The sequence below is a fragment of the Apteryx mantelli genome, chromosome 4 (assembly GCF_036417845.1).
Source record: "Apteryx mantelli isolate bAptMan1 chromosome 4, bAptMan1.hap1, whole genome shotgun sequence".
NCBI classification, from domain to species: Eukaryota; Metazoa; Chordata; class Aves; order Apterygiformes; family Apterygidae; genus Apteryx; species Apteryx mantelli.
In genome coordinates, this window is record NC_089981.1 from 18054031 (window position 1) to 18197141 (window position 143111).

The following is a 143111-nucleotide window of genomic DNA, read 5'->3' on the forward strand; positions in this document are numbered from 1 at the left end:
TAGCTGCCACAAGTCTTTTTGTAACTTCGCATGAGACCAGACTTAATCTGTCCCCAAAGTAACGCAAAGGAACAGATCCCAGCAGAGCTCCCAGGAGCGCCCACGTACTACTGCCATACGACACGAGGGAGAGCAGGCATTTTCTTTTCCCTCTGCTTAGAAAGCTGCCTGGAGCTTCACAACTGAGCTGGTTTCCCCATTTCTCCACTGTGCAGAGCTGCCAGCTTTCCTAGGACTTTGCCAGGTCCAACCCAAACCCACATTTTTTTCCACTGTTGAAAATAGAAGTGAAAATATTTACAAGCGAAAAGAAAAAGCTGTGTATGTCTTTCATTTTAGAGGTGATTCTCTGTTAAAAAGAAATGGCGTTCTTTGATGCAAGCCCATTTTCCAACTGGGTGTTGTGGCACCAACCTTAAAATATATTACTGCTAGTCTGGATCTGAGGAGAGAATGAAGGCGATGAGAAAACCGCTTGAAAGCCGGCTCACCTGTGCTTTGTCCCTGGTTTGGCCACCAACACTTCATATCACTTCAGATAACTTCTGTCACTTCTCCACTTTTGCTGATCTTTTCGGAAAATAAATGGAGCCAGTAAAATTTACTACCTTCAGAGGGATAACCTGGAGCTTTCTGCTTCATCAAGTGGTTTGTAACATTTAGATGAAACAAAGTGATGAAACTGCTAAAATTAAATGCCCACCACAAAGTCATTAGTTTGGTCTTTTGGGGAGACTCAAGTATCTGAGTATCTCAAGTATCTCTTCCCGAAACGATGGCAGCGGCATGTAGTTTTTACATGTTTCCTGAACCAGGAGGAGCACACAAGCAGTGCCCCAGCTGCTGGCAAAGGGACACAATGCGATTTAAAAGCAAGCTTCCGTCACTTGCAGCCATTAGCAGCCACTGGCAGCCTCTCCGCCTGGCTCACCAGAAACAGGCTGCAAGCTGTAATCCATTTCTAGCTTTGTTAATACTATTTAGAAATAAAGGAGTCAAGGAGAAACCAGAAGAAGGATGTTCCTATGACAGCTGCGGCTGGGCCGTGGTATACTGCAGGCTTCCCGTTTGACCTGGGGGTTGGTTTCTCTATGCTGCCCCAAGAAGTTACTGATTAACTCCAACAGGGATCAAGAGAGAGAATTAACATTCCTTCTTGCTAATCTAAAGGAAACACTCTGACAAAGCAAACCCATGCTAGACATTTGCTATTCCTAGCATGTTCGTTGTCTTTGGCCTGACAAAAGAAAATAACCAGCAGATGTTGATGGTATCGTCTTCCTGAAATGTGCTCCTATATAGCCCCAAATATCCCCCTGAATATATTAATTTCAAGCTGTATGTGGGGTACAGTATCCCATGGGTTGAACATCCCCTCATTTAGATCGTTTCCACACTAAGGACAGTCTTCACAAAATCCCTGGTGGTGGAACAGCCCAACCTGGCAAATGCCTGTTCAAAACACTCTTATTGTCCAGTCTAAGCACATATTTGACTTCTAGTCCTACAAATTAACACACGCTATTGCCTTTATTACCATCCTGCCCCATTAATGAAAAGCAAATGCTGTCTTCCGTGTTAGAGGCAAATCATTGCATGTATCACACTAATTGCAAAAAAAAACCCTTAATGCAGTCAAGAGCCCATGTCAGTACTGAAGGACAGATCCTGATTTCCTAGCATTCCTACTGCAGTTGCAGGAGAGAGGCTGTGCAGCAGCTGTGTGAAGGGGAAAGCAATAGAAAGCGATCATGTATCCCAGCTGGATCCATGTCCATAGGGGATCCATGTCCACAGAGATCCATTGAGGGATGTTCTCCTCAGACAAAACCCTGCACTACAGCCCATTACCAATCATTTAACCTGTGCTGTCTAGGTGTGTGGGAGGAAAGGCTCCTGTCTCATGTCCAATATACGTCTTGCACAGGAGTAAGAGAGTAAGCTTTGAGGAGTAAGCTTTGCTCATATGGATCATTTGTTCAAAGTTCTGGGATCCCTTTGCAAGCAAAGTGGTTCATAAATGTGAGTTTCACCTCTGTTGTGTTGGATTGCTACAGGAGTACCAAAATTCATATGCCCTTTGACCTCGGCCGGGCAGTCTCTGCAGTTAGCATGGTCCCGCAGTTACCTTCCCTCCAGCCTCGGCTCTCAGTCACAGAAAGTAATACAGACATGAAATCCAGCTGCCAACCTTAGATCCCTTTGCAAATAAAAAAAAAGCAAGGGTTCTTACTGTGTGGCAGCCTGCCAAGCTCTCACTAGTTGGTTTGGCTCATATAATGCTGAGGGGAGGGAAGAGGAGAAAGAAAACAGAGCCTGCACATGATGTTTTGGTATTGAATTTCCTCTTCAGATACCAGCTTGAGACAGCTCAAGCTATCTGCACGGAAGTGGCGTGAGAGTGAGCTATAAAATTCAGTGCAGTATATCTCAGAGGCTACCATTTATCATCAGAAAGCAACTTATTTGGTACTGGCTCCAACAAGTCTACTTAAAGTCACTGTCAGACATGGCCTCGCCTGCTTAGGACAGAAATGGGCCCCAGTGGGGGCTGCTTGCTTTAAATCTGTCCCTGTAATTCACATTAAAAAAGGTGAAGGGTTATTTGGCTCCATCGTAGATCATAGCCTTGTTACTCACAATACAAGAGGCGAGTGGTATATGAGTAGCTTTATTTTTCTTCTTCCAACAGCAACAGCTTTTTCTCATAAATGCTTCCTTCTTTCTGTAGCACCCAATTAAATGTCTTGCCCAAAATATTACTAATTGGATGGAAGGCAGCACCTTACCATAAGCATCCCCTGAATGTAGCATATGTTTTTGCTTCTTAAAGGTAAACTGCACTGATCAAAACTCTAATCACGGTGTCTGATGGAAAAAAAACCATCCCAAGCAGCTTGTATTGTAAAACTTATTAAATAGCATAGATATAAATAAAAGATACCTTAGCAAAGCAGCATGCTGCCAACAGTGGGGATGCTGGAGGTGCATGGGAAGCACAGGTCTCTGATTGCATGGGAAACAGGAAAGAGTTCATAGGCTAGTTAAGCAGTCTGTACGTTAGCGGTAATGCAAGGTTCTTTGCCTCTCTACCAGTAGTAATGTTCACTCTCTGGATCATCACACTGAGGCTGTTACGGAGAGGCTGTCTACTTGGAACGCAGTAAAGAAAGAACATGTTTAATCCATCTTTTTAGCTAGTAATCAATACGTTCCATAAGGTATTAGAGGAATCACTAGTTTTCCTTTAGCTGTCCTGGGAAAACACATTTCTGGTTTCAAGCTTGGCATATGCAACTGATTACAGGCCACTGTTTTTTGGGATCTCACCAGAAATTAAACTGGCCCACAAGTTCACCACATTTACTGTAGAATGGAGAGCCGCAAACCAAAAAAACTCAGGCTCATTATTTTTCCATTAATCTTTTTTTGCCTTACACAGAGTCAATTTTCACTCAAAATACCACAATCTAAACCCAAGTACCAGCTGCTCTCTACATTCACTACACAGGCTCCTCGAACAATGACAAGTCTTATGAATGTTAGGCTCTCTAAAATAACCAGCGCCTACTCACACCAGAAGGTTACTCGATGGGATGTGGGAGATGTTGGGGCCTCTCCTCGGCTAGCTCAGACACATGCAGTCAGTGGGGAAGTCTGCATCTGCTGGGCAGGCTCTGAGACATGCCCTGTTTCAGTGCTGTCCTGTTGCTGCCCCTTGAGCACTGCACCACGCCACAGGGCATGTTTCTGGGCCCAGAGGTTTCAGCAGAGGTAGCTGGCTGATGGAGATAACTTCGTTGGGCCAGCAGGCCAAGCCACCTGTAACAAGCCATCTGTAAGCACCTCTGCTTGGGGGGTAAGTTGCCTTTGCCACATTAAAAAGTTTTATATTTCAAAAGCATCACACTTAATGAAAACTTAATGTATATTAAAGTAATTGCATTTCTTTTTAATAGTGTCCCTAATTACTAAAGTCTTTCATCCACAACATTAGGTCTTTGCAACCTATCCTCTTTGATCCTGCTCCAGGCGATGAAGCTGTGGACTTGTTTTTTTGATGAAGCAGTGATTTTCATACGTACACATTTTGATGTCACACGTGAGAAATGAAAGATTTTGCCCCATGGAGCTGAAGATAAAAAACTCTGAAATGGAAACTGTCTGGGGAGCTAAGTTAGCATTAATAATGCTTGCATTGTAGATAGCGTTCATAAACAATAATATAGTTGTCTTTGTAGTACTTTTGTGAATCAGATGTTATTATCTCTATTTTCACAGACAGGAAAGTTGAACAACACAAAGTTAAAATGATTTGCCTAAAACTACACGATGAATCAGCAGGAGGGTGATTATTTTTTTTCTGGAATCTGAGTTCCTTATGTCTCAGTCAAGAGGAAAGGACAAATATGCATCCATCAAGTTGTGATACCATCAGGCTGCGATGACTATGCAGGAAGAAGCCAAAGAGAACACAGACGCAAGTGGCCTTGGTGCTTGTTGATTAGCTTTGATGAGTGCATCAGACGTCATGCCACATGTCACTGCTCTCAGTATCAGCATTCCTACCCAGCAAGTCCATCTTCGGTAGTAAGCAGACCCCAGGAGTCTTTGTAAAACCAAATTACAAGATTATTTTAAAAGTAAAGCACTTAGAGGCAAAAAAAAATCTTAAATTGGTCTACTTGCCTGTTTATTTTACCTAGGGCCCCACCATGCTCCAATAATATACTAGGCAGGCCTGACAGCAGATGCTCTGAGAAGTATAAAGCTTCCCAGCCAGCCCAGTCCTTACCCCAACTAGCAATTTCATCTATGGTTTATAATTTTAATCCTCACATACAATCTTAGAAGAAGAATTCATGATTAAATGGGAATGGACACTGTTATCTCTTTATCCCCTTGTCATAATTCCTTCAGGCCACAACGTTTCAGAACAGTTTGACAACAACAACAACAAAAAAGCCAGTGCAATTTTGGGGTTCACTTCTGAGGTTGGCATGTTACAGAGCAAAGAGATAACAACCATGTCTCTGGCAAGGTAGCATACAAAAGATTATGTGAGCATCTGAAACACCAAAGAGTAAGTAGATAAGTTGGAAGGAACTTACAAAAACCAAAAAGAACTAATTTATCTGGGAAGATTGAAAGAAGGAATATATGTATGTTTCCCACCAAACCACGCTTCTGCTTTCAAATAACTACTGTCCTAAATGTTCCTCCTTTCTAGCCACTTCACAATGACTAAGAGGTACCCAGTTAATCCATGCCTTTATCAGTCACAGGTATATAAGAGGGAATAATAAAGCAAAAAAACAGTTTAAGCTTAATGTCAGGAAAATTGCCAAGAGTAAAAGCTGCTGAAACACATAATAAAGTTGCAAGAGATATGGCAGAGGTTTATCTGCTAAGACCTTTAAAACAGGTTTGACAGACAACAACAGCATAAAACAAGAGCACATTCTGCAGTGATAAAAAGGAAGGAACATAAAATCCAATGGGACTTTTAGATCTTTACGATGCTACACCTACCTACCAAAATGCAGTTGTTTTCTGTTAATATAAGGGACTTAACGGGAAAGAACAAAGGGGCTGAAACAGCACCTATCATTTTTTGAAATTATTTCTTTCAAAAAGATTGCTTTTATTACTTTCACAAGACTGCTATCTGCAATGCAAGACAAGAAAGAACTGCAATAAGGCTTTGGCATGCTATTACTCAGATATCATCTTTAATTTCCATGGGACTATGAATTCTTGCTGCCATGAGCTGCTGTTATCATTCTACTGAGGGCAGCAGGGTCGGAAGTAATAACTGAACCACACAAAAAAAATCCAGCCTTCTCTTTCCATTTCTATGTCAAGGTTTTATTGCAATAACTATTTTCCAGTGGCTTTCACCCAAAGCATCTACGTCAGCAGAACAGTCTGAAAGGCCAGGAATAGATTCCTAGCACAAGATAACGGGAGGCCAACAGCCAGAGGCAGCTGCGTCTTTTCTCCCGATATCACCAGAATAAAGCTTAACACCCAACACAATTTTCAGCAGTATGAGACATAAGCCCTGAGACTCCTCACCCCTCAGGTGTGCTGGTGAAGCAGCTATGCTGGCACAGCAGCTGTGTTGGTGCAGAAGCTGTGTGGAGGCAGTGGCTGTAGCAGTGTAGCAGTGGTATAGCTGTAGGGGTTGTGCTGGTGTGGTGGTGCTGTGGCTGTAGTGGTTGTGTTGGTGAGATGGTTGTTTAGCTGCAAGAGCTGTGCTGGTACGGTGATGGTGGAGCTGTAGTGATTGTGCGTGGTGGTGTAGCAGTAGTAGCTGTGCTGATGTGGGGGTGTAGCTCTAGTGGTTCTAGTGGTGACATAGCTGTAGCAACCATGCTGGTGTGGTGCAGCTGTAGTGGTTGTGTTGTGACATTGGTGTAACTGGTGTAGCAGTGGTACTGGTACAGCAGTGGTGTAGATGCTGCAGCTGCAGCCATGTGGTGGTGGTATAGCTGTAGCAGTTGTGCTGGTGTGGCAGTAGTGCAGTTGTAGCAGTCGTGCTGGTAGTGTGGTGGTGGTGTAGCTGTAGTGACTGTGGTCTGGTGTAGCTGTATCAGCTGTGGTGCTGTGATGGTTGTGGTGATGCAGCTGTAGCAGTTGTGGTGTAGCAGTGGTGCAGCTGTAGTGGCTGTGGTGGTGTGGTGTGTGTGGTGGTGTGGTGGTGCAGCTGTACTTGTGTTGGTGTGATGTGGTGCAGCTGTACTGGTTGTGGTGTTGTGGCAGTTGTATGGCGGTGGTGCAGCTGCACTAGTTGTGGTGGAGCGGTGGTTGTGGTGGTATGGCAGTGGTGTGGCTGTAGCAGCTGTGCTGCTGTGGCGGTGCAGCTCTAGTGACTGCGGTAATGTGGCAGTTGTGGTGTGGCAGCAGTATGGCTGTACTGGTTGCGGTGGTGTGGTTGTACTGTGTGGTAGTGTGGCGGTTGTGGTGGTGGGGCTGTACTGGTTGTGACTGTGGCAGTTGTGGTGCGGCAGTGGTGTGGCTGTTCTGGTTGTGGTGGTGTGGCAGTTGTGTGGTGATGGTGCAGCTGCAGTGGCTGTGGTGTTTGTGGTGGTGTGGCAGTGCTGTGGTTGTACTAGTTGTGACAGTGAGGCGGTTGGGGTGGTGTGGTGGTGGTGTGCCTATACTGGTTGTGGCGGTGTGGCGGTTGTGGTGGTGTGGGAGTGGTACAGCTGTACTGGTTGTGGCAGTGTGGCGGTTCTGGCAGAGTGGCAATGGTGTAGCTATACTGGTTGTGACGGTGTGGAGGTTGCGGCGGTGTGGCAGTGGTGCAGCTGTACTGACTGTGGCAGTGTGGAGGTTGCGGTGGTTGTGAGGGAGAGGAGGCGGCGGTGACAGGTGCGGCCGTTGCTGCCCCGCCCCTCGCGGGCCCCTTCCGGTCACGTGCCCTACCGTGCTCAGCCCGCTCTTGCTGCGCGGGAGCTTTTGATGACGTTATTCCATTCCTTCGGGCCGGAACGGGGGGGGGGGGGGGGGAAAGAAGCGTGTGTGATTCGTCATCACCGTGCGCCAGACGGAAGGGGGGTGAAGTGGGTGTGGCGGAGCACCTGGACGGTGGCTGCGCAGGGACAGGCCGAGCAGGAAGTGCCGGGTCCGCGGCGTGAGTAGCGCGCGGCTGCCTCCGTCCCTGTCGCCGCCGCCGGCGCTGCCTTGAGGCGGGCGCGCCCCTCCCCCCCCCCCCGCCGGTGCCAACGGCCTCCGAGAGCGGCGCGCGGTTGCCCCGGCAACCGGGCCGGGCGCCGCGGGGGGTGGCGGGCGCTGACGCTCGGTGCCCATGGCCCGGCTGGGCGCCGGCCGCCTGGCGCTCGGGCTGGCGCTGGGAGCGGCGGCGGCGGGCGTCGGCCTGCTCTGGGTGCTGCGGCGGCGGCGGCGGCGGGGCGGGCGGCCCTGGCGGCGGGGGAGCGGCCGCGACTCGGCGGGCGAGCGCGCCCCCAGCGCCGCGGCGGCGGAGGCCCCGCGGCACCGGAGCCAGGGTAGGGTACCGCGGGGGCCGGGCCCCGCCGCGCCGGGGTCCGCCCTTCCCGGGGTTGGGGCGGGTTGGCGGCGTCCCCCGGGGGTCCTGTGCCTGGGTTTCACAGCCCCGGGGCCGCGTGTGTGTTTATGTGTATCCGTCATCTGGCCTGGCCTGGTTACGTGCACTTTTTTTGCCCTTGTGCTGGCCGTCTCACCGATACCCACTTTTTCTCCCGCCCCTCTCCAAGCGAAGCCAAGTGTCCTAACACGTTAGGAAAAGTTAGGTGCATGTGGCAATTGCGAACTTTAAAAAATACAGAAATGGAAGTTTGAGCTCTTTTTATCTTCTCGTTTCCGAGCCCTTTCAAAACTGAGGAATCAGAAAGTGAAACTGCATTTGTTAAAAGTGTTCAATTCAGGTTTCGAAAGGAAGCCAGTAGCACAGATGGCTATACAAGTAGGAGTTCTAAGTGTTTCACTTTACCTAGGCTACTGAGATATACATATTAATAAAAAGGTTGCTTTCAGTGGCAAGTTTTTACTTGAACATCTTTATAGAGATATCTGAAGGTTTGTCGCTGTTATTGTGTCAGGTGGGGGAAAGTAGTTTGTAAACAGAATCCTTTAATTTGCCATGTTCCAAGAAGCAGATTTTATGTACATACTGCTTCATGTGCTCCCACTGCACTGCGTGTAGCATATTCTGTACAAGAACTATAATGTTTAGCAATAACAGGAGAGTGGGAACTTACCTGTATAACTTTAAATGGCTTTAATGGATGAGAACTGGCGAGTATTGCTGCAAAAAATGCCTGCCTGGTTCGTCTGCCACTGGTTACTGACCATATATCTTAGAAGAAATCAGTTCTTCCAGTTTCATGTGACTTCACCCTGAAACACCAATTTATGAGCTGAAGTGGCTAAGGCGGAAGGAGTCTCTGCCTCTGCTGATGTGGTAATGGGAGTGGTGACAACTGGCCCTAGGGCAGGGCAGATGCTTAGAAGTGGTCTGCTTTAAAATAGCACATCCAGGTGGTCTATGGCCCCTTCTTGGGTAAACAGCAAAGACAACAGCGTAAATTATGCGAAGCAAAATGAGAGTGGGGAGAAGATTAGAATATGTAATTTCCTATTTAATAAAATTTAGATTTTTTAGAACTGAATTTAGATATTTTAACACAGTGTACTAGGAAAAATAATCCCTTTGCTTCTGAGAATCTGGTAGCTTTTGTGAGTGTGATTTAATGGTGTTTAAAAAAATGCTTGAGTGCTCTTAAATAATTGGCTTTCACCTAAGTGGTACTAATTTGTGTTCCTCTAATAATGTAATTTAGTATGAGCTTTTAAGAAAACATAATTAAAGTCCACAGATCTAAACCTGTTCTTTTGTGCTGGTTGGTGATGCCAAATCTGTAAGAAATAAGGATCAGAGAGATCAATAAAAGTCCTAGATGTTCAGTACAAAGCAATGACATATTTTGATGACTAAACTGCTATTTCTCCTCTCTTTTTTTTCCCCTAAACAAAAATAAAACTCTTTTTCTGGTCTTCTTTGGCCAAAGTTAGCTTGCGTTACCATGGTTCATTGTCACACATTATCTTATAAACTAATTGCTTTCCTGGGTAATGGCCTCCAGAGTTGATTGTAATTCAGAAGAAAAGTAGACTGTAGTATTTAAGTGTGATGTTAATACAGAAGCATGTGGAATAGAAGTAGAATTAATGTACAATGCAGACTTTGAAAGAGCAGTTTCTTCATCTGCAGTGGTCTTTGTGATATTCGGTAAGATTTTTTTTTTTTTTTTACAAAGGGATTTTTAAAGTAATGTTGTTAAAAGAACTCTAGTTACCCCTAATTAACATTGAAAATATATTCAGTGTGGCTATATGTTGACATCAGAGAAGGGAATGGTAAAACAGTTGAAGAAACAAGCCTTAGGACAGGTCAGGCATCAATACCTAAGAGCAAGCCTCATATTCTCCTTCATTTTCTGGAAACAAAAATTTAACAGTTTTTTTTTTTTTTTTAAGCCCTTCCCAGAAGGCAGCTTCCTGTAGAGGCAGGAGATGGTGCTATGTACACACCTCTTCTAACACATGAAGAGCAGGTGGATGTGCTGGACCGTCTTGACTTTGTGTTGAGGAACATTACAGAGCTACGACAAGAAGTGGAAGAGCTACGAAACAGCTTGCAGCACTTAGCTGCTGAAATTGTTGGTGAAGTCAAGTTAGTATCATTCCTTTCCCTTTCAATATTTTTCTACTGTTGCATATTTTTACACGTAGATGTTTATATGCACAGAAATACAACTACTATTGATTAAGAGTATGTTAAATCTGGAACTTAGAAGTAAAAAACCATTTCTTTAGTTTTCACTGGCATTACATCTTGGTCCCCAGTGAGATTAATATAAAAAATTGTATGTTTAGCTGGGCTTGAGTTTTTTCTTCTGGAATATTAAGTGCTGACACTTTTTTCAGATATATTGTAGACCAGAAAGGTTATTTATTTATTCTGTAAATCTTTGTCTCTTTTTACTGCTATTATCTCTCATGTTGCTGCCAACTCTAGACAACTTCTGATAGAGAATAAAAGGTCCTGTGTGCTGCAAGATGTTTCAGGATTCCTTTGTCTTTCTTTGTTGAGGAAATCATAGGAATGCATGTAATGTGATTATCCCTTTGTGTATGGATTGTTGTGGTCAGTCTTGTTTTAACTGTAGTATGCAACGTTTGCTGTCTGGTAATGAGATGTTTCTATAAGCAAGAGCAACTAACCTTGTGAATTCCTTGGGTATTGAGTGAATTGGATAGAATGTACTAGAGAGGAGATACTGAAGGGCGATAGCAGACATTTCACTACCAAATGTCTGTTTCTTTTTTTGCCTTTCCTAAAGGTCCCATCTGGAAGAAACACAGAAAGTAACTCGGCGAAGGCGGTTCCCATTTCCCAGAGAAAGAAGTGATTCCACAGGGTCCAGTTCAATTTATTTCACAGCCAGCTCAGGAGCAGCCAATACAGATGATGGTGAAAGTGAAGGAGGGTAAGCAGAACACCAGGTCAGAAGTTGCTTTTATGGGCTCCAATGCCCAATTACTTACATATAAGCAATATTTAACATAAAGGCAGGTTCATTTGCTTTTCTTACAGTAAGTCTACTTGGTGTATTTTGTAAGAAAAAGTCTGTTTTCTTTCTGAGGCACTTGTGATAGTGACTGCTGTTTAAAAAAGAAAGCTGAAGCCTTCCAGTGGCAGTTCATCACCAGTCTGCATGGCACGTGGCAGTTTCTGCTACTGTATGCACCCTGGCAAGGAAGTTAACAGTTCAGTAGAGGGAAATGAGAAATACTTCAGTTGACCTAACTTACAGTTGTGGGATACAGATGTTCTCTTGAATTACAGCTTGGAGGTAGTTTTTGAAGGTAGGTATAGTTTCCTGAGAATCTGAGCAACCGGGCATAGTTCAAAACAAACACACAGAAAAAGCTGCCAAAGGTTAGGACCAAAACAAGCTTTGGGAGTTGGGAGCCTCAGGAATCCATTGCTAGTGTACTATGGGTGATCTGGAGCTTTTGCCAGGGCCAGATGTGCAGAGATAAATGCTGTGTTCCCAAACATGACTTTTGGAGAGAGGGAGAAAAAGACTCTTTTTTTTAAACAGTAATTTGATTAGGGCATCTTTCAGGAAAAAGGGAAGTAGAAGTCCAGCCTGGGACTCATGTGAGAGAGCAATCACATTATAAATAAAATGTACATACAGTAGTATATTTTAGAGCATCTGGAAAATTTGAGAAAGTTAAAATGTATTCCGATCAAACAAATGCCTTTCATTAGGGTATTTCTTGTGGATTTTTCAGTGTGTCACACCAATAATTGCATTCCTTAGGTTATCTGTAAAGTTTGCATGTGTTAAATTATCCAGGTAATATCTACAGTACAGAAGCAAGTGTCTTGTGGTATTTGATGGAAAGCAAGAGGTCTACTGGGTACATATATCTTCCTGCCTTCTTCCTGAAGAAAGGCTTCTCTTCTGTGCCTTAATCCAGATGAGTCCTATACCTTCTGAAGTATGTAAATGTCCTCCAAAGCATGCAGTGCTGGCAATAAGCATTTTTTTTCCCCCCAAGAAAGTTGAAATGAAATGTAATTTAAAGAGAGAAATAAATGATATCACTGAGAGCAAGGCAGGCAGAATTCTGATGTAACACAGCAGCTAGATGACCAGTCAGCTGGTGCAAACTGACACTCTGTAACAGGGATTAGCAGTCACAGGACAAAGCTGCAGTTTCTGTAGCAGGCTTCCAGAACAAAGGACACAGATCTGCTAGAATGCAGTCTTTGTCAGTTCCATGAAAACAAGTCATTTCAGTCTTCTGTCTCCAGTAACTGGAATAGGAGCAGGAAAGAGTTGGTACAATCTCGTCTAGGTTATCGAGCTGCTTCATTGGTTTGAAGTGCATGGGCTTTAGAAGTGTTTGTATGAAAGGAAATTTAGAGAGCGAATGATTCATGATGGAGTAATGTGCAAGATTCTCAGAATAACGAGGTGCAGAGTGAAGGTGTATTTTAGAACTGTAATCTGTATTTGGTTCTGAAGACAAGACCTGTGCTATCTAGATAATAACAGAGGCATTGACTTGTCACAGTGCCAACAGATATTTTGTGAAGCATGCCAAAAAGGATGGTATTTTTCAACAGGTACCAGACCCAACTATAATCTGATTATTAGAAAATAATTAGTTTTAAGTCATGATAGAGGCCAACAAGCATCTTGATGTTTACTCAGACTATCTCCTCAGACCTCAGTGAACTGTGGAGTAGGGATAGATTTTACTGCAAAACCTTGTTACTTTATTGTGCACCTGGTGATAGTTGGTGGAGTTCTCATATTTTATTTAACATCTGTAGATAGCTTTAAGAACTAGTGTGGAGAATTAGTGAATAAGCAGCTCTCATTTGATTTCAACAAATGTTTGAATAATAATTTCTGACTCTGGTATTCACCTTATACAATAGATATAACAGTCTGTTCAGGAACAACTGCCTTTAGCATGCCATGTTGCCTTTTAGAGATTAAATACTAAACTTTTTTAATAGAAAATCAGGGTAGGAAATGCACTTTTTGGAAAAAACTACTTAAGTTTCTTAGCAGCTGGGAGGAAGAATAAAACTATCCTCACTAAATAAATTTCAGCAGTGTATTCATTTCTGGCAATTGCCTTATTTTAATTAAATTTAGGAAAATGAAGTCCTGTTTCTGCTTTATTTTATAAACCATGTAGACATAAATATTTTCTCTGATTTCATACACACTTGACCAAAATCATCATGAGCTTTCAGGAGCCAAAGGTCTCAGGCTGTGTTACGGAAGTCAATTTCTCTGTATTGCTTTGGCACTGCATTGGTCTTTTGGGCTTCTTTGTCTCCTCTTTCCATGTGCTTTTTAATTCCAAATAGTGTGTTTTCATTTTCATTCAAGTTGTGTGCTAGCCAGAGGCCTTAACATACTAAAACATTTAAGAACTTTCCATCATCATAAACTTGAGAATACTGGCTGATAACATCCAAATCCCTTAATATTTCTGGAAATTTTGCATTTATGAAGTTATGTTCACTATTACTTCTCTTTTTAAACTGGCAGCATCTTGCATGAGCTGTCTTGGAGAAAATGCATTTTTGTGGCAGAGAAAAAAGTGTACAGGACTCATCCGTTGCTGCTTGTTTTTAAAAGACCACTTTCCACGTTGAATGATCCTGAAACGTAATGTGTTTTTCAATTGAAGTACTGCGATCTTTGCAGCCACCACTAAAATGTTGTAATGGAACGGCATCGCAGCTGTATAGCCCACAGCTACGCTGCACAGCAGTGGCAAATAGTAAATCATGCTTAATTTGAACTGCAGAGAGAATTTTAAGAGACGGTGTTTAAGTACAGAAAATGAAGTAGCCAAGGGAACGCCAGTGTCATCTAGCCCCATGTGGTTACGTTATCCCTTAAATGCAGTGCTGCTTACTTAATTGTCAGCATATTTTCTTGTAGTGATTAGTCTTCTGTCTTTGCAGTGATAAGGCTGACTGTTGCTTTATTTCTTGTCTTAAAATTTTACACTACAAAAAGGTGCATGTTTTAAATTACGGATGAGGGCTGGAGGTTGTGGTGAGTGAGGATATTTGTTTACCTTCTAGCAGAGAGGGTAAATGCTTGATCATAATTAACGGTTCTTGGAAAACTGAAGCTTTGCTAGGCCAAATGTATCTTGTTATCTGTGTGCGGCCAAACTGCTGTAGCTGCTTTCTTTAGATATGGACCTTGGTCACATATCTTTGTCTCCAGATGAAGATAGCTTCACACACAGAGCACTAGAATTTCCCTTGGAGAACAGTGAGAAATTCAGACAGTACAAATGAGATGACCTAGCAATTTCCTTGAGCTGTCTGGTGGGAGTACAGCACCCAATGCCCTCCCCTCCCCCGGGATTGCAGTGACTTCTAATTGTAACATAGAACTTTTAAAGCTCAACACGTGGCTTGGGCACAGTTTACTGAGATAACAGCTACATAGAGCATCTAGAATTAAACATTTATGGGGTTTGAAGTAGCCTGCTTCAGGAAGAGAGCCCTCTATTTAGGTAGTCTAACAAAAACTGGATATAGATTTACATATTATTAAATTACTGACCAACTTTGGCTTATTCTTTAGTTAAGATATACAGATAAAAGTGAGGGGGCAAAATAGATCAAGGATCTTTTTTAAAAAAAAAAAGTTGTTTGAGGCTATGTTCTTAAACCCAGGCCTAATTCTGTAAATAGACACTTCATTGCAACAATGTCAGTCAACATAGAAGGCTTTTTCAAATTTCCAACTTAAGTGCCTGTATATGATTTGGGAGAGCCCAATTTTAGCCATTTTCAGAAAGTTTGATCTAAGCTTTATTCTATTTCATTTGACCAATTTAGCAGCTCATCATTGCCTGGGTTTTTGTGCTTGTGGTGTCTGTGTGTGGCTCATTTGCTGTCTCCCTGCTTGACTTCTTTTCATGTGAAATGGTTTTGATCACTCTCCTACCGTTTTATAGCTTTTCACGTGTCAGTGTGAACAAACTCTTTCATATTTGGTGCTCAGACAATATGATGGAGGCACTAGATTTTGCCAAAACAGCTATTGTGTCTGAAATTTCCAGGATCAGGTTAAAACCCTGTTACATCAGGTTAAAAAGTTACATCTTCCACATGGGTGAGTGAGTGCGTTAAAACTTCTGTTGAAATTCTCTTCTATAATCCATACATTTTAAGTGACCTGTCCTAGGTCTGTTCTTAATATGCTTAATTCTTACATTAAAATTAAAAGGTCCAAGAGAACCTGTTACAATATGTAACTGTATAGTATATAAGCAAGATATGGGCACTTGTGACTAAGACCTCCTTTCTTCAATTTTCTGTGGCTGTGTGCACTACGTGAGAAATAGTGAAAGGTGTGTCATTTGAGAACTTGGATTGTATAGTATTCTCTGGGATAAACTCTGAGGTATACTCCTCTTTCTTTATTAGGAGGATTTAGTCTTTGTGTACCGTATGTATAAAACTGTGTCGTAGACAGCTGGTATCTGCTCAGGCTAATTTTGCATTATGTTCCTTTCTGAAAGGTACACCACAGCCAATGCTGAGTCGGATTATGACCGGGAGTCAGAGCGAGAGAGTGAGGAAGGGGAAGATGAAGTGAGCTGTGAAACAGTGAGGACTGCACGAAGGGATTCCCTGGACCTGGTCAATGAGGATGAAACACATTTAATCTTAGATTCCTCGGTAGAGGAAGGAATGGGTCAGCTGCTGCAGCAGGCTGACCAGTTGCATAATGGAGATGATCAGGAGAAGAGAGAAGGATTCCAGCTGCTCCTTAATAACAAACTGGTGGTAAAGGTTGACTTTTTATGTTTCCAGGGAGAAATGTGCCGGGAGAGAGGAAATTGCTTATCTTAGTAGGGTCTAGATCCTGCACAGCAATTGGGCCTGCTTCCAGTGGCCCCCTTTCTCAGGAGCAGCTTGAGAGTGGGCTGCAGGCCAGAGTTGTTTACGCTACAGCAGCAGCCGGTTCCTGACCACTCTTGGTCTTGGAGCTCCATGTCTTATCATGTCATTGCTTTCCCTGAATGAACACACTGCACATGTGCAGTATAACAGTACTATGCCTCTGCAATAAACTCAGCAAACCTTTTGAGAATGTGTTTACCTCATTGCATATGCACAATACAGTTGTGCCATTTATATTCAGGAAATTTATATATTATTCCATTTACATTCAGGCAACATTCTTTCCAAGGACTGTCCGCTGCACATGCCTCATAGGTTCATGAGGGTGATAATGAAGAGGCCTCGCTATGCAGTGCTATTACTACACTGAAATCAATGAGTTGCATACCCAGGCAGAAGGGTTAGGCAACACTTATGTGTATACTGCTTAATGAGATTAAAAACCTGGATGATGCAAGGTTTTTGTTGCCTTAAAGACTGTGGGTTTTTTTATCGTGTATGCTATGTGACTTGATCCCCTGATTCAGTGAATGCTGAAATTTAACAAGGGTCAGTGATAGTTTTACTCTAGCTATTGCAGATAGTTATGTTATACCTATAGCCAAGCACAGCAGAGGCACCCAGCACTGAAATCTGCCTTGCTGTGTCTTTGCTGCTGCTATCTACAGGAGCTACTTCAGGCATGCGTCTGCTGCAGTGGCACTACATCCCACTGTCAGCCTCAGTTAGTGTTTACCTAAGTCCCGTATAGCCAGTAAAGGAAGCTTTTTAGTTTGCCTTCTAACAAGCAAAAACTGCTTGGCTCCTGTATTTTCAGCAGAAATAAAAGGACAGAAATAACAGATTATTTGACTAGTTCTAATTCTAAGGAGAACTCTTCTTTCTCCCCATCTGGAAAGAATGGCAGCCTGTCATCTTCTGAAATTTGTTGCAAAACAAACCAATGTAAGAGACTGTTAGGTGGTTGGGTTTTATGTTTTTACTTAAAAATGTTTGATTTTCTCAGAACATGTACTCTCCAGCATAAGCAGTACAGCTACAGTAGTGTCTTGGGTTTAATAGCCAGGATGTGAAACTCCCTGAATGCTCACTGAAGCATGAAAAATGTAAAATTGGTTTTGCGAATTTTAAGAAAGTAGTTAGGGTTTAATGAAATGTTAGGGTTAGTGGAGCATTGTAGCTTTCCTGTTTGTTCTTTTGTGGTTCTGCTTCAGTTTTTATAGATTTGGAGCCTTTTAAGGTTTCAAAATATGTCTGTGTAACTTCTATGCCCACACTTGGTTTTTCCTTCTCATGTCCTTTGTTAATGGCAGAATGGGTTTCCCACACAGCTGATATATCACATTTGTGCTTTTACTGCAGTACGCAGACCAGAAAGATTTTCTTTGGCGCCTGGCCCGAGCACACAGTGATATGTATGAAATCACAGAAGACACAGAGGAGAAGAAATCATATGCAACTGATGGTAGGGAAATGCATATTTGGGGAGGGGGACTGGCGGTGTTTGAAGCTGACTTTACACTTCAGATTTATAACCCTGCATTATAAACAATGTTGTAGATTTTTTTTCCTGTTTTTTGTTGTTGTTGTTGTTGTTTTTTGTTTTTTAAGGGAATGACTAACAGTAGTGTTATGGTATGTATTGAAATTTTGCTTTCTGAAAGACAGTGTAGGTAGACCCAGGGCTAATTAAAGCTTTAAAGGTCTGTTTCTCACTTATCACATCTGTATTCTGTGTGGTATTAAGATAAATTTTTGCTGTAACCCATTTTATTTTTTGTTACCAAACATTCAGGTGTAAAAAGAACTAAGTTTTTAAATGTGTCTGTTTACTTAGTGAAATCTGTTAGGTTTCATTTCCTGATTTTCCTCCACTGTCTCAAATGTGTGTGTTTTGCAACACTGGCGCAGAATTAAAAAAAAAAAATTAACTTTGTTACAGTTAATATATACAACAAAGACTATTCTAAATTATTTGTTGCCCCTTTTATTATCCAAATAACTAAATATAATAATCTAAATTGTCCTTTTCTGGAAACCAGTATAACAATTTAAAACATGAAATTTAAGTTTTATTTTGATAGTATTTTATTTTATTTTGATAGTCCTTGCCTTTAATACACGCTTAGTTTCAGCTCTTTGAGATTGCAGGTTTTTGGAGGTCGGAGGGGAAATGGGGCAAGTCCTAGATGTAAAGCTGTGAAATGAATCAGAACAAAAGCATTGCACATTCTCATTATTTGTGAAGATGTTTTTGTTATGGATGACTGTTCTTCCAAATGTGGTGAAACCACCTTGTCAGTCAAGACAATTTGCTACTGTGCTTAAATCTGCATGATCTCTTTGAGTGGTCTTAGATGCTCCGTATAATTACAATAATGTGAAATTGTTCATAGAACATTTTCGAGCCAAATGTATTATAAAATTAACAAATGTATACAATTTTATGCCGTTTTATTATTGTACTCTAACACCCTAGAGAAAGGAGTTAGGAGGGATGGTGACTGAATTTCTTACCTCTGACAATTTATCTGCAGGGAAGCAAGAAATAGAAGCTGCCTTACAGAAATGGGATCAAAGTGCTGAGTGTCATCAGTGGTATGTAACTTTTTGTTCTTAAGAAGCATAGGAAAAGGAATAAAAAATTGTGAGCTGAGCTGCATTAAAAGTTAAAAAAGACTTTTTGCTCTTACTTGGAGTACACTATACTGATTTTCCTTAAAAAGCCATTATTAACAGCTTTTGTTAATTGGCATAAGTTGACAGGCAGTTGACAGTTCAGTTGACAGTTACAGAGATAACTCGATTTGCTTTGCTCATACCAATTTAATTATAAACTTCTCACTGAGAGCAGATGGCCAGAAGAGTTCTTGAACAGAAGCTAACAGCTAGAATAATGAATTTCCATGGGTACTGAGGATAGATGGTGTCAAGGTTTTTGTGAGTCTGCACCTGACAACTCAATGCACCTTGCTGGTGGCAGCGAAAAATCAGCTTCCAGATGGATCTTGGAGAAACAGGCTATTGACAAAATGGGTTTGAGATGGATGAGTACAATAAGCTCCATTTGGTTTTCAGCAGTCTAAATTTGGGGACTAAACTGCATGTTCTTTGGACTGGTCATAGCTTAGGTGTGACTATTTTGAAAAGAAGGTGAAAGAAAGCTTGCGTTAGAAGCTTTTTGTGGAATTTTGAACCTTCTTTTCTTTCAGAAAGCAGAAAACAGTGTGCTCAACAACTGGTTTTTGGGGCCATACGTGGGCCTAGGCAGGATACGTCAAGCTTCTTGGCACAGAAATGACCTGAACTCCATCAGCATTGCCTTTGATTGTGCAGACCCTGAGAAAACGTGTATCTGAGCACCCTGTTGTTCTGTGCTGGGCGTAGGTTGGCTGCCAAAGGTTATGTTCACATGGATGGCTTGCAGAGAGCTAGTTCATGAGTTTGAGAGCTCACTGTGGTGAGACTCTCTTTTTCTTTCACAAGTATTCTGTTTCCTTTGATGCTTTTTCAGCCCCCTATAGAGTAAAGTGTATGTCCTGAAAGCCAAACTAACAGCCAGCTGCACATCTCTGGGGGCAAAGACTTGAGAGTTACATATTAAACATGTATGAAGTTTTTTCTTTTGTGTTCCTGTTACATTCTTGGGTTAATTTGTTTGGTTTTTTATTTTATTACTGACATTTCAAAGGCATGTGCGATGTCAAAGTACCAAGTGTTTTAAAATGGGTTAAAAGGAATGTCTAGGGAAGTGCGAGGGGATGCACCAGCATTCTTGGGGTGGAAAGGATATTGGACAATCCCTCCTTCCTTGTGAGGACAAGAGGCTGCTTGAATTAGGAGATTTGTATAATTGTGATGTCCGTCACTGGACCCTGGAATTTATAAACAAACTCATAATCTGATGCTAAAAGATAAAGGTCTTTGAATTTGTGTTCATATTTTACAGTTTCCAAATAGGTTGCTATGATTTCTCTGTGCATAAATATTATCTAAACTCTCACTGGTGTCAAAACTCTGCTAGGAGTTACAACTTTGGACTTAAGTAGCAGAAAATGCTAATTTTAACACTGAATATTGAACTTTGTATCTGCTGCATTTAACTTGTGTTTTATAATGGGTTGTTGCTCAAATAATACAATATAATATAATTTGTCCTGGAGCAACACATATTTGTCTTTGTGGTACCTTCAGATCATCAAAAAGTGATTATTTTTAAACTAATTGCCAAAGTTAAGCTTAGAGCTGTTTTTGGTATTTTGGACCACTTCAGCATGCATAGTAGTTAATGTAGTTAATTGCATTTTTTTACTGAAGATTCTTTATGAAGAGTCATGTAAATGTAAAACAGCTGTTTACAGAGAAGCGGTAAAACTGCTAAACACACAAAATAAGAACATGCTTTTTCCTCTCCCTTTAGTCCTCTCGCTTTTCCTTTCATCAAGTGCACATCTAGATAAATACAATTAACCGCTTCTTCCATGGTGGTCAGGTGTCTTAAGGTTTGTATATACCATGCAGTAGAGTGCAGTGCAGATATTTCCAGGATGTAAATCTGTGCACCACAGTGCTGTGCGGGGTTGCTTGCTTTATGTCATGAGGCAGTATATTTGCCTCATTCAGTTAGGCCTGTTACCTCAGGCTTAGTGTTGTGCCCATATTCTTATGTTTATCTCAGTTCTGGAGTAAGTATAAAGACCGTACGTAGCAGGTAGACTTTGACAGTCTTCTGGAGAGTGTCTTCAGATCTGGCACTGCTGTATTCTGATCGTGTATGATACTTGTCATTCTGCAAAGAGCCATGGCTTGGAAATGAATTGAGACAGTAGCAGTGGCAGTATATGGCTTTCCGTGTACAAAGGCTTGGTTTTTTTCTGCGTGATAGAAGATAAAACGATCTGTGATTTAAACAAGCAAGGTGTACTGTGGTTGTGTAAATGGTGCACTTGGTTAGCATTCTGGTACGTATATAGGCAAGAGAGGCAGGTACCTTGGTCTCTTCAGCAGCCTGTATGAACAGGCTTTTGTTGAAACTTGAGTGTGAACAGTTGAACAGATTGTTTGTCCTTCTGAAAAAATATACTGCAAGAAAGTTTCTGTGGTAGTACAGACAAAGTAGTGATAGGGAATATGCTTTTCTGGTATTTGGGCTAATTGCTTGGTAAACAGTGTTGATCAGCAGTTACAGTGAATGAGTGATCATCTGTAAAACAATAAAAGAGAACAGGAATTTTAGTGGAAATTTTGTATTATTTTTTGAAATTATCAGAAAAAGACAGGGTGCTGAACAGCTTTACCAAAGGAGACCTATGCTCTTCCGAGATGAATAGTTGTACTTGGAGGATCTGTTTGGACTGCTGACTTCTTTTCAAGACCATAAATGCATTTATTCAGACTGTGTACTTTAGCTCTTAGTAATGAATAGCACTTGTCAATTTAAGTATTGATATGAAGCAAGGATACTGGGGAGACAGTGTGACTAATCTCTTTAGCAGATTCAGGTGTTTGGCTCTTTCTGCTGCTTTAACTTCTTGAAGGAATGTTTTTTGGTCACCACGTTGACTGTTAAAGTTTTAAGTTGCTTTAGTACTTGAACTTTTGATATTCTACAGAGCAAAATTCCACTTCAGAGTATAATATTGATGGATTAACTGTATAATCCAGAGTTTTACTGTGTACAGAACTAGCTGACCCAAAGATTTCCGAAGAGCCCTGGATTCTTAGGTTGGGCTGAAATCTGAGTAGGTCCAGGTTATTTGTGTGAACCTTTCAGTACCGGGGCTACATGTTATTAAAGCTGATACTGCTTTTTTGTTTTTCTTCTGTATTTTGTATTAGAACCTCAGTATGGTGCCTTTAAATACATGCTTTTTTAATGATATCTTGGCTGCACTGGCTGTAATGTGATATTTAGTCATTTGTCTCCAACAGCAAATCTTGAGCCTTTTGAACTGAGCGCTCTCCTATGACTCCATGCTTCTGTTACAACCTGTGCACACCTCTTTCCAGAACAGTTTTGCTGAAAGAGTCCACAAGCTCTTGTCCCTTTAGACCTGTCCCTCTTCTGAACAGAGGCAAGGCTTCCTGTCTTTGCACACATCTACATCTTGCTTTTAATTCTAGAGAACAGCTTCAGAAGGGGCAGCTGCAGAAAGGAAATAGCAGAGCAACATGTGGGAGGCATGGGATTTATTGGAAAGGAATATGTAAGTACCTTTATCAGTAACAGAAATAATTATTTTATATCATAAATAAAACAGGAAATTGTTCCCTTTCCAGCTCTGCCTGGGTCATGGACTGGTCACAGGCTGTTTTAATTACAGTCTGTTCTTACTCTAATTAACTTTCACCTAAGAAAAAAATTATGGTTAATGAGATGATACTCAGTATATGAAATGGTGATACCCAATATATGAAAACTCAAAGTTGTTGGATAATACATAGTTCCAAAAGACATTATAGGTTGTCTTTACTCAAGGATTGGACACATTGATCAGAATTCTGTTTAGTTCACCATACTGTCTGTAACCATAGCTAGTAGCAATGTTGAGGGTAATATTAAAAAATAGGTGAACTATAGAATGATTATTTTCCTTCATTCTGGCATCCTTAACTTTGGCAATCAAAAGTTTAGAGATGAGTCTGCATTCAGATGATAGCCCTTGATGGACCTGTCCTTCATGGGTTCATGTAATCCTGTTTTAACCACTAGGCACTCTTCATTTCCATGACATCCTCTGGTATAAGTTCCATAACTTAACATCCTTTAGTAGAAACGCTGTTTCTTTTGTTTGAAAGTACCAATAGAAGTTTTGAAGCTTGCTTTTTTAGTTTTGATTTGATGCTCTAGCTCTTGGTTTATGAAGTGAATAGGAAATGACTATTCACGCTTTCTTTGTAACTCTGGTTTTATCATCTCTCTGTCATGTTTCAGTATCTGTTTCCCTTGCTGCAGAATCCTAATCTTTTATTGTCTCTTCTCATAGGAGATCATTTTATTACCATTGTCACTCCTGTTGTCTATCTCTGTATTTTTCTCTTGCTATTACAACTTTTTTTCAGAAGAGAGAACCAGAATTCAATGCAGAACGCAAGTTGCAAGAGCAGCGTGGATTTTTGTAGTACTCTTGTGGTGATTCTTCTCATTCTTACCTCTACGTACAGTAGTTAACATTCTTTTTCTCTTTTCCGCAACATATTAAGTGGACATTTTTAAAGAAATATTCCCAGTGATTTCAATGTCTATTCTGTGTGATAATTGCTAGCTTTAAGCTTGTGATTGCATATGTGGTGTTAGGGCTCTGTTTTTCCTGTATGCTGGCTTCGGTGACACCGAGTGGAAGATGACTGCCTGCAGCTTTGGGGCATTTTGTGGCTCGATCGTTTGAAGGCTTTGGCAGAATGATAGTAAGTGGTTTGTCAAGAATGATATGGAAAGCAGTGTGTCTGGGACTTGCTCTGGACTGGCCTTGAAATCTGCCCAAATATGAAGCAGAGTCTTTTCATGGATCTCTTGGGTCGTCTTGACATTAGATTAGTACAAAGCTACTATTGTAGTCATTTGGTCTCGGAAATCGTCTGGTCTCAAGAGAGACATCTCCACAGAAGAAACAGAACTGAGATTTGGTCAGTGCTATAAAGACAAGTCAGACTTTGTACAATGCAATTGATCTCTGTGTCTATGCATTCCTTGTAGGCACCATTTAGGAATATAGAAATGTGGGGTTTTGAGGTATTTAGCCTTTAGACTACATTTGCACCTCTTAGGCTGATTAATTTTGTACCAAGTGTTCTTAATGCCTGTCTGCTCCTGTCTTATAATTCCCTGATTCTTATCTCTGGCACATATATCAAAGTCATTCTTTGCCTTAATTGTAAAAGATCTCTGAACAGATAGATATTATGTCCAACTAAATAATAACCTTGCTCCCTTAGCTTATTTCAGCTCACGGACAGGAGAACAGAGAAAGCTTGTATGTTTGTTCTTCCTTGCTTTTTGGGGTGGATGGAAAAGGCACTGATTGTTGTACAAGCCTGTGCATTATGCATATTAAACATGAATATGTGAAATCCTCAGGAATCAAGTGAAAGAAAAAACTGATTCCCTGTTAGAACTTCCTGTCCATTTTGGTGTGTGTTTGCAGTGCAACTGCAAGTATGTAACACCAGCTTCAAGGATCAGGAAAGGAGAGGGCTGTGTGTTTGCCTTGGCTTCAACTCCTATTGTTAAAAGAAATCTTGAATGTACAACACAATGCCGAAGGGTTTCAAAGATCCATCTGGGAAAAATTTTGCAGGTGTTGCATTACCAGCCTTTGTTTGAGCTGAATATTTCACGCTGAAAATTAAATGCTATTTGCTGACAGCTGAGAGCTGTCACTGCAGAAGAAGTAATATGTTTTGCCCCATCTTGGAGATATTATGTATGTTAATGAGAAGTGGGGGGGAATGCTCTCTTGGACTGAATGAGCCTTTGAAATGTGCCCTCTCTCAGAAGAGTCTGTCACTTTGGTAGAGCATCACGAAAACTTTACGAGAGAACCATTTGCACACTTGATAAACCCTGAATTGTGTACCACCTCCTTTAAATCCAGTTGGTGCATCTGGATGTCCTGTGGGTGGATATCATGTTCTTGAAATGTGACAGCGTTCTGAGAACAACTTGGAGATAGCTTTAATTTTAACAATTGGCAGTACTTCAGTATTTAACTCTTCATGGAATACTGCCCAGAACTGGCCAGTTTTGAGCTATGATTTAGATTTATGAGCTGAGTGTTTCTTGTTCCCCAGGTGAATTAAGCCGGGGACATGCTGACAATATAAATTAGGGACAGAAACGACCATAGCAATAGAAGATATTTCAGCACCAAGAGGAGGAAAAATAGGCGGCTGGAGCCGCCAATAGCACCCAGAACACTCAGAATAGTGGGGGGGGGGGGGGGGGCTACCTCCCTTTCACAGGGATGCCAGTACCCTGCAGCACCTCTGTGTCCTGAGCCATGGAGGCTCTCGGAATGGGAATGCCAGGAAAGAGCCAAGTGAGAGAAACTATTGTCAAGTATGAAATGGCACAAAAAACATCTCAGCAGGGATCCATGCATGCCGATGCTTAGAATGTATTTACAGTCTGTGAGTTTGGGCTTTCTCTGCCCTGAACATTAACCAATTGCTCCAGCCTTTCCCTTCCTTGTGTTCCTTTCTCCTTCCCTTAAGTAATTTTGTTGCTTCTCTCCCTGTAATTCCGTCCTTCAACAACAGTGACGTAAGGTGACACTTACAGTCAGTTGCCTTCTATTTGTTAGACACAAAGAAAGAGATGTCTTATAAAATTGTGATCTCTGAAAGAAAGACTATCAGCTACTAAATGGCCCCAACTTGGTCTGTTTTCATTCATTTCTTGGGGGAAGATTGTAATAAAAATGGTGTGGAGGGAAGCCTTCAGTATGGAAATAATATTTATGAAGTTTTATGCCATGTGTTTCCCATGCAAAATTCAGCTACCAGTAGTACTCAAGAATGTTATTTTGGTCTTCTCTAATTGGTCTTTTTTAATTTATTACTTAAAAATTATATACTGTACGTTAGTTGAGGCTTGCTACTACTTTGTAGATGGTTAACTTGTGTCATATGTATTCTTGTTAATACACTGTAAACAAGTCTTCCTTTTTTTCCTGTGTGGCAACAGCATCATATTGTTGCCTTGTGCTGCCTGTGACCTACTGTAACCTCCAGATTGAATTCAGAGTTTGATTCTCCATTGCCCTCCTCCAGCTACTTGAATCCTCCAGCACAGGATAGTTCACAGCCTTTTTAAACTCCATCTCTGTTATATTACCTAATTTAATCAATACCATCAGAGTGTTGCTATCAGGGGAGTTTTTTGACGCTCCATTCAATGTGCGTTCCCACTGTGACAATGATTCATTCGCAGTCACTCTCAAACACCAGTTAATCATGGAAAACTTAGGTGGAAGACTCGGGTGATTTATTTACACCAAAACAAAGTTGTATTCTTTCTGATAGATATTCTTCAAAACAGATTACACAGACCCCCAGTGATGGAGCTCCCACTTTCACCTTTCTATGAATTGCATATCAACTTTATACCAGTTACAGCTATACTATGTTTCCTTAGTTTACTTTTAAGAATATCATGAAAAGTGTGCTAAAATCCTAAAATTTAATCTATATCAGTCTGTCTCTTGTTCCTCCTTCACTCTTTTCAAAGCAGGACATTTAATTAGTTTGATATTTGGTTCTTGGGTGTCTTACTGGCAAGACTGGGAGTTCAAGTTGCTAGACACTTCTTCATTCATTCCATGTGTAATGAGGCTGTTTTCTGAGAGCTTGTTGCTAAGACATTGAAACTGGATTAACCATGAGCAAATCCCTGATAGCGACTGATGTGAAGCATAAAATTAAAGGCTACCACAAACTTTCAAGCAGATTTGATATCTGCAAGTGGAAGGTGTTTTGAGTGATTACCTGAATTCATCCTGAGATTCTTAGCATTGCACTTTTGTCTTCCAAGTTGAGACAGTTATTAAGTCATATCCTGCCTTAAGCCTTTAATGTGATATAAGAATCATTTGTTTGTATAGGTTGGGTTGTTGCTTTAATCTTAGGAGATCTTGATCAGATTTTTTTTTTTTTTTTTTTTTTTGTGCAGATGGTAGCCTTTGGAAAGGATGAGGCTTTGCTTATCCAGCAGGCTTTTGCTGCTTGTGAACAGGAACAAGAGTCATTTTCAAGGCATCTTGAACTGCTTTAGTTGTTGAGCGTTCCTGTTGGTTCGTTAGAACAAAGCTAAAAAGCTTGTTATTTAGCAGACATGAAACATAACCTGCCTAGAAAGTGCAATAAGAAAAAAGAAAAAACAGTATTGTATTTTGATTTTAAAAAATCAAACTTGTTTTCATAAAAATACTGAAGACCTTCATACAAATGTCTGGGCATTTGGGAATTTTGTGGTTTGGCAATGGCATAAAGTTCGTATTGCTCTAACTACAATGATTGTGATATGGCAGTGCTACCATGACAATACTAATGAGTCAAACTACCATGAGGTCTCCTGCAGTTGCGTAAATAAAACAGAGTTAGTTCCCAAACTATCATCCAGAACAGTCACAAGAATCCTACCAAGAGCTGTTGGCGTAGCTTTGCTCCCAGTTGCCATATCACTTCAGCCAAAATAACATATTCTATTACCTTTTCCACCAAGTTATGGAACTGTGTGATAGAGGAAACCTGCTTCAAGATAAAAAAGATTCAGAGGACGTCTATGGGAATTTGAGAAATGAGGTTTCTTTTTCACTTCCCAGTGTACATGCATATGTACATACCTACATACATGTTTTTTCAATTAACAAAATGCTGCTGTAGGACTTAAGTCACTAAAATTGTTCTGCTTTAATTGTATGATGCAGTAGCCTGCTGTGCCCTCTAGTGTGAGTGCATTTTATGTTAAAATAAATGTTTAGTTATATGTTTGTGTGTACATACACTTAGGTTATATATGTATATACTTGGGTCGGGCAATGCCTTATATGTATTTAAAATAAATATACCAGTCTCCAGTATGGAGATACATAATTTAATTATTGTGTCTTGAGGAAAAAAAAAATCACACATACAAGTGAAATTAGCTTACTAGTTAAAAAAAAGAAAAGGCACAAACAGGCTTATGGCTTAGGAAAGTGTATGTGCATATGTCTTTCTTAAGTAATATATTAGTTAACTTATTTAACATGATGCAGTTTTAAAACTTGATAAGAGGAATTAACATGCACAAAACAGCTGTGAGATTAGTTGCTCACAAAAGCTGATGGCCAACAACTAAAATAAGTGTTTAAATCATCTCAGCATCATGTTCGAGCAGTTAAAAATTTATTTAGATAAGCATTGGTGGGCTGTTTAGTCTTTGCACCTAAAGCTTAGGGTAGAACGTGACAAACGGTTTTTCGTTTGAAATCAGAGGAGAATTATGCTCCTAAGGGGAATATGAAGTATCTCTCTCTTGAGAACTGTATGCAGATCTATCCTCACCTCTAAAAAGTAAAAATGCAGCATATTCAGAGATGTGCAACATGGAAGATCAAAAGTGTAGGGCAGTTCTTGTAAATGGAGTTACTGAATAAATTAAGACTTGTCAGACTGGAAGGAAGATAACTGAGAAGAATATAAGATATCTATGCATTGAGTGGCATGGAGAAGTGGGAGTGCTATTTTCCAAAGCAAGAACTAGACAGCATCAAATAAGGCTGTTAGGCATCATGCTCAAACCATCAAAACCAAAAAACCAAAAAACCATCCACCATTTTGGTGGATGAGCAGAAAGTTGGGGTTTTTTCCTTTTTTCTTTTTTTTTTGTTTTGTTTTGTTTATCTCAAGGATTAGAACAAGTATAATTGCCACTAGTGAAATTCCCACCACTGGGGATAAAGTACGTGACTGCCAGTTACAAAGCTGGTTCCAGAAAAAACATTTCAGATAAGATCAGCACCGGTAGATTGTCCGGGCCCTTAAGGAATTTAGCTGTGAGCCAAAACTTATGCCGTGTTTCTGATTGTTTCCACTTCTCCAAATGCCCATACCCCTGCATGCATACCTTACCTGAAATAACTGTCTGGGTTTCTTCAGTTAGTGTTGAGGCAGGTTGATAGAGTAGTTTGAGGAAAGTTTTATGACGAGATAAAACTGTGTTGATGACTGTCAGCCTGGAAGCCGAGGTCTTCTACTGCGCAACGACTGCCAGACACCCAGAATTTACTTGTAAAGAAAAATGTATCTTTTGGTTAGAATAGAAGAAATGCAGGTATTTTCTTTAAATTAGGAGTTACAGAATTGCCACAATGTTATTTTAACTTTTTCCATTTTATATGAAGTTTTTTCATAGTTCATTTTAACTTTATGAGATATTCTGTGCCAGAAGATTTTTGATAACCCTTGGTAACCTTTTATGCCTCCCTTTCTGGAGAAGTGAACAGGAAAGCTCTGGATGTCAGTGTTCAGTAGGAAGTCCAATATAAGGAATAGACTTCAACTATGCTGTTTCTGGTTGCAATTTTTGTAAACGGGCAACAAATCTGAAATTCATTGACGTCTTCCCAGCTCTAGGCTGAGTATAATCCTTTACTTCAAAGTAGCACCCTCGCTGTGGGATTTGAGCTGTCATTCTCTGCAGCCTTCATCTTGTGATACAGCTGTACACTCTATTCTGGCAGCAGGAGGCAGTCAGAGCAAATAGATACCATCTCTAAAATGTCTAGTTTACAAGAGGGAAGACCCGTCGACCTGAGGGGATAGGTCTTTTTGTATTCCATTTCTCACCCCTCACTTGGCTGATTCATTTTCCTGCCTTTAGCAATCCCCGCTGTGCCGAGAGGAGCACGTGAACTTCCACTAAGTTGGCACCACTCCTATTCTAAGTCTTGTTTTACCTGACCAGTGCAGCAGCTAGAGAAGAAAAGAAAGAATACGCTCTTAACTGGAGCCAACTGTGAATGTCACCACTAATTGCTAGCTATTTAAATTTTTTTGTTTAACCAGTCCCAAGAACTGGAAGTGCTGTCTCAAGAGTTTTAGAATTTACAGTTGGTCATACTGAGTAATGGAACATTTTTGTAAGGTTTCTATGCTTTCTAATGGCTGGCTTCAGGACAAACATGAGCAGCTGAAAGCCCTTTTATTTAAAGGCCCATTGGATTTCAAGGGGGATTTGTAAGATAGTCTTTTCACTACCAGTGTGTTATTGTTCCATACTAGATGATGATTTTCAGTTTTATATAATTAGTCTTGACTGATAGCATTCTGAGTATCATGATTTCTCATATAGACCTTGGGCTTCCCTTCTAAATTTTGTAATCTCTGATCCTATTAGTGTTGCTGGGTAGTTTGGGAGTTTGGTTTTCTGAGGGGGGGGCAGGGAAGCATTGGGGGATTTTGTGTTCTATTTTTTGATTTTTGGGGGGGTTTTTTTTGTTTGTTTGTTTTTGAGGAAATACCTATGGCTCAGACCCAAGGTGTGCAAAGTGTATTCCCTTTACTTCCCTTATCTAAGGCTAGAAATCTTGCCTCCACAGTATTCCCAAACTAATCTACCTGGAAAATGTCAGGGGTGAGGAGAAGAATAATTGTAAAGAAATAAAATTTGCATTTCCAAATAACTGTGTATTCTAGTTAAGTCTCGGAGGTCCTGTTCCGTTCAGTTAGATTAAAATATATATATATCAGTGACCAGTTCAAAGAGACCTGTAACCATCTGACATGAAATGCAAGAACTCTGACAGTTTACAGTACTGTTATTTGATGGTTTTAGAATATTAAGGGAAGACTAATACATTCAGTTGAAAACCTGGGGGAAAATTTCTACTTGATGGTGATACAGTAGTATAGTAAATATTCAGGAGAATTTTCAGCTGTGGAACTAAGAACAACTGTCTATTGTGAAGGTTGAAAACTTGCCAAGACTCAGGTGGAGGGCAGAATGGAGGGGACAGCAAACATGGATGTGGGTAACAAGTAGTATAACCAAAGAAAAGAATTTCTTAAGAAGAAAAATGAATCAGACTTGAACCGCTTCATAGTAGCTGGATGGATTTCCCCCCTCCCCTTCCACCAAGAGCAGCAAAAATCTGTGGGATTAGGACTGTGTGATATATCTGTGGCTGTTATGGCATACTCCATAATCAAATGTATGACTCATACTGCAGCTTTTGGAGTACTTGGGAAGGGCCAGTGGTTGTACCGCAGATGTGTAGCAGCAACACAGGGAGCAGTAGTGGTTAGGAAGCTCCTAGAGATGGGGTTGAGGGTTGAGACAGTCATGCCAATGTTCTCTGCCATATTCCTGGCTTTGTGCAGGAGCAGGCAGAGGCGCAGCCTCAACAGTGTTGGAGAAGAGGGCAGAGGAGAGAAGGGCTTAGCTCTATTACGCTTTGGGGAAATTTTTGGAATAAATGGAGTTTATAAGGAGTGATGGACTCTAACCAACATGGAATCAAACATTTGACACTAGAAGTTTTAAAAGATTATGGAGGAGCTTTTATACTGAAGATGGGGAGGAGCTGAGAGATGTGGAAAAGCACAGAACTCTGGAGTATGTGTTTCCTAGAGAGGAGGTTAGAATTTTTTTTAAGACTGAAAGGACAGAACTAAAAAAGTTGAGGTAGTAAGTAGTGCTGAACAGTCCTAAGAAATAATCTTATTTAGGCAGTAAAACCCAGATGTTTGCTGTGTTCATTTTAATACCAGAATACAAGTTCTATTGATATGGCAGAATTGTTGTTCCAGTGGAGGAGTGTTGCGTGGTAAAGAAAGCTGAGACTAAACAAGGTAAATAAGTTAACCATATCAACAGATTAACAGAGAATCCCCCAGAATTTAATTTCCATGCTGAAATAGAATATACATAATATTAGTTGGCTAGGATAGTAACACACATGCTAAAGAAAATTACAGAGCTCAGGAGAGCAGAAATCCACAATGGTGTCAAGAGACCATTTCTCTTCCTGCTCTCCCCCAAGACTCAATATGTGGCATGTTGGAATGTAATGCAGAAACTGTTTTTTTGTTTTTTTTAATGCATCGTAAATGATACAATATGATGATGATAAAGTTCTGAAGCATTGTAAGAGGAAACAAGTCTTGAATTGGTATTGAGCAATGAATGGGATGTGGTCCAAAGTGTTATGACAGCAGAATCACGTTGTAGTTGTTATCATAACGTACTGAGACTGAACATCCGTGTCGGAGCATGGAAAAAATTTCGGTAAGTAATGCTAACTTCAAAAGAAACTTAATAAGAATGAGGAAGCTTGAAGAGCCATAGGAATAAAGTGCCTGAAAACTATTCAAAGCTTGTGTAAATGCTGTATTTTAGAGGTTCAGAGTAAATATATGCTACTCATTTAAAAAATTAAAATTGAAGGGGGATTCTGAGAGCTTGTTAAAGAAATTAAAATCACTACTAAAATGTTTCAAAGGCATCAGAAACAGGACTGCTATCATGAATTTAGGAATGATCCAGCTAGATGTATTTCATTTACCTAGTGCATTGTCTGAAAAAGTAGTTATAGGCTTTTGTTGTATTAAGTTGCAGGGATGGTATCGAGTGAATCTTGCACATAATCTCATAACTTAAAGTATTTATGAAGTCTTCTGCAAGTATGCCTTAAGATAGACTGCAATATTTAAATACATGCTTCCTATGGAAATAAGTTTGTGACTTTGGGCAGTAGCCAATTTTCAGAATTTAGTAAATGAAATGTTTTTTAAAGAGTGGTGGGAAGAATCCTGACAAATGTCCCTATACACAAGCTTGATTTTGTTACAGTTTAAGAGCAGATTTAGGTATTTTTGTAAGTGAGAGCAAGGATGAAGCCATTGTTTATCAATTCAGTTTTCGATGCAATCTGTTAGTGTGAAAATACCCACAGAAATTCCAATCTCCATGGAAAACTGAGACAGTAATAGTAAATTACAGTATTGTTCTATTCCAGAATGTGATCTGTACTGATTTAAATTTCTAGCAGTTGTGCCATCATCTTCCACAACCCCTTTTAAATTAGGCCATACATGTCGATTCACTAAATGGGCATAAATGTTGATTCTTTCAGGCCTGAAACCGGGCTTTTTGTTTCCCATATCATACTAGCAAGGCTCTTGATGAGGTCTTACCCTTTTGTGAGAAGCGGTATGACCAGTAGTGAATACAGCAAAGTAAGATGGTGTTATTCAGAGTAAACCAACATTTATTATTCAACTGACCTGCAGCCCATAGACTTCCTACGCTAGTACGGCAAAGCCAAACCTTGACATGCAGCTCATCTGTACTAGGAAGTCAGTGCAGAATACTAGGTTGTAAAACTGGAATACAGAAGCTATCCCGCATGAATGTTTTTGGCCTTTAATGAGGGATATCTTTTTGTTGTGCAACTTGTTCACTTCCAGTTGGAGTGCACGGCTGTTAAGTATATCCAAATGGGGAATTAATGTAGAGTAGCTGATGCTTTGTGAATTTGCACCCCGAGGTCCTGAGTTCTCTGTACAGACAAGCCTTGAAGAGTACTATGGCTTTCCTACGTGACAAGTATTCAGATTAATTTTTTCCTTGGATCTTGTCTCCCCTTCTTTTGAGCATAGAAAAGTTAAGGCCTGAGTGCTTTTTTCCAAGCTCTTTATGACCAACTGCTCATTAATTTCATGTTAAGTCATTGGGACTTCTGTTATCTCTCCCAAGGTATTGCTTCTCTGAATTATTTACTTGATTTTAAAGGTGTTTTTCCTTTCTAGCTTTCATCTGACTCTGGTAACTGAAAATCGAGTTATGACTAGGATTTTTTTTCTCTTTGTCTGTGTATGATAAAAACCTCTCTCTTGATCTATACCACTCTCACTACCAATGCTACTTGAATAGCATTCAGCAATTTTACAGGCTAACATTGATATTTTCAGTTTACAGATCAGACTGATTGAATACAAATATGATCTAGCCCATTAATTTGTGACATTAAAAAAATAAAATCACTTGACTGAATACATGTGAAGCAAATTTTTATTCCAATAAAATGATAGGACTTTCATGTCTTCATGCTGTTGTTAGTGGTTTGACATTCATATTTGATTTGTGTTTGGCAATATAAAACGCACTCTTTCACTTTATCAATATGCTGGAAAATAGCTGATTCTAACCATTTATTTCCCCTTCTCTTCCTCCCATTTTCCTGATCATTTCTTTTTAATTTAACATTTGTCCTATGCAGAAAGGAACATCAGCAGACTTTCTGTTAGTGAGTCTTTGAAACAGTAAGAGATAAGAAGTGTGCTTTGGTCGGCAAGGCACCCTAATCATGAAGTTGGAGGTGCTGGACTGGGAAGAGCTGTATATTTTGTGTTCAGAGGCCAAATGTCCTGCTCAAATGGGTGTCAGCCAGAGTGCAGCCTTGAAAATGAAGTTTCTTCAAAGCTGCCAGTACTGAGCTCTGGGATTTGAGCAGGAAGAACAGACAGTCTCTCATCTGGTAGTATCTGTACTCTTGTTCTACAGAGTTCATTTTCTAATAAACAGGGAAATCCTTATTGAGCTGAGATTCCAGTGGGAACTTGTGGTTTGATCAAGGTCTGCAGCTTAATGAATCGTTCTGGTTAATAATAATCAAGCAAATAGCATAATACAAGGTTTCGGTAATTTGCTTAGATATCTATCTGAACAGCATTTCAGAGGTTACGTAATGTTTACAGAAGAAGAAAGTCCCCTTTCCTAACTCATTATTTCTAGTCCATCCTATTATTGTTAGTTAATCTTCCTGCAACTCAATAGTGCCTCTCATGAAATTCATCCCAAGGCATTTCGCAAAATGAATGGGATTAAATAGCTCAAATATTGAAGAGCAAGCCAAGTTAAACAAGTAGAAGAGATAAAAGCAGACACCATGTTGGTATGGCAAACAGAATGAGGGAGGGAATTCAGGATCTGAAGACCTCGACAGCCAGAAAGCTCAGGACTGCAGGATCTTGCCTGGAAGAACAACAGACAGGCCAGTGGCTGAGACCAGCAGATCTGGTTTGAGTTACTGTCTTTTACCCTGGGACAACAATGAAAAAACTGTTCAGGAATCTCATACTGTATTTTTCTTTTTTGTTTGTTTGTTTTATGTCACGAAAATATCATAGGACCACTGTTTACTACTTAACATTTCACAGAGCTGTTAAAAAAAATATATAAAGTGTCTGATATGATAATAATCTTAACAGCTGAATGTTGCCCCAGTTGATACTTGTATGGCTGTTGTAGCCGTAAGCATGTTGTATGGAGGGATCAGATTGAGCTAGTTTAGTGTGCCATTGGATCTATCATTTGTTTGAAGGAAGTTGTGAGACTTTCTTGGGGGAGGACAGGTAATATAAAGGGAGGCTATTCATAATTTTAGCTTCTATTTTAAAAAGGAATGTTGTTTCCAGGATTTACATTTTGTAGTGGGACCTTAAACCTGGTCTAAATGTATTTAATGCCTGCCCACATATTCAGGAGTCTAAACAATATGATAATAGGAGCCATATTCTGACAATTTACTGTGCAATAGCCGGGGCTACAGACCACATGGTTTATTTTGTAAGAATATTTTATCTTGTGACCTTAGAAAATAGCCCCTTTATACTTGTCTTGTATTTGTAAATCTCAGTCATGTTCTGCTTAGGTATATTTAGCATAGGCTGATGTTTGTTGTGAAATGAACTTGGGAAGAGCATAAAAACAATTATTTGATCATCTGCGAGTGATAGATCATGGCAGTGCAGATATGAGTTTTTTCAATTTGGGGAAAGGGATCTATGCAATTAAGGCATTGATCTGTTAATATTTTTCCATTGTTGTGAGAATAAGAATTCAAGAATTGAACCGAAGTTTTTCAAAAGAAAATTAACATCTTTTAGAAAAAAAAAACATAATGATAAAACAGTAAATATTCAGGAAACAAAACTGGACCTTGTAAAGGAACCTTTGTGTAGTATATTACCTGCTGTAGGAGGTAAAAGATAAGGTGAAATGTGCAGTCTTTCTCTCTACTCATTCTGCTGGTATTCCTACAATAGTCTGCCTTGCTAACCTAGTAGCAACATCACTGCTGTGCTCTGGGTTTACTATTGCAGGAGAGAGTTTGAGAAAGAAAACTTTCCGTATTGTAACTTACACCTTGAGAAGTCAGTTTGGGCATTTTGAAAGGCAGGACTAATAAGGTGTGAAATGCTTTGTGTGTGGTTTGTGTGGGGTTTTTTTGTTGTTGTTTTTTTTAACGCTATCAAAAAAAATTTCTGAATAATTTTCCTGAAACGCCTTGCTGAACATCTGTTCTAGTTAACCATCACCAAGGAAGCTTTGGGATACCACATGACAAGATGAGCTAGGGAATCCATCAACACAGCCGTGTGTTAGAGCTATGAATGTTGTAAAAGAAATGTCAAGGAAGTTTTACTTGGATCTTTTTCCTTTTTATCTTTATTCTGTGAAACAGTGAGGCTTCTGTACTCCTGCTGTTCATTTGTTAGGTAAAGCTGATGGGTGGACATCTTTTTGAGCCACCGACCAATTTCAGATAAAAGTGGTAGAAGCCTCTTGCATTCTGTCAGCTCTCGTGTAAGTGGGCTGGGTGGAGTACAAAGACCAAATTAGCTCAGCCAAAATGTTGCTTTGTGTATTCCATTCAGCAGCTGTGCATTTGCACAGCTCTTCAGTTTCATTTTTTTCTTGGGAAGCAATGCAGCCCTGCTGCAGGGTCAGAGGGGGTTAGAATTGCTGTGATGCAGGGAGGTGAGATGAGTGTAAATCCACAGGTAATTAAGCTTCATTATGTTCACTGCTCATGACATAACTAGTTTTACTAGGTACTGTACTTCTCTTGTGGTCTCTTACTAGACAAAACTAAAATGGTTTGACTTGCAGCACTGAAAAAAAATTATTGTTTTGTTTCCCAAGTTTGGCAGTTTGGGGCTGCGTGATATAGGTAGGTTTTACCGATATTTTCCCTCAAAGTAGACATTCAGTGTGCTATAGATTTGGTATTGTGAGTGGGTGATTGTTGGGCATCTTATAGTTAATTAGAGCTTTTAGTAGTTATGGCTCTCACTGCAGTAGAATTTACTCTTCAGTGCTCTGTGTTTTGACACAGTTTCATTGTTGAGTTAAAAAAAATCAGAGTAGAAGTATGCTGTGCTGTTCCTGTTTTATATAGAAATAAGGCTTTCTAGTGTTCAATGCGCTCAACTTTCATGTCAGGTCAAACCACTGCTTTTTGACTTGCTGATCTCCTTCGAGCTAATACCTTTTTGTGTGCTGAATTTTTCCTGTGTATGTCTTTCCTGTAAAAGATGTATGATAGTGCCTGTTTTCCCCAGTAGGTTATGAAACTTATATGCCCTTTGATATCTTCAGAAGGAAGATACCTACAGAATGTGAAATGTGTTTTTTGAAACTGTTCACTGTATGTGATTTCTTAAAAATGTGTCTTATAGGTATGCTATTCTTTGTGGACAGTTATCAGAACATGAGAGCATTCAGAAGCGCATTCAAGTTGGGTATGTTTTTAAGGTGAGTAACAAAGGACATGCTGTTCTTGTGTGAGTGTTTAACAATGTTTATAGCAGTAAGCTAGGAAAATAGGTTTAAGCTCTCATTAGAGAAGTGATAGATCTTAAAGGGAGAGAATGCTTGGTGGGTGATGTGGGCTGGGGAAGGTGATTCCCAGTGATGCGGTCAGCATCTGTGATGGGGTTGACTGGGTCTGGCTGTGCGCTTGTGCATACTATAATCTCAGAAAAAGAGGAGGAATAAAGTTCTTGCAAATAAAATATATGTATACCCATGGGAAAACTGAGAACTTTAAACATGACATTACCATGTGGTAATTAGATACTGCACCAGCTTTTTCTCAGTAATTGCCTGCGAGTGTGCTTGTACCCTTTAGTAAATGCAAAGTAGTTAATCTTTCACAGAGTGCTTAGCTGCCTCAAATTCCTTTATTTACGTTTCATCCTCAACAAGGATATTATAGGATGAGAGGATGCACCTGAAACAGTTACTACAGAACAGGCCATGTATAATTATTACCTGGCTCTAAAAAGGTAGTAGAGTAAAATGAAGGGCAGCTTCATTTTTTCTGTGTAGTAATTCTTGTTTCTAAGGCTGATAATGCTGGTTTTCTATGATCGCTGAAACCACTTTAAGAAATTTCTAATCTCTTCATAGCTGTGATTTTATTGATCACTGGCATTTAAATTGTGGACTTTCTCCTTCCTTTCCTCCTTCCACATAAGTTCATCTGTTCTTGTGGACTTTATGTTTGCTTATAACAAGTATGTAATGTATGTTGGTGGTGATTTTCCATAGGAACACATTGATAAAGCAATTTCACTGAAACCGGATGATCCAAAGTCTTACTATCTTTTGGGCAGGTGGTGTTACCAGGTAAAATAGTTCATTACTCTTTTCTTACTGTTTTCTTCCTTGGAATTTGATGTTTGGATGAAAGATATGCGGATTTAAACCACCAGCCATAAGCCTTGAGCAAGTTCTGTGCAGTTGCTGAATTCAGATATTGCATCAAAAAGTATGGGTAGAATTGTGTGGAAATGTCTTAGTGGCTTGAAGAAAGAGCTTAAAAGTTACATTTGTGTGGGGTCTGGAAACTCTTCATTTCAGTCCTGAAACAATGCCAAGAAGAGCACCCCGCTGATGATATGAATGCTGTAAGTATATTGCATTCAGAAACCTCGAATACTGTAAAGGCTAATGTTCACTGTTCCGAAGGTATGTCTCATTCAGAATCTCTCTCATCTTTCCATCTAAGGTGTTTTTTTAACTGTAATTGGGAAGCCTTAGGCAGTCCATCTCCTTATTGTCCTCCTGCTGAACCTAAAATTAATACCTTCATACTGTTTTACCACTTGAAGTCCTAGGTTGGTAGAGGATTTTAATGAGAATTTATATGAGCTCAGGTCCCACAATAGTAAGAGAGAATACTATGGAAATGCTTAGTTGATAATCAGGACAAATGCTTGCTGAGTGTGTTTTCCATGTGTTGCTCTGTACTAATGATCAAAAGCTAGAAAGTAGAGAAAGGTTTGTGGTACTGAAACCCTGCTGAAGCTTTTTAAAGCTCTGGCATGAAGAATGCTTTTTCTTATTGGCAAGGTCATTTGCTCTTGCTGTTGTAATACTTCTGTCCTTGAATCAACAAAAGGCTTTTAAAGTACTTGCTGTACCTCACTTGAACAGATTAAAAGTTACTGTTTTTTGGGGGGTTTTTTTTTGCTGTTTCACTTATTTTCACCATTCTGCTCCTCCTCTTCTCCTTTTTTTTGTCTCTTTCCCAGATGGCAGCAGTTTGCTAAAAGTATTATTTCTGAACTGCCAAAAAGTGAAGTTCTAGGGGGTTTGGGTCTCCTGACTTAGCTTTTTAGTCATTGCAGGGAGCTAGGGAGGTGGAACGGCAAAGAATGGTACAGGAAAAGCACTAGCTGCACACTAGCTCATGCTTTTTACTGTTTCCCATGCTTTACTCAGTAAAAACAGACTACCTTCAATCCTTTAAGCACATATGGATGTGATCAAGGATATATCAGGGCTGGCGAGAGCTTCTGCATAAACCATATCTGTATAATCCTTTGCATGTGTTTCCTCTGCCCTTGCTACATAAAGTATTGGAGGTATTGGAAGAAGTGTGCCAGCTGCTCTATAATTCTTGGCATTCTTGACAAGGAAAAGCTTGGAGTCAAATACCATAAATCAGATTTAGTGCCTATAAAAAGAAATAAGAGTTTGCAGTAACTATCTACTTTTCAGTTTATACAATTTGAAAGTGCTTTGCTGCTGTCAAAAATGAAGTCACATTGCAGAGATTGTGGCTGAGATAATTGACACAGATAATTACTAGCTGATCCAGTGGAAGCTGCTGGCTCCTTATTCTATTGTTGACTTGCTGCTCAGCCTTACTACTCTTATAGCTGCAGAAGCTATAAAACTAAGGCAGATATTTGTAGAAATATGTTAGTACTCCTGGTATTCTGCATATTGTGAGAGTTATACAGTACTAAGTGAAGAAGGTATTATCAGAAGTTACAATTGTATGCTTCCCTTCCTCCATTGTAATCTCAGAGTTTTTTTATTAGAAGCTGGGAGCAGGACAGTAAGATTTCATGGAATGGTTATAATAGCTACCTACTCAAAGTATGAATGTGTGTTGGTGGGAAGACTGTCTCTTTTGAGGGATCTTTGGTGAGGACAAGTTCTTACGCAGGATTTAATCTGGGAGACAGGACGACTGCATGTGTGGATTTGCTCTGATGCATAGGTCAGAACTGCCAGGAACTGGTATGATTGCAATAAGGTGGGTTTGGATTTTAGACCATCCACACTGTTGCCCTGCAGCAATATCCAGTTGTAAAGACAAATCTTATTTGGAGCATTCTGCATGTGGCTGCTGATGTGTGCAAAATGTGACTTGTAGTATAAGCTAGGGACAAGAACAAGCAAATTGGGTTTAATTCTGTAGCTGCACTTGTATACTTGATCAGAATCTGCTAACACTATCGTGATTTTTTGGCTTTCTCCGAGGTCCATGAGACAGCTACATAAAACTGGATAGTTCATTGTCTTTGTATCCTTTTGCATATGCTTTATGTGTGTGGTAGGTTTGATAGTTTCATCTTTTTTTGCAGGTTTCCCATCTGGGATGGCTTGAAAAAAAGACTGCTGCTGCTTTGTTTGAAGCCCCTCCTACAGCCACTGTACAAGATGCACTGCAAAATTTTTTAAGGGTACTGAAATCTGATAAGCAAGGGAATCACTCAGCTGACAAATATGATCACAAATGTGGAATTTGAGTACCTATGTTCTATGTAAATGCAACAGTCTCCAAATGTCCCATGATACATCTCCATTGACTAGAATCTGAAGAGGAAAAGCTGGCGAAAGCAAAAATTTTGGAGCCTATGTTTTAGAATAGGCTGACAGAAAAAAGCGTTCTGAAGACCACAGAGTTAGATCCAAAGTGCTCAGAGGATTTTGTCTTTCCATTTAAAAACTGCAAAAAGGAATGGTACAGTGCTTAATATGCATATGGTCTAGACTCCTTTCTTGGTCTGTAAGAGCTGTTTGAACTCATCCATGGCAAAACTGGCAGAGATATTCCTAACATTCTCCCTTTTATATTTCTCTTGGAGTATTTTATAAGAAGGCTGTCTTATTAGGTCCAGCTTCTCAACTGGAACTTTTGAACCTGACTTCTTTAAGCTTTCAGGGACACATTTCTTATGTACTTCTACACAGTATTTCCTAAAACGCAGGAATCCTAATTCTACCCTCTAGATGGCTACCCCCCCCCCCCCCATCCAGTTGATGAAAATGTATTTAAGACACGGCCTGAGTCACATTTGTGAGCATATAGCTCTTGCTTGTTGCTAGGGTCTGCACAATATGAATGAGTTAAACAGGTGGTCTTTGGCTGTATTTGTGAGAACTACTCTTGAGTACCTCTAATGAAGTGTTACAGAAATAAATTACCCTGTCACTTTATAAATTGTAGATTGGGCCAACAGTTCTTCTAAGTATCAGAGAATATCACACTATTCTCAGTTGCTTATAATTTGCCAAAAATGTAATTGAGATGAAAGCTTGTGATAGGTGTCTGCCTGAGGCTATATCCTTTTGAAAATTTTTGCCAAAATGATTAAATTGTTTCAGAGTAGGTTTGAGGCAGTGTTCCATTTCTGTCCATTGGAATTAAAAAAAAAAAAAAAAACTTGTCATTTTTGTTGACACTGTGATTTGTGGCACTCTGATTTGAAACAGGAACTTGAATTTTTCTGAGGTTTAGCTTTGGTCCAATATGGAGAGAATTTTAAAAGGATGCAAAAGCATCCCTCTGGAAGATAATTATACCCTTGAAAAGTGCAGTTCCCATATGCTCAGCAGAGTCAATCTCAGGTTTTGGCCACAGTCAGTGTGCTTCAGAGGAATAGAGGTCTTCCTGAAAATTGCAGCTCTGGGGTGGTCACAGGCTGAACTAGGTCTAAGTCCAGAAAACAGCACTCAAGACAGGGACATTGTCTCTCTTGTGTTCTTAGTGCTTCTCCTGAGGGGCCCAGGCATCTTGATAGAGGACGTTTAATTTGAATGCAGATGGAATAAGGTCAAGCCAAGGGTTGATAGTAGTAACATATTGGAAGAAAGGTGCTTGGAGAGTGATGCCTGGAACTGAAATGAAGGAGAGAAAGCAGAAGGGCATTAGTGATTAGAAACTGGGAACTAGTAAGTGGGAAGTGGAAAATAGAAGATTTGGGAAAGATTCCTGAGCTTTGGCACCAGTATGTTCAGGAGAAGGCAAAATGGATGAGACTGGTCTGGCAAGGATATATACACACATGCTGGAGGAAGTAGTGAAGGTTGCACAGGCGGTCATGGTTCTGAGTTTCTCTTAGCTTCTGAATGCTTGATTTCACAACCTTGGCAGCCTGTTATGAATGTTGCTCAGGGAATCACAGGCACTTTATGAGAATCTGAGGACTTTACTAACCAAGTCAGGCTCACCTATGTAAAATTCTTAAACTGATTTGTATATTTAAATTGGGGTCTGCTGATCTAATTTAACTATTTTTTTTCTAAAGAGATACAACAAACTTAATATAGGCATTAAATGTTTAAACTGTCCTTTGTATATCCTCACGTCTGCTTTTCTCTGCCCTGTCCCACCCTCCTCTCTGTTCTTTGTAGGTTGAGGAGTTGAGCCCAGGATTTTCCAAAGCAGGAAGAGTATATATTGCCAAGGTAACCACTAACCTCTCTTGCTAGACTTGTTGCTTGATTTAGTTCAGTCATATGCTTCTAGGATAAGAAATATTTGTATTAAAATTTTATATATACAAAACATTTTACATGTGTGTAGCACTTCTCATCTAAATATCTTAAATTATTTTATTCAGAAGCAACATTTTGTAAGTTAACAACATGCCTATTTTAAAAAAGGGCAAATCATCTAGTGCAGATGTATTAAAAACCACTTTTTGGGAGGATTTTGCCTTTAAGTAATCCTGTGGAGCATCCTTCTTGGTTTTTAAAAGATAAAATTCTCTATAAAGTGTCAACGGTGACTTCTAAACAACAGGTTAGAGGTTTAATCCCACCACCACCTTGAATTTCTAAGGTGTGTCCTGGAAGAGGGTCATGGGAAAAAGTAAAGTATGCTGTATGTTTCTATTTTGCCAGCACAGATGGCAGTCTTAAGAGGTGATTAAATTAACAGTGACTGGGCTGGTCTGAAGCTGGAGCTCTGAAGATCTTTGTCTTTGCATTGAGGGAATATATAATATTTTTATGGTAATTACAAGCATGATTAACTTTTACTGCTGATCTTTTTTTTTAGCAACCATTTCCTGTTAACATGCTTATTTCACAGTCCCACGATGCCTCCATAACTCACTAGGCACCAAAAACCATAGGACTTTCCTATACCAGAAGGATGACTGTTTCTGTACTGTTGGAGGAGAGTTCAAGCCAAAAAAAGAATGTTTCTCACCTATTGTGAAACCTGAGACCTGTAAATATGATACTGTGCTTGCAATTGGACCTCATTTTCAAAGGCCTAGGGAAGAAAAGAGCATCGTTAAAATGATGTGCTGACTGTATTGAGGTTTCACGATGAAAATGATACAAGGAATAATGACCGTATAAGTGGAAATAGAAATGGACTGGGGAAATGGTGAAAAGCAGAGGGAGACCTTAAAATGCCCCACCGAAAAAGCAACCTCCTCTCCCCAAAGAAAACCGAAAAAAAGGAAATCTAGTATTCCATGATATGATAGTGTTTATAACGCTTTGTGAATGAAAGATACTGCAGGAAATGTCAGAAGCCTGAAACTGTGTAGTATGAATGCTTAAAAAGTAGAAGTAGCCCTTTTTATCAATTGCTAGGTGCCTTCTATAATTGCTCAGTTACTTTTTCCTGCCTGCTGTCTCTTCTCACATTGTTGTTTTTTCTTTACAGTGCTATAGGGACCTGGGGAATAACTCTGCAGCTCTTCTCTGGATGAATCTTGCTTCAGAGCTGCCAGTTAATACAAAAGAGGTAGCAGTCACTGCTGTTTATTTTCCTGACACTGGAATATGATTATTTACCAAGAAAATAAACTAAAATTAATTTTATGTTGTATGCATTTGACCCATCACATCAAATGAGATTATGTAAAATCTTCCATGTATGTGCTAAAGTGACAAAAATAATCATGGGGAAATTTTGGAAATCCCAATCAGATAATTTAACGTTGAGGGTTTCCCTGGATATCTGATTGTGAATGTGGGTTCCCTAGGCCATTCAACACAGTATGATCAATTTGAATTAAAATAATGTGTTAACTAGTAAAAATAAGCTGAATGATAGTCACTTTAAGACCTTATCAGACTACTTCAGATACCCTGAATTAGGTTTAAACAATTTAAAGATGTAGACTTCTCCCTACCCCAGTCTTTCAGTGGTTCTTATTTGTCACTTGGAGTTGAAGCTAAAAGTTCCTGTATGTACTTCCTCTCTGCTCTTGGAAAATGGAAAGAGAATTCCCTTACAAGTTTACAAGTTAGCCAAATTATAATCTTGGGTGTTACGAGTCTGTTTCAACAAAAGTAGAATGGGTCCAGAAATTTAAGGTATTTCTTTTGAAAAAAGTGCAGTAACCACAGGTTGGTGGTGAGCTGCTTTTGGTTTCAGAGATAAAGTAGTTTTTTAAGAGAAGTTCCAGTCTGCAAGCCCAGGCTTTATTGGAATTTGTTCCTTAGCATGGACTCTTTTCCTTCCTTCGGACCTACTGTCAGAATGCCTAAAGCCAGCCAGCAAAATAATGAAAAATATTAAGTAGTTGAGAGTATGTCCAATATGGATGGATAACTTAGCAGCTATAGCAAACAAAAAGGCGGAAAGAAAGTTGGCCAAAAGCATAATGAAATACAGTTTAGTCATTTTATGTAAGATGTTATTTACTAGCTTTATGAAATTTAGAAAATGTTTTCTCTCAAACATAGTAAGACATATTTTTCCCTTTCTGCATGGTTGTTTCCCCTGTTTAAAGTGGCACTACACTTTCTGGTGTGATGACTTTACCTAGTTCATAAGCTTAAATGACCTCATCTATCCTCTATGCGACTTTGCCAGTATTTCAAATTCAACTTGGAATCCAAAGGCAAGTCATGGGCTCTTTGTCTTATATTAGCATGATAGCTGATCAGAAAATTTCCAAGAAAAAATAACTTTATGGAAATATGGGGAGTCTGAACTTCTGTTATATTAAAATTCCCCTGGTGTCCTTGCCAGTATAAGCTGTTGGAAAGCTCTGCTTTTCAAGTCTTTGGGCCTAGAGCACTCCGTGATGTGATCTGCTCTACTTTAGGATCCCAGACTCCTTGCTGTCACACCCATATTGGATCCCGATATTACAATAGGAAACCTGAAAGCCTTGAAATAGTCATGGAGCACTGCTGTGAATTTGGAAATGATGACTTGAGCTGAGGCTCAAAATTTAAATTCCTAATTTTGCAGAGTGGAAGGTGAAGAATACCTGAAATGGGCTTCCATGCCTCACAGACAGCTTGCTGTTAGTCTGTCCTGGCATCAGGGATCCCAGGGCTTCCGGATTCATAAATCAGTTGTCCTGTGAGTGACATGGCTGAGAATGCAAGTTAACTGAGGCTACAGTAGTCTTTAGGATTTTCTCAACAGAGGCAGCAGTGTTGCCTGTCCTGGCAGCTGGCAGATAAATTTGATGTGATTCTAAACTATGTCACTGTTTCTCATTGCTGAATGGCCACGATGAAGCCAACTTACTGCTGCTGTTCAGAATAGACAGTGATGAAAATGTGTAAAGAGTCATGTTGCTTTTACTCATCAGCTCCTGGAATTTCCAAGAAACATACCTCACTGGTGACAGAGGCTTGATGGTGGGGTGGTTTATCTGGGTTTCATATCAACCATTCTAGACATGTAGACAGACCCAGACTGAATTCCTTCAAACTAGATAGACTCTAACAGGGCTTAGAAGTCCAGCATAACACCATGCAAGTACTCTGGTGCTTCTAGGGTCAGGTTGTAGACACATTTGAATGCCCTGCACAAATTCAGCAGGTCTAATTAGCTGCAACTCATAAATTGGCATTTCTGCAAAACCACTGAGCACTTGCAGTACGCTGCACGGTGTGCTGGTTTGGGGGAAGGTTTATTAGGTCAGGCACTGTTGTGTGTAGCCAGCTTAATTCAGTTGGGTGCGCTTAAGCTATGTGGTTGTCTTAGGGCTGGAGTGCTGTGTTACTTGTTCTAATTACCTGCGTGGCTTTGGAGGAGCAGCCTGGATCTAACTGTGCTGGTGCCAAGTCAGCTTCTCAGCTCCTCTAGGCTGGAACTGATTGTCTGGATGTTTCTGCTGTGTGCTGCTCACCATCTGTGGGGTTTTTGTTTGTTTTTTACCTAGGATATTCCAGCTCTTCCATTACTTTTACAAGGTTATGGAGAATAGACTGTATTGTGTTTCAGAAAGTGCTGTGTGACAGTATTTCCCAACTGGGAGTTCTTTTTTGCACTTTATATTTCCTGTTAAGCAAAAACTGTATAGAAGGTGCTATCAAATTACTGCTGGTTAGAAACTGATTAAAAACATGGCAGCTTTTGGTTTTAATCAGATGCTCTTTGCATTATCATGAAAAATGCAAGTGAAGTAATGTAAACAGGTCCTCCAGAATTTACTCCTTCATCCTTAGTCTGACAGAATAAACATTTTGGATGTAAGGCAGCATTATAAATATATGCAGCATTTTCCTGATACTCAGTTTTTAAAGCCATAATTAGTCTTTGTGTTGCTACACTGAAAGTATTGTGCTGAGATTCAAACCACAAGCATGCAAGTCTTGGCCAACCATCTGGCAGCGTGCTGACTTGCCTGTGCTACCACCTGCAGGGCACTACCCAGTACTACATAAATTACTTGGGTACTGTATGCTGCCAAATCTAGGGAAGCCAAGGTATCAAGCAGAAGAATTCCATCCTTCCAGAAGGAAATATCCTAGCTCTACCAAATGAGTAGCTTCCTCACTAGAGACTGATTAGAAAATGCTCTAGACAGAGTTAGAATGGTATATCTGTTAAATAGGAACAGGACCCTTTTCCAAAAGAACAAGGAGTACCTGTATTGGAGGCATATGAACTTAATCAGAAAAGCACTGAGATTTTCAGGAAACCGGGAGAAAGCTAGGGGCAGAAAAGCCATGAATTCTCAATTCTCTCTTCTCATCTGAAATTAAAAGAAAAATGGGAGTCTAGTAAGGAAGCCAATACTTAAGTGGCTTTAACGGCTTAAGTTTTTGCAAACATTAGTTCTCTTCATCTCAAAGAGGCAATCTAACAACTTCCATCATATAGAGAAGCAAGAAAGAAGGAACTTCTCCAGCGTAAGAAAGTCAGTGAGAGAGCAAAGGATAGAATTTTGCTACCCTAATTCTCCATTCTTTTCTCAAAAGGAAACATAAGAAAATCTCTCTTTAATACTTGGGAAAACTTAGATAGATGTCAAAGACAGTCATGTTCAGAATGTACAATAATGTTCAGTAACATACAGAAAAAGAACCATTGGGAAGAGATGGGGGTTGGAAGAGGTATTTAAAACCTGTTATGGGGTTGCAGAAGAAAAGGGAAATTGAGTTTTCTTTTCTAATTAAGTTAGGCTGCATATTTATCAGTTCTTTTATTGCATTTCCAGGATGCAGAAAGCAAGAGAGAACTTGAAGAGATGCAGTTAATCTGGGAAGAATAAGTGTTTAAGAGCTCGTTCCATTTGATACTACACAGACAGTAAAATTCCAGTTAAAGAGATTTCATGATCCTGACAAAGTTGATTGCACTTCATGGATAAGCCACAAGAGTTTACAAGAAAAACACATGGCAGTCTCATCAGCAGTTCCAGGAAAAGATCTTGCTGGGATTTAATCAGATAAAAATTTTGATCGTCTGTTTCCCTCCTTTACTGAACTGGATATTTTTGATTTAAAAATTAGATCAGCTAATTGTGTTCATTAGCTTCTGGTTATCTCCTACATGATTCTGACTTTCACATTCACTTAATGTAAACTTCTCAAAAAAATTTATTGCACAAATTCTGCATATGTAACAAACTGTCACAACGATGCCATCTGGGAAATGCAATTGTTTTTTACAGGACAAACTGAACTTCAGGTCTACTTGCTGGTGAGCTCAACTGATTCCTGAGGGAGCCTTCAGCTGAGATTTTTTTTCTGATTAACTATTTTGACTTTTCCTTAAAATACTATATTAATGTAATCAGTTGAAATAACAGATTATGTGTCACTTGCATAGATGTTTCAGTGAGATGAAGTTTAGAGCCATTCTGATCAGTGGTCTATCTACCACTGTTTTTTATCAGTCTGATGCACTGAAGGCAGTGGGATGTTCTTACTTCCCTCAGCATACTGACTCAGATGGGCAGGGACACTATGATACTAGATAAAGGTAACTACAAAAAAAAGACTACAATGCCTTAGAAAAGTGAGTTGGCAGGCCTTTCTTCCTTGCTGTGAAAATATTGATGATATTGAAAACACTCTTCTGTTTTTCATTTCCAAGTATGCCTAACTGCCTATTGGTTTTCCACTGAGCAGAAACCAGCACTGCTCAGTGTAGTGAGTTACTGTCAAGGGATCAATGAGATCATCTTTGCAATATGAAATCTGTTTTTAAGAGAAACATTAATTTCATTGGAGAAATGAGTAATACGATTTTAAATTTTAGGACTTCCTCCTGGTGATGTTACTCTTTTCATTCAAATGAGAGCAAAAGCTTTGTGTGTTCCTCTGAACTATGCTGCTATGGTTTAGATATAATAGCTTAGTTTGAAAAGCAGTTATTTATCTGTGACACATTTGCTACAGGAAAAGGAATATTCTGTGATAGAACTGACAGTTCAATGAAATGTTCTTCCACTGGTTCTTGCTGACTAACACAATGACACTGGAAAAAATAAAGCTGACAACTGACTTGTTCTGTCAGGTTCTAGATACGAAAAACAAAAGGTAAACTGTGCTGTACACTGAAAAAAATGTTGAAGCAAAAACTGTTTGGTGACTTCCCCAAGAATCTAGCAAGGCTTTCCTTATAGCCTTTTAAATTTCAGCTGGCAGGCAACTGGATGCTTATTTTTTAAGATTTGTTGCGTTTTGCAGTATTGTATCATGTTTAATTTTGCTATAAAGTGTGATTGCAAGAGTGAAACATTCTCAATTGCCTTTTAAGTTGGTTATATGTATGTATTAAGATGATAGTTCTTTTACTTCATGCAAATAAAATTGAAGGGGAAATGCGTAGCAAAATCAAGCTCAAAAACTTCTCATTTTCTAGATTTGGCACTTTTTAGTTCGGTTTTTGTCCAAACTAATCCCTTTAAAATTTTGAGGCTGAACTGTCTTGTGAGATCCAAGCAAATGCAGAATTAGTTTTATGTGCTTGAAACTATAAAAATTGATACCTTAAATGAAGCGCTGAATTCTAAGAGACCCAACTTGGTCACTAATTTTTTTTTGTGCAAAGCTCTCCTCCTGATCAGCAGACACTAGATTTTCATTGCAGGACTCTCTAATACTTAATGTATGCTCTTCTCTTCAGTTCATTCAGTGGAATGATCAGGCTGTCTTTTTTGCTTCATATGAGCACATTATATGAATCTGTCCTGTTTTGAATATTTCCCAGTGGATGACCATATGGGTCTTCTAAACACCCAGTCTTTAATATTTGCACAAAGTTTTAATTTTTTTTCTTTTTGGTTGCTTAAACCAATCTGTGAAATCCAGATTCTCAACACTGATTTCCAAAAGACGATGTTCAGCTACTTGATCCTTTCACGGAAGGTCTGCAGGTGTTTTTCTGGGGTGAACTAATAACAGCTCACAAAACAAAGCAGTTGCTGAATGAGGGGTACTTGTGGTACCCCTAAAAGTAGCAGGGCACCCAGGTACCCTTACCTACCAGCAAGTTCTAGAGTGCTATTAATAAATCATGTTTGTTATTGTGAAATCATGTTTGTTATTGTGTGTTGTTTAAACATTGCTTTCTTCTAAAAGTAAATGGTTTCAGCATATGTAATAGGAAGAGTTGGGAAAAAGAAACATTTATAATACCAAGAGTTGGTAGCTTTGCTTATCTGCAAACAAGTGCAAGCCTTCAGCTGTTCTTTAACTTGTCAAAACATTAAACTGTTTTGAGGAGTCTTTCAATTATGTATTTTTTTGGAAGTAGTTTTCTCTCTGTTTCCAAAGGCATATATTTTAGTTTGACTTTCAGATATTTTATTTGATGTCTACTTCAAAACAACTAAAATCCGAGACTGTAAATCAGTGTAGATGAAGTAGGCTTGAGAAGAGTTGCTGGTTTGTTCTTCCTTTTGCTTACTGCTTTGGATTTTGTACTGGGTTAGTCTTGAATTTTCCACGTGGATGGATCCCATCCCGTTGGTTAGGATGATGGCACTACTCCCATTACCTTTAAAAGGGGTAGGAATGAGGAGAGAATATTTTTAATCAATTACTTGCCAAGGTGACTTATCAGTCTGAAGCACCTCTCTAAACAAGCAACCACTGGTAAAAGTTCACAAGAAGAATGCTTTGGGTTACAGGCTAAGCAAAGCATGTTCTGAAATTGGACCAAAATCCTGGTTTATTTCTGACAGACAATTAAGTAATTTTCTTCATGGGGAGAGAAAATATTTGGTGAAAACATCTCAAAAGATGTATGTAAGGCATATTGGACTGTGACTAGAATCCTTTCTATCTTTGAATAAAAGTAGCTGCTTCTGTAGGGGATAGGGCGATAGAAAAATTGTGTTATTCTTCTCAGTTGGTGTTACTACTTAGATTACTTTACAAGGGCATATTCTTTTAACTCTCATTTATTCTTCTATCTCTGTCCTGTGAATACTTAAAGGTTTATACACATTTGATTGCCTGCTTCACTTTCTATTTTTTTTTTTTTTAATAGACTTCAGTTTGGGGTTAGAAGAATAGGGTCTGACATTCCACTCGTCTTTGTCCTTTGTTTGTGTGTTCTTGTCCCTTCCTTAGGGTATCTGAAGTTTTGAGGTCTGCTATTCTCGTGTTCGTACAGGAAAGACTTCCTCTGGAGGCACAGCATCTGCCTAAATAGCTGGGGTGGAGATTTGCATTTTACAGATATTTTTCTGGTCTGATGTATCTGCTGGGACCTAATTAATGCATCTCTAAGGACCTGATGAAAGGAGATGACAAAACTTGCAGACCCTTTCAAGTATAGATAAAAGCTATATTTTGCTGTTTTTATTCTGGTCTCCAGGAAGTTACAACATAATGATCAAATGAACCTTTTTAGTTTTTTCTTTTCCTTGCTTGCTATGAATAAGAAGAATGTGATTAATAAACATAATTCTGATAGTATAGCTTTCAGGTTGCTGTGAGGGTAAGGCAAGGCTGTGTAACTAAACATTTTCTGATCAACAATGCTTGGTGGGTTGTGGGGGGTTTTTTTTGTTTTTTTGTTTTCAGCAGTAGAATTTGAAGCCTCCTCTTGTTAGGCTCTTGGTGTGCAGCCTTTTAATGCGTGTTAAGAAGGCTGGCAACAAGGGAAGCCACTCCTGTCACAAGGGGAATGCACTTTAATAGCTTTCAACAACACAGAAATCAAGACTTCTTTTTACATTTGCATATACTTTACTGACCAGTCCCGGAGTACAATGTGAATATCATAAAGATGCGTGCACTGTATACATTCAAGGACCACAAGAAGTTATAAATTTGTATAGTACAATTTTGGTAGAAAGACTCTTTGCCCTGCTTACTTTAGAAGCCATTCTTCAACTCTTATCACAGGATGAGAGATGATAGTTTTCTGGAACTAGTCTTGTCTTATTTTTAAAACATACCTACCTGTGGTTAATTTACTATGTTAAAGAATAATTGAAGCTGCCTAACTAATTTATCCTCACTGTGCTGTTCTGTTTAAAATAAAGTATTTATGATCTAAGGAGAGAGTGGGCCTGTTTAAAGTTACTTGTGTTGATATCTTGCTCTTTATGTCAATGCATATGTAGGTGAGGAAATCCAACCACCAGGAGAAAATCTGTCTGCAATGTCATTGTATTTGTATGCATGTATGGTATGACAAATACAATAGGAAATTATGGGGAAATAACATATGACAATATTGTTTATATAGCAGTGTTTTGTATATAATAATGTGGGTTACGCCTGTAGCAGATTTTGTATGTAAATATGTTGACTAGTACTTACATTTTTTAAAGGCACCAAAGTAATACAACCACACTCAGTGGTAAATGATGTACTGCAAGGGAAGTTGTTTTTAAATAAATACGTATAATCGGTTGTGACCAGGTGTGAGTATTGTGTTCTGCCTTCATTATCCAAAAGGCCATATTTGTCTTCCCCAGACAGAAGAGACAGCAAGGGAAATTCTCACCCAGAAGACAGCCTTCCAAGCGTTAGTAAGTACCCCTTTGACAGCTTCATCTTTTTAGGATGTGGAGTTAGGGCTGTATGTAGCATTCAACTTGTTTGTAATCTCTTTCCTTTTATTTCCTTCTTGAGGTGAAATTCTAGTGAGCAGACATAGGGCTAGCAGTTGAGCATGGTTAAACCATGATAGCTGTCTTGGAGAGAAGAGACTGGCCAGCCTGGGTGCCAGTTGCACTGGATCACCCTATAGAGAATTGTGATTTGTCAAGCAACAGGAACTGTAACTCCTCTGCTTTGGAGAGAGGAAGAGGACCCTGGAAGCAGAAAATGTGGCTGTATAGGATGAGCCTTATTGCACAGACAGTTTGGTTTAGCCCCAAGGAAGGTGTGACCTACTGAGGAAACTGAGTCAGGAAAGAATGTGAGTTACCTATCCTTATCCTGTCTTATTGTTTAGCATAGATCTGATTTTCTCTTGGACTATCAGATGGTTTTGACTGGTGAAGGACTTTTAAATGTAACATTTTGTAAAGCTTGAGTGTTAAGAGCATAGTGATCAAGTGAATGACAGTTTAGAGCATGTACAAGATAGTAAGTTTGAGAAAGTGTTCTTCAGCAACTTAGACATCTTAGAGAAAAGAGAGGACATGACTATTGGCCCTGTGGCTTAGTACAGTATAGCCTATTCAGAGAAAGTGATTTAAAAGCAGACAAGTTCAGTAATGTAGCTGGTTTCCAATAAAAAGAACATACCAGAGCTGTGACCATCTATCTGATGTGCTGGGAAAGTTCTTACTCAGTATTGGAATAGAAATGTCAACATCACTTTCTACTAAGAAATGGGACAGTCGCCATTCTCACTCCCACCCAGGCTTTGAGATTTCTGCTAAATCAAGATTTCTTTGGTTCAATGACACGTGCGGTTTCCTGATGTGCCTTGGAAATTCCCTAGCAAAAACTGACCTGATCAGATCCTGCTCAGTTGGAGAGAGAACCTGAAGTAGGAGGATTGCATGCAATATGTGCATTCTCATGTTTTTACAGTGATTGTTGCTGCTATGTGACTAACTTTTCCCTTAGGCTGATATGAGTGAGCAGTCACTGTTTTATTCTGAGTTGCTATAGCATAAGCCTGTTTCAAAGTCTCCTGAATATTACAATAAACTGTTTTTTCTTCCAGCTGAAAACACTGATAGAACTAAAATGTACGTAAGTTGACTTTGCTTACGTTGTCCTTTATTCAAAGCACATTCTAAAATCAGAGAAAAAGCTGACCTTAGGGAAACGCTTTCACCATGGGCGGAAAATGATGCCAAAATTGGGGGAAGAAAGAGAGGAGGGAACAAGTCTGACAAAATCACTGTTTGCCCTGACTTAGGAATTAGTTTCAGGTTTTGCACATATAGGCAAACATTGCAGCATCAGTTTGACATGAAAACATGACCTTAATGGCTTATGTAGCTAGAGATTTAGTTCTCTTAATAAGATGTATTTAATTTTTTGCTTCCCAAAAATTAAAAATTGGAGTGGCTCAAGACCCTGAAGGAGGATGAGATAATACAGGATCCTTCTCTGTTTAGGGAGAGTTCTCATCATTAAAATGTGTACCACAGCGAAAGCCAGTTTCTTACTTACTGGGCTCACGTCAAATTGACTGTGAAAAGTTGCATGCCTTTTGGATGAAGTTTTAATAATTGAGTTGTTTACGGAAAGCAAAAAACTCCTAGATCTCTGCAAAATTCCTGTCTCAGTTGTTTGCATACCTACAGTGAATTTTTCAGAAGAAAAGATTAAAAGTAGATTAGTTGCTTTTCTTTTTAGCAAAAGTCTAGTTTTACAGCCAGTTCTCTTGTATGCCTTTTGCTAAATAACAGAGAACATACTTCAGAGTTTCAATGACTAAAACAACTACAGTGGAAGCTGTGCAATACCTGCCTGTTTGCAAAGACAGCTGTAATCTTAGATGAAGAGCCGGAATGAGTTTGGACACAGGGGACTGTAAATACACAATGTATTTCCCAGCATCGCGCTTCTATTGGAGGGGAAAAAAAATCATATTTCCTGGCAGTGTCTCTTTCCCTAAACTTGAAAAATGAGGTGGTCAAAGCATTGCAAAATCATCCGGGTAGTTACCATAAGCAGATTTTCCCCTGCGGAAATAAGAGCTTCAGTCCTATGCTTTGCAAGGCATTGCCGTAAGCTAGTGCAATGGAATGATTTCCATTATGTATAAAACGCATACATCTAAATCTTCAAGATTCAGGTTTGGAGAGCCCCAACTTTAAATGGCTTATACATAGGGTGGACGCAGAGTGATTTTCTTCGCTCCTCATTCAGGCTAGACTCAAGCTAAAAAGGAAACCCAGATGTAGAAGCACAGCTTTGCAAGCAAGGGTGGGATAATCCCATGGCCGTTGACCTGTGCTGTGCATGTGGCCCCCATTTACATTTGCTACGTCCGTAGATGGCACGGCGGTCTCTGCAGTAATTAAGGGCGAAGCATGAAAGTGAGTAATAGCGCTCTCAACTTCAGCCGAGAGTGTTTTTTGTCCTTGTTGGTATTCATTATGTAAAGAGTACGAGAATGTTTAGTTTTAATAATGGGAGGGCCCATGCAAGGGGGTGAATGTAAGGGCGGTCTTATTGTGTCAGCCAGCCTGGTATTCTGCCGCCAGCAGCGGCCAGCTGCACATGTGTAGGGAAGAATATAATACGAGTCACAGAGTGATACTTTATCAGTGTCTTCTCACAGTCTCCAACATCTTAGGGTTTTAGTATTCTCGATGAGTGGTGGCGTCTTTGTGTTTAATAAGCCTGGGTGGATTTTCTTCCAAGAATTAGTTTAAATGCAGTCTTTCAGCAACCAGAGCATCCTCTGACAAGAGGTTTCGCCATCTGCATCATACGTTGTGTACAGAAGCATCTCCTTTGCGTTGACCTTTGAATGTGCTTGGGGTTTTTTGGTGCCCCTAATTCTTGTGCTGGAAGAGACGATTGCCTTTTTGCATTTCCCGCTCAGGATTTTACAGAGCGGTATTCCCCTAGTGCTCTCTTTTCCAGTGTGATGAATGTAGTCTATGTAGGCATTGCTTGTAAAGGAGCTATTCCACCCCTTTGGTCGTCTTTACCTTTTTGTGGGGGAGAAAGGAGCGAAACTGCACATGGTGTTTAACATGCAGATGAACTATGGGTTTGCACAGTGTCAGGACAGCAATCTCGTGTTGTGACTTGGACTCAAATTACTGCTGGTTTCTTTACATTATAACAGTTTCCATTAGGTTATGGTAGCCGCGTTGGTTCTATTGACCATAGTGGCATTGCAGTGCAACATGGACTTGACAGTGTCCTCATTCTCTGAGATGACTTAAAGAGGTGGGCTAAGACCTTGCAACTCTTCCGAAATTCATTCCTCCAGTTTAGTTTAACCATAAAGTTTGAATAAATAACTAGTCTGCAGTCCTCGTTGAAAAGGCTGGCTACCAATAAAGGAGCACAGAAGCCTGTAATGTCAGCATCTCTGGAGGATGGAGTTAAGTTTCGTGCAAAGAGTCCCTAGCTGGACTATAAAAGCTGGAGATGACTGTCCATGGTGCTGTGGAAAATGGTTGACAAAACTCTGATGGGGCAGTAAATAATGCTGAAATATGGGGGGGGGTTGTTTGTTTTATGACATCTCAAGTGATGGTTTTATCTACCAGGACACAGACATGTATCAAAACCTAGATGAAGAGGAGGAGAAAACTTACATTTCCTTTTAAAACCTAGTATTATGAAACTGTTTTGTGCTCACAGATTTTATCAGACCTTGGAGACTGCTGTCAGAAAGGCAGAGAGATTGTGGAGTCTCCATCCTTGGGAACAGCTGAGGCTGGGCTTGACACAGCCCTGAGCAACCTGCTTTACCTGGCCTTGCTTTGCACAAGCGGATGAACTAGAGACCTCAAGAGGTTCCTTCTCACCTACATCTGTGTGTAATTTTGACAGACAGAAAAGTGTTTCCTTCCCCCTCCCACAAAAGAAAAGAAAATAAAATCTAGCCTTACCAATTGTGAATGTCTCTGCAGGAGGAAGTTTTCACTACTGGTAAATTATTGCCATTAGGAAATTATTTGTACCATCCTCTGAAACTTCTGCTGGGTGGTCACAGTCTGGCTGCACTGAGATATGCACAGTTGCAGCTTTCTGTGGTTGTTTCTGCCCTCCCTTTTGGACACCATATAAATATGAAGATAACCTGATGTAAAGCCACCTCTATAAGCCATCTCTATTAACTTAGGTTGGATGTGTTTACCTGCGCTAGCAATTCAACGACGCATTTTAAAGTAGTGGTAAGAAAGTGCAATAAAGTCAGTGGCATACAAGGCAGTAATAGTTACCGGGAAGTGATTATGTACTTAGTGGGTGCATGTTTGTGCCAAACGAAGGAGGATTTCTTTACAATTGCAGGTCGTACTGCCAGATGTAATTCAAGAATTAAATTTTGGGGCAAGAACATGATTTTGGAGACATATCATGTCCCGTTTCAGCTAAGCGGCTCTATGTAAGCTTTTGGCTGTCCAAAACCTTTTCTCACTTTGGGCTGAGGTTTGTAGAGTGAGAAATACCGTTGTCTGTTGGTTGTCCCCTGCATTGCCCTGGGGGAAATGGTATTGGGTATGGAAAAGAGGGACCTCAAAGGGCAGCTGCACCCTGGCCAGGGTTTGGGGAAGAGCTGCTGAAGGCATTGGTTGCAGACTCTGGCCAGGGCCCATCTTTGTGTGTCCTACATTTGCCAGGACAGGCCAAGGTAGGTATACCTGAGCAAGGTGATGAAACCAGTGCCAGATTGTGGAGGGGGTGTCTGTAGATGGAAAATGTCACAGACCCCTCTTCTGCAGCACGTGGGTTTTAGGCAGGTGAGATGAGCTTTCCTGGCTGCACATGCGGCCATTTCTCTATCCCAGAGAAGGGGTGAGAAGCTGTGCAAGGACCCTGAATACCTGCCCAAACCTCCTCCTGCACTTGAACCAGAAAAGGGAGATCTGTGCTCTGCCTGCTCATGGGTTAAAATTGCTGGGGCAGAACTGCAGGTCTGGAAGGGATTGTGAGAGGCCACAGGGCTGTCATCCCCACCCTGAGGCAGGATTAAGTCTATCCAGACTGTCCCTGGTAGCTGTTCTTTAAACTCTTCTTAAGCTCCAGTGATAAGACACTCCCCAGCCTCCCTTAGCTTTTGCTTGGCTTCTCTGGACATTGGCAAATGCATTTCTCCTGCATGTCCTACTCCAGCCTTCTGCAGCAACAGATATAGCAAATTACTCCTTGCTCCAGCCTGAGGCAACAGCAGAAGCCACTTAATAACCCTCCTGTGCATCCTGGGAGTGCTCCTGTCATGTTCCCCCCATCTTTTCTAGACAAAACGGTCCCAGCTCTTTTGGTCTTTCCCCAGAGCTCCTGTTTCCCAGCCCCCTGCTCTCCTGGGACTGGCCAGCCCTTCTCCCTGGGTGCCCTGGTCAAAGTGGGGCTCAGTCCTGAGCCAAAACCCCCCCTCCTCTGCCCTGCAGGCAGCACTCCCATTAGCACATCCTGAGCAGGACACCATGGTACTGATTTAGCTGGAGGTGATGGCTGGCTGGAACTGGCACTTTTCCAGCAGAGATGGTGGCAGCATAGAGTAAACACTACTGATCCCTGGGGCTGCTGTGGTCCTGGGAGCACCAGGAGAGCTGCATTTGCCTGCATGGAAGGAGGGAAGCCCCGTGCCATGTGTGAATGATGCTTCCAGCCTCCCCCTGAAGAAAACAAGCAGAGCCAGCTCCTGTGTTAAAGGCTTTTATTGCTGAAGGGCTACAGGGAGTCACTGCAATTAATGCTTGCCTTACAAATAGTCATGGGGAAGCATCACAGAAAAATGCACCTGTGTGCAAAGCAGGCTCCAACACAGACCCCTGGGGTTGCCCGCTGCCAAGGGGACACCTTCTCAGAGCCAAGGAAGTAGGCACCTGCTGCCCCCTGCCCTCACCTTCCCCAGGGCGCCCTGTGGTGGGTGCACGCTTCATGCAGCAGGCAGGGCAAACGCTTGGCTGAGCTCTGCAGGCACGGGGCATGGGGAGTTCACGGGTCGGTCAGCGAGGGGTGCCTCTGCTTCACAGTGACGGTGAAGGGCAGTGGCTTGAGTGCGAGCCCATGGATGCAGTCCATCGTGAGGTGCTCAGCTGGGTTGGCGTAGAAGGAGCACTGGTGGAGAAGGATGGCAGTGAAGAGGAAGATCTGGAGCGTGGAGAGCTGGTCGCCAATGCATCGCCGTTGGCCGGCTGAGAAGATCATAACGCTGCAGGCACGGTCGCGGTCCAGGTGCTGCTGCGCATCCAGGAAGCGTGAGGGGTCGAAGCGCTGGGGGTCATGCCACTTGCGACAGTCGTGGTTCACTGACCACTGGTTGATGAAGACCACGGTGTCCTTGGGGATGTGGAAGCCATCCAGCTCCACATCAGCCGTGGTGGCGTGCGGGATGGTGATGGGCACAAAGCTGCTGTAGCGCAGTGTCTCGTAGATGAAGGCCTCCAGGTGGGGCAGGCTAGGCCGGTCCTCGGCTGTGGGCAGCCGGGTGCGCCCCACCACACGGTCCAGCTCGGCCTGGAGGTCGCACTGGAGCTGCGGATGCTTCAGCAGGAGCAGGAGAACCCAGGAAAGTGCTGTGGACGTGGTGTCCTGCCCAGCGCCAAAGATGTCAGTCATGGCACCCTCCACATCATCGGGCCCGAGCCCGCTCGGGGGCCCGTCACCATGTTCCGCTGCGGCAATCACAGCGTCGCTGACATCACGGATGATGCCGGGCTTGAAGGTGCGGCGGTGCTGTGCCACCTTGTCACGCACGAAGCCGTGCAACTCCTGGTTGAGGGCCTGGAAGTCGCGGAAGACGCTGCGCACGGGGTTGGGGAAGCGCTGGAGCCAGGGCAACACGTCCACCAGGCTGCCTGCACCTACTGTCTGCCCAAAGCGGTCATTGCGGCCGAGCAGTGCCAGGAACTCGCCGTCGTCGTGGCCATAGCGGCGGCCGAAGCACAGCGCGCAGATCACGTTGGCGTTGGCCACCACAAAGAGGGGGCAGGGCTCAAAGTAGGCGCCACCCTGGCTGAGCCGCAGGAAGAGCCGGACGAGGTCCTGCGCCTCGCCCGCCACGTGCTGCTCCACCACCTGTCGGCCCTGGGCGTCTGCCGTGGAGCAGACCCGCAGGGCGGTGTGGGCCAGGCGCCGGCGGGCCCGCCAGCGGGCCGTGAGCTGCCCGAAGGCCACGCTGCACCCGCCTGACACCAGCCCGAAGGAGGGGAAGTCAGGCCGCCCGGCAAAGCGAGTGCCCTGCCCCACCAACGCCCGGCGGATCGCCCCCTCGCCGTTGAGCACCACCACACGCCGGTGGCCCAGGCGAAGCTGGAAGACATCGCCGTAGCGCCGGGCCATGCGGCTGAAGGCCAGGTGGGGCAGGCGGCCCAGCTGCAGCGCGTTGCCCACCAGGGGCCAGGCGAAGGGGCCCGGGGGGCTGCGGCTGCCCGCCGCCAGCGCGACAGCTCGGGCCCGGCGGCAGGCCTCGGCGCACAGCAGCACGGCGCACAGCACCAGCAGCGCCGGCTGCACAGCCGCCCGCAGTGCCGCCAGCACTGCCACCACCGCCCCAGGGCCGTCGGGGGCCCCCGAGATGCTCATGGCTCACGCCGCGCGCCGCTCTGCCACGGGGGAAGGTGCGAGCGCCGGGCTTTATAGCCGCCTCCGAAGGGGCCGAGCCTCTCTCCTCCCCCCGTGGTGGACCGCAGTCCCCCGACAGCCCCGCGCCGAGCTGTGCCGTGCGCTCGTCCCGGGAAGGGAGGGACGGACGGACGGACGGAGGGAGGCCGCGCTGCCCCGAGCCCCCCGGCCCGGGGGCACTGGCCCTGCCGCCCCGAGGGAGCGCACGGAGCCGGGCGGCCGCGGAGCCGGCAGCCCTGCCGCCGCAGCCGGGTGGCGACGGGGAGCCCCGCAGCCGGCGTTGAAAAGAGGTAGGGCATGAGGCGCCCCGGGCTTGCTGCTCCGCTCAGGAAACCTGTGAGAAACCTGAAGCGTTAGCAGAGCCGAAGCTGCCGGCGGGGAGCGCAGCCGCCGTGAACGGGCACAGCACCGTGGGCTGCGGGCGCAACGAGACCTGCCGCGGGCGCCCGTGCCGCCCGGCGTTGTCCCCCTGCAAGAAGGAGCCAGCGAGGCGGGAGGCTGCTTCCCAGCTCCCCTCTCCCCCAACAAGCTCCGTCCTTTCTTTCTTTTTTTTCTTCCCCTCAGGACTGCAGGGGGCCCCGCATCGCTCGCATTTTTGGGAGCTCGGCTGCGGATTTTCGGAGGAAGCTGGTCTCCAGGTGGTTCTGAGGATCTGGGAGCTGAAGGTGAGGCCGCGCATGCGGACCAGGATGGGAGGCAGCAGTAATGCCTGCTGCAATAAAATGGTTTGATACGAATGCCTGAGAAGTGTTAAATAGGGTTATTTATTTATAAAGAGCGATTTTTTTTTTCTAGGGCATTGCGGTTCATGTGTTCTACTAAGTGATTTGCCCAGGGTGCTAAGTAAGAGGGTGCTTAGGGTGCATTAGCCAAACAGGGCAGTAAATAGGGTACCACAGGGATTTCTGTGCTTGCTGGCTGTTAAACCAGGGACAAATTGCCTTCTTTTTCCTGCAAAACATCTATCTCTTGCTTCCCACCCCCAGAAGCCGTTCTGGTTCCTGCTCAGTTGTGTACTGACTGGGAACAGCAGTTCCTGGCACAGTGTCCTGTTGCATCTCCTCTGACCTGCTCTGATGCATAGGATGGAGTGAAGCTGAGTGCTAATGATGCCCCCAAAAGGAAAAGAGGGTTTCTTCTTCTAAAAAAAAAAAGAAACGCCGCAAGGACTTTGGTACTGAGTTATACAAGCTGATGAGGTAAAAAGGAAGTCCTGCTGCAGCAGTAGGTCAGCGTCACAAATGGGTATGCTTTTTTCGGTCCCAGGGATCGTACATTATTTTGGAGTGTGGCTGTGGTGGTATAAGCCTTATTATTATGTGCTTGTTTTACCAGGGCACCTGTGAAACCATAAACCAGGACCTTGTTGTGTTCAGAGATGTGCAGAGAATAAAGAAAGATTGCCCACCTGTGCCAAGCAACCCCAGTTTGTGATGCTTGGGTCTTCTTGTGATTGGATCCTTCCTATAGAGTAATGATTTATTGTTGCAACATTATTTAGTAGCACACCAGTAGTTCCCAGTGGGGATTTTGTAATTACCTCACAAGCCAGGTTATCCTGGGAAGACTGAGATATTCAGTAAGTTGCGTGAGAGCTTCACTGTGCTGGGGAATAGGACACTGTGCGCATTGCATAGGGGAGGTGTTTTTCCCCGGCAGATCCCAGGGATGTGCTAATGCAAAATCAAATCTTGCATGCATGCGAGCTGGACATTTTTGTGCGCTGACAGTCTCATGTACTGGAGAGGCTGGAGAACACGTTGACAGAGAATCACAGGTCATGGTGCTGTGAATTGGTTGCTAACACAGTGATGGCGATCGTAGAAGAACGGGCAGTCATTTCTACTAACGACTGCACCGGCAGAAGAGAAGGTATCACCACAGCCGATGGATGTGCTCGGTGGCTGTTCGAATCGCTGAAGCCAGGACTCAGAAATAAACGGCTCTTCAGCAGCTCTAGGAAAACCTGATATTTGTCAGAGCTCTTTTGGGGCAGGTCTTCCTCACCACAGAAGAAAGGCTGGGAATTAATGCATTTCATAGGCAGTGCAGATGATCTGTGTATGTCAGGTAAAGAGAGCTCTGGCTCATCGCATGCCAGTGTTGGCTTCAATGTGCCTCTTATTGTGAACAACAAATTCTTTGAGGCGAGACTATGTTCAGAGCCAAAAGATCATGTACACATGGGTTTCAAATGTCGGTGTTAGGCACAGCTTGAAGCCGGTGGCCAGTGGTTCCCGCTGTGTAGCTCTAGTGCTCAGCTCCCCCATGCGAAGACGTGGCAATGTGTAGGTGGTTGATTGAGGCACGTCTTTTACCGAACGTGATCACTGCATTTAATAGTGCTGATAAGTGGACTGCTCCAAGCAGCAGGTTGGTGGCCAGCAGAGAGAAAGGCCTATGCACTGTTCTTAGCTCTGGCAGCTTTTTATACAGCTCCGAGACTGATGGCTCTGCCTTGGAAATCATGTGCAGTTTTACACATTATAATGTTACAACTGTCGGCACTTGTATTATCAATCCTAATTTTTCAGAAATTAAACTTCATTTCACATAAGGTTTCTGCTGGACTAACAGAGCCCAGTGCCAGTTTGTACACATGCTTAGGAAAAACCTTCTCAAGGAAAAACATCATTTATTTTCTCATATTTATATGAGTGCAAAACAATAATGCTTTATTAGATTAAGCTGCATTTTTGTGCTCCTATAACACGAAACCAACTTTGTTTTCCAGCATACAATGTTGCATGAATTTAGTCTGTAATTCCTGTTGGCATTTATTTTAATTAAAAACACTGAAGTTACTAACTTTTGAGAACTGCCTGTTGCACATGTGTGGTAACTTTTGAGCCATTTCTCAGTAGCTCTAGCTAGATGCTTTAGCTGAGATAACTTGCTTCATTCTAAATAATGTTGCTGGGTGCTGGCGTTGCAAAGGGTCCAATTTAAAGGTGTGTTGGTTAAAGCAGAGTAGCAACTCCTATATGCCTGGGCTATAGAAAATTAGTTCTGCGCAGATGCTGTAGGGTGAAATGGGGTATGTTCTATTTTTTGTCATGGAGCATTTAAGTCCCTCTTCTTACTAAAAAACTTGACTCGACCTTGAATACAGCAAACAGTGCTTCCACACTAATGTGCACCGCATTGCTTCAAATAGGTAGTTTGTAACCACATAGGGACAGCAGAGAAACAGAGCCATGCCTGGAGCCTCTTCTTTCCCCACTCAGTAGTCCCTGAGGCTGTGTCCATCCCAGCTGTGCCTGGAAAGATCCAAGAAGTGCTATGTTTTCTTCACCCATCCTCAGGTGCAGAGTGTAGCCTCGACGGGCTCAGAGAGCTGGGTGCAGGGTGCAAACGGAGAAGGAGTGGTCCCGCGCCCTGCCTTCCCATGGGGAACAGCATCCCACACATCTCCAACCCACCCCTGCTTGGGGGTGATCAAGTCTGACTCACTGTGGCCAAGGATACCAGGGCAGCGGAGTGAAATGCAATGCCTGGGCCAAGGTTGGTAGGAAACTTGCGGTAATTTGGGGTTGATGGACAAGCTAAGTGGAAATCCCATTTTCTTCCTGCCCTCATACTAGATGACTCATTTTGCTCCCTGACTTGCTTGCTAGTGCAACCTTGTGCTTTGCCAGGCACTGGCCACTGCTCACTCTTGGGTGTCCAGGAGATCGTTGTCAGGACATAGAGCATGTTGGGGGCTATCTGTGTATATAAGCTTTGGTGTAAATATATCCTTAAAAAGGAGAGCTCTTGTTTCTCTAGCCAGGCATGGGGTGCAGATTGCATTTGTGAAGGGAGACGGTCTGGGCGGGGGATTGCTCCCATATGGCTTTTTCGGGGCTGGTTTCACAGGCTGTTACCTGTCTTCAGTGAACAATTTAATAAAGCAGATTCTGCATATAAACAGTGATACTCTGTTTATAGTGTACGAGACAGTCCTGAATTCTTCCATTGCCTCAAAGCAGGGAAATGAAGCCGTAATAGCAAACCTCTGGTACAAGCGAGGATGTTCTGGGGAGGGAACATGTGCTGAACTGCTCTGGAGTTTCACTGTTTATAGACTATTTGCCAAGTACCCTTTTGGGACAGGTTTTCAAATCAATAAGCAGTGCTGGGCCAACTATGAAAATGAAGGCAGAAGGACTGAGGCTTTTTACTATATATTCACTGTTGCTTATGGGGTGTATAGAGTTACACCACAGTCCTTTTCAGAATAACATCAGTGATGATTCTGGTCTGTGTTATGTTTCCACAGAAAACTTTGTTCAGGAGAATTCAGCAGTTTCTTTGGTTCTTTATTTTTCTAAGAGTTCTTGAGAAAAAAAGTCACGGTGGCCCAAATTCTTCATGGTGCTTGGCCAGGACACTTGCAAACTTCAGAGGAAGCTTTGCTGAAAGAGAACACGTGTTCACTGTTTTGGGGTCTCAAGGGGACTGAACAGCATGATGCCAAGGTATTGGGCAAGTTTGTTAGTTACCTGTTTTGCCACGGAGGAGCTTTAGTAAGTTAAAGCATTCTAAAAGATGGATGCAAAGTGTTTATTATGTAGACAAGGAAACCGGAAAGGCTGCAAAGCGTTCAGAGCGAGAGTATTTGAGATGTTTATGTCTGGTGGCTCAAACGGACGTTTCACCTCAAAGGGGCACCCGAAATTGGGGAAATCCACATCATTCATCCTTCGAGAAAGCAGACATAGCAACATGCATCTGTCAGCACCATTGCGCAAGAGCAGTATTAAGATGACTGCTTCATTATCTGTAATGATCAGAGAGGATATTTTTAAGTTTTGGAGAAACATGGGTGAAATGCTTATCCACTCGGTACATCTGACGGCGGGTTCTTGGTTCCCTCTGTACACTACTGTCCCTCTGTGCCATAATATGAGGAAGGAGGGTGGTTAATTCCCGAATAATTGCCATGTAGCCCTGTTGCACAGCGCTGGCAAGCTGAGCTTGCTCTTGCTGCCTTTCTGAAACAGGATTCTGGGGGGGACCTTCCCGAATGGAGTTGTGAGACTTTAGTTACCCTTTTTGTGCCCTTTCCTTTGACTGTGAGGGTGTTCAGCCTTGAAAAACCCCAGGATCAGAGGTTCATCAGGACTCCTCAGCACTGGGATTTGCAGTGAGTCCAGGCACCAGCAGCAATAACCCCCTTACAGCCAGAAGCTGCACCAACATTTGGCGACCACAGCCTTCGTGGCTAAGATGTGTTTGACTGAACACTGCAAAACACATGCTGTGCCTTGGCATTAAAGGAACCAACTCAAACAACTGCATTCCCACCAGCACAAAGGTGGAGGACGAAGGCTTTTTGTCTTGTTCCCTGCATTCTGGTACCCTTTTTCAGGCTGTCTGCCAGGGATGCTGACTGCCAGCTTTGCTGGTGAAGTTTTCCAGGGAATCAGCCTCACCATGGCAGCTTTCTGCAGTCAGTCCTCTGACATGAGCATGAGCCTAGGTACCTTTCTTGCTCTCTCCAGTCCTCATGGCTTTACACTAGGCTCTTTGGTCTCAGCTTTCACTGTGCTTTTAGCTTTCAAAGACCTGGCCGTTGTGGGAGCCAGTAGGACCCCCATACAGAATTGCCCTGAATGTAAGGACTCATAACAGTAACCCAAAACATCTAATCCTCAGTGAAAATTTCCCAGTGAGTTAAATGGAAGTTTGTATTTAAGTACTGGACAACTTGGCTAGGATCAGCCTTTGGTTCCAGAGTTAGTTTTTTTAAAGTGGGATCTGTTCCTCAAATCCCATATTCACCTCATGAATCTTTACCTGTTTTCTGGAATCAGAAAGTTGAAGAGTAGGGGCATGTAGAAGAGGATGGTGAAAATTTCAGGAACAGAAAATAGTAACAAAGTTTGTATGGAAGTGTGTATCATAAAAAAGTGGTCCTCCTCTTAATGCAACTGGTATGTTCTTCACTTCTTCTTATTTTCATTTTAGGAGCACGGAAGGGAAGGGCAGGAGCCTGGAATTTCCAGTTCAGTGCAAGTACGAAGAGCTAGAAACAGCATAAGAAAACCTTTTCCCAACAGGATTTCCAGACTGTTTTTTAAGACTGTCTAGAGGTTGAGATAAATTGATCAAACTTTGGATTTTGATAAGCATCTGATCTTTAGAATTTAAATACATAATTGAGCTATTATGAAAAGGCAAAAAATTCTGGATAGTGTTTTATTAAGTTTTAAGTCCACACATCTCAGGTAAGGTACATTTAAAGCAAATATCCAGGTTGCCAAATCAAAATTTGGGGTTGATAGATCTGGACTGATCATGAATGTTTTCCCATGCTCCTTGAAATCTATGCCATTCAGTAGGTTTTCCTAAATGTAGTTCAAAGAAGAAAATGCACACAGACGTCCAATATAATGTGGAAAATAATAGACTTAGAGAGACTGAACCTGAGGAGCATTGAACCCAGTATGATGAAGTGATGGGGAAACTGGATTTTGGGGAAAGGCGGGGATGGAGACTGGGGCTTTGGGGTTCTCAAAGCATGTCATTAAATGACAGATGTGACCACCACCTGGCATCAGTGCGGGAGGAAGCCTCGGCACCCAAGCAATGGTGGAGAGACCCAGCAGGATCTGTGCTGTCCCTGGCCAGGAGAGTGGATTACTCCTCCTCCTTTAGAGGTAATTTTTTTTTCCCATTTGGCATTTAGTCAAGACTGTGCCCAGCAGGCAAAAACCTGTCTTGTGATCCAGCTGAGACATGTCGCTCTGCAGGTCCACTCAGGCTGGCGAAGGCTGTGCTGGCAAGGCAGGAACTAGTGCTGGGGCACGGGTGCCAGGCAGGCTCAGCCCTGAGGTTGGCTGGCTGGACAGATGCACAGAGGATGGACAGGCAGATGGATGGACGGACAGGACGGATAGACAGAGGCATGTGCTGCTCTGTCTCCCAGCGCCTCTCTGTCACTTGCTTTCTGGGGAGGTGGAGAGAGCCACCAAAGCCTGTGAAAGAGAGTTAAATGAAAGTGCCAGAAGACAAATAAGCAAGAGGGACAAACAGGGAAAACTTAAGTGAGAAGTAGGGGAGAAAGGTAGATCTTTTTTTGAGAGAGGGTTTTGTGAGGGCATGATCTGCTCCTAGCCAAGCAACTTGCCAGCAGATTGGGGGCCAGAGGTGCTCTGGGTTGCTGTTTGTCGTCCACTTTGTAGGCGTGGGTTGGCGCTGCAGGACATGAGGCCCACACAGCTGGAGAGAGAGGCACGGAGCACCTGCGAGCCCTCCTGCAGCCTTTGCAGTCTTCCCAGGAACAGCCAAAAACTGGTGGCCCCCTCTGAAACCCAGGTGGGAGAAAGGAGCTGAAAGCTTCGAGGCAGCCTCAGTGAGTGAGCTGGGACTGCGTGAGCCGCTAGCCAGGCGGAAATGTCCTGCCACAAGCAAAGATAAATGCAGTTCACTTTTGCACCATTTGTAGCCTTGCTGTCATCACAAAGTGAGGCAAATGACAGAGATCTTAAAGAACAGAGAGCAGCTCATTTATATCAATATTTTCCCCTCCTACTCTTCCTCCCTTGAAGCCATTAAAGTGAAGGAACCCACAGTGGCCCGGTCAGGTTTGAACTCAACAGCTGGTTTGGGGAAGAGGGCAAAAAAACTGTCCTCTGGGTTTTTAGTGTCTTTTTACAAGCTGAGCTTGTGGCCCAAAGACCATGCAAAATCCTCTTCTCTAAGCCTCTTGTAAATGCAGTTTTCAACCTGTGCACATCAGATATTCTTTTCTTTTCAGGGATGGTCTTGCAGCTTTATGGGTTTTAGTGACCACAGGGGGATTTGTGACTAAAAAGAAATCTGGGCATACTTTGATATGGAGGAGCCAGAAATATCGATAAGTCGGGCTGCGGCTCCATCGGAAAAGGTCTGTTGTGCAGTGTGTTGCAGAAAAGATTTATCTTTGATGTAACGTCTAGGTGAGCCTAAGTATTTCTTTAGTTCTACGCCAGTTAGCTCTGGTTTGTAAAAAGTAGTCAAAAGGCTAAACTTTGGGTTTGGCGAAATTAAAACCAGAGTGGCCAAGGGGGGTCCGGGGGTTCAGCATGGCAGCACAAGCATGTTGCTCTGAAATTCAAACACAGCTGTGAAAGCACAGTGTTTTCATTTAAACAAAGCCAAACAGAAAGGAATTGTACTAAATCTGTAGGGAGTGAGAATGAAAAGAAACTAGTCTCAGTTCTATCACAGCCAGCAGGAAATTGAAAAGGAAAACAAGGAACCAAAAAGGCAGAAATTGAATCAAAACTGTTTTTTTCACTTTGAATGATCTGTAGGTTTATAAGCAAGAGAATAAGGATTGTTTTTCTTTGTCTGTCCTTTTAATAATTTCAATGCCCTGGTTAAAATTTTCAACAGACTTGATAGATGTCTTTTTCAGAAGTGACTCCAAATCATAGATTTATCTTCAATTACAAAGACTCCTATATCACCCTGCAAATATTTGAAATTTTCATTCCTGCATATTCGGGGAATTTTTTTGCAAAAACGAAACATGAAATTTAAAGAAAACATTAAATGATCAGACTTTTTCCAGAAGGACTGATCACTGATGTTAAAAGCTTCAGGGTGCTATGACTTCTGAAAGCCAGCTCAGGCCTGCGTAAGTGTTTTAAATGGTTTTAAGGAGACTAAACTGGGGCTCCTACCACTTGAAAATCTTACTTGGGGAAAAAAAAGCATGCAAGATACTGAAAAGTTGTCAGCGAAGCAAGAGTTCTTGCCTGTGTCCTTTTTGGGCTGGATTGTGTTACTGTCTGGCTTTAACCAGCCCCTTCCAAATCTTCAGGCAGGATATTGTGGAGACCAAGAGTATCAACTGGGTTCAAAAAAGGGTTTAGTCATACTCTGGAAGCATCAGTCCAATAGTGGGCTGAACGATGGCTGCTTCGGGATGTGAAGAGCAGTTGGCCAAGCCACATCTGGTGATTACTAGCAAAAACAGAAGAGCATTCAGGGCCTGAAGGCCCAGGTTGCTCAACCAGGGCCCTTTCCTGGCGAATTTGTTGCTGTTGATGGTTCGCTGGATCTTGGCTGCCTTCAGAGCACAATATTTACATGTGTAGCCAGACATTTGGCTGGGTGTATATATATGGAAATGAGGTGGGATTTTTCAGGTTGCGATGACAGGCAATGAATGAATATGGTAGCAGGTCACTTGAGTATTTTGGGGGGGGAACTCTGAGATTATTTTAACTAAAAGGAAAGGGTCTGCTAGATGGGACATTTGGAAGCGAGATCTAAGCTGAAAGGCATCAACTGTGGTACTTCAGAGAGCTGCAGATTTTGGATGTCAGATCAGTTTTTGAACACCTCTTGTAGTGTTTGATATGTTTGGATCTGACCCAGTTCTTAAAAATGAATTACTGCAATTAATTACATCTTAAGTCTGAGCTCTAACCCAGCCAGTTTTTTGTACAACAGCAAAAGCAAAGCGCAAATCTTGCTGTGAGGTATTGTTTAAATCTGAAATCACAGGGACATTACTCTAGTTTCTTGTTATGGCAGTCCACCAAATTAGATTTCTGAGGATGTCCTGGGGATTTTTCTCCAAAGTAGAGTATCTATTCCCCCTCTGCTCTAAATTTCCTTGGAAAAGTTCCTGAAAAAGCATTTGGCCAAAAAAGCATACTACTTCTAACACTCAGGCATCACACATCTCCCAAGGATATTGTATCCTTTGCTACTTTTTGTCTGTGAAGGCATAATCGAAAAGCCATAGAAATCAGCAGAAAAATTTGCATTATCCTTGGTGGGCTTTGAAGCAAATGTTTTGGAGTGAGGAATCGAGAGGCACAACAAATCTTCCACTGGTGTTAGACATCCAGTGAACCTTCTTTGTGCATGCTACAATACCTAATATATAAACCCAGAGCAGTGTCAGTAATAATTTTGTAAGGAATATTTGTAATCTCTGTTTTGAAGTGAGGCTTGTTCAGCAGTTGCTATGCGATCGCCTTTGCCCTTTTTGCTGAAGATATTCGTGTCAGAAGTCTCGCTGTGTGCTCATTGACTGTGTCAAGAGATTCCTGACCAACACAAACATCTGGAGCTTGGCTGCTGGGAACGTTTGCCAGCTACGCCGCAGCCTCCAGCCCCTTGCCAAACGCAGGCTTTATGTCCTTTCCTGGAATTTAGTGGCAGAGGACAAATCCTTCAGCCTTTAACCCAGGCACCCCCCTTCCAAATTAAAAGGCATTTGTCTGCATAAGGGCTGCAGGATAGAGCAGAAAGACAGTTGCTGGGAAAGCACGTTAACTCAATGAATGCCAAGTCATGGGATGGGGCCATTTCTTGAGTAGTTTAGCTACAGCAATCAACACAGATGAGCATGATATCTGCTCTTGATGCTTCATTATCTGTTGCCCCTAAGGACCCTGCCCCATTGCTTTTCTAACACCGGCTGCAAAGAAAAAGTCTGTATTTGCTCACCAGCGGAACAGAGCTCTCCAAAAATTGGTGGCAGGGCTGGGAACAAGCCTTGGAGCCCCCATTCCCTTTCCCTTCTGCTCTCCAAGAATAATATTGGTTAATACTAGCAACCCCATGTGGGAAAGTGCTTGTCAAACAGTCCCCTAAAGCATTGTAAAACAGTTCAGCTACAAACAAGGCCTTGGAGGTACTAGCTGAAGGATTGCTGAGAGATACGGGTGTATTAACTAACGTACTGAGAACATTAGCTCAGCACAACTGTTGGCATAAGCTATATACAAGGATGCTATTTATTTTAAATAAATATTAAGTGACATTCAGCAGGCGCCTCTGACTGCTGCATCCTGAGCTGGAGCCAAAATCCACTATTAATGTGGGCACCTTTTCAGTGACTGTGGCAGACCCCTATTCCCCAGGCACCTGACACAGCTTTCACGGCACACCAATCCCAACAGTCTGCAATACCAGGCATAGTGCCCATTAGTGTCTGGCGGTGAAGTGCCACCCTCCCTTTGCACGGCTGGAGAATTTCGGTGTTTGTCCCTAAGCAAAAAGACTAAGAGCAGATGGTGGAGCAGTGGGTGGCAGTGCCGCGATGTCAGGATGGCTCAGTGGGTAGCGTGTTAGGCTGCGATTTGGGAGATGGGGACTGCGCCTGGATCGGCCTCAGAGCTCCTCTGGGGCCGCAGACAAGTTCCTGCAGCTCTTCTTCATGGTTCCCACGGCGGCATATTTGCTCGTCTTGCATTTGTTCAGCACAACCAGTGCCTGGCATAATGAAGTTCCTTTTGGGGGGTTTAGAGGTGCTGTTGTAATTAATCCATCACTGCTTACTTAAGCAACATGCATATGTATTACAATTCTGAAAATTTTGTATTTTCCACCAGGATTCAGATGGCTGGACTTTGTTAAACTGTGTTGATGCTTGAGGGTGTTTTCTGATCTTTCCACGTGTAAAGCCAGTCATTTTAGAACCCTTGTCTTCCTTTTAAATTCCAGGAAAGAAGGAAAGTCTCACTGCAGGCTCCTGGCTCCACCACCTTGTTGACGTGTTTTTGACAGGGCATGAAGAAACGAGTCACAAAGGCAAATTTAGAGTAAATCTCGCACTACATGCAGACAGGCTTGTCTGACATAATCTGTTACCTTTGCACGGGCTTGCTGTCCTGTGGTCAGTTATGTTGCTCCAACAAGTGTAGTTTCAAAGGGGATTTCTAAATCTGGCCTTATCCATAGGATGCAAGGGTTCAGACCATTTAATGGGGGGAAGCTGTGCTCCCTCTGGGATCTCTGCCACTCATTTCCCCATGAAGTGTGTGACTTCCATGCCTGCTAACTTAGTCACCTCATGTTTAAGGTGTTAAATTATGTTGGTCAGTTATAGACTCTACTACTACTTTTTTTTTCTGCTTGAGGGACTGAATGGTTAGGATCCATCTTATAAAAGCTTTAGTCATCTAAAAGTATTGGGTCTAAGTTAGACTTTCAGCCTAACGCTTGAGTCTCTGGAGGGAGATTAATCCCCTACTCATACCTTTTATGGCCTATGTCTATAGATGCAATTTAGATGATTAACCTGTACTAGATACTTCCCTTTTAAGTGGCTGAAGTTGGTGAGATGAATCCCATGGCAGAACTTAAGGTTTAGGAGCCTTAGATATACCTGTGTAGGGAAAATAGATACAATAAGAGGGTTTTTAAAACTGCAGCTCTCAGCCACTGGATTTTTCGGGGGTATGGTTGTTTGCTTGCCGGATTGAAATGCTCAATTAGAAATGAGATACACATTTTTAAGAGGGAGAGTAATTGTCCAATGTAGTGACTCTCTGGATAACGCTTCACTGAAAACTATTTTCTAAAAGCAATATCCTGACTCAGCCACAGCCCTTTCGCTTGTGGCTAGAGTGGGTCATTTGGGGAGATTTTCCAGTCTGGTTTTATTAGCAGATGAAGTGATTATTGCTGTCGCCTCTGGTTGCAGGCTCCTTTGGATCTATGCTGTTGGGCTGGCATGCAATGCCTGTGCAATGTTATGGTGGCAGGTCTATTTTCAAAGGCAAAGTAAAGCTAGTGGCGAGTGATTTCCCAAACCTGTACCTGCCTTGAGAAAAGCAGGGAAGGGGCGTTGCAGCCTCCAGCTGTGCCAGGCAATCCACCAGGAGCAGTAGCAGCAGCTGGCAGTCCTGTCTTAACCCCTTCCAGTTAGTTAGGTTTGCTGGAAAATAGCTGGCACCCTCTCCTTTTCCTTATCAATAGAACAGTATTTGCAGGGTGAGGGAGGCTGTGTTGGCACTGGCAGCAAATGCCTGGTACGTGGTTTGTGTGGGCAGGAGTAGCTGTAAGAGCTTTCTCTTGTCCAGTGATCCTTCCTACAGTGCCCTGCCTACAAATGAAGGCATAGTTATTTTTTACATGCCTTAAACTAAGAATTATTACACAAAATTATGGAGTGATTGTTTTTAAAGGTCATTCAGATTTAGAGATTGTAAATTGATTAATACAAATAAAATAAAAAATTAATTGCACGTACCTGTATTTTGAGATGTAAATCTGCAGGAGCGAGAGAGTTGTTTAATGTTGTTTTATGAGATCTTTTTCAAAGTTATTTTGAAACAGTTTGATATAAACACAGAAAATAGACTACATCTGATGTAGGAAAAGCTTGAGTCAAAGCCAGTTGAGGTCAGACTTTGTGGATTCCCACTGCCGGCAGTGAGCTTTGGATCAAGTGCAAAACAAATAGAAAAAGGAATATGGAAGAAGATTAAGAAATGAAGCAAGCAAACAAAAAACCCCCAACATACCAAACCAAACCAAACCTCTTGGGTTAATGGCTACCTACAAAACATTATCAAAAAAGCAAATGCACATGAGTTAAACGCCTAAAACCAAAACCAAATAGGCAGATGGAAGGTGAGCATTTTTATTTTTAATTGAAAACATATTTGGAAAAATCAAGGTTTTGTAATTCCCAGCAGTGCAGCTATCCCAGCCCCTTTGGGAGCCAGACCGCAAGGGGCACTGAGATGCACAGGCAGATAAGTGCAAACTGCTGCACCGGAGTATTTCTTTGTCTCAGAAACACCAAGTGGTCCTTTAAACCCTGAACTCCTGGATACATTTGAAAGTCCAAGCAAAAGGGGGACACCCACTTTTGCTAGAAGGTGTTCTTCACTGCCAAGGCTTGTGCATTGGACTCTGAGTCTCGGGGGTTTTGCTTAGCTTTTGCTCTGTATCCAGAGGAAAGTGAGTGAAAATAGGCAAGGGCAGAGAAGCGTTAGACTGTTGCTCTGTGAGCCTTAGGGTGAAAACAGAAGTATTGGCTTTAAACCCTTGTTATAGCTAAGATGGTGCAACAGAGGGGATGGGAGGAAAGCTGGGGTTATGGGGAAGCTAATTAAATCACTGCCTGTGAACAGAAAGGCTGTGGGGTCTGCTGTCCAGAGCTCCCTGAGCAAGCTGGCTTTGGCCAGCTTCAGGAAAGACGATCAAAACCAAAGCCTTGAGTCCAAATCTCTTCAGTGGCAGTGGGCTTCCCATTCACACCCCCATGTCAGAGCAGCTCTCTGCAGTGTGGCATGGTGCTAAGAGGTTATATTTCCAGGCTGACGTGTTCTTCCCAGAGTCAACTGCCAAAAGGGCCTTTGTTTCTTTCCATGCAAGTCTAGTCCATGCCACAAACAAATGGGAGTGTTTCCTTTCCCTTCCCTCTCCCTGAGAGTCTCTTCTCCTCTCTTCTCACCAAACTTTTGTTATAGACTGGTCTGGTTTTTGTCTTTCTTTGGTTATAACAATGCTAAAGCTTTTTTTTTTTTTTTTTTTTTTTTTTTTTTTTTTTTTTCCTGCAGTCATCCATGGTAAATGTTGTTAAAGCCCCTGTGGGATGCATACCTCTCCTTTACTTCTATACTCATGCTTGGGAGAACATATCATCTCCCCAGAGATGGCATGCTGTGATCTTTCTGATGCTGGTTGGTAGCATAACTGAATTTAGTAAGGTACCCCAAGTGCTCCTAGGGCCTCTTCCTCTGTGAAGAAGGAGGGGTTGCTGCAAGACTAGCTGAGGCTTGAATGGTTTTGCCTTCCCCTGAGCCACAGCATAGATCAGAATTAGCTGTTAGCCAGCAGGATGAGGCTGTAGCCTGCGTGACCCCAAAGGGATCATGCATCCCAGCACCACTGGGTGAGCAGGGCATTGCAGCCTGTTTTCATCCTTACTCCTTGTGCAGCTGTCCCCTCGACCTATTTTGGGAATGGGTCTATGGCAAACAGCACTGGTGCTGAATACAGTGCCCTGGCCAGGCTCAGAGGAAGTCCCACTTGGCCAGAGTTGCTGGCTCATGGGTCCTGCTTGAGGCCCTGGAGCAACAAGACATGTGGTCTCTTTTGCTTTATGCCCAGGAATTTTGGCACAGCCATAAGAAGCTGGCTTGGGTTAGGCGCCAACATCTCCTGAGAGCTCCTTTAGGTCTCCTCTCCTTTAGGATGTGGAGGTCCTGCTGGACAACAAGCTGACTATGAGCCAGCAATGTGCCCTTGTGGCCAAGAAGGCCAATGTTATCCTGGGCTGCATTAAGCAGAACATTGCCAGAAGGTCAAGGGAGGTGATCCTTCCCCTCTGCTCAGTCCTGGGGAGGCCACATCTGGGGTGCTGCATCCAGTTCTGGGCTCTCCAGTAGAAGAGAGATACAGAGCTACTGGAACAAGTCCAGTGAAGGGCTCCTAAGATGATGAAGGGACTGGAGCACCTCTCCTATAAGGAAAGGCTGAGAGAGCTGGGACTCTTCAGCCTGGAGAAGAGAAAATTGGGGGTGGTGGTGGGGAAATCTTTATCAATGTGTATGCATGTCTGAAGGGAGGGTGTGAAGAGGATGGGGCCAGGCTCTTTTCAGTGGTGCCCAGTGACAGGATGAGAGGCAACGGGCACAAACTGAAACACAGACAGTTCCATCTGAACATGAGGAAAAACTTCTTTCCTGTGAGGGTGACAGAGCCCTGGAACAGGTTGCCTAGAGAGGTTGTGGAGTCTCCATCCTTGGAGATATTCAAACACTGTCTGGACAGGGTCCTGGGCAACATGCTCTAGCTGACCTTGCTTGAGTGGGGGGGGAGGGCTGGACTAGATGATCTCCAGAGGTCCCTTCCAACCTGTGATTCTGTGATTCCTGGTCTGGCTCCCTAGGGTTGAATATCTCTTTTCTGATGTTGTACAGGCTGTTGAGTTATCAGCATCCCTCCTGTGGAAAGCTGGCTGCAAAGAGCATCTCCCAGCACTGCAGGGGAATATAGTGCTATATACAGTCCTCAGCTTGTCCTCAGGGACATCAGATATTCTGGCTTGAAACTGATGTGCAAGTGTGGACACATCACTTGTTATATGCTTTGGGCAAAGCTGGACAGGAAGCAGTTTTGTATATCCTATGATGTGAGATTTTAAATGTTAAGATAACTTGTTTCCCTGATATGCATTTCCCCCCCCACACACACACAAAAAAAAGTACAGTCCAAAGATCTGAATTAGCTACATTGCAGGTAAGTGTAAGTGTGCCTTCCCACAGCTTTTAACCAAAAACTCTCTCCTGGACCTTGAAACCTTCCCAGCAAAAGCTTCAGCAACACCAGTGCATGTGAATGTTTTTTTTAATTCTTTTTTCTCTGCATAGACCTCTTTCCCAATGAAAAGATGTTGAGTCAAAAAATTCTCTGCCCATCTAAGCCCAGGACTCTTGGGAGAGAAAGTTCCTACAGGACAGTGGGAAACTCTGCCCGTGGCTCTGACTAAGCCTCCCAGCATGACCTGCTTGCTGGGGATGCTCCCAGTCTGCGGCTCAAGCGGGAAGTCGGATGAGGCTGCGGGGTTTCACTCGTGAGTCAGCAGTTTGGCTGGGCCCTGAGGGGGTCCATCTGTCTGTGTGTGTAATTCAAGCCCTCCCAGGCCACAGAGCAGCGCTGCTCGTAATTATTCCCAGTGCCGCTCGCGTGCGGCGGGGCAGGAGTCTGGGAGTGAGGATGTGCGCTGGAGCGCGGCCTCCCGCTGCCGCGGGTTCGGCAGCGATGCTGGGGGAGCTCCCCCCCTCCCCGGCACGCCGTTACCCGCTGAGCTGGCTGTGAAAAGGGGACCTGACTCAGGGGCAGCTCCAGCTGGAGTGTGCGTGTGAAAAACTTGGCCGTCGAGGAGCTGGGGGCCTCAGTCACGCAGGCTGGGTGGTAAAGGTTGGATTGGATCGCTGTTTACTGCTTTCGTTTCCCTTTCTTCCCGGCTTCTGTCACGCACTCCCAGGGTGGCAGAGGGGGAGTGAGAGAGCGAGAGGAGCGGCGAGGATTTTGGAGAGCAAAGGGAGCGGTGTCACATGCTCGGGAGGCAATTCGGTGTCATCAACCGACACTGCACAGGAGCCAAGAGTGGGCGTCGGGACATGGGGGTGCACCCATGGGGTTGCGTGCATGCAGCATGGCAATGCTCGTCCCCGCAGCGAAAGCACGAATGGAAAGGAGAATGGTTGGAGAGGCTGTAAGTGTGTGGAGGGAGGGTCTTCAACTGCTTGTGGCTGTAGCGATTTGCACAGTTAGTATTTACAGGGAAGTCAGCTGCCTGGATCTCCTTTCTCATCAGGGGATCCCAACGCAAAGGACCTAGCTCCTACTGCTTCTTTACTGATCAGCCCCTTTTTTGCCCCCATCTAACTGAACTGCCTCTTACCTTTTCTATGTCTGCATCTTTCCATGGGTTGACCCTTCCAAAACACACTTAGCTGTTTGTTCATACAGGGATTATCGACAGGCATAGGTAAGGTGTGGGTTGTTAAATGTTGCTAAAAGTTGTGTGTCTTTTTCCTCTCAAACTGCAGGGAGGCAGGCGAAGGTGAGCAGTTGGTTTTATCTATCACATCTATCTGTCCACGGCAGGTCTCATTCTTCCCAGGAACAGTCATACTGCAGTAGTGGATCATTCTCTGTGAAGAAGAAAAATGCAGATTTAGGAATTTGGGTGTTCTGAATTTAAAGGTAAACAATAAAGGTTTGCATTTTTCTGAACTTTGTAGCTATGAGGACTTACAACAGATAGAAGCTGAGACCCTACAATCACAAGCCTCCGGGAGCTGGGTCTCTGAGAAACCTTTGCTTAAATGTGACAGGGGACAGAAATCACCAAAGGTTGGTGCTTGTTCCTGTGATGGGCATGAGTTGCTGGACCCTGTTCAGCCCTTAGTGAGGCCAAGTTTAGTGAGGGAGTGTGGTGGAGACCCTGAGGCTCAGCTGATTGGTCTTCACAAAGGAGGTACTGAGTGATGGGACAGTGCTGGGCCATGTCCAGAAATGAGCCTGTCAACATCACATCTTTCCAGGGTTGTCCAGATGGCCTTAATTTGGTTGGGAATAATGCTGGTGATGAACTAGTGTACCTTGTACAAACCCCAGCTGTATGCCAGGCCCATGCTGCTGAACTGTTCATAACAAAGCACAATTTTGGCTCAGCCTTCACTCCCCGGAGGAGATTTAACATACCTCTCCCCAAAACTGTGGGATTTGGTTTAGCCTATACATAGAAGATGAAAGTGTCAAATTTAAGATACGTTTCAATCTATGTGACACATTGCTCACTAGTAGTCATTTTGTTCAAGGAGTTTTTCTCAGCCTTGCTGTAGAACAGATTAGACGGCATTTTATAGCTGTTTGCCCTCACAATGCAAGGCTTAGGCTCAATTCATCCTTGTGTTTCACCAGCATAATTCTCTGTAACAAACTGGACTTAGGGTTTGCTAACTGAGTGAGGATAGAAATGTTGTTCACCTTACTGCAAATCTTAATGAAAGCAATCGTTTAAGAAATGGTTAGTCCCGTGCAGCACTGAAAACTTAAATAGAGGAAAGATGGAAAAGAGGCTCACGAAGCTGGGTGTGTAACGAGCCATTTCTGGAAGCTGAAGCCAACTCAGTCCACTGGGGCAGCTCTCACTGCCCAAGAGGGGATGTTTGAACCAATTGCATAGGTGGCTAGTGGCGTTGTTTAAATAATTAAATCTCTTTCTGCTAGTGGTACAGATCAATGCTTCTGTTTGAACGTATGGTATTTTTCTTGACTGTGTGCTTTCCAAGGGAACTTAGCAAAAACACCTTCAAGATTGGAGTGTGGAAGACACTCTCTCCTGGGATGTATGTGAGTGTGGAGTCACAGCAGAAATGCAGCTATCACCGTCACTTCCCTCCAGGTGATTCAGCTGAAGATCAACACCAGTGCCTGTAATACTGGATGGGGCTGGGGAGTAGAACAGGAAAGATCTTGGACATGGAGCTTGTTTCATCCTGGCTCCCACAGTATGTGCGTGTGTTTCATCCTCGGGTCCTGGGTTGGCATCTGTCAAGAAGCAAACATGGTTTGTTCTGAGATGTTTAATAGCTGGTTTGAGTTTTTAAGCCAGCGTCTGCTTTCTACAGCATTCCCATTAAGGAACCTGAATGTAATTGTTATTTGGCTGGTTGCTGCTGCCCATAAATCAGGCTCAAAACAAATTATATTTCCAAGGAAGGCTTGGATCATTTATTAGCTGCCAAAAGTCCCCAGCAATGTCTCTGCGGAGTTGGAGCTTGGTCAGCTTAATTGAATAGGATTTTCTTTAAAATGAGGAGCAGGAGGAAAGGGTCGACAGTTCTATATGTTTTTCAGGCAAGATGCGTGTCTCTCCCACTGCCTGTCCCTCTCAGGCTTTTGGATACATTCCCCATGATATGGAGGGGAGCTCAAGGCCTCTTCTTCACCTGCTCTCAGCTGTGCTGTTATATACATGGGGATTTCTTTCCCTCTGAGGGAGGGAGTTGATGATTGTATCCAGCTATGTGTCCAAACATAACTCAGTGCCCCGGACACACAGTCCTCAAAGTGAGGAATTGCATCCCCAGTCCCAAAGGCTGCACGTGCCGCAGACTCGCATATAAACCAAATTGGGCAGTAAGAAACCTCGCTATTTTGTGCTAGATCTTTGCCAACCTGTGACAGCAAGTTCCCCAGGTTATGCATTGTGTAATGAAGCATCTCTTTTGGCTTGTTTTGAACCTGTCTCCTGATTACCTTAAATGGAAGCCAAAGGTGAACAAAAAGGATCAGGCTTGATGGGGAGGGTGGCAAAGGGAGGATATAACTATTAAAGGATATTATTTCCTTCTTCAGTCAACAAATAGCTATAAAGCATACCAGCAAAATGTGTCTTACCTTCCTCTTGTGGCTGGTTGACAAGGTGAGTAAGAGTTTATTTCTGAGAGCAGCTATTTTATTAGCTGAAGTGTTGGAGGTCTATAGCAAGGATCCAAAGGTCTGGTCCTGCTGATCTTACTTTCAGTATGAGATTTCTTCAGGGTAGGTTTTTTTATTATTATTATTATTTAATAACGTTATCTATGCTTTTTGCTTAGGAAGTATGCAGTGTTGTGTGCTCCTCTCCATCCCCAGTGCTCCCTCTCGAAGTTAAAAGAATGTGAAGGTTGTGGGGTGAATCACTAAAAATCTAGCAAATTTTGGAACTGATTCATCTCCTTGGTTGCATTGAAATTGTCATGAAACAAAAGACCGTATACTGTGTTTTCTTCACTGAATGCTGCCTTGCTCAGTGCACAGGCTATATGTACTGTGGGATGGTTGAGAGTTGTCTGGATAAAGGATAGTTCCTGTATTTCTGCTTGCTGTTTTGCACAGTTTCAAAGGTATACAGTAACTGAGAAGGAGAATTGACAATTTTGTGATTAAGGCATTTAAAAACTGCTCTGAAGAGTGGAATTATGTCCCTACCTTTGCCAGAGAATCCCTGCTGTCACTTTTTTTGCAATCACTCACTGCACTCCCCATTTTTTGAGTGTTCAAACTGACACTTCTGATTTGCAGACTTGTTCATCACTACTAGGTAGTAGTGAAGTCAGAGGAGGACTTCAAATAAGCATTATAGCAAAGGCCACCAGGAGTTAATGACTCCTCAGTCAGTGCAAGATTAGTCCCTTATGGTGCATGCCGCGTGGGTCTGGCAAATAAATGTCAAGGATAAAATGGAGAAGGGTCAGGTACCTGTTCAGGGATTACCACGTCTTTTGGACATAGCACCTGTGAGGGTATATGAGGTGATCTTTTAGTTAATGCATGGGAGGTCATGGCAGGCTCAGTGCCTCCTGACTTCTGAGAGACATCCATAATGTTAATGGTCCTTTGATGTATACAAATCACCTTGTATACAAATCACCAACCTGTGCAAAGCTAATTTTAGACAATAAAAAGGAAAGCTGAAGAGTCACAGTTTGTACAAGTGCAAATACTTGTAGTAGTCTGTGTATGATCTAATGTTTCAAAGTATACTGTAAGCACAACACTTGAACGGTTAAAAGGACATATAGCACACACCCTGACGTACTAGGCTTGGGTAGCTTGTGCTATAAAGAGTGAAAAGATGTGGTTATAACTCAGCCTGAACATGTATTCCTCCAAGTCATCCCTGGACAGTGAAGCCAAGCACCAGTCTCTAACAGCCTTGGTCCTGGCTTTTAGATGCATTTGTATTGTTAAAATTACGTGTCTAGCAAATATATAAGTCATTGTGTATTTATAAATGTTTGCTTTGAGGGGGCATCTCAGATGTTGTTTATTGTATGCAATGTTGTATTAAACCTGATAATATTTTGAACAAATACTGTCAATGGAGCAGACGCTATCAGGTAAGTAGAAGGGCAGTGGCTGGGCTGGCAGAACTGCAGCTTGGTTTGCGCCAGTAGAGGCTCTGCCTCAAGGCATCACCTTAGGAGCATGACCTGCTTCAAAGAGTGGCAAGAAACGTCACAGCCCTTTCTAAGGTCACCATCACTTCAGCTGCTGCTGAAGATGGGTTGGCATCAACTACACTGAAGATCCCACCTGGCAAAATACAGCGCTTACTCTTTTCTAGCCACCTGATCCAGTGGTGGTGTGTCCGTGGGCACATAGCTTCTGCCCAGGCACTGGTGGTGGGGATGCTCACCCATATGGGAAGCTGAGAATGAGCCAGATGAGTAGGTCAGGCAGTGTTGCCTCTATTTCTTCTACAGGAATTGGCATGACTGAAACGATCTCATAAGGAAATGCAGCAAGAAGTTGCTGAAGGCTAGGAGATGGGTTTGATAAAAAAAAACCCATAGTTTTATTGGGACAAAGTGTATAAAAGAGATGAGCAAAGGAAGGTTGTACTTTACCAGCATTCCAGGGCTGTTGACAGCTTGTAAACAACAATCCAGTAAAAGGTTGGTGAAATTAGATTCAGACTGGCTGCTCAATATGAAATGCAGTAAGTGAAATCTTTGCTCATGGTCCAAGTTTGCAGTCCACATTGTAAATGGAACTGTTTAAAATGATTGTTTTAAGGGGTAATTTCTGCAAGCCTTTTAAAAGCTACAGTGGCAATCTTCTCCCACCGAGGATAGCCCTAACCCAATTGCACTGTTCTCCAGGTTAGAAGAAATTCTGGTTGTCACATTAACTGCTGGGCTGATCAGCAGTAGATTAAACTTTTTCTGAGCAGCATGGCATATTAGTGAGGCACCCTTATTTTATGGTTCATGGACAGATTACATGGCCCCATTTATATAGCTCCTCTAAAACCAGTCCCTGGGAATAGGCTGCGCATGAAAGAGTCTGGGAACAAGGGGCCTGCAGCAGGTTTGCAGTGTTGTGTCACCAGCATGTCCCAAGCAAAATCTCCTTGAGGAGGTAGTGAGAGCACCATTGTTTATTTAACAGTTACATCCCCAAAAGATTGTGAAAGACTCCTGTCCTGGTCAGGAGGGAAGGTTGTTGGCCTCTGAGGGCTTTGATGACAGCCCCAGAGGAGCCACTGTAGCAGAAGGGGAGCAGACTCCTGTTCCTGCAGTGCCTGAAGTTTCTCACTCTGACCTTTTTAAATTTTTCTTTTCCCTCAGGTGGTCTCCTCCTCCCTCTCGCCTTCTCTCCCACTGCATCCAGCCCTCTGTCACCCAGCCAGGATCATAACTGAACTGTGTAATTGAGTGTATAGTATTCCACAAGTCCTTCAGCCCCATCTTGTTCAGATTTTCTGCTCCATCAGCAGCTCAAAGAGCAGCTGATATTTAACAAGCTCCAAGCACACAAGGTTCAGGTAGGTCTGAAGTATTTTCTTGACTACTTTGCTGCTGGCTAATGCACAAATGCAAGGTGAGGAGAGCATCCCCAGCTATTCACAGGGGAGGGATCATTACAGTGAGGATCTTCTCTTCTATGGTTACCAAAAGAGAAAATTACTGTCTCCATCACTTGCCAGCAACTGCTTGTTTGGGTCAATCCTCATATCCCCTTTTGGTCTCAAATTTCTGCCCCTTCCTTGTTCCTGAACCCTTTTTCCCTCTTTCACATCTGTTGGGAGACAAATCCACAGATTAATAATCTTGCTCTAAGTGTTCCTGATAGCTGGCCTAAACTTACTTCCTATTAATTGCAGCCCATTTATCCAAGCTATAAATACTTGGATAATCCTTAATAACTCCTCCTGCTCTCATTGAAAAGGTAGTCAAAGGCAGATAAGATGAATCCAAGGCCCTCCATCCCACCAGGAGTCTGACTTTGCCTGAGGGTCACCAGAACGAATACTTAGATGTTAAGAAGGCAGCACTGCATTTCTAGTCAGCTTGGGTTTATGCAAAGTTGCTATCAGCAAAGAATGAAGGAAGTCCTATTACCCTCTCTCTGGACTCAAGCTACTTTGGCCCAACTTTTCCATTAAAAAAAGCAATGCAGGCTATTTCTTCCCTTCTAAAGGCAAGAGGAGGTCCTTCTGGCACTCCAGAACAGCCAAAAGCTCAGGTGAAGTGTATACTGTGGAAAGGCGTGAGCAAGGCAGACAAGCAACCCACAGAAACTCGGGGTATCATCCTCACCTTATTTTAAGCGCCAATCTTCTTTAGCAAGACTTCCCTGCTAGGTTTTTGCTCTGGCCCTGTTGCATGTGAAAGCTCTTTGGACACGTTAAGGGTATTTTTGGCAGGAGCAGTTCTCAGTGTGTGTGGTGGTGGTTTTAGTTTTCTCTGTACTGCCAGTCACGCTACTAATTCATTAGCATCATTCAAACCATACTTGCACTGTTTCAGTTCTCAGTGGACTACCTGCTTCTGTATGTTTATTTTTGTTGCTCTTGGATGGTGCTGGCTGCTACTGCATGGAGTCTAAGTGGCGTCGTCTCAAATCTGTAATAAAATTGTGCTGAGGACCTCAAGATTTACTTAGTTTTCTCGGGGTTTTCTTTTGGCAATCTTTGAATTTTTCTCAGGGACCTTGTGAATTCAGTTCATGTGAGGCTTGGTAGGCTGCTGCTAGTGAGACTGGTGTGCTTAGGTTTGTTGAGACCAGGTGCATGAACAGCTTGTGATGGTCACACTTGCAGAAGGACAGGCAGTGAAGTCATCAGACCACGGGTATGAACTGAGGAAAAGGAAGCAATATTTCATACCGCAGATAATTACACCATGGAGCTCAACTCGGAAAATCTATTTAAACTCAATCTAAAGAGCTGTAACTGAGTAAAAGTACTTAATGAGAAATGTATTGTAACCTTGCCAAATGCTACAACATTGATGGCAACCTCATTCAGAACTGGCTTTGACTTTGTAGGATTTTAGGGCATGATCCCATGCCTCTCATACTTCCTGTTGTCTACAGCCCTCCAGCCACACTGATTGCTGTAGTGTAACTGGATTTATGACACTGTGGGGCCCCCCCCGGGCACTGAGGTGTTTTGCAAGAAGTGACCATGACAGTAAAACAAATGTTGCCAAAGAAAATGAAGCAAGGTGAATGGGACTTTGGCGGAGCGGGCAATGAAAAGGGGAAGAGGAGCAGGGACACTGAGTGCAAAAGCATGACAATGATCTGGGGAACTGTGAACATTTGAAAGCTCCTTGGTGATTGACTTGGCCCCCATGGTCTCTTGAAAAGACACTGGGGGATGTGTATAGAGGCAGTGACCCAGACTGGGGAGGAAGGCCACTTCCACAAATGACCATATATCTGACTTGGAGAAAGAAATGATGGAAAATTGGTTTCTGGGATTTGATTAAGAGCTCCCCAGAAGTGGGATCTGACTAAACTTAAACTGAGTAGACTGTGGGTAAATGATCCCACACACATGAGTTGTTTAATCTGTCTGTGGCTTAGCTACAAATTAGCAGAAAGCCTATGCTTCATGGCCAGGCTCCATGAAACCTACCCCTGCAGAAAAGAGCCCAGAGCCAAGAGTGGAGTTGAGGTTCCAGGATGTGAGTGCCTTTACAGTAGTTCCTCTGGGCAATATAGTATTTGGGTTGCTGAGCCAATACTCAGACCCTATCCAGCAAGAAATGCTGGATGTTGGTGGTGCTAAACTTTGCCACTGCAAGCTGTGGCTTTCTCCTCTGTCAAGGAAACACTGTGGCAGATTTGCTTTTAGCCTTTTTTACAGAATCACAGATAGTTAGGTTGAGGTTGGAAGGGACCTCTGGAGATCATCTGGGCCAGCCCCCCCACTCTCAAGCAGGGTGAGATAGAGCAGGTTGCCCAGGACCATGTCCAGTTGGGTTTTGAATAGCTCCAAGCATGGACACTCCACAGCCTCTCTGGGCAACCTGTTCAACCACCTTCACTATGAAAAAGTGAAAAGAGTGTCAGCCTCTCTTCATATGAGAGATGTTCCAGTCCCTTAATCATCTTTGCAACCCTTCACTGGACTGGTTCCAGTATGTCCATATCTTTCTTATATAGGGGATTTTTTCAGTGGGAATAGTTCCTCCAGGTGACTTGTCATGGACTGTGGGCCTCATCTGAGATCTGTCCTTCTCAAGAGTTTGTGGAGAAAATGTAGAGGTGTTTCTGATTCTAGGAATTGTTACTATTGATTTCTGATTGCATTCAGTCAGCCAGAAACAACCTGAGAGGGACACACAACAGGGGCTTTGCAAAGCAACACTGAAGACATCATATGGATGAGCATGTCTAGGCCAGGAAGCTGAGATAACTCTCCATCCTGTTTGTTTTGAGGGACATTTTCTCTGAGTTGATAGCGAAAGGGGAACTAAGAAAGTGCAAGAGCTCCCGGACTTGATTAGCACTGAATGAGAATGAGAGCATCCTTGGGAGCAAGAACGGGCCCTTGTGTGCATGCTGTCACTCTTAGAGCTACTCACAGGATCAGGGTTTCAAGGGGAGCAATCAGAGGGGAGCAATTGGTCATGCAGCAGAGGGGACTCACTTCAGAACAGAGCCCTTGAACAACTTTCTGATGCAACCTGTTGCTCAGCTGTCAGCTGGCACTCTGGGGCTGTGTATATCATGCGGTTGCTTGAGGAAGTGGAGGAAAACAGATTCTGTGCCTCTGAGAAAGAAGGAGGCCATTTTGGTGGACCGGATATTACCCCATCCAATGGAGTTTCTACTGAATATCATGACCAAATCTCTCCACTTACTTCTTTGGATTTAACATGGGTCCCTCACAGCCCTAGTAAGCAGTGGTGAATGCAGAGGGCTCAGCCTCCTAGATGATAATTCTGGAGGCCTGCCCATGCTGAACACGTCACATAGGTAGGGCCTAAACACCCTGTTTCATGGAGCTGTAATTTAGGCATGACATAAGTGCTGAGTGTTCTTCTCGAGGTGCACTTGGCTCTGTACATGCTCACATCCAAAAGTAGAAAGAGAGGCTGAGGGCAGCAACTTTTCAAAATTTTCAGGTTTACACAGGAGTTATCTAAATGGCAATGCCTCTTAAGCTCTGAATTTATACTCAGGAAGGTTAAGCCTCAGTCTTGCTTGACTCTAGCCCTTGTCTCTAGCAGGAATTCAAGTTTATCTGGCCGTGCTGAAACGAGGGCCCTGTTTGGGATGAGAAAGAGTTCTTCAGAAGATCTAGAAGCTTAGGCTTGGCCCTGGAAGGGCTGTGCTACAGGGGCAACTGTGCAAAGGTTGGAGATAGCTAATCCTTTAGATCCAGACCTTTACAACACCTGAGTTCAGACTCTGGGAACTATGCTGAAGCAGACCTAGATCACAATCCTGTCCCAAGGGGGTCTGCGTGTCTCCCACAGGGCTGAGTCATCTTTCATTCACAAGTCATCTTTCCTGCAGCAGCCAGAGAGTTACAAGGGAATTAATTTGTCCCTCTATCACTTAATTAACTGGTTGTAAAAACCCTATTTTAAGAAGATGATGCCAGTGCATCCAGGGACATCATACACAGTCTGATAGGCTTTCTTTTCCTGTTATTAAAAACTGTTAGAGGGGTGTTTGCGTGCTGGCAGAGGGAGGGAGCTGTCAGAGTGTTCTGCCAGTGAAAAGAAGGAGGCTGAAATGAAAAAGTTCCTTCTGGCATGTGTAATTAAGAAATAATCACTGCTCTATACAGCTAGCTGTTGTTTCTGCATGAGTGCGAGCCAGGGAAGTGCAGGCTGCTTGGCTGAAGAATAGATTCCCCCCACACTGCTGTCTCACCCTTGGGAGGGAAGTGTGTCTGTGTGTGCAGGGGGAAAGATTAATCCGCTGTCGCTGTGGATTAATGCTGACAGGAGGGCTGGACCGTGACAAGATAGATGACAGGGTTACACGGCAATGCGTGAGAACCCTGCTCTTTCAAACTAACACTGTTTTCATTGCGTGACTGCTTTCCTTCTCTCTTGCGGCTGGCTTCCACCTTGTGACAGGCTCCTTTAACTCGTTCCTTTCCACTGCAGCAGGGAGAGAGCACACTCAAGATCAGAGGAAACCTGGTACTGGGTTCAGAAGCAGAACAAGATGCCAGAAACCTGTTTCATTCTGTGGGCAGCGTCTTTTGCAGAAGTGGCTTGTATGAAAGCATGGCCTTGCTGGAAGCATGACCCCTCTGGACCTAGATTCAGCCTACACAGTCCTTAAAGACCTACAGTATCTACTATCCTTGCACTCAGCCCTTCGATAAATTCACATGCACACACTTCTGGCAGTGGTTCACTACTCAAACATTTATCATAGCTGTGAAGACAAACTACTTATGAGTTAGCCAGCAGGTCTTCCTTGCTCTGCTTAGTTCATCTCCTTGGAAAGGGATGACACTCCCCATTACTTCCCATCTTCACCTTAAATATCCTAGCACTTACCTTTCTTGCTGAAATATGGTCTTACACAAGCAGCTCTGAACTTTCCCTTTCCATAAGTCTGGTCTTCTGCTCACAATGACCTGCTACCCAGCTACTCTTTGTTGTACCTTATCACTGTGCTTTTTCCTCTGATTATTTCAGATATCCCACACCTCTAAACCTGTAACTTAAGCAAGTCACAGAGTAATAACACACATGAGAGAGCGCAGTTATTTTGCCTTCTGTCCCAGGATTTGTTTAAAATAAGGGACTAACTCTAGGAGACATTCAGATTTTAAATGAGGAAGTAATTGACTCCCAGTGGATAAGTAACTGTAGGAAAAAGCTCTTTAAAATGCAGCTAGTGGAAGCAGCCAACAGACTCAGCAGTTTATGCAGTAGTGTCTGGGCTCTGCTTAAAACTTCTGAGACCTTTGTAGGAGGTTGTGGGGGCTTTCTGGGGACCTTCTGAGGGACTAGAGGGTACTTGCTGCTGACAGGTAAGGAGAGCTAGGTAAGGACAGCTACAGGAGGCCTTATCTTCTCCTGGGAAGCTCTAGCAAGGTGTAGCTGCTGCTAACGAGCTCTGCTGGTTGCCCCTGACCAGAGGGAGGTGGGGCCCTTGATCCAGGTGGCCCTTGATTAGGGCAGGTCAAGCAGCCTGGGAGTCAGTGCTAGGGAGAGGCCTATATAAGAGCCAGCCCTAGAGTGCAGCTCTCAGAGCACAGCTGACAGATGCAGCAGTTTGTAAAGCAGGGTGCAAAGAAGGGGTCCTTGTCTCTGTTCAGATCAGCATACACATCCTCAGGTATGGTTGTGACATGCTGCAGGGCATGTTCCCTAGGAGCTGTTGGAGTTGCTGTCCCTGCCATGTCAGAGGCTCCCACCCAGACAGACCTCCTGATGGAGGATGCAGCTGGGCAGGCTTCAGGCTGCAGGGAGCACCTGGGGCCTCCCTGTGAGGCTGGGGCTGACAGTCATCTTTCCTGCAGAAGGTGTGCTGCTGTTGAAGAGCTATGTTGCCAGGTAGAGGAGTTATGGGAGGAAGTCAGCAGGCTGTGTACTATCAGAGATGAGTGAGAGATAGGATAGTCTCAGAGAACCTACAGCTTTAAAACCCCTGACCCTCAACTGCAGTGGAGGTGCAGGTGGAGTCTGTGTCTTGGGGGACAGTAAGTGATAACTCCAAGGAAGGCAAAGGCTCCAGCCTTCAGCTGGTGACTTTTTGTGACAGGAGAAAGGCTCCTGCTCCTCCTGAAGGCTTGCAGCTGCTTGACAGGTTCTCTGCCCTCAAAGCTGAGGAGGACTTGGGTGTTTTGAGTGAAGCATCTGGGCTGATGGACCCAGAGCCACGCAGGAACACCCAGAGGAAGCAGTGAGTGATAGCAGCAGGTGACTTCCTGTTGCAGGGGACAGAGGCACCCACCTGCAGACCTGACTCTGTCTAGAGAGGTTTGCTGCTTGCTGGGGGCTTGGATCCAGATGCTGTGGAGAGATTGCTGAAGGTTGTCTGTCCCTCTGACTATTACCCCTGCTGCTCTTCCATGTGGGCACCAATGATACCACCAAGGGCAACTTGGGAAGTATCAGATGTGATTATAGAGCTCTGAGGACAGTGGTCAGGGGTGTGGAGGTCCAGGTTGTTTCCTCCTTGATCGTGCCAGTGAGGAGGAAGGATATGAGGAGGAGTGGAGGGATACTACGAGTCAACAACTGGCTGTGCAGCTGGTGTCAGCAGCAGGGTTTCAGTTCCTGTGACCAGGGGACCCTGTTTGAAGATTGACATCTGCTTGGGAGACATGGGATCCACCTCACTAAGTGGGGCACAACCATCTTTGCCAACAGGCTGGCCAATGTGGTAAGGAGGGCTTTGAACTAGCAAAGATGGGAGAAGAGGAGAGTTATAGGGACTACACAAACAAAACAGGGCTTAAGTGGGGGTACCTCAAGCATTGCATGCAGGCAAATAAGTGCCTAAAAGACACCACTCTTGCACTCCTTCTTGGAAATTAGCATGCTTGGATGCCTCTTTAAAATGCCTTTACACAAATGCATGCAGAATTGGGAATAAACAGGAGGAATCAGAGATCTGTGTGCAGTTGCAGGGCTATGATCTTATTCCGGTTACGGAGACATGGTGGGATAGCTCGTATGACTTGAATGCTCCAGTGGATGGCTATGGGCTCTTTAGGAAGGATGGGCAAGGTGGAGGAGTTGCCCTTTATGTGAGAGAGCAGCGGGAATGCATGGAGCTCTGCTTAGGAGTAGGCGATGGGCCGACTGAGAGCTTATGGGGCAGACTAATGTGGGTGATATTTGTGGGCATTTGCTACAGGCCACCTCATCAGAAAGAAGTAGTAGATGAGGCCTTCTACAGACAGCTGGAAGTAGCCGTACATTTGCAGGCCCTGGGGGACTCTTATGACCCCAGTATCTGCTGGCAGGACAACACAGCAAGGCACAAGCAATCCGGGAGGTTTCTGGAGAACCTTGATGATAACTTTCTGATACAGGTGATAGAGGATCCAATGAGCAGAGGTGTGCTGCTGGACCTCATTCTTACAAGCAAAGAAGGGTGGCTGGAGATGTGAAGGCTGGGGGCAACCTTGGCTGCAGTATCCATGAGATAGTGGAGTTCAGGATCTTGTGAGGAGGGAGTAGGTGAAAAGCAATCCTGGACTTCAGGAGAGCAAGTTTTGGCCTCTTCAGGGACCTGTTTGGAAGAATCCCCTGGGATGGGACCCTAGAGGGAAGACAGGTCCAAGAAAGCTGCCTGATATTCAAGGATCGTCTCCTCCAAGCTCAAGAACAGTTCATCCCAATGATCAAGAAGTCAAGCAAAAGGGGTGGGAGACCTGCATGGATGAACAAGGAGTTCCTGGCAAAACTCAAACACAAGAAGGAAGTATAGAGAAGGTGGCAGCAGGGACAGGTAACCTGGGAGGAATATAGGGATGTTGTCCCAGTATACAGGCATGGGGCTAGGAAGGCCAAGGCCCATTGGGGGTTTAATCTGGCAAGGGAGCTCAAGGACAAAAAGACGGGCTTCTACGAGTACATCAGCAGTAAAAGGAAGACTAGGGAAAATGTGGGCCGGCTGCTGAGTCGGGCAGGGGCCCTCATGACAAAGGATACAGAAAACAGAGATACTGAATGCCTTCTTCACCTCAGTCTTTACTGGTAAGACCAGGCCTCAGGAATCCCAGGGCCTGCAGACCATGGAGGAAGGATGACTTCCCTTTGGTGGAAGATGACTGGATTAGGAATCACTTAAGCAAACTGGACATACACAAGTCTATGGGCCCTGATGGCATAAACCTGTGAGTGCTGAGGGAGCTGGCCAATGTCATTGCAAGTCCACTCTCAATCATCTTTGAAATTGGGAGAGGTGCCTGAGGACTGGAAGAAAGCAAATGTCAATCCAGCCTTCTAAGAGGGCAAGAAGGAGTACCTGGTGGCCTACAGGCCAGTTGGCCTCCCCTTGATCCCTGGGGAGGTGGTGGAGCAGCTCATCCTGGACACCATTTCCAGACACATGAAGGATAAGAAGGTGAGCCGGAGTAGTGAGCATGGGTTCACAAAGGGGAAATCATGCTTAAACAACCTGAGAGCCTTCTATGATGGATGCCTGGCTTGGAGGATGAGGGGAGAGCAGTGAATGTTGTCTACCTTGACTTCAGGAAGGCTTTTGACACTGTCTCCTGTAACATCCTCATAGGCAAGCTCAGGAAGTGCAGGCTAGATGAACAGACACTGAGGTGGCTTGAAAATTGGCTGTATGGCAGAGCTTGGAGGGGTTGGAGGCCTGTAGCTAGCAGTGTCCTCCAGGGGTCAATACAGGGTCTAGTATTATTTGGTGTGTTCATCAGTGACCTGGATGATGGGAGAGTGTGCTCTCGGCAGGTTTGCAGATGATCCAAAACTAGGAGGAGTGGCTGATACCCCAGAGGGCTGTGCTGCCATTCTGAGGGAGTTTGACGGGCTCCTCTGGACAGAGGGGAACCTCCTGAAGTTGAATAAAAGGAAGTGCAGAGTCCTGCACCTGGGGAGGAATAACCCTAGGCACCAGGACAGGCTGGGGGCTGACCTGCTGGAGAGCAGCTCTGCAGAGAAGCACCTGGGAGTCCTGCTGGCCAACAAGTTGAACATGAGCCAGCCATGTGCCCTTATGACAAAGAAGGTCAATGGTATCCTGGGCTGCATTAGGTAAAGCGTTGCCAGCAGGTTGAGGGAGGTGATCCTTCCCCTCTGCTCAGTCCTGGGGAGGCCGCATCTGGGGTGCTGCATTCAGTTCTGGGCTCTCCAGTAGAAGAGAGATAGAGAGCTACTGGAACAAGTCCAGTGAAGGGCTCCTAAGATGATGAAGGGATGGGAGCATCTCTCCTACGAGGAAAGGCTGAGAGAGCTGGGACTCTTCAGCCTGGAGAAGACTCAAGGGGGATCTTATCAATGTGTGTAAGTATCTGAAGGGAGGGTGTGAAGAGGATGGGGCCAGGCTCTTTTCAGTGGTGCCCAGTGACAGGATGAGAGGCAACAGGCACAAAGTGAAACACAGGAAGTTCTGTCTGAACATGAGGAAAAACTTCTTTCCTGTGAGGGTGACAGAGCGCTGGAACAGGTTGCCCAGAGAGGTTGCGGAGTCTCCTTCTCTGGAGATATTCAGGTGCTGTCTGGACAGTAGAATACAACTGCTTTTAAAAAAAAAAAAAAACCAACAAGGGTTTAAGTGAAGCTTGAAATCTCAAAGCTTAGTTTCTGAAAAGGTGCAAATATACACTTTTTCCCCCACTCCCACCCCTGAAACATCCATTTAACACTCAGACACACTCCCCTGTACCAAAATACCAGCTTGTTTTCATCTGTAGTACAGTAACACTGAGAATATTCCCTTTGTTTTCAGACTGGTGATGTGCTACTGTAATTCAAAAAAAAAAAAGTGGGGTGAGATTTCTTGTGTAGCAAGAAGTCCTGGACACTAACTCGCTAAGCAGATTAACGGCTACAGGTACTGCCACTTCTACAACCATTAGCTCCTAGGCAGGTAAAAAAGGGATGGTTGGTAATGATGGCAAGACTCAATTAAGCCAGTCTTTCCAAGCAGCACAACAGTCTTCAGAGTAACACCAGAAGCCCGCAGTAGACAAAAAAGCTCATGGATGTGGTAGAAAACTCACCCATACCTAGATATCAGCACTTGTAAGGCTGTCAGTCATGACATATAGCATGGGATTTTGGAAAGATGAACTTTTGAGAGATTATTTCTGTTGCACAATGTGGCACAGCATGAGTAATGTAACTAAAGAGAAACCTCTAATGTAACTGCCTGTGATAGTGTTTTAACTATTACTCTGTGTCTGTTCCAACTTAGTTACCTTTTGATTTATTGTTAAGATAAGACATTTTAAACATTCTGGATATAACCTTAAGCTTCAGCTACAGTGTTCCTTCAGTTGTATTTTTTTCTTCATTCATTTGAAACCTCAAGTTTACAGTTATTAAAACTTCTTTTGTGTCCTGTATTTAACAATCAGACAAACATACTGAGTGCTTCAGATCATGGTTGTGTTATGTAGATATTTTGGGTTATGTAGATATCTTCTGCCTTTCCTGTAAGAGGACACAGCCCACTTGAGTGAGACAAAGAACTGTGTACCTAGATAGCATAGAGAAAGTAATTTATATTTAAAAGTTTCTCCTGAAAATGAAGCCTGAAAAAAGCTGAATGGGAAACAGTAGATCATACATGGTCTTGTTAGTTCTTGCAGGAGTCCACAATTTGTCCTTTCAGCTCCTTTGACCAGCAACAGTGAAGTCTGTGCCAGCAGCTATGGACCATTAAAGTTGCATTTCAATAGCACAGCATAAATGCATTGATTTCACTACAAAAACTGCTACCACCAAGACTAATGCATGCTACTGGCCAAAGTCAGTAGCATAGCGATAAACTGAAATACAAGTTTGTGTAGTTTAATTAAATCAATTTAGGCAGTGAAAACAACCATGTGTTATCTCAGACTTCAGGCACCTCTATCTTCAATCATTATTTTCTTCCCTGGCTAGAGTAACATGGGTTATGCAAGGTCACTCCTTTCCCCTCTCCCAAATGCTGCAACCTCAGGTTTCAGTGGGGAAACCTAGGCACTAGTAGGATTGAACTGAGATAATATAAACCATATGCAACAATTTGATTGTGTTCAGTCCAAGTTCTGACCTTTCACAAAGATCCCTTGTCGTAATTAAAAACACATCCCGAGGAAAGCTCCGTTGTGACACAGTGGGTTTGTATATTTGCAAAGCTAACAGAAAGGGATAACTGGAGCCATTGAGCAGCTCTTTCTCTACACTTGCACCACCATGGTTGCATCTGGAAAAATTTAGCTCCTAAAGCTGGGTAGTTGGAAAAATTTCACTGACCACACACAGTGGTATAAACTCAGCCAGCTATCTGCCCACAAAGTAAGATGCAACAAGTTATGAGATGTGGCTCTTCTCTTATAAAGAAAACATGAGAATATTTCTCAACATGACACTGTGCTTGTGTTTTTCCAACTGTGAGCTTCACTTAGTTCCTTGAGCCTTGTGGTTTTTGCATTTCACATTTGTGTTATGAGAGTTTTTAATTTGTGTACAAAATGCAAATTGCATAGCTAATAGCATTGCCAGCTTTTCTGGAAATTCAGAACAGATGCATCATCCTTCAGAGGATGGGCAGAGCATTTGCGACTGGTAACTAACCAGTGCTGAAAGAACTACAGCAATCCAGACAGCAAAATACTGACAGCTGCGACTCAAGAGAAACATGAAAAAAACAAAACACTCCAGACAGACTGCATCTGTGTAGTTTTAATTAATCAAACCACTCTGCATCTCTCTATCATGCTCTAATAAGATCATTACTAGTCCAGAATTATGCACACATTTTTATACACTCAAGTTATTTCAATTCAGTAATAAATTGGTCTTCACATCTAGACATCATTTCTCACTTAGAAAAAATTGGCTGGATGAATGTGAGCCAGCCTGTTGCGCACACACATCTAATGATACTCTACCGCCTTGACAGTAACTTTTGGATTTTTTGGAAACATCAAGAAAAAAAAAGAGAAAACAAGAAAAATGTTTACTAAAAAAATACTAGTTATGCCTCCTTGAGATCAAAGCGATGTTGACAATAATCTTATTTTAATTAATGTTTCATAGCACTGTGTCATAAGCAGCTTAAACACTCTATGGAGATACTTGTCTGTGCAGCTGCTATAGAGAAAAGATCTTTAAAAGAGGGTTCTTGAGTTTAAAAGAGAAAAATAAAACCCAAAAATCCCACAGAGTTCAGAGCATAAGCCATACAGGAGCTTAGGGAATAGGAACAAATATTTCCTATTCTCTTCCCCTTTGCTTCCCCAATCACAAAGTTATAAATCTTTCAGCGAGCTAAGAGAAGTACTGCAGTCTTTCAGAAAAATCCATTTGCATGCAGAGCATTGTATGAACAGAGGGAAGAACTTCAGAAGTAATTTTAGTTGCTCAAAGCCCTAGGTGGACTATGGAAATGAGCAAAATTATTTTTCTATGACATTGAATATACAGCATTAGCATTCGAAGAGATACAAACAGTGGAGAACTATGATACAGACATGTCGAAGCTTCCCCTTCAAAAATACATTGAAGAGAAGCAACAGCACAGAAACCAAATACGACATTATAGCTTTCTGCTACACTGAAAGTCAAAAAACAAGCTGTTCCCTGCCCCCAGCCCCTTCCAAAAGCATGGCATTTATACCTAAATGATACCAAATGATATTTTGTTTACAAAGTGGATTTTTAAGAAAACACAGTTGATTGCTGGAAATCATACCAAAGCTGCAAGCGTACTTTTAAGCCTTCATATTAAATAGCTGATCAGATTAATAAAAACCTAAGAGAAATGAACAGTTAGAAGTGCATTTCAATGGGTAATATAGTGTTTTCCAAACTGGAATGACTGTACTGACTGGCAGTGTTCAGAATTCAGTGTACTAACCTAATATTCTGTTAAACCAGAAGACAGGACTGGTTCCTCCTGAAATTTTTAGGCATATTAAAAGTTCATACTCACATTACTTAAACCCTATGTTTGTAAGCAGCTTGAAATATGGTAAGGTCTCAATTTACATTCTAGTTTATACTAGGAACAACTGCAAATATATTACAGTTACATTAAAGAAAAAAAAAATCCTAAAGAGGCACAGTTAGGAGTTTGGATCTCACTGGATACAAGCTGCGTAGTCTCAGTTGCCTTTCCCTAGTTCTACATCTGAGCTGACTAGTTTCAATCTGTTCCCTTACCCATCTTAGTGGCGCCTTATCTCCTGCTCCTTTTTACAGTCCCTCCGCCCAGAGAGTCAGTCCCATGTCCCCATCCTCACGTTTGACCTGTTTTTCCTCTCCCCACTTGCTCACACCTACTCCTCATTCTGTTTTCCCAGCCAGTCCTAGTTTTATCTGGAACAAAAATTCTGGAAGAAACATCCCTCTGTTCTCTGTAGGTCCAGTGATTTCCCCCTTACACATCTGAATCAAGCAAGCTACTGGGAACAACACAATCCCTCTTTTTCACCAGTACACAATGACAGCTGCCATTACAGTCTGATTCTTAAACTGGGTCCTGAGCAGGGCATACCCGACGCACAAAAAGGAAAACTGCAAACGTCTAACAAGCGTCTGGACAGATCAGAACTGACTGTAAGGTCCATGACTTGGTCACCTGTAAGCAAATTTCTGCAGGGTAGCAAGAAACATTTCATTGATGGCAGAGACCAGCTCCTGCCAAACTTGTGACTTAAAAAACCAGAAAGACTAGAAATTCTCAAAAGAGAAACGGCTTGGACATTCTTTGCCAGAGGGCATAACACTTCCCTTTCCTGTAGTCTCCCTTCTGAAGATAGTTGAAAGTCTTTGCCATTTTTTTCCCCCACAAGAAGTATCGGCCTATTACAGACACTGGCCATGTCAGGTTTCAGCCAGAACGATTAACATATAGCATGCTTTAGGCAATGACAGGATCTTCTAATTGGCCATGTTAGACAGCCTCAAGCACAGGCAGTACAATCAGATTCGCCTACACGTAGGGCAAATGTGAGTAGCAAGTAAGTGCCGAACCTCTGTCACTAAAAACACTGAACTTCTCAGTTCCTTATGATGGAGTTTAATGCCAGTTTAATCCCCTAGTTAACATTCTAGCATGAGTTTTGGTTCTTGAAACTCAGCTGCAGACAATGCTGACAGCAATGGCCAACACGGCCCTTCGTGTACATCTTCTGAACAGGAACAGCAGAAGCTCCACTGATTGTGCAGAATTTAAGAACAAAGGCATTTAGCTACGAATGAGTCAGTAGACAATTTAGCATTTCATGAGATTTAGTAGTCAGTATAGTGTAAGTATTTAGATACCTGAATAAATTCAGCTTATGTCTGCTAGCCTGTAAGCCACAGTTGAGTCTCACTGTCATATTCTTCACTATTTGTCCAAGAAAAAGAGTGCTGGCAAGGAAAATATCTTTTATTGCCAACCCCCACTATAATACTATCATCTTTAATCAAGTTTAGAGTAGTTATAGTAGAACAGCTTATACAAAAATGCTGCATAATGTAAAAGAACTTTTACACTGCTAAGACCTCATCTCAAAAAACTCCTAAGGGCACTTACAACACAGCTGTACTGCATATCTCTCTCAAACTGAGGAGGAAATGCATTTTGTTAGTGTGACTGTGAAGATTAGCCTAGGAAAAAATATTTCAGCTTGAAATTCAGAGGCCACCTATGAAGATTTATGGGTCTTCTACCTACTTGCACATCAGAAATGCCATAGTCTGAATTAACACCTGGCTGAATCCCAGAAACCTGTAATGTCATCAATGCTTCTCATAGTCCTTTTTATTAAAGGCAGATTTCCACAGAGAATTGATGAGATACCAAAAACGCAATTCACATATAAATCAACAGTTTTTACCCCCCAAAAAGACGATGCTACAGCACCCAAAACAAAATTAACATAAAGAATATGGATTGTGATCATCAGTCCCCACAATATTCTCAAATCCTTATCGTGGAATACCATTCTGCTTTATTTTCTAAATAATCATTAAAATAAGCCATTAAGTATTTAAGTCATCACTTTTCATATTTGACAAACACATCAGTCTTACTTCAAATTCAGCAAGTTAAAAACTATTGCCATGTATTATCATCTTACTGCACTATGTCCATGGGTAGAATCCAACTGTAGCAACAGCTGTGAGGAAAAATACAAAGACTATGGTCCTCCGAAAATTTTCTCAAGAAACCATGTTAATCTAACATGCGACTAAGGCCAAAGAGGGAAAAATCTCTTCCAACTACACCTTCAGATGTGTCTCAAAATGTATTCACTTGATATACATGAATGTTGAAATGAACAGATTCCTCCATCAGCATTTGAACAGCAGCTGCAGTGGGAAAGCATCTGTAAGGTGCCACAAAGAAAGCAGCCTTTTACAGCCACTAGTCTCAGATTACACAAGAAATGGAAAGGAGTCTTCAGTCTTTAGCATCTCCCACTCCGTCAGCATTAATAGCAAACATGGCTTCAGCCTCAGGAAGACAAGGAGAGTCATAAATCTTACATATTCTGGTTTCACCTCGGCCTTTTCGCAAATACAGTCTAATAGGGAGAAGGAAACAAAACAAGTAAGGATGTATAGCTTACTTTCAGTAAATCATTAAAACATTAGGTTAGTACAAGAATACAGCATATGCTGTTATAACTTTTACAAATGCTACATTAATTTTACTGCAGAATAAATCACACGCTCAGAGAGGCTGTCATTGTTTGAAAAGCAGACTGGACATACTTGTAGACAGACTTCATAGACCCCCCCCCCCCCAAATTAAAGGTACTTAATTTCATAAAATCTCCCAAAATAATGCTGACAAAAGATGATAATTATTCTCTTACCTGGTGGTGGAAGCATGTGCTATGATGTTTCCTCCGATAGGTTTTTTGGGATCTGCAGCAAACATGGCAGCTCCATCTACTTGTGCAACTACTTGGTTAGTGATCACAACTGCCACACCAAACTATAAGGAGAGAAGCAAGAAATAAAATTCATTTATTTTCCACAATCCAAAGAAAGAAAGAAAAAAAAAGACATGCATACACTCCTCCCATCCTAAGTACTGTTCTCCATAACCACTCTATCATGCATCTCAAAACAAAATGGAGGCAGACACTGAGCAAGCAGAAAACCATCTGTATAAAACTGCTAAGAGAAAGAAATCCAATAATCAGTTTTGCAGGGAGCAAAGCATGGAGGACAGAGGGAGACGGTTCATAGTTTACCTCATCTGCAAGTCGAAGAAGCATACGCAGAAATCTGGCCAGATGCATTTGTCTAGCTGACAGCTCACCTCTTCCAGAGTAATCCGTTCGGTAAAGGGCTGTGGCACTGTCCACTATCAGCAGCGCGTAACTGGAGAAGATGAGGTACAAAGTACTTATAAGTATTCCCAAGTATGAACAATACCCCTGTTTGAATCTGATAGTGCCCAGCTAATTGCAAGGCTGCATAAAGATTTGGATACAAGCTCTTCTCACCTGCCAGCTAGCAGAAGTATTATTTTTAACAACATGGACTTGATCTGCAATGTTCATACTACTGACCTATACAAAAAAATCTCAGTAAACTCAAAGAAAGTTGCTGCATGATTAAAAACTTAGATCTATGCTTAAGTACTCTAATAAACTAGCCCAAAATATATTGTTTTGACACCACAGGTGTCAAAATGGTGGACAGCTTCCTAAACACCTCACACCACCACCTCCTTCCTTCTAAAGGGTTTCATAAATCTTAGTTTTAAACTAAAGATGTCAGCATAGGTTTCTTTAGTGCTTGGCATGCTCTAAATTAACTCTTTTTATTACTGAAAGCCATTATAAGCTGGTCTTTAAAATTGTTTCTCAGGATGGCACTTGTTCTTTACAAAGTAATATCAGTTGTCACAGCTCAAGCCAGTCTCAGTCATCCAACATTTAAACAGAAACAGGTATTAACTCACAACTGACCGCCCATACAAAAAGCTTATTATTTGGATAAACAAAAGCATAATCTAGTTTCCAGAATAATAAAAACTGCTCTACTGGAGCTAAGAACTGAAGAGAGCAGATATATTTTTAAGTAGTTAACTATAAAAGTATTTTGACATTTCACAATTACGTAATCTATACTCTTGCACTTGCTTGTCAGCTACAGGTAGCTTTATAATATGACTATGTAACAGCATAAAAATCACTCCAACCAAGTCAGTCTTATTACCGTGATTCAGCCATCATTGCAGACGCTTGATACAGGAGCTGGGTCTGATGATCTGTGTTAAAACCTCGAGCATATGCCACATTATCAAGGACATCACTGCCAGATAAGCCATACCTGTAGAATTCAGTGAGAAAAATCTTAAAAGTGACAACTTCATTAATAGTAGTTATCTAGCAGGCGTACCTGAAGACTAGATTAAACTCACATTCCTGGGAGAACCTGAGAGGTTTAAAAAAAAAAAAAAAAAAAAGGCAACACAACTTCACAACTTGGTTATGAAAAAAAGTAACAGCAGAGAATGATTGGAAACCGCTTTTAAAGAAAAATTTACTGCCTATGAACAGCAGCAAAGTAGAACACCAGGCATGCTTTCCTTGAAATAAAAATACAAATAAGAAAAATTACCATCATGAAACAGAATATTTTGAATATAGCACTGTATCACTAATAAAACACTTTTATACTCTAAGCAGATTTATGGACAAATTTGGAGTTCTGAATATGAAGTCAAAAGGTAACAGTACCGAACAGCCATACACCTGCAAATCCTCCATAAGTGTTATTCTACCAAAAATACTTACATTCAGCATCTTGCATTTAACTTATTTATATGGCCCTTTGACAGAGATCCCTTGGAATCTGAAGAACCAGTTGATTACCCTCCTTCGGTCTGAACAGTAGTAATATTTTTTCCATGAGAGAGAACATAAATAGCTTGTTCTCATTTTACATTTCACACTAGAGCATATTTTGCAGAATCAGAGACTCACTTGAGGTCGGAAGGGACCTCCGGAGATCGTCTAGTCCAACTCCCCTGCTCAAAGTAGGGTCACCTAGAGCAGGTTGCTCAGGACATTGCTCCACTCAGATTTTGAACATCTCCAAGGATGGAGACTCCACAACAGGCCTAGGCAACTTGTTCTAATATTTGATCACTTCCAGAGTAAAAAAGGAAAAAAAAAAAAAAAAAAAAAAGAAAGAACCCCCCTCAACCCTCTTTTATATGCTGAAATGGAATTTCCTGTATTTCAATTTGTGCCCATTGCCTCTTGTCCTGTCACTGGGCACCACTGAGAAGAGTCTAGTTCCGTCTTCTTTACTCCCTCCTCCAACAGATATTTATATAGATTCATTAGATACTGCCAAGCTTTCTCTTCTCCAGGCTAAACAATCCCAGCTCTCTCAGCCTCTCTCCTAAGTCAGATGCTCCAATCCCTCAGTCGTCTTTGTGGTCCTTCACTGAGATCATTCCAGTAGGTCCATGTCTCTCTTGTACTGGGGGGCCCAGAACTGGACACACCACTCCAGATGAGGTCTCACCAGAGAGAGAGCAGAGGGGAAGGATCACCTCCCTCAACCTGCTGGCAATGCTCTGCCTAATGTAGCCCAGGATACCATTGACCTTCTTTGTCATAAGGGCACATGGCTGGCTCATGTTCAACTTGTTGGCCAGCAGGACTCCCAGGTGCTTCTCTGCAGAGCTGCTCTCCAGCAGGTCAGCCCCCAGCCTGTCCTGGTGCCTAGGGTTATTCCTCCCCAGGTGCAGGACTCTGCACTTCCTTTTATTCAACTTCAGGAGGTTCCCCTCTGTCCAGAGGAGCCCGTCAAACTCCCTCAGAATGGCAGCACAGCCCTCTGGGGTATCAGCCACTCCTCCTAGTTTTGGATCATCTGCAAACCTGCTGAGAGCACACTCTGTCCCATCATCCAGGTCACTGACGAACACGCTAAATAATACTGGACCCTGTACTGACCCCTGGAGGACACTGCTAGCTACAGGCCTCCAACTAGACTTTGTGCTGCTCATCACAACCCCTCTGAGCTCTGCCATACAGCCAATTTTCAAGCCACCTCAGTGTCTGCTCATCTAGCCTGCACTTCCTGAGCTTGCCTATGAGGATGTTACGGGAGACCGTGTCAAAAGCCTTCCTGAAGTCAAGGTTAGACAACATTCACTGCTCTCCCCTCATCCTCCAAGCCAGTTTTATCATCATAGAAGGATATCAGGTTGATCAGGCATGATTTCTCTTTCATAAATCCTATCCACTCATGATAACCTTCTTGTACTTCATGTCTTTGAAAATGGTATCCAGGATTATTTGCTCCATCACCTTCCCCATGATTGAGGTGAGGCTGACTGCTCCGTAGTTCCCTGGATCCTCCTTCCTGCCTTTCTTGAAGATAGGAGTGACATGTGCTTTTTTCCAGCACTCAGGAGTCTTCCCTGATTACCATGACTTTTCAAAGATATTCGAGAGCAGCTTAGCACTGACATCTGCCAGCTCCCTCAGCACACATGGGTGCATCCCATCAGGTCCCAGTGACTTGTTTATGCCCAGTCTGTTTAAATGCTCCCTAACCTGATCCTCCTCCACCAAGGGAAAGTCCTCCTTGCTCCAGACAATTATAATGGTTACAGGACCTGGGATTCCTGAAGGTTGATCTTGCCAGTAAAGAACAGAGGTGAAAAGAGCATTGAGTACTTCTGCTTTTTCTGTGTCCTTTGACACTAGGTCCCACACCCCATTCAGCAACAGACCCATATTTTCCTCAGTCTTCCTTTTGTTGCTGATACATCTGTAGAAACCTTTCTTGTTGCCTTTCACATCCCACACCATATTCTATTCCAGAGGGGCTTTGGCTTTCCTAACACTATCTCTACATGCTTGAACAGTATCGGTGTATTCCTACCAGGTCATCTGGCCCTGCTTCCACCTCTTGTATGCTGCCTTTTTATATTTGAGTTTTATCAGAAGTTTCTTGTTCATCCATACAGGCCTCCTGTTGCCTTTGCTTGATTGCCTATTTGTTGGGACCATTTTTGAGCCTGGAGGGGGTGATCCTTGAAAATCAACCAATTCTCCTGGACCCCTTCTCTCTCCAGGGCCATATCCCATCTGATTCTTCCTCACAGATTCCTGAACAGGAAAAAGTCTGCTCTCTGGAAGTCTAGTGTTGTGATCCTGCCTCATGCCTTGCTCCCACCTCTCAGGATCCTGAACTCCATCACCATCAGGCTGACATATACTGTGATCCTCATTAAATAACTAAGTTGTCCCATCATGAGTAAAGGAATTCCTTTTTTCAGCTAGTGTCAATTTACTTCTGGCTGTAAGTACAGACCTTTCAGCCACAGCAAGAAGACGTTCTGGACGGAAAGTGCCTTCTGTGTCAATATACATAGCTTTTCCTTCACCACCACCTCGGTCAATGGGAAGCTAAAATACAGAGCAAAGGAATGAACATGGAATATAATAACAACAAATAACCCAGTTATTGCTGTGTGCCCTCAACTGATATTAATACAGTAAATAACATACCAAATCTACAGTGACTAAAGTCACATTTATCTGGAAAATGTGAGAAGCCAGAGACAGAAAGATTCACATTTTCAATCTCAGACACCTGTGTAAGGAGAACAGAGGCTCAGCTTTGAGCTAGTATGTTCAGGTGCCCAATGTTTTTAACTAAGTCACCAAATTGCACCATCTAGAAATTAATACATACCCACTATTATTTTTTTAAACTAAGATTAGAAATGAGTTAGATGACTTATTGTTTGATAACAAGAGTCAATGGAAAGTTTTTACAAAAATAAAGGGAAGCAAGCTTAGGACACATTAGAAAAAAGCAACTGGTTCAAAAAAAATGGTTAGACCAAATAAATGTCATCCCTCTTTTCTACAGTCTTGGTGATGAGAAAGATTCTCAGCAGTCTACAATGCCTGAAGAGAAATCAAACACTTCTCTGTATTTAAGACCTAGAACTAGGCTATGAGGCTGATGTGTATTAATTTTTGTTGTCAGAATATTATGAAGAGAAAAAGCTCCAAGGCATACATCAAATACAGAAAAAAAAAAAATCACAAACTTAACTGGTACTAAAGTAATCCTAGCACACAGATGAAGCATGAAACAAAAAAATCTTAACAAGTTGAGAATTCAGCCAATGGTGCTTTTGAGGACACTTCCTGAACAGATAAAATACTCAGATTCTTTGCAACAGCCATTTAGATGCATCATATTTGTATTGTTAAGAAAAGTGCACAAATTAGCAAATATCCAAAAGCTATGTTGTCTGAGTACTTGATTTATTAAAAGTCTGAATATGCAATTAATAAAGTGGACTACTCACTTGACAGGTTACTGCCAGGGTGTGACACAACTGCGTCTTTCCAGTACGAAACTCGCCAAATAACTCCGTTATGGACCCTGTTTCTATGCCTCCTTAAAGAAAGGGGGGGGGGGGTAAGCAGAAGATGATCACATACTTTAAACAGATAGACTATACATTTACAGAGACTCAGTTAAACACATGCTTTGGCTAAAAGTGATCATCTAAGTTTAAAAACTCTAATCGGAGAAACTGGCTTTCATACTGAGATTTCTTCATGTTGTAAATAAGTTGCAGTTCATGTTGCAGTTTAAGTAAGTATATTTCTGAATATGCTGAAGAGCTGAGATGACTTTTTTTTGTTTTTTTTTTTTTAACTACAACTAGGGATGGGGAGATGATGATACCTGTTTTCGTTTTCTTGAAACGGACTAGAGAATAGACTAAACAGGAAAGATGTGATCAGCTCCAGGTTCATGCATCATGACCAAAAGTTTTCAAAACTACTGCTGCAGCTTTTTAAAGAGAATTGATTGTGATACAGGAAAGAAGTACTAAGGAGATCTTAGTCCAACCAGCAGATGTATTCTTATGCTTTTTTGTGCAAGTATCACGTCCTGTATAGAAAAAAACAGATAATGAAGGTTGATCAATAAAGAAATAAAATTATTACCTTGAAGAAGTTTATCAAGTTCTTTGGACCCCGTGGTGATCTGGATGATCTCTGACCTCCGCTGATGGAATTCTGTTGCTGTAGTAAAACCCATCGGAACCAGTTTAGCTGCTTCAGCCTAAAAAAAAAACAAACTAAGCATTGTAAAGAACGTTCATCCCATTCATTTAACCCCTCCAGTAATTAATATTGTCATTTTCTGTTTTGTGAAATCAAGAGGCAGCTATAAAATTCAATGCATACAGTTTGTTTTATAGATCACTGTGATTACTTGGTATCTTTGAACAGAACTGAAATTCTGTTCAGAGAAAAAGCTTCCACATCCATTCTGTACGTTTTACAGAAATGCCCCCTCGCCCCCCCCCCTTAACCCACCCTTGGGTTCAATTCTGTTCATGTGAAACTAGAAATACTTAATAACATGTATGCCCATCCTAGGGATGCTATTTTCCTCATAGCAAACAAAAGTAAGTAAAATATTGGAGTTAAATATTCTGCTAGCTCAGATTTAGATACACAAGAACTAGCCCTGGAGAAACTCCACATTCCGAATTAGAAGATGCTAAGAGATTTCAACTCAGGGTTCCCTCTCAGTCCCCGAAAGTCAACTGTAGATGTCAAGATGCATACTTATCTGAGGTACACAATTAACAAGCTTGAGAAGAACATAACAGAAGAACAACTGTACTGGGTCACACCAGTGGTTCACCACCCAGAATCCTATGCCGTGACAGCTGCCAACAGTGGAGTCTTAGGGAAAGAGCATAACAAACCAGGGAACAAGGGTCTGACTCTTACAGACCTTTTTAGTAGTCCCCACCCCTTTACTTCTCGAAGCTAGTCCTAGGCTATTTTGTCTTTCCTCATAAAAAGGTCAGTTGGTATCTCTGATCCTCCTTAATGCCCTTCTCAGGATATTGTGAATTGAGACCTTCCAAGATTACTGACACAGTTTGAGCCAGCAGCCATAAGACTTCCTGAAATTTTGGGGTTAAAGCTTTTGCAAAACATCCTTACCAGGATTTTGTCAGCTTTGGCTTCACTGATACCTTTAATATTTAGTAACTCCTTCTTTGGTGCATAAGCAACAGCCTCAACTGTGTGAAATCCAGCTTCTTCTAACTTCTTCACGTCATTTGCATTTATACCACATTGCTGAAAGGGAGGTGGGGGGAGAGAGGGAAAAGACATATGAAACTCTCAGACACAAACACCTTCATCTAACTTCCACTGAATACCTTCAACTGGCTTCAGAAGATTTGGATCAAGCTCCGTTATTACAAGGCAGCATACTGAATGTTACTTCCCTATTCACTTATACACAATGAACCACGAAAAAAATCCCTTTGCCAGTGCAATGCTTTAACCATATAAATGGCACAGAACATGCAGAAGATGTTGTTCTCCGTCTGATTTAATAGATATTGAAGATGACCAATACATGCTCAGGAAAGGATATGCTGCAAAGCAACATAGTACAAAACATAACTTTTAGCATGGTTTTTTTCAACAAAACCCAAATAAGAATTTAGCAACACAATTTGCAGATGCAACTTGTATTTAAGGAAAGAGATTAGTGACTTTCTTGAAAACTTACTCTCGAGTTAGCTTTTGACATACCTCTAACCTAGAGATGAGCTGTGGCCCAAAGTTCTCTTCTTCTGCAGATGTATCTGCATTTGCTTCGTATTGCATCTGCATAGCCATTGTATCAGATATTCAGTACAGTCCTCTCTGGAAGAAAATCAAATAACTTTGTGATGCAACATACACCATTCAAACAATTATACGTGTCAGTTGTTCCAAAATATGTTAACAGATCATCTAAAGCAATATGCAACAGTTTTGGTCCCATCCTTATCTCTTCGCTTATGATATGAGTGCTATGAGAAATATCTTCCGTGTGTGTTCTATTGTACTATAAACATTATAAAAAAACCAACCAAAAAAAAAAACTCTTAGGGCACCTAATAAGAAATAATAAGAGGTTTAACGGAGAGTTCTAGAATATTTTTAGGAGTAAAATATTGAAGATTTCTTCAAAGGATTGCTTGTTAATAAATTTATTACTATTAGCAGAATCTCATTTTAGCACAAAGTTATGCAGTCGCCTTAGAAGATCAGACACATTACTTTAACCTGGCACTTGACATCGTAGGTTGATTATTTCTAGAAAACAGCCCTTGCGTCAACTACGAATGCTAGTACCTTGCAGAAGTTTGAAGCAGGCTTTAGATCCCTCCCCTCTGTATCCCTGATAACATTGTAATGCATCTGTACCACCCTTCTAAACACCAAGCCGAGGAACATGACATGGGTCACAAGCAGTTAAGAGTGCATCACCGTATGGAAAGTTACATGCTCTACAGGAATAACATTCTTCATGCTGCATGTCATTTAACTTGTGGAGTTGGTAGAAGCTAGGTATGGAAATGACTAAACGGGATCTGACAAATACAAATCACCCATACAGAGTAAAAGAAGGCCACAGGCAGGAACACAGCAGGGGCAATTACACAATATCAGCGCAAAAGGCCACTTAGCCCAGTATCTTTTTACCAAGACCAAACACCTCAAGAACTGGCAGCAGAAACCGACACTAAGCATTTGGGCTATAATCCGTTTCCCACAGCTCATCCTAATCTTTAATGATCAACCTCTCGAAGTGTGGCATCGTGTATTATCCTCCAGGTTCGCCTGCTATTAAGGCAACGCTGCGTATGCTTCTGCGGGGCACCTCAGATTTGCCCCGTGCCTTTGAGAAGCTCCCCACGTCCTTGTCCTCAACGAGGCGACTGGAGGGGAGGACAACGAGCTCCGCAGTGCCAGCACTTTCCTCCCGGCTTTATTTTTCAGTTCGTTTCAACGGACGGCGTTTTTCCTCATAGATTTGCCTCACGCAACGCCCCCTCCCCCGCCCGAGGCCTCCCGCCGGGCCGGGCCGGGCCGGGCCCTGCCGGCCCCTGGCGCACCGCCGGAGGGGCAGAGGAGCGGGGGAGGGGGGGGGACGCGGTGCGGCAGCACCCCCAGTCCGGCGAGGCGGGGGGGGGGGGGGGGGAGCGACCGGGCTCGCCCCTCCGCTCCTTCACTCACCCGCGGCGGGGACCGGCCCGGCCCGGCGCCGCTCCCGGCCGTTAGACGCGCGGCGCCCGCCGGTTCGGAGAAGCCCGCCACCCCGTCACGTGATGGCGCGCGCAGCACGTTCCCCCCGCCCCCGCGCAGCTAGGCGGGAGCAGGGGGCGGGACCGGCGCGCATAGGGCTCCGCCCCCGCCGGCGCCTTAAAGGGGCCGCCCCCGTTAGCCTTTGCTAGAAGGAAAGCTTTGTTCAAGGATCTCTTCTCTTTGTTTATTAGTATCAAACACTAGGACAAAGCGAGCAGCACCCTGTTGCTACAGGCGTTGACAGGAAACAATTGGGACACTAGACAATGCAGCATAATCAAAATAGCTCCAGGCCAGGCTTGTTAGGAATACCAGCAAAGTTTTTATGTGTTTCATTAAAACGTTTATTTAACCTGTCTTAGGCCTGGCAAGGTCGCAGGTGTGCAAACAGCAATAGGCACACAAAGGTAAAGGACACAAGCTTTTAAAGAGATGTGGAGCTAGGCTTAAATATATGAGAACATTTACAAAACTAGATTCAGAAAGGCCTAGTGGAGTCCCAGCAGGATTTTTGAGGCTTTTCAGTTGCTTCTCTGCTATCGTGGAACACCTAAAACATGGACAAGGGCTCCAGGACACCCAGCAGGTTCTCACGGGGTTCCACCCAGCAGGTTCTCACGGGGTTCCACCTTGCTGCTGAAGCAAGGCATGAAAAGAGCCTACGCTCGCTCCAGGCTTCCATTATATGAGAAGTAAGCTTTTAGAGAATCTCTTGCCAAGCTACATAATCCATCCTGGATGGTGGAGGGATAACCACCAACCATATGACACAGCTGAAAGAGAAGCCTGCAGCCAGGGAGGACCCCATCCCAGCAGGGTGCTTAAGATCATCATAAATGCTGCCAGGTGCATGCTGAGCATGACAGAAGGCAAAAAAAACCCCATCTCACCCATTATGGACATTACAAAAGAAAAAAAGGTTTCCTGGCCTTAAGTGATAGGGCAGATGCATCCATAGTATGAACACACGTGTAAACAAACACTCAAAACACATATTGAGACTTAAAAATTGAAGAAACCCCAGATCAAGATGTCCACACGTCACTGGAACCTCATCTACACGATGCTCGTACTGGCCTTTGCTAACCCAGAAGCAAAAAACTGGGAGCACACAACTGGCATTTGTAATTAAAATCCTGTAACCGGGTGCATTATGAACAGCCAGGAAGCTAAGAATAGGCTAAGGGGAGTTTACAGCTGATGGCAGAAAATGGCTTTTTTATTCTAGATTCCCAGGCAGACCTGAAGAGAGCTTCAGGTGACTTAACAAGACAACAGAGCCAACTCTTGATGAAAAATATCAAAAGAAACTTTTATAGATCTCTACAGAAATATAAATATAGCTAGATATCAAAGTGCACAGTATAAACTGAAATATACGGAGCACTTCAGAATCTCACACCCAAAGAAATACTTCTTATTGTCCCTGCCCTGACTGAAATGCAATCACTGAGTAGGTATTTTAAGATTTCATGAATAAAAGTTATAGCGTTAAAGCAAATGAGCTTGCGCCATAAGTACAAAAGTCTAAGCTATTAAAAGGTAATTACATCTTCCATACCTAATAGGTGACTTGAATTTACCTGCCATGCCTTCAGAGTGGTATGTCTGATATAAATGCCCTTTTTAGAGATACTTTTCCCACTCGGGAGTCTTTTTCCCACAGTTCTTAACAGCACTGGGATAGCAAACTGAGGTGTTAACAGCTTCCATTGCTGCAATTGAAGTAGCAGTAGAGCTGCAAGAAGAGAGGTTACATCATGTTTTGCAGAGTTCACGTTTAGAAACATTAAGCTATTTTAGCAGTGTGAAGCAATGATGCCCTTTAAAGCATCGGGTTTGCAAATGGCAGATGCCCTGGACTTGGAGAGACAGAGGTACAGCAAAAAGGTTGATTCAATATCTGAATTTTCCTTCGGGTTTCTGAGCTAACTAAACACTTGCTTTAGCACTAGATTATCTTTTCATCTTATTCTAAATTGCAGAACTGATCAATCACTCATTTTACTTCTGGACAGTCCTTAAAGCATTGCTGTATGCTGCTTAAACAAGTATGTTCTCTCACTAGTGTTTCAGTCCTCTATCCAGATTTTGGGATGTTTCCCATGAAAACTAAGGCTGGGAACATGAAAAGCAGAATATTACTAATAGTGCACAGTAACTGCATCCTCATTATTTCACCTTTTGCAAATCAAGCAATTTAATATGCGCTTCCATATGTATTTAATAAGACAAAACAAAGACCACAAGAGAATAAAGGCTTTTGCATTTATATATACAGAAAGATATCAGTCCCAAGTCAGCAATACTGAAGACCATAAAAGATCACTTTCCCATAACATACTAAAACTTGGATATAGTTGACATTCTCTTGGCATTCACACTTATACTTGGGCAATTTTAGACGCTCATGGATGATCTCTAAATTTCCAACAACAGGTGCTTTAAATCAAATTCAATAAAACAATGAGTGCTATTATCATTGATAACCATAAATTAATATTTAAGGATAGCTGTATTCAAAACGACATTCCAACTCTGTTAAGAGGAAAACATGATAGTGCTCATTCTTTCACAGCTAATATTATATTACCAAAAATGAAATAAATAAGAATTGTCATTTGTAATTTTTTTTTTCCAAAAAGTAAATCAATTCTTTAAAAGTAATTCATTTCCTCTCCCTTCCTCTCCCCCTGTCTTTAAAGAGGTACAGCCAGAACTTGGGATGTAATCCCAGCTTTACACCTTGAATCACAGTGGATTGCTGAAAGAAATAAGAGTTATACAAGATCTCCAGATTTCTGACTGAGCAATGGTTATAAGCACTGGGTGTGAAAAGGTTTAAAATGTGAGTTCTCATCAAAATTTGACTTCCCAAATAATATAATTTTTGTAAATATATTATCTCTATGGAGATTTTAACAATAATACATCAAGTCTGAGGCACTACGAAGGGATGGGAAGTTAGCCTATAAACGAGACATGCTGTAGGCTTCAACTCCTAAAGCCCTTGGAGGACTTTGAAGAAGTCTGTACAGTATAAATTAAACATAAAATTGGAATTGCTTAAGTGCTGCCACAATCATTTTCTACTGCAGATGCATGGCTTTTTTGTTTGTTTTGTTTAATCTGGTACACTTGGAAACATGCTGAAAGAAAACTTAAAACATAAAAAACAGGGTAATGCTTATGAAGTACTACTGGAGCACCCTCTGCTGGTTAATAATACTTGTATAGCAACTTTAAGAAACTTGAAAGTTATTTTAGTTATAGCATCCAAGTCATTTGTGACTTTGGCACTATTTTCGAAAATAAAAATCTCCTGTGAGAGTCAAATCATAGAAGACTAACACTAGGAAACGAGAGAAAAAAATGCAAGTTCACATTATGAAAAGTCCTCTCAAATAGCTATCAAAGGTATTTCAATAGTAGTAGGCAAATTTTCAGTCAAAAGTTTGTTTTAAATAGAGCAATTAATTATCACAATTAAAAAAAAAGAAGAAATAGCAATACTTCAAATTTTTAATGAATTTCCACCTTCCAAATAGAAGGAAAAAATTGAAAAAAGACAAAAATATATGAACACACACACATGAAAACATTTTAAAATCAACATATTTTACAGAGATACAAAAATTGTCAGCTGCCTACACCGAATGGAGAGTTAAGAATTGCTAGGCACTTCAATACCATAAATTCAGTCAGGATTAGCTCAGCACCAACAGCTCAACCTACATTACAGACTATACAAAAGCAACCTGGACTGCACTGAGGATCTCACAGATACCTCCCGACTTTAAACAGCTCAGTCTCCTCACTACATTCTAATTCACTACAAACTCAGGCAATGTACCAGAAACAAGGGAACGATTAGCACTGGACAGAGAGCTATACACAGAAGATCAGAACATAGTTCTAACTGGAAGGGCTCACACAGCTTCAGCTCGATGGCTTTGAGTCTGCTGCACTGCAAAGTCTCTGGTCTGGCACAGGGTTCTGTAGCCTTCACAAGTCTTTCCAATTCTGATGGGCGAACTGGTTAGTTATTCTACATTATTTGGTTAATCAGAAGCCAGACCATAGTTTCTGATTTCTGGGGGGAGAAGTTCCAGGAAACTGATTAAAAAAATAAATAAATTAAAAAAAAAATGATGTGGTATATTAGAATGTTAAGTAGTAGTGGAGTAATGAGAGTGAAAGTAGTAAATTCCAGTCACATAAATTTGGAAGATACTTATCATTGTTTTATACAAGAACTTTGTGAATCCATCCAGAACAAAACTGACATGTTACTTCAGAAGACTATCCATACTAGAGAAGACTACAGAAGGAGGCCAAGACCATTAATCCAAGACTGGATTAATAAAAGACCTAAGAAACTCTTCCTCCTACGCTTTAGACACATCTGCATTTATCCTTTGGTCTAAAAGAGAAGCTTGGGGCTTACACTGAGCATCCTGGATATCAAACAGTTATTAGACAAGATTCATAAAAAGCTGAGAAGCTAACAGCATTCCTATTTCAGTGAGACAGCTGTAAATTCTTGTAAGAGTAGAGCCAAGGGATATCCAGTTTGACACCTTCAGTCCTGCATGTGAATCATCTGGGATCTTGGAGCAGATTATGATGAATCAAGCTGACCATCCTTCGCAAATAGTGGTAACCAAGTGGAACCTTGGACAGAACAGCAGAAATTTCCTCCTCTCTGGGAAAGATAAAATTATCACATGAGTTTGAGAGGATATAGAACATTTAATTCACTGTCCCTAAGCTTTGAAACTTAAGTTATAGAGTAGTCCTTTTCATTGAACTCACCCAATGTTCCCAATTTGGTTTTGGACAGTAAACGGCAGTGAAGCAGATGGGTAGTTGGCGGACAAAGACAGGGTCAATTCAAACTTTGCAAAAGCTGTGGAAGTGGAGAATAAAAGCTTCACTCTGTATGAGAAATAAAAACAAACAAACAAAAAAAATCAGTACAAAATGTTCAAATGTACTGCTACCTCCTTTGAATTAGGTTCCAGATGTGAAATCAAATGATGTAACAGATGCAACAACCTCACTAATTTCTGACGAGTTCCAACATAGCCTAACACTAACTTTATAGAAAAGGTTAAAAGCACCTTTCCACTCTGAATTAGAATACAAAACCTCAACTTTCCTCACAGATGAAGTTTCACACATAAACCACAGCAGAACCTTTTAAAAATTACAAAAGGACAATATAGACTAGTAATCAACAATGATTTGTGGTTAACATAAAACATATTTGAAGCAGGACTAATTCACTTTCAGTTCCATAATTCTAAGTTTGTTTCATAAATCCAGCGCTATTTAAGTCAGGCCAGATTTCTATCTAGCACAGTACTCTGCCTATGACAAGGTCCAGGAAGGACAGAGTTGAGTCTTATTGCAAATAAGGGAGAAACTGTCACTGAGTACACAATGCTGAGGAAGCAGATCCTTTGGGATAGTGTAAAACAGGGCAAGCATACAGCAGGTCTTTTCCAGGTGAATATCCCACAGTTTGCAACTGCCTAAGCATGGGCTGTATTGGCATGTGTTTTGCTGGCTTAACTAAATGTAGCTTTTATGGGACTTTGGGGATGCAGTAAAAGAACACTCTTACAAAAGCTACTATGAATTTAGAACAACCTCTGTGGACAGACATGGCATCAAGGCATGCAGAGAAAGGGTTAACTGGGCGCTCCTTAGGTAAGGATATACATCACTAATAGAACGATGAAAAAGGGATTCTGAAGTGAAATTTTTATCATGCTCCACTGGGGAATGCCACAAAATGATGAAGTAGTATGGGAAAATGAAAACTAAAGAAAATAAACTAGTTAAAGTACATTAAGCCTTCAAGGACTGTTTCTGCTTGGCTGAAGCAAAATGAAAATTAAGCCTATTATAAAAGAAACAAAGCACAACGCTACAGGTAAACTCTTGGTTCTGCTTCCTCTCAATTGCTACACTCTAGCCTAATGCTTTAGGTGAGAGATTTAAGTGAAACAGGAAGGCACCAAGTAAGGAGAGATTATATAATAGTAAGGAAACTGGCTGAATCCAAGAACAGCTCCATTTCTATGCATTTGGATATTACTGTTCAATTTTATTTTAAAAAATACATTATTGTTAAAAATAGTTACCTAAAATCTCAGTTTCAGGAAAACCAATTTGAAAATAGTTCAAAGTTTTGTTTGTGATTATCTACAGACACTTTTTGAAGGACTGGTGCAAATTATATATCAAGTTACTCACTTTGTGTCGTTGATAGCCGTCTTTAGAAGATTAAATTTTCCACCCCATCTCTCCAGAAATTCAATCTCCTCTCCTAAGACCTTACAACGACTCACAACCAAAGAGATGTCATGAAGCACCTAAGTGAGCAATCAGAAAAGCAATCACACTGGAAATCAGGCTGGCAAACTATATGTCATTTTAAAATGCAGTTTATGCTGGAAAGTATACACAAAGTGTAGTTTACCTGCTACCTCAGTTTGGATGTGGAAATGAAATTGTACAAGCATAACAACAAATAAACATGCGTTGCCCTAAGTTTTTCCCTCTAGCATTGTCAGCTGGGGTACATAGGTAAGCAGGAATGCCAAGCTTGGTTTGGCAATTTAAACCACTAATTCTTTAGGAAGCAGAATGGTATTCAGCTCAATTCTTTAGTTCTGCTTGTACCAGTCACAAAAATGGATTTTAAAAATCACTAAGGCAGGCAGACATCAATACAACAAACAGTGAAGAAACCATAGTTTAGAATCAATGTTCAAGTACAATCAAATGTTCTCAGTGAATGGCAAAAGCACACTTAAATTACAGCTTTTAGGACTCTTGCCTTCTGGGACAGGTTCTTCCCCTCTTATCTCAGAAATATTTATTCATTCACAAAGCTGATTTTGGTTTGCATTGATGAAGTGTTCAACAAAATGATTTTTTCCCCCTCAACATCAGTCCTATTCTCTGTGACAGAAGAAATTCCCCACTTTTCCAAAGTGCTATAGGCTTTCCCAGAACATTACCTGGGGCAGGTAGTGTAGCGTGGGGCACCTTTCCTGCCAGCATCCCTGACTTTCAATAAACTGGAAGATGAGTCTTTGGACTAAACATGAGGAAAGTGGAGCTTTTTCTTCTGTAACATAAAAGACAAACATGTTGCTAGCAGTCTTTTCAAAGCCACGTAGTAATGCATTGGCAGATAAAACATAAATTTACAGATATCATCCCAGGAACAGTTTACCAGGGCAGCTACTTTCAAGCTACTTGAAAAAATCTTACCATCCAAGAGAGATTCAAAGCTCATGCTAACTATCTTTCTGCAGGGATTTTCACCGAAAACTTCACCATCTGAGAAGAAAAAAAATAAATAAAGAGCATTTAAGAAGTAGTTATTTCCATACTTAGTTATAGAACCCTTTCAATTATTCAAAGGCTCACAGCTCTTCCTCTTCAGCAACAGCTACTTAATACATACATTTCAAATTTTTATAGAAAGCACTGATACCCATATCCTAAGCCACAACTGATCACATCTCTCAGTTTATATGCCCCCACTATATTTTGTTCTATTTCCCCTTAACATCTTCATAGACTAAGAGCCTTTGTGTTTCTATTATATAACTATTTAAACTTTCAAATCCGTAAAACAAAAACTTACAAATTTTGCAGCTTACCTATTGGTGATCCAAAGACTACTGTGAATTCAATAGAATCATATAGAAAAGTAAAGACTGCCTGCTGTTCACTCCATTCACTAATTTCCCACTCAGTGAAGCTAAAAAGGGGAAAAAAAAGCTAAGTTTCAACCAACCAACCAAAATTAACTGAAAGACAAAGGTCAGAGTATTAAGTGCACTTGCAGCTATTATATAATATACCAACTATCCTCTCACTTCCCAACAGAACATAAAAATCAAAGGGAAATACAAGCATAAAACTGTTGGAAAACTTGAAAATTTTTCTTAAAATGTTCATTTTGGAATGGGAGGATAGTTGAATATAGAAAGAAATACAGAAATATAGAAATAGTGTCACTGCAAGATCCTTAATTAAAAAGTAAATAGTGTGTCAAATTGAACTTCACTGAATCTTTATTGCTCATCCTAGGTTTCCAGTTGATGGGCATCCAAAGATGTGCCAAATTAAATAAAAAGTAAAAACAAAACAAAAACATTAATATAAAAATGTGAGGACTCAAAACCAATGAAAAATAAAACTTGAAGGTCCTTTCCTTACTTGTATGCCTCCAGGAGTTCCTGGCAACTTTTTTCTTTCTTCTGTAGATGGTTTATATCAGAAAGCACTTGCTCATTCTGAGTCTCCAGATCTGACAGATCTCTGCAAAGATAAAACAATTACATCAGGTGCTCCTGAGAAAGCAAAGCACACTGATTAAAAAAAGAAAAAGAAATCTCTAGAACCTGAATGTGCAGTGATTTTTTTAAGCTCTTTAGATCCTCTTTAAGTCTTACCTTTGAAGCTCCTCTTCTTGGGCTCTGAGGGTTCCCAATTCTAAGAGAAAAGGCGGGGGGAAAAAAAAAAAAGCTATAACAGACCAGAGCAGCAGAGAAAATCCTAACTTGCTGTGCTGTCCTTGTTCTTAACAATATGAAAGAATCCAGCCTGATGACTGTTAATTCTACTTGGATATAGATATGTGGTCAACAAAGGTTAGTAATTATTGAACAATCTAAGTGCTGGGTGTTAAAGTCAGTGCACACTCTTCAAGTCACTCTGTTCCAGGTTCTAAATTCCATTTTTCTAGGGGGGAAAAAAACCAAACCAAACCAAAAAAAACTAGTCCTTTTCCTTCTTTAATGTCTATTTGCTTAGCTGTACCCAATGAGGTTAAAAAAAAAATTTTTTTTGCATTCATATCAAACTTAAAGATGGAGGGAAGGGGGGGGGGAAGCAGTGTGGAGCATCACCATCTCTAAAATTTCTAAACAAAATGCAGCTCAGCTGGTACCATTACCTTCCTCTAAATTTCTCCCTTTGGACTCCCATTCTCCCATTTCATCACTGCAGTCTGCTTCACATTCTTCCCAGCCAGAATCTATGGGAAAGAAATGTCAGAAGGTCTCGGCAGAACTCCAGGATTCAATATTTAGATTCCATTTTATTTGTCTCTGGATTCTATAATTGTCAGAATTTGAAAACTAGCTAAGAGAAAATGTACAAGAAGCCAAGAAGGGTATCTATCAAAAACCTCAGAAAGTACTAGATAATGATTCAGACTCATTTTATTATACAGTTTCAAAGCTGATACAGTGCAATTTGATTTCCACTTAAGGCACTGAAAGAAAATTCATTAGAAACAAAAGAAAAAAAAAATAAACGGGGTAGGTTTTACAGCCGTTTTGAACTGTGTGCTGCCAGCAGCTGTACTAGCAGATTTAGCCAACCTGGTTACATGTTCATAGGGTACAATTGCAATTCTCTATTTCAGCACAGGCATACTCCCAGTCTTTGTATGGTGTGTAAAAAATTCCCGTAAGACAAGTTTGCAGTCATGAATGAAGCTAATTAAGCCTAACAGATTACTTGTAACACAGGAATTTTAAAATTCCAAGCAACTGCCAAACACAGGATCTTGAAGTGATCATTTAAACAGCAGCTCTACACAAAAATAAAGGGACTGGATGAGAAAGCAGCAGATCAGTCACTGGTTTGGAAACACTTACCTGCTTCCAGAGCAGCAAGACAGCTATCTGCCTCCTCGAGAATTTCATCCATTTTTGCTATTCTTGACTGTAGTTTCTCCCATTGTTCCTAAGATGCAAAAATTGGACTCTATTGCAATGTGTTTTTACACACGTCAATGGCATTTTTTTAAAAAGCTGCACATTTTCTGGGACCACCACATGGGTCTTTGCTTGCTAAGAGACTAATTAAAGGAGCTGATGCAATCTGTCATTAGAATGAAGAGGTAGACTGACAGACATTAAGGCAGTAACATAAGAAAGTACATAAGTACATAAGAAAGCAATCTTCCCAATCACTTTTCTTACAAAGGGTTGAGATGAGACATGTAGCCAAATAAATTTCTCAAACTTTTAGCACGTACAAGTTTCTGTTATCTATCACAATGCATTATTCTGCATTCCGTTGTTACTTGCTAATACTGACGCATTACTAGAGTCTAAGAGCTCGCTTCTTATAGCATTTTCCAAAACATTCCTTTTTTTCCTCCTCTGTAACTTCACTTGATAAAACCCTCAGGCGGAAGGTTCCTATAGCATAAGTGCAAGAAAAGAGTCACTGTCCCAATGTGTTTTACGTTTGCATATAAATAAAAGGAAAACATGTTTAATAAGAAGGAAACTATCAAGAGAATGCACACTTACATAAAATAATTATGCTTCTAAACTTGATGGCCCTGGCTTCTACTATTTTAGACATGGATGAAATATGGTAGAAATTCCTCCCATAAACCTAACCCTCTGCTGCCACCTGGCACATTACCTGTGAGCTCTGCAACAATTTGCTATACAGTGTCACTTTCCCATTGTGAGCCAGGATTTTACTCTCCTTGGTGAAATAGGATTTCATTTTGTTCAATTCTGCTCCAAAGCTCTTCAGCTGTAATGAATGGAAAATACAGAAGAGAAAGCAAACAAGTATGTGAAACAAAGATTGTTCAATCAACCTTTTGGACTCTTCTTCCCTTCTCTGCCGCTGCTCCTCCTGCTCCCATGTCCCATTTCTCTAGTAGCAGTATTACATGACAGTTGCAAATGAAATCAAATTGCAATTTGGACAATCCCTAATAACTCAAATCAGTCAACTACTGAAGCAACAGATTTTCTTAGCAAAGAGCCAACAGGATGAATACCCTTTATTCAAATAGGGTGCAGCACAGAGAAATAGCATCAGATTTTAACAGCTCAAACAACTAAAGATGCTTTCGCCATAAGACAGAGCAGCTTCATTAAGTATGTCAGATGTCTCTTGTCCCAGTTATTCAAGACATTCAGAACACTCTCCCCATTACACTTAAGGAGGCTCATTGAAATGCTCACAGAAGCCCAGACACTACGCAAACCACGTGACCTAAACTGAAAAAAAGCCACCTGTTTTAACAGAACATAGCTACAGATTAGGTCGTTCAAAATTTTTTCCGATAGTCATCAATCCAGGGGCTGCAGAGGAAGATATAAAAAACTTTTCTCTAGATTATTTTAGATCTGCCCATTTCCACTTCGCAGTACCATTCTAATTTGAATATATAGAGATTTGCTTCATAACCATTCAAATTTGTTATCCTTAGCCAAGGGTTCTGGGTGCTTTTACTGTTCATAACTACATTCTTCCTGAATCCAATTAATATCCTAGCCTCAGCGATGTCCTATACCACAGAGGTCTGCAAGCTAATTATGAACTATGAAAAATATTGTCTTTCATCAATTTTGACTTTTTATTTTCATTGAATAGGCCTTATTTTTGCCATTAAAACTGAGGAGAACAGAATCTTTTGATCTACCTTCTCAATACTGTTTGGGATATTTTTATGATGTTTCTTGTTTTTAGATGCAAATGTTTTTGGAGTGCTTTCTTGTGCCCATTAGCATTCATCTTTAAATACTCTCTGGCCTCATCACCTTCTGTTCTGGTATGCAGCATCATTGTTAAACCCCCAATTCTACATGCAGAGTAGCTTTTTTCTGTTCATTATGTGTCTTACAATGTTGCATACCTTTCTGAACTAAATGCGAATTTAAGTTAATGGCCAATTCTGCTCCAATGATGGATCCACAGAGCCCCTATAAGTAAGAGTAGCTCATTTTTTCCTTCCAATATTGCATTGGTTGCCTAGGGCCCTCTGAAATTCCTCTCCTCTTCTCTGCCCCCAACTAACTTAAATTGTAAATTTCAAGTTTTTCTGTTTTATAGCAACATATTCCCTCTAGTATGTTAGAAAGGGCATATGTCCTTGCACGCAAACCTTCTGCTATATTAGAAAGTAATACTTTATTCCAGTTGTCATAGAGGTCTTTCATCCACAAAATACTTTGCCTTGTACCTCCTACCTGCCTACTGTTAGTCAGTGACCATTCTGGTTCTTATTTTATCTGAATGCCTAAATTAACTTTACTTCCTTACGTAAAAGGCAACATTATCTCTTCACACAGTATTACCTCTTCATCAGAGCAGGTTCTCATCACTTCCCACAAACTCTTATTCACATTCACCAGGAGTTGATCCTGGACACTTGCATAAGGTTTTAATCTGAAAAGTGGAGAAAAAAGGGGGAGGAGGGAAGAGAGAGAGAAGAAAAAAACCTCTTGTTGCAACTGCACTGCACACGTAAATAAGCACATTGGTATTTGTGCACTTCATTCCCCTGTTCTAATTAAAACATGGAAATGTAAATATTTTCATTTAATAGGGCCTTACATCTTAGAGAGACCCTCCAAAGCCTTGATTATATGGTGGCCGCGTTTGTTAATCTGCAGTGCATAATGCAATGTTCCCTTTCTATAGTCTTTTTGCTGAGGGCAGCTCTGAACACAAGGTGGAGAGTTAGAAGAATGATGAAATACAAAGTGAGGGTAGTAATGGGGCTGGAAAAAAAAAAAAATCTTACTATCGATTTTGCATTTTATCATAAATTTTGATTTAGCACTTAAATTGTAGCAGACATAATGAATCAGACTAGAATTATCCCCCAGATGAGAAAATAAATCATAACTTTATTTCAGTCTAATAAATAATGAAAAATTAGAGCAAACAACAACAGATTGTAACCTGTTACAATTCTGCTTCCTGTATTTGATCGTTTTTTGATACAACTCAAAGTTTTACTCTAACTCCTCTGATGTGCAGCTGAAACATAATATTAATAAGAGATAAATTATTTGAGGAAAATCAAACATTAATTATCTCCATAAAAAAAACAGCTCTTCAAGATTTTGCCCTATATAAGTACATAACAAACTGGGTACTAGCATAAAGTAGGTCACCTATCATTTTCTGTTTTTCCCCATATGTAATGTATTAACTTTCTTCAGGCCATTCTGCATGCAACCTGAGCTGAAAAAATAAAATTACTAATATACCGAGTGAATGAAAAAACAGACTTACTCATCTATCATCTGAGAAAGGGCCTGGCAATCTTCTTCATAAATACGCAGCTTGGGGCGATACACATATTGGCTGAAAAGCAAGTCTTCTGGAGTAGGTGGTGTGCTCACCGCATACTGGGGGAAAACAAAGAGGGATAAAATTGCGGGGGGGAAAAGAAAAAAAAAAAAAGATGCGTACTTTTCAGAAACACTAGCTTCCAATCAATTTGTGCACAGAAGCCAGCAAGAGACTTGGAACCTTTATTCTGCAGAACAGAAAAAACTAAAGGAGTCAGCCTGACCTGCTAAAACCATTTTCTTCATTGTGGATTTCATTCTGAGCCAAGTTAATAACATAGCCTTAGATAATTCATTTCACTTTTATGCCCCGTGTTTCCTCATGTTTAAATATGGACTTCTTGTTGGGACATACGCTTCATCGCCGTTGCTCAAAAAACTACATTGAGAGTAATTAACTTCCTTAAATGGAGACCTAAGAAATATGTGCACATTATCCAGCTAACAAGAATGCTCTAGAATAGAACAAGATAACTATACTTGATTCAGAATCTGAGCTCCCAATTTTCAACAAGCCTTAGGCACAGCCAATAAATAAGATGGCAGTATTTCAGATAGTTACCTACATATTTAAGCAGATAGATTATTTATGCTAATTCCATCCCTTCAGAGAAAGCTTTCAGTTTTCTTATCAGTGATCAGCCACTATTGAATGGCATCCAAGTTTTGTAGGCCTGCTGAATATTTAGAGACAGCTTAGTATAAACACATTTGCAAACTGAAAGTCTAATCTAAACTATAAGACTGGATAGCATTTTAAACAAAACCAGAAGAGATTTAAAAACCATAAGGAAAGCAATTTAATCAGTACAAAATGTATTAATTTAGCTATCTTTTTATCAGCTTTTATTCCTTTATATTGGAATTTTAAAGAACTTAAAAATGGACAGACTTTTTACATGAAGAAAGTTGACTCTTATGTGATCCCCACAGTTCCTGTCTCCCCTCAGCTTTTTAACCTTTCTCTTTACACCTTGACATGGAACAAGCAATGCTTTTCCCGAGAAGACAGAGGACCATATCCTAAAGACCTCACAACCACAGTGTTATGAGCATAGCTTTGTTTGGAGGCGTGTTCACCACTGATCACAGTTTGGTCCATAATTTAAGAACTCTTGATTTCTTTGTTCTTGCTAAGCTGACTCACAGGTATTTTCTTCAGTCAGCAGTGAAGGAAATGAGCAAGGGCAGAACACAATACCATACCCATCAAAACCATCCTCAGCTCTGTGCATCAGCTTCCTGCGCACTAGCAAAACAAGGTCCACAGTTTCAGTCCTTTCTTCCAATCCAAGAAGATATCTAAACTTCTAACATGAATGTTCTGCTGACACCTTTACCCTGACCAATGTGATACATTACACGAGTAAGACTTGGTTATATAAGAGCCAGTTTTCTAAGGAGCTGATCTGAAGCACTAGGATAAAGTTCAGATATAAAATTGTCACAAATAAACCACTAACCGTGAGAAAGGTATGTTCTTGACCATGTCTTTTCATACATGGTAACTATTTCACTATTACACTTGTAACATACAGATATACTGCAAATCCCTACCAAAAAATATGTCACACCACGCATTCGTTCCTCTTAGAGAAGGAAGAACAAACGTCATTAGGACCTATTTAACATTGAACATGCTACTGGAAAGTTTTCCAGTACTGTAGAATAAGTACTGCCATAGAAGAACCTGCCACAGCTACTTCTAAATTATGCAGACACTGCTTAGTTTTTTCCACTTTCCAGGATAGGGTTTCTGCAGTCCCTGGCACACTGTTTATTGTGCTAGCAGAAATTGTACTAAGTAGCAGGAAATGGAAATATTTGAGTTAATTCCCCGTATACTTTGTTAAATAAATGCTAAGCACTGATGTTTCACAAATCAAATATTGTCTATTCACAAAACTTGAAACTTCTCCACCTCAGTATAACACCTATGTGTGGAAAACTGAACAGCTAATTCACAGCACTTTATTACATAATCTTTTAAGGAATGATACTTGTTTGTGAAAACCAGATAGATTAGAGAGAACAATTCTAGCATCCGGTTAGAAATTCAGTTGGCTACACAAATGTGTACAAGTAAGCATGTCTGAAATGCTAGTCTTCAGAGAGCTTACAGAAGGGAAAAAAAAAAAAGAAAAAAAGAAAAGAAAAAAGGTACCTTTACTGAAACCAAATACTGGCATAACAACTGTAAAATGTAAAAATCAAGTTAATAGGAAACATATAAGCTATTAAAATAGTGTACTAGGGCAGTTTTCTTCTTAAACTAGAAGAAAAATAAGAGAATGTGTTTTAGCAATTTTTGAAAGTAAAGAGCTACAACTTAAGTCAGTGCAAAAATTCACACTTTGAATACGTTCAAATTTGCAATACAACATATATATTAGAATGCTTATCCAAAGCCAAGGAGAGAATAAATAAAAATAATAAAAAAACAACTTCTGTAACTTGTTTAAAGATTTGCATAGCAAAGCTGATTGTCCCTGAACATTCCTCTACTGTACTGCTGGAAGTGACAGGGAAAGCCTAAAACAGACACTGTAATAGGGAATCAGTCTTAAATGGAGCTGCTCGATGAAATACTGGAAAGCTGATACACTCTAAAATTAAACATAGTTCTTTCGATTTGGACAGTTTTTCCCAGTGCTTTTCTCCCCCCGCCCCATGCAAAATGGGAGAACTTAACTCCAGGTATAAAGTAAACGTAGCTTGAAGAAAGGGTCCTCGTAACTGTGTGCAGACTGAAGCAATCCAGATGCTAAATGAACAAAACCATGTTACAACTAAAGGTAAGTAAGGTTTTTGCACAGATCTCAATATACTTTCAGACACCATGGAGCAAAAGAGGTATCAGAGCTGTGTGGTAAAAAGTACCAGAACTGCTAAGGCAAAAAGGAAAACAAATCCCTTCTGGTCTTTGCCAGTCATATGCCGTCATACTGTGAAGAGCAGAACTCAAAGTTACTGTTTTAACAAGAACAACCTGAATATTAACCTCACATTTAATTTACAGAATAGGAATGGGATAAGCTATGGGTGAGGGGTTAAAGACAGACTTAAGATAGGTTTATAGTAAGAAATCCTGCTTTAAGAATTAAATTGCATGAGATGGATGAATAAAGGGCATCCCCCCATCCCAAAACTGCCTCTTAAGAAAATCCCAACCTTCATTTCATCGTCACGCCTTGCCCTGTTTTCAGGGTCATTGCAAAGTAAGAAAGATTACTGCCTCACGCAGCATCAAGTTACTACCAATGAGTGGTACTTGTCTGCATGCAAAAAAAGTTGTTCCTATGCCTGCAAGAATTCAGTGGAAACCTTGCCTCCGTTTAAGAGACGGATATTGGAACAGGGTTCAGGCAGAGCAGTCTTAAGAGGGAGGAATAAAGAGCAAGTAATATGATGGTGAAGCACCTATAAAAGAAGACTGTAGAACAGGTAGTAGAAGCGTAGGGTAGCATTTCAGGATTCTGACTTCAGCAGCCGATGGTCACAGTAAGAAGATGAAGTGAAGGTCAGACTGAGTTTCTAATTCTTACTTTCAAACTTGCTATACTTAAAACAATCTCAAAAAAATGAGACATATATTTATCCAAGAATAAGGCAAACATGAATATGAGGTACTTCATAAAGAGATTGAAATCTGTTCTATTTTTCAATAGTGAGGGGAAAAAAAAAACAGCAGAGGTGAACAGCAGAGAGAAAAGAGGAAGCATCTGGTTGTTTAACAGGTTTGCTAAAGTGGAACTGACTCTCTCTTGACTCATTTAATGGTCTTTAATCCAGATCAATTAAAACACAAAACAAAACAAGACAAAGAGGAATAAAATTTCAGGTCAACGATATTATGCTTTTGAGAGGACAGATACTCACATTGGCTGGAAGATGGCTCTGCCGGGGCTTCTGAATTGGAATATGGACTTGAAGAAGTGTAAAAAACTCCCCAACTGTGATAACACCATTCTGAAATTTCTGCAAAGGTCAGTACAAACATAAATACATTCTTTAAACAAGAACGCTTACTTGCATACATGCACACAAATATTGTTCCTCTTATGACAAGAAATTAGTGTCACTCAGCTATTTACATACCTCCCATAAATTATCTTCACAAATGCTATCTGTGAGAAGCTGAGATTCCATCTGACTGCTTCGCTGAACTAGACAAAAAAGGAGATTGTTGCAGTTAAAAGTATTTATATGGAAATACAAACATAAGCTCATTAGTTCAGGGGAAAAAAAAGCAATTTTAATGTAACAGTTGACCTTTATGTCTGTTTCCAGTGCTGAATGAAGTTACTGAGGAAACAACTACTTAGGATTCAGTTGACAAATAAGGAGGACTAGATCAAAAATGTAATGCTGGAATATAAATTTGTGTCAGATTAGTAACGAAATAAGAGTTCACTTTTCTAAGAGTGGAAAGCCACGATTAACAAACTAAACAATAATAAATCTGAGAAACAGACTCCAACCAATTCATGTAGAGCATCTTAGGTAGACAGAGACCAAACAGCAGCTGAGCTGCCAGCACCTTTCAAGGTAAAAACATGGCTTTCAAGTTCTGAGTCAGCAAGAGCTAGTTTCTCACTAAAAGGGAAAAGTCCAGCTCCCACTAAAGAGTTTTGAGGCAATTACTATGAATAAAGTCTTACTAGTTAATTCTGTGTCAGCTTTAACAGAATCCAGAGAGCTGCTGGTGTTGGCCTGAGTACAATCAGGGCTTTTAGCTGATTGATTTGGAGGATCTTCACCTTCATGAATTTCTACTTGGCTTTGAGAGACAGTGCCAGAGGTATCCTAAAATTAAGTAAGTTAGAAAGAAAAAAAACACCAAAACAAAAATAAATTGGCATAGTTATATGAAAAAATACAAGAATAACACAAACAGTAGTTTATATAGCTGTTTTTTTGACTTTCAGAATTGTTTCATTTTTAGCATTTAATATTTAAATCAGCATGACAAACCAGCATATAGCTACTCAAGCCATTTCCTACCCTGGCTTATAGGAAGAGAAGCTCCAAAATCCTTCATTCACTTCTCAATCAGAGCAGTAGCCATCACAGCACATTTTCCCAGCTTTTGGAACTAGAAAGTTTCTACTGATGATAATCAAAATTATTTTTAAAGTTAGATTAATTGTCCAAACTTGCACAGATTTTCTTGTTCCCATGGCTATTTGTGCTGTCTATAATAAATCTAGTTTAAATTAAACTAAATGTCCATATTTGGACTTTAAATAATTGTTTTAGGCCTTACTCGGTCTTTACACCTAAGCAGCAACTAGCAAACAGTTCAGTTCAGAAGACTAGGAGTATTTATTCCTGAAAGGATTAACAGGGTACTATGGAGGGAATAACATAAAACTGATATATCCCTTATTCTGTTTGTTTTTAATGGTTCAGGATTTTTCACACATCAGTGTGGTTCTTTCATTTCATGATGGCAAAACAGAAATATTGACGAACGCATAACAGACAGATGGTTAAGACAAACAAGACAACCTACCAATATATGTGTGCACCCCAAAATTTAAACAAAAGTCCTGTTAGTGTTCACTGCCTCCTGATAATAAGTGATTAGGCTCACCTGCAAGTCTTGGGAGGCCTCACCATCCAAACATTCATCCTTTTTGAGCTTCTTTAGCTGCAGAAGATCCTTTTCATCTTGTTCCAAAGCTCTTTTTGGACTGTTACAAGCTTTTGTCTTTTCAGATTGAGTCCTTTCATTGCGAGAGATTTCTTTTTTGTTTATCTCATTGTAGTCTCCTTCCAGTTCAGAACTTACAGATTCATTTGAATCCATTTCTTCTGGGCAGACAGGAAGAAATTCTTCTGCTATAAACTGAGAAAGGCTTAGGTTCTGCCCACTAGAATTGTTGTCATCTGGGGTTTCACCAGTGTCTGGGCTTACTTCTGAAACTGGTGCTTCTACTTTACCTGGAGATTTTGTGTTTATGTCTTGCACACTAGAAACAGAAGGATTTCTTCTGTTTGGCAATTTAGGCAGAAAGATACCTAGAGGGACACTTATTCCTTGATATTTATCCTTAAGTGTCATACCTAAGTTTGCATGTATGGGAGCAGCTCCAGATTCAAGACATGTGTTCTGCTCTTTAGCAGTATTTTTTCCGAACCTCAAAGTATCCTCTGACTGAGCTGATAATTTAGGCAAGTGGTCAACAGAAGTAGTTTCAGAAACAGAGACAACTGCAGATTTCCTTCTAATATTTTTCAGTTTTGAACAAACATTTAAAATACCTGATAATTCATGTGCAACAGTGGGATCTATTTGATCTCTTGGAATGTCACTGACCAAATGTTGCCTGGTTTGTTCAGAGTTTGCCTGGAAGTCTTTTGGAAGTTTCTCCCCTTCAGATGATAGCCCCTCATTTTCATTTGATTTGTTGTTAGAAACTGAAACAATTCTTGATCCATCCATGGCTAAATCTGCAGCTAGATATTCATGTCTAGATGAATCATCTTTCAAGACTCTGTTTCCTTGAGTACTAAGTGCATCAGGAGCACTTTTCAAAGAATCTGACTGCTGGATGGGAAGCGAAACATGAGATACCAGATCTTCACTTCCTTCACTGCAATCCATGACATCATTACCTGGAAGCTTGAAAGACATTCTCTTTGATTTCAGTTTTCCTAGATGTACCAGATCTTGACCGTTTACAGAAACAGAATTATCCATGAGAAGGTCAAGATTTTGTGGTGCGTGGACATCCAAAGCGTCTTCTGGAAGCGAGACGGCATAAACAGAATCTGGTATTGCATCACTGTGGCCTTTAATAGTTTCTTTTTCACTAGGAAATACGGAGGCTGATGAAGCAGAACAGTCAGGCTTATCCTTAGATTTTATATGATATTCATCATTCAGGTCTTTTATACAAGGGGAATACATTTCATCTCTGCAAGAGGCTGACAATGCACTATGCAAGTCTAGTTGCTGAGTGCTTTTACGTGACACTTCTTGGTTCTCGGATTCTTTAATATTGTTATTAAGAGCAATAGTATGAGATGCAGTTATTTCCATATCCCCTTGGCTGTGTGTAAGCACAATGGTTTTATCAGCAGGAACTGAAGAAATGGCTAGAATGGACCGTCTGTCCTGAAGATCAATTTCATCACTTAATACAGCTGTATGAGTTTTAGTGATCTCCATATCCTCTGGCAAAGTAAAGATAACTGTTTTGCTATTTGAAACAGCATCCTGTACAACCTGCTTAGCTATTTCCATGTCAGTCTGGTTACTTGTAAACATAATTGTTTTATCAATGGAAGTTAAAGGAACAGACTGATTGTGCTGCCTACCTTGCAGAGAAATTTTTTGCAAAGCTGCATCATGGGTTTCAGTGATTTCCATATCATCCATAACCAACACAGCAGCTTTGCTACTTGAAAGAGCCTCCTGTCCAACCTCCTTATCCAAGTTCAGTTTATCATCACATAGAACTTTGGGGATAATTTTATCGGCAGAGCAAGACTCAGTCATTTCCATGTCAGCCTGGTTACTTGTGAACATAACAGTTTTATCAGGATGAAACGAAGACAGAGAAAAAAGTGCTACTTTATCTTGCGAGACAATTTCATGGCCTATTGCAGCTGTATGGCTCTGTGTGAGCTCCATGTCATTCTTCTCGTCACTCAGTGAAAATAAAACAGTCTTTTCACCTGTTGTTCCCTTCAAGCTTTTTCTTCCAGTCCTATTAGCTATGTTTAACATCCCACAAGATGCAGCCTTTTCCATAGATTTATCAACTACAACAGTATCAAGTCTAGTTATTTCCATGTCATCACTGTATGTAAAAACACAAGTTTTATCTTCAGGAATTAAGGTTATGTCACTGTTTGAACTTTTAGGCTGTAAAATTATTTTATTGACTGCTGCAGCTGTATGACTTCTGGTGATGTCCATATCAGCATCATCTGAAAATACGGTAGTTTTCTCACCCAAACGAGACAAATGCTGTGAGCCAGTCACTGTTAACATTTTCTTGACAGACACCAAGGAGTACACGTTGCACCCAGACTGCTCCTGACTATTTACATTCATCATGTCCTCTTTTTTTAAGGACAATGTTTTATTTTCATCTTGAACCACATGTTTGGGTACTGCTTTTCTTTCTGGTAGAACAGTATTGATGCTTTGATCAGGAACCTTTACTGAACAGTTTTCAGTCAAATCCATGTTTTCACCAGAGGAAAGTGCAACTGACTTTTCCAAAAACAAAGGCAACTGGGAATTTCCCTTAGGTGGTTCAGTTGTATTGGCTAGTACTGGCTCTTCAGTACATGTCAGGCGCAGCCTATCAACTGAGTGAGGATCTTTTAAATCTTCTTTTGAAGAAACTGTTTTACTGGTCAAAAAATCTCTCCGAGAATCTACTTCACTTGGCAGTACTTTGTTTACTCCCTCCATAGTATTGGTTTTCCCTTGCCTGTCAGAGTTTTGGTAATTTGTGTTCATTCCTAATATTTTTCCAAGTTGTTCATTTCCTTTAATTCCAGAAGGAACAGGCTCATTACTGGAAATAAAAGAATCATCTGGAGCAAAAGGAACAACAGTTGGTTTATTTGAGTTCATTTTGAAATCCCCACATTCTATTGCTGCAGTCTGACTTACAGTGATATCTGCATCAGAACCACCAGAGAAGAGGAAGGTCTTGGTTTGCAGCGGTTTAGATATTACATTACTTTGATTATGATTATTCTCATAGTCTAGCACCATATTAACAGGAGCAACATCAAGGGCAGCAGTATGGGTTTTGGTTATGTCCATGTTTTGATCATCTGACAACATGTCTGTTTTGTCATTTGGGCAGGAAAGTGAAGCATTCAAAAGGTTTTTTTGCAAAGACTGAGATACCTCAATGTTTTGTCTTTGCAAAGACACGAATGCACAGTTGTTAGTGACAATGTTCTTAGGGACTTCCTTCTTTTGCTCTTGTAATGAACATACATTCTTTGCACTGGAACTCAGACCACTTGCCTGAAAGTTTGTTTTTCCAAGCTTCTTATTGACTACTGTCACCTCAAGATCTTTAGTATTCATTTCTATAGAATGGCGACTTTTAATATTCACATCAATATCCATCACCTCAAGATTTTCCTTGTCCATATCTAAAGAACTTGCAACTTCACTGACATTCTTGTTCTCATTTTTACATGGAATTATTTTACAATGCATTTGTTTTGCGTCTGCTGTTATCCCAATGCTTTGATTGTCCATGACGACAGCCTGGCATTTAGTTATTTCCATTTCTTCCTGGTCATTTAAATTGGGAGAGGTAGATTTGATACCAAGAAAGTGAGGTTCGCAGGTGACAGAGGTGGACACACCAGCAGGAAATTCATTTTCTATGTTCTTCCTTTCATCCTTGACAACATAAGTTTTAGTCAAGTCCCTATCTTCTCCTGAGAATATTACTGTCTTCTCACCTGGCAAAGAAACAAGTAGAGAGTTTGCTAGTCTGTGCTGAAGTCTACCCTTACAAATACCAGTAGAAACTGAATTTGCATGTGAATCAAAACCAGCACTCATGGAAGCAGTCCTGTGATCTTGGGTCACTTTTTCAGTTCTTTCATCTGAGCCAGAAGATAGTACAAGTGCACTGTTTTTATATGACATAGAAGATTGAATACTTTTTGTAATGCCCCTATCATCATGTGCTGGATGTGGGTTTTCTACTAGTAAAGAGTTTGTATTAACTGTTTTTTCAATAGTTTTACTACATGAACTGCCAATTTCCTTGATACTTTCATTATTGATTATACCTGTATAATTCCCAGTGATTTCCATGTCATCACACATAGAAAAAACAACAGTTTTATCACCTCGGAAGACAGTGTCAGACAAAATAGATCCTGGAATCACAGACATTGTTCTGGTCTGTTGTTCAACAGTTTGCAGCGCTGTAGTATCTAGCCTGTTTTCAACATTTATCGTTTTCTTGTCTGTACAAAGTTGGGGGTTCTCCTGAACAATTAATCGCTGATTAGATGCTCTCTTTAATATAGAATTATTACCTAATTCTGTGGCTGGGAAATCCTTTTTGAAGTTTAGACTTTGATTCTCAGCACTGGAGAAAGGAAAAGACATTTTTGCGGTATGACTAATTGTCATATCCATACCATCATCTACAAATGCCTCAGTAACATCTGCACATATTAATTGCTCTGGTGGAGCCTCACAGATACCAGAAAACATAGTCTTAACATCAGATGCCTGACATTTTGTAATTTCCATCCCATCATCTTGCCCTCTAAAGATTTTTGTTACATTGCAGGTGGCCTCTGGTTCATGGGAATATACATATCCCACCGATGGTTGTGCCATGTCTTCTGAAACTTGTGAAGGGACAAAAAAAAGGTTTTCTTTCTCAGGTCCTTCAGTAGGATTAGGCACCTTTCCATTTGACTTCAAGCTCATCAAAAATTCATTGAAATTTATTTTCTTTATCGTCGTAGTATCTGGTTTCTCTTCAGAAGATGGGCATGAGCGATTTGTAGGATCACAGAAAAAATGAAATTCTTTGTTCATTTCTGGTTTTCCATTGTTAGACTTTAACCCAGCCAGAAATGATGTGATATCTATTTTCTCAGCTTTGTCAGTCTGATTGTTTTTCAGGTCACGTGTAATCACTGCAGTGTGACTAGCTGTCATATCCATTTCATTTTCATCTGAAAAGATAACTGTTGTGTCATGCCTATTTGTTTTTTGAATGGTGCTGTCTGCATCAGGCCACTTAAAAAAAAAAGACAAGAAATGACAGTTACTGACATTTATCACAAGTGATACAATAGTTTATTCTATTTAAAATAAAGGTCAACTAATGTAGCCCTAAGGTTAAGCTCTACCATCTTTGAAGAAAAGAAAAACATATTGCTTTGATTCCTCCTGGACAAGCAATAGTAAACACATTCAAGGAAAGAGGGAAGATACAATTATTACAGCATATTGTATTTAAATGGCATCTTTAAAAAATAATTTGTCTCAGTTTTACTGTTAGGCAAAGACTTATACCCAGACGTATCTTAGTAAGCATGTAGCTGGACCACTCAGTCTTATGGATCAGTATTTTCCATTCTCTACAATGTGGTTTGTGCCTTTTCTTCCTCATTGCAGGAGAAAACCCTGCTTAATTTAATATGCATGCTCCCCAGAGTGGCAGTGCAAGCTGGAAGTTTTAAAAGTCCTTCCCATCCCCGACTAAGAAGATTTTAGTCTCCTTAATGACAAAAATTGGCCAGTAACAAAATATAATTCTGTATCTTATCAAACATCATGAACATATTGATCAAGACCAACTTCATGCTTACTTCAAATTACATATAATATTTTATAATGCATGAATTAAAGTACATTAGAAAAAGCACAACTGTATGGATTTTGTAAAACAAGGAGAGCCAAAGCTTCAATTTGACCATTATAGCCTCACAGTATACATGTTCTCAACTACACTAGATTTTTTAAAACTGCTTTTTAATGGGCTTTTTAAAACATGCTTTAACAAGGGCTAACATACTTTTATAACCCATCCCTTTAAACTCAACATATAAGCCAGAAGCCATTGCAGCAAGGGAGTCTGTTTTGGCAGTGACTTTCTTTGAGAAAAGTAGTGCCATAACATCATGACTGAAGTGTAAGACAGTTCAGAAATTTGGTGCAACTGTGCCTGCAAGAGTCTTAACTAACAAGTTTGGGTCTTATTACTTGAGTCAACTGAAGAACTTAGTTGCATTCTAATGTCAGTCATTGCAATTTTTCTAAACCTTTTAACGATAGGGACAGAGAGCACATTTGTGTATATCCATTCTATACCGTGGAATAAAAAGTACCTAAGCTTTAATAACCAGATGTATTTGAATCATAAGCTCCTTTGCATATTTTTAGATAAGAGTCAGAAAGAATGGAGAAACTAACTCAGGGACTCAAATTAGCATGCACTTTTAAAAATAAAAGTTCTCAGTATCACAATATAATGCTTACCAGATTGAGAAAATACTTGAAAATATAGAAGATTCCCCTTCAGAGGAATTTGGCATGACCACAATGATTTATCTTTTTAGGTTCAGCACAAAAAAATAAAAGCTTCATATACCTCAGTCTGCTGCACCAATGCCTGGATAGGGGCATGAAGCAAAGTGTCCATCCCTGCCAAAAAAAAAAAAAAAAAGGAACTACTCCATTTGTTGAGCTCATTTTGTTATTATTCTATCCACTAAACTGAAGACCTATACACTCATTTTATAAATATCACCTTCTGAGTAAGCACAATTAAACCCAAATATATCCTCAGATATATTTTCAGTAATCCTTTGAGCACGTGGAGAAACTACCTATATTCCTACAGTACAATGCTTGTAAACAGCTTTATGGGACAAAGCGTGCTCATGTAACACTTGTCTCAGTGAGGAGACTCTTCTAGGATTATTAAAAATACTCTAAGAGAATCAGTACTTTGGGATAAAAATCATCATTTTGTTATTAAATCTATTTTAAAACTCACCAGTGATCTCACACTGAACAGCTTCAGGTTCTTCATTTCTGCAAAAGGTGGTTTAGGTAAACAGCTTGTTAAAAGATTTCAAATCAGAGGTATTCAACGGTATAGTGAAAGGCAGAAAATTCAGTTGCATAGCTAGTAAGGGACTAGGCAGCAGATAAACACTGCAAATAGATCTGCAGTATATTCTAGCTGAAGTTACAGTCTTACTGACCCATGAGATCCTCTCATCTTAGCATGCCATAAGCCATCAATCAATATAACAGTTGACATTTTTCTTCTTCAGTAGCAAGTAAATAAAGAAAAGATTACCTATTTATTTTTAACTCCAACCTTCCACTGTCAGTTATTCCTTTCTCTTTGGGGAACTGAAGCTGCGTCCTTAAAACTTGTTTCTTTGTAAAATGAAAAGCTGCTTATACTGACTGACTTGGATAGCTTTCAGCCTAACTTTTAATGCCTTCTGCTCTTCATTGTTTTCTTTACTTTACTCTTTCGAGACCAAGAAACTTTAGCTAGAATACTGATTTTTTTTTTTAAATATATGCTACTGTATAGATTTGAAATATTTAAAAACATGAGTTAACTATAGCTGTACATAAGCTGTTTCCTTGCTATACATTTAAATACAAGAAATTCCCCTTCACACATGGAAGCTGTCAAAGTCTGTAACTTTACTCACCAGCTCATTTTAATTTTAAAAATTCCATCATTTTGTTTTATCTAGACAAGAACTTTGAGGCTGGACTAGCACTTTATCTTTAGGGGGAGAAAGTTATGTTAAATGAATATCTAAGACTATGTCTAACAGATATGGAATCCGATAGGTCTTTCCTGGCAGACATTCACAAGCAATCAAACTTGGAAGGGGGAACATCAAGCCATAATTGTCCTTTTTTTCTTTTAAACAAAATCCCTTCTCTCACCAATTAAAAACACTCAGCAATTTTATATTTAAGATAAATAAGTATGTTGCATTTGTCTTTTTCTCTAAGGAGAAGCATTTTAACAGTTGCGTGTCATGTGAAGAAATGTATTTGCAGGATGGAGCATGTATCATGGGAAATCTTTTCCCAAACTTACTGATTAAGCAGGACTTGTTTCCTTGTATCTGCTGCACACTCTAAAAACAATAACAATTAGACGTTAGCGCATGAGGAACAGCATCAAAACATTCAAAGACAAGAGTAAACTGCACAGAAAAAAAAAAAATGTTCTAGAGTTCTCACTCTTGATATGCCTTTCTATCAAGACAACAGCCCTGAGAAGCAGAGCAGTTGAAACTGCATTGGCCTTTCAGATCCCTCCTAGGTAATCTTTGACAGAGGGACCATGCCATTCTGCTCGGCTTTTGTTTGATGCAAAATCTCAAATAAATTTTTTTTCTAGGTGTAGTTTGCCTAAAAAATAATTCCTGCTCTGAACTACAAGCTCCACAGTACTAGGAACTAACAGTTTCTCAGCCAGTCCATCATAAACAGCTGACCGTACCATCCCCTATCAGGGACTGACAAGTCTACTTCTTAAATTCAGGCTGAAATCTTGTTGCTAATAGTCTGTGCATCCTATCAGGAGAAGAGAAAGGAGTTTTACCTGTATTTTCTCTCTCTGTCACATTAGTCTTAAGATCTCTCTGGAAGACTCTGCAGCTAAAAACAAAATAACCAGTTTTTTGAAAACACAAGAAAGTAAAGCTTAAAAAAAACAAAACAAAACAAAACCAAAAAAAAAAAACCCCCCACACAGCCCTAGTTTCAGTCTTTTCCCCACACTGTATGTTCTGAAATCAGATGATCAAAAGCCAGAAGCTTACAGAACCCAACCATACTCTCCAGTGGGAAGATCCCATTTATCATATTTAGGATGAAAAATCTCTAAAAAAGTTAATGGGAAGCAATAATGCTTAATTGCAGGAAATACCCTCTTAACCTTTTTTTTTCCAGCTAGGAAGAAAAAATGAATTATGGATCTCTTGGAACTCAGAATCTGTGAATCTCAATGTAACAATAGTCAACAGTTTCTTTCCTTGAATACCCACACATTTCTGCAAACAGCAGTTTTAGAGGATACCAGATTATTACCAACAGACTGCCTTTTATGTTTAAATAAAGGATGTACATCTGCATGCTTCAGAACAAACTTACTTTATGGTGTCTGCAAAGCTGACACGGCGAGAGTTTTTCCGACGTTTTTCCATATTGACATCCTGACAATAAAGAACACAATAGTCTGATATATAGAGGATATTTCCCATTCCACAAGCCACAACAGGCATAGCTTTTCATTAAAAAAAAAAAAATGCACGCGCACACACATATATATACATCAGAGCCCAACAAGTACATTTATTTGTTTATCAGCTTCCTTAAACTACTTTATAGTTCTCCAGCTCCTCTCCTCCTGACCTATAGATTCCCTTCTCAGAAGAGGTAGGATCTAGAGAAGATCATTGTGTAAAAACTACCTGGTCTCAGATACAAGAAATGGAACTTCAGTTACAAAGACTTTTACTCATATCGCCTTGTATACTAGAGGAAAAAAAAATAGGTAGCTGCTTCGCAAGAGCTGCAGGATTTTTTTCTTTAGCTTTCCATAACAAGAACTGAAAAGAAAAAAAAAAAAAAAAGCATGTTTGTCTTTATAAGAGAAAAGGAAGGATGCATGAAGGAATCAAAGTTACCATAGATAATTTCGCTACTGAAAGATGGTGTTACTGACTACATGATCATACTAATGCAGCGTTACGAGGTATGTGACAGTGCAGTATTACATATACTGGAAAGTTAACCCATCCTATCACCACTGTGCAGTTCTTTGCAATAACCTTTCTTAAGTAAGTAGCTCAGCCTCAGGACAACTGAGCACTTGTTTAGGAAAACAGACAAAGTATTCAGGGACCAGGCCTCATACGTGCACAAAACTAACAAGGCCTGTAATTTACCTCAAACAAATTTTTAACAGTGTGAGCAAACAAGCCGTTATGAACGATGTCAAACTACTACCTGTGACAGCGTTACATTGCTCATTAGCAATACTGTCCATCATTGCTATGGGATTATAGAAGTGAAGACTTGCAACTGAGCAGATCCTCTAAATAGTAAGTTATCCACTCTTAATACTCAACCCAGTTTTAAAATAGGTATTGTGGATAAATATTTCAGGGTCATATTTCATACTCTGAAGAAATTACTGGAGATTTTTTCACTGTTTTCAAATTCTGTGATCAGCAACAGCTATTTATGTGATGTAACCAGAACATCAGTCCATAGAACAAATCTGCAGTAGAAATGGTGTTAAAAAAATTCCAGACTGAATAGTCCTATAGTCACAAGTCCTGAGAAGCAACAGGCACTGTAAACATGAAATATATTCTGTATGTAATTCTGGAAGAAAATGTTTATTTTTAGTTTTTATGTTAACTAAGTTTGCAGGGAAATTTTTTTAGATGTTAAACTATTTTAATGACTTCACCAGTTTGAACACTAGCAAGTCAAACTTCAAGTAAAATGGACTGTAGCAGAAGCAAATTATGTCTATTAATCTCTGGTTATTCCTCTTTTCTTAAAGGAATAAACATTCTGATGTAAAAAAAAGTATTAGATAAACTCAGTGTATTTCTTATAACATTTAATACTCCAAATATTATTCTCCCTAGGCGGTTATTACTACAAGTATTTTTATGCTTGCCCTATTCCAATGACACAATTCACTCAGCAACAATTTAGAAGCAAGCTGAAAATGTTAAGAGCATCAGCAAGGAAGGATTTAAGAGACCTACCTGAGTGAATTCATTCCCATTTCCAAGATCATGAAGAGGACTTCGTGGAGCCTTTAAAATCTAAAAAAAAATATAATAGTTGAGACGATGAGCCATAACTACCACCAAAGAAAGTACCGAGCAGCAAGCAAATGGAGTAATAAGCTGTGGTTTACTCACAGCTAGTATACAAGCAGTTCAAGATATCACTTGTGCAGAAAAAAAACTACCGTGGATCACCTGGCATGACTTACAATTTGCTTTTGCATTGGGCGCTTGTCCCAGACTGATCTCACTTCCCACTAAAGCACCATACACAGGAATTCAGTTGGAGCTGTACTTTTTTTTTCTGAGATTGTAGGAGCAGTTAAAGATTAGAGATGCCAGATTTGGCATCTCATATAAGATGAAGAGGCTTTGTCGTAAAAGAATGAGTAGAAGTCTCAGGCAAAGTTTTGCAGAAAAATCTTTTCTACCACAAAGATTTTAACTGAAAAGCAAGGGAGATAGAGGCACGATGCTGGATTTTAGTTTGGGAGGTAAACTGCAGTGGGTGACCAAAAAGGAGAGAAACATGTGCAGTCACCCTATTCTCTGCCTTAAAAAAACAACAAAAAAAACAATACATCCCAAAGTTAATACCTTCTTCTCTGGCAATTAATTTTGGAATGATAGCTTTAAATAAACAAATTCAAATAAGTAAGGTAAAGCAAAACTCCAGTTGTGGTAAGCTGTGAAAAGTGAATTCATCTGCACATCCTTCCTTAAGGCTAACATTAAAAGAGAATTTTGTATTAGTAAACATTTAGAAGGAGAGATTTAGAAAAAAAACTACAGATATAAGTTAATTTGTAAAATTCTTTTGAATCCATAACCAAACAATCGTACTAAAAGAAAAAACTAGAAAAGCATGGTCTGCATTTATGAACATTTCTTCTTCACAACTTTTTTTTTTGGGGGGGGGGGGAGGGGGGGAGGGTAAGTTGTCTTTCTAAATACTGAGTTCAGTCATTTATGCTTGAAAATTACCAGATGTATCCATATACACTGACTTCGGTTGCAAGTCTTTCGGTGCAAATTGCATCACTTTTTGTCATGCTGCTATGCGAACAGCAAAGTTTTCAGACTTGAATGCATCAGCCAACCCATACACCCAGCGAACTGCTATTTCAAGAGAACTCAAAAACTGATTACCTCGCCAGAGAGAATTTATAAGAGCCACCAATACCACAATCAAAAACTCTCATAAATCTAATAGGCTTTTTCTTTGTTTTTGGAATGTTTTTCTTCAGACTGCGATAAGAAAATGAGTCTGCCTTTACAGCTTCGCTTTCTTTTCCTCACACACCCATATGGTTTTATTTTGGGAAATGCCTCAAGTTACTCACGGAGGAAAGCCTTTTCCCTCTGATGTGCTCTGTATTATCACTGGAGGGGGGAAAAAAGAAATGTATATTAGTCCATAACCTTGCACCAAGATGTATTTCTTGAACAGAATTGCCACATTTTAAAGTTAAACTGATTGCTCCATTATTTTAAAAAACGTGAAATTACATAATCAAGCTTGCCTAGAATGGTTAATTCCAGCACTAGCTCCCAAAACTAAGATTTGGAAAATTCAGCAGGTTCCCCTCAATCCCTCACGGCTGGTTAGTCTCCAGACAATCCACTGCTATGAAATTTCCTCAGAGCTTTCCTATATACAATAAAGCTGATGCTCCCTGCTCCTCTTCTTCCCAATGGACAATGCATTTCAGAGATGCTGAAGAGCACATTTGGATTAAGCAACATTTCACCTCTAAAAGACAACTATATTTATACCACAATAAGAACTTTATGAGCTTTCAACTTACTTTTCCATGTTAGGGTCTGAATAAATCTTGTCCATTTCTGAAGAATGTGCCTTTCCTATAAAATACGATACTGAAATGCAAAAAAATTAATGAACCTTAGTAAGAAAATTGCACACAATTACAAATAGATATTAGCCTCAGTTAAATACCATAACCTTTCTTGCTACCTTTCTTCAGTCACAGAAATGCATTGAAGTTTGACAGGGGGCTCTCAAGTCCACGTTTTCTACAATATATCATGATATTAAACAACTGTGCTAGGCAGTTTGATTCTTACACATTAGGCATTCTTTTCTTTAAAGTTAAGATTCTGCTAACTGTTGGAGATAAACGTGATCAAAGTTTATACAATGCAAAGTTTGCTGTGGCACACAAGACAATTCTTCATTTGCTACTTCTCCCCCCCGCATCATATTTAGATCAGTCCAAACAACGGGATTTTGATATTCCCACCATCAGGGAGAACGAGAACACTTCAGAAAAGTTGCATAAGGGGCTAGTGAGCTAATGTGCACTGATAGATGTCTGTGTTAACACAGGCTTAATATCGTCTATGGTTTTGTGTAAACCACAACAAAATTAAAGCCTTGAATACCAAGAACATAACCTCAGTCTCCTGTGGACCTGCCTTAGGCCACCCCCCCCCCCCAAAAGTGATTTTTTGTGCTTTTTCCTAGATTTCAGTGACGATATTTATCTATATGCATCCCCCTTTCTATCACTACGTAAAGTATACCTACGTGGGGGCTATAAACAATCTGATAGCATGTATCATATTACTTTATTTTACCCTTTCTAAACCTCAGCAAGCCATGTCATAACAACCCTTGCCTTAGGCAAGGGCCAAGTGAATTGTAAAACTGCAGAAACAGACAGCTCTGCACAGAATCGCTCAGCTTTTGCCTCTCACAGAATCACAGAATAGCTGAGGTTGGAAGGGACCTTTAGAGATCATCTAGTCCAAACCCCATGCTCAAAGGAGGGTCAACAAGAGCAGGTTGCTCAGGACATTGTCCGGTCAGATTTTGAATATCTCCAAAAATGGAGACTCCAAAACATGCCTGGGCAACCTGTTCCAGTGCTTCACCACCCTCACTGTAAAAATTTTTTTTCTTATGTTTAAATCGAATTTCCTGGATTGCAATTTGTGGCCATTGCCTCTCATCCATTCACTATATACTGCTGAGAACAGTCAGGCTCCATCTTCTTCACACCCTCCCATCAGATACACGCTCACTAATAAGATACTCCTTGAGCTTTCTCTTCTCTAGGCTAAACTGTCCCAGCTCTCCAAGCCTCTCCTCCTATGTCAGATGCTCCAGTCCCTTAATCATCATTGTGGCCCTTTCCTGGACTCACTACAGCAGGTCCATGTCTCTCTTGTATTGGGGAACCCAGAACTGGACACAGTACTCCAGATGTTGCCTCACCAGGGCTGAGTAGAAGGGAAGGATCACCTCCCTCCACCAGCAATGCTCTTCCTGATGCAGCCCAGGATACCATTGGCCTTCTTGGCCACAAGGGCACATTGCTGGCTCATAGTCAACTTGTTGGTCACCAGGACCCCCAGGTCCTTCTCTGCAGAGCTGCTTTCCAGCTGTTCGGCCCCCAGCCTGTACTGATGCATGGGGTTATTCCTCCCCAAGTGCAGGACTTTGCATTGTTGACTTTCCTGAGATTCCTCTCTGCCCATCTCTCCAGCCTGTTGAGCTCCTTTTGAATGGCAGCACAGCCCTCTGGGGTATCAGTGACTCCTCCCAGTTTTGTACCATCAGCAAGCTTGCTGAGGGTGCACTCTGTCCCACCATCCAGGTCACTGATGACCAAGTTGAACAGAACCAGACCCAGTATTGACCTCTGGGGTGCAGCACTAGTGACTGGCCTCCAACTGGACTTTGCATTGCTGATCACAACCCTTTGAGCCCAGCAGTTCAGCCAACTTCAGTCCACCTCCAACTTCAATCCACCTCACTGTCCACTTACCTAGTCTGTGCTTCATCAGTTTGTCAGTGAGGTTGTTAGGGGACAGAGCCAAAAGCCTTCCTTAAGTCCAGATAAACAACATCCACTGCTCTCCCCTCATCCACCAAGCCAGTCACCTCATCGTGTAAGACACTTAAACCACAAATTGATAGCTCATTTTTCACACTAAAATTAAGCCTTATATAGAGAATAAAAAGCTCTAGACTTATTTAAAATGCTATCATGTATTAGTGGGGTATTGCTCATAAGGCAGAGCAGGGTTTGAATTGGGGGAGTGAGTGAAGGGAAGGAACAATCTTCCCTTCATTCCTTGTTTTTCAGAAATACCAGTTTGCTTAAAGACAATGTTTGGGCAGAGCAAGAAGGCACAATGAGAAAACTTAACTAATGGAATTTTTTCCAGTAAATTTCTGTTTGCTTAAACAGGAAAAAAGTAGTATTTTGAAGACAGTATTAAGCATGAAGGTATAATAGCTAAAACCAGAGAAAAATTTCCAGAATGACACTTTATTTGTAAACAGAAAGCTAATTTGCCAAAAGCAACTTTAATAATTTCTTGTTTTATTTTTGCAAAATATTTCCCCTTACCATAAACGTCCCAAAGATGTAGCAGGCTTACATTAGAAGTTTAGATCAGTTAAAACAGTATCCTGAAAGGCCTTGGCTTCCAGGGTCTGCGGCTCTGGGGCTAGAAAATCAAGAAAATGTTTCTGGCAGGCATCCCCAAAACTGGCTCCCCAGCCAGCAGCCTGAAAATTTTGAATACAAGAACTTCTGTGCTGGATGAGACTAAACACAACAAAGAATGTGAAATAAAAAAAATGGGCATGCATACAGATGTGTAGAGAAGAGTGAAAGCACAGAACGTGGCTAGAGAAAGCCCCCATTTGGTCTGCCAGGAGTCTGCTATTACAAGGTTTATTAATATGGAATTCACATCCCAATCAACATGTCCAATAGTCATTTTCTAATGACATTTTTGACCAACGTGCACGTGGCAGAGAATTCCAATGCTTTGTTATGCCATTTGTGAAAAAGCACCTCTTTTTGTTTTATACCTTAAAATTAGGTACCCCACATTTCCACATGGTGAGACAAAGATTCATTCTTGATCTTACAGACTTCCACCCAATCCCTCCTCATCCTCCTGTTCTTCATCTTTAAGAGTGATGATCTATTTAGTCTGTCTTCACAGAGAAATATTCCAGTATTTCTGATCATCTGATAACCTTCTTGAGATGAGGATGACCAGAACAGGACCACAAGTTTATGATGGTTTTATACACAGTCAAAATTATGCTTCTGTTTTGTTCTCGATGTCTTTCCTCACAGTTCCTTGCACTGCATACTTCATACACACACCTGACTGAGGAGGAGACTAGCAGTCTCAGAGCACTACCCTGAACGACCTCCAAAGGCTAATTTACAGCCCACCAGTACTTATGTCAGTGTTCACCCAGACGTGAACTCCTTCGTATTGGCCAACACTGGATTTTATCAGCCAGCTTATCCGGAGACCTCCCTCTCTCTGCGAGGGCAGCGTCCAGCACGCTGAAATCTCCTCAGGCCGCCCGGACACCGGCCATTCCTCTTCATAAGAGCGCCGGGCCTGCGGGCAAGGTCTCTCCACCACCAGGAGCCGCTTTCTGCTCCAGCCTTTTGTCTCCCCTCCCGTCACCAGGCATTAACCCACAGGAACCGCCCCGGCGACAGGCAACGGCCGTCGCCTCAGCCGGGCCCGCGCGCCCCTGGCCCAGCCTCTTCTCCCCCCGGGCCTCTCCGCGGCCGCCCTCCAGGCTTCTCACCCGCTACTCCAGCCGCGACACTCACGACTGCCGTCAGCGGAGCGCCGCCGCCTCCGCGCCGCCGTTGCCCTCCGGCCGCCCAGCTCCTATCGGGCGGCGCCGCCTCACGATTCAAACCTAACCGCTGCTTCCCGCGCGTGCGCCCCGCGCCAACCAGCCGTCGTGACGACAGCGGAGTGGCGCCCTACGGCAGTCGCCGTACAACATGGCACCTCCCAGTGTTCCGTACAACATGGTGGCCTCCACGGAATTAACCCTGGGCCTGCCATTTCAGTATTTCCCCTCGCCGGCAACTAGTGCGGCCGGAGCCGTGAGGATGTCAGAGCAGCGATCAGCCTCGGAAGGGTCGCTTGGTTCCCGCGCGGTAGCCTCAGGCTGCGTTATGCCTAAGGAAGGCCGAGAAGTGGACACCACTTCGCGGAACGAGCCCGAGGCAGAACTCGACGCGGGAGCCG

General features: G+C 41.6%; 3 protein-coding genes, 1 long non-coding RNA gene and 1 pseudogene across 5 annotated transcripts; 2 read left to right on the forward strand and 3 right to left on the reverse strand.

The window, feature by feature from the left end:
- Positions 1 to 7813: 7813 nt before the first annotated feature.
- On the forward strand, positions 7814 to 51967 carry RMDN3 (regulator of microtubule dynamics 3). The gene is made up of 12 exons (XM_067295801.1): positions 7814 to 8012; positions 10024 to 10219; positions 10890 to 11036; positions 15637 to 15904; positions 17384 to 17486; positions 18559 to 18619; positions 37028 to 37103; positions 37902 to 37979; positions 40232 to 40330; positions 42285 to 42338; positions 43555 to 43635; positions 47303 to 51967. The coding sequence occupies exons 1-12, from the start codon at positions 7814 to 7816 to the stop codon at positions 47354 to 47356; spliced, it is 1416 nt and encodes a 471-aa protein (XP_067151902.1). The 3' UTR covers positions 47357 to 51967.
- Positions 51968 to 57855: 5888 nt separating this feature from the next.
- LOC106486721 (cytochrome P450 1B1 pseudogene) lies at positions 57856 to 59758 on the reverse strand (annotated as a pseudogene).
- A 284-nt stretch (positions 59759 to 60042) lies between these two features.
- LOC106486740 (uncharacterized) lies at positions 60043 to 71291 on the forward strand. Its single transcript, XR_010884047.1, has 8 exons — positions 60043 to 60064; positions 60339 to 60439; positions 63080 to 63278; positions 64036 to 64234; positions 65727 to 65774; positions 66297 to 66418; positions 66944 to 67076; positions 71211 to 71291. It is a non-coding gene; the product is annotated as an uncharacterized lncRNA (long non-coding RNA).
- Positions 71292 to 97199: 25908 nt separating this feature from the next.
- Positions 97200 to 107599, reverse strand: RAD51 (RAD51 recombinase). 2 transcript variants are annotated; one of them, XM_067295802.1, is made up of 10 exons: positions 107515 to 107599; positions 106042 to 106155; positions 105439 to 105576; positions 104422 to 104539; positions 103770 to 103861; positions 102758 to 102852; positions 99635 to 99748; positions 98662 to 98791; positions 98278 to 98399; positions 97200 to 97983 (listed from the first exon to the last, which is right to left on the reverse strand). In XM_067295802.1, the coding sequence occupies exons 2-10, from the start codon at positions 106126 to 106128 to the stop codon at positions 97860 to 97862; spliced, it is 1020 nt and encodes a 339-aa protein (XP_067151903.1). In that variant the 5' UTR covers positions 106129 to 106155; positions 107515 to 107599; the 3' UTR covers positions 97200 to 97859. The 2 variants fall into 2 exon arrangements, with proteins under 2 accessions (XP_067151903.1, XP_067151904.1); XM_067295803.1 differs by lacking the exon at positions 107515 to 107599 and adding an exon at positions 107079 to 107294.
- A 3492-nt stretch (positions 107600 to 111091) lies between these two features.
- On the reverse strand, positions 111092 to 138931 carry KNL1 (kinetochore scaffold 1). The gene is made up of 25 exons (XM_067295804.1): positions 138869 to 138931; positions 138404 to 138443; positions 137037 to 137096; positions 135403 to 135464; positions 134852 to 134907; positions 134342 to 134381; positions 133262 to 133299; positions 132854 to 132906; positions 126334 to 131496; positions 125399 to 125543; positions 124836 to 124903; positions 124617 to 124715; positions 120679 to 120794; positions 119733 to 119823; positions 118060 to 118176; positions 117279 to 117366; positions 116570 to 116650; positions 116067 to 116106; positions 115831 to 115932; positions 115269 to 115369; positions 114874 to 114942; positions 114618 to 114727; positions 113848 to 113966; positions 112399 to 112521; positions 111092 to 112288 (listed from the first exon to the last, which is right to left on the reverse strand). The coding sequence occupies exons 1-25, from the start codon at positions 138901 to 138903 to the stop codon at positions 112183 to 112185; spliced, it is 7122 nt and encodes a 2373-aa protein (XP_067151905.1). The 5' UTR covers positions 138904 to 138931; the 3' UTR covers positions 111092 to 112182.
- Between the last annotated feature and the right edge of the window lie 4180 nt (positions 138932 to 143111).

What these genes read in the sequence shown, in the direction of transcription:
- RMDN3 (XM_067295801.1), top strand. Translation starts at nt 7,814, where the DNA reads ATGGCCCGGCTGGGCGCCGGCCGCCTGGCGCTCGGGCTGGCGCTGGGA. An exon ending in CCCGCGGCACCGGAGCCAGG is followed by an intron (nt 8,013 to 10,023) that starts GTAGGGTACCGC and finishes TTTTTTTTTAAG; the next exon opens with CCCTTCCCAGAAGGCAGCTT. An exon ending in TGCCAGTTAATACAAAAGAG is followed by an intron (nt 43,636 to 47,302) that starts GTAGCAGTCACT and finishes TTGCATTTCCAG; the next exon opens with GATGCAGAAAGCAAGAGAGA.
- RAD51 (XM_067295802.1), bottom strand. Translation starts at nt 106,128, where the DNA reads ATGGCTATGCAGATGCAATACGAAGCAAATGCAGATACATCTGCAGAA. An exon ending in AGCTCATCTCTAGGTTAGAG is followed by an intron (nt 105,577 to 106,041) that starts GTATGTCAAAAG and finishes CCTCCCTTTCAG; the next exon opens with CAATGTGGTATAAATGCAAA. An exon ending in CCCTGGCAGTAACCTGTCAA is followed by an intron (nt 102,853 to 103,769) that starts GTGAGTAGTCCA and finishes TCTGTATTTTAG; the next exon opens with CTTCCCATTGACCGAGGTGG.
- KNL1 (XM_067295804.1), bottom strand. Translation starts at nt 138,903, where the DNA reads ATGGACAAGATTTATTCAGACCCTAACATGGAAAA. An exon ending in TCAGACCCTAACATGGAAAA is followed by an intron (nt 138,444 to 138,868) that starts GTAAGTTGAAAG and finishes TCCCCCCTCCAG; the next exon opens with TGATAATACAGAGCACATCA. An exon ending in CGCTACACTACCTGCCCCAG is followed by an intron (nt 113,967 to 114,617) that starts GTAATGTTCTGG and finishes TTGCTCACTTAG; the next exon opens with GTGCTTCATGACATCTCTTT.